Source organism: Rhinolophus hipposideros (genome assembly GCF_964194185.1).
Source record: "Rhinolophus hipposideros genome assembly, chromosome: 19".
In the NCBI taxonomy this organism is placed as follows: Eukaryota; Metazoa; Chordata; class Mammalia; order Chiroptera; family Rhinolophidae; genus Rhinolophus; species Rhinolophus hipposideros.
The window spans coordinates 12,395,535-12,539,713 of record NC_138065.1 but is presented as its reverse complement, the minus strand read 5'-3'; the positions used below and the strand labels follow the sequence as shown (position 1 = coordinate 12,539,713).

At 39.5% G+C, this 144,179-nt stretch overlaps 1 protein-coding gene and 2 pseudogenes across 18 annotated transcripts; 2 read left to right on the top strand and 1 right to left on the bottom strand.

The window, feature by feature from the left end:
* The first annotated feature begins 40,187 nt into the window (after positions 1-40,187).
* Positions 40,188-40,554, top strand: LOC308487256 (thioredoxin-like; annotated as a pseudogene). Its single transcript has one exon. The product of its transcript is annotated as a thioredoxin-like (transcript).
* Positions 40,555-71,003: 30,449 nt separating this feature from the next.
* On the top strand, positions 71,004-143,248 carry RAP1A (RAP1A, member of RAS oncogene family). 16 transcript variants are annotated; one of them, XM_081025038.1, is made up of 11 exons: positions 71,191-71,265; positions 73,603-73,705; positions 76,347-76,469; positions 79,588-79,681; positions 123,827-123,910; positions 127,666-127,734; positions 129,818-129,874; positions 130,920-131,060; positions 132,636-132,779; positions 138,227-138,341; positions 141,501-143,248. In XM_081025038.1, exons 5-10 carry the CDS (start codon positions 123,854-123,856, stop codon positions 138,311-138,313), a joined length of 555 nt encoding a protein of 184 aa, XP_080881164.1. In that variant the 5' UTR covers positions 71,191-71,265; positions 73,603-73,705; positions 76,347-76,469; positions 79,588-79,681; positions 123,827-123,853; the 3' UTR covers positions 138,314-138,341; positions 141,501-143,248. The 16 variants fall into 16 exon arrangements, with proteins under 16 accessions (XP_080881153.1, XP_080881167.1, XP_080881162.1 ...); XM_081025035.1 differs by lacking the exon at positions 76,347-76,469 and having other exon boundaries at positions 71,203-71,265; XM_081025037.1 differs by lacking the exons at positions 71,191-71,265; positions 76,347-76,469 and adding an exon at positions 72,226-72,264.
* On the bottom strand, positions 117,083-122,224 carry LOC308487255 (latexin-like; annotated as a pseudogene). Its single transcript has 2 exons — positions 122,208-122,224; positions 117,083-117,690 (listed from the first exon to the last, which is right to left on the bottom strand). The product of its transcript is annotated as a latexin-like (transcript).
* Positions 143,249-144,179: the final 931 nt, after the last annotated feature.

Below are 144,179 nucleotides of genomic sequence, written 5' to 3'. Positions count from 1 at the left end.
TCGCAGAATTGAAACAAGCCCAAGCCTAGAATTCTTTTATCGCCTTTTATTCTCTACTTCTCTCTTCTAGCATTTTCTCTTCTTTGCTGGACTCTGCAGGGCACCGACAGTTACTTACTACTGTTAATGTAGTGGCCCTAGGAAACAGGAACCACTTTCCATATGGCCTTCTTTACGCACAGGCAAAAATGAACAACAACTAAAAGAAAAGTCAGGAAACCAAATAAGTCATCCCAAAGAGTAGGTTCACTGTCGGAGCCTGCTTGCTTTTTTTAATGAGGAAAATGAGAGTTACTAGCAGCTGCTACCCACGATAGTAAAGTCCAAAATCCTTGGCCTAGGAACTGTGTGGTCAGTAGCTGCCATCTCATTGTCCCCTCCACAGTCCCCGATAGTGTGCCTCTTGACTGCGGACATCACAGAAGAGTTTTCATTATGAGATCGTAAAATCCACAGCCTCCCAAACAAGTCAGTAGGAAGATGGTGGCAAAAGGGTGAGAGGAAACTTTAGTCTCTGATGCAAGAATCTGAAAGACGAGGACGTCCATTTCCACCAGGCTCTATAATCTCTCAACCACATTAACAGAAGCGGAGATGAAAGTTAAAGTGGTAAAGACGTAGAGACTCACTCAGAGGGGCTCGTCATTGCAACCAAGAGGCTGTTTTGGACTCAAGCCATTCATTTTCAAACATATGTTTGAAGCAGTATTTTTCAAACAACAGGTGTCGACCCATTAGTGAATTATGAAATCGGTTGAGTAGATCGTGATCAGAGTATATTATCAATTAAATGGAATGGAATAAAATGGTTATATCAGATTACGTTGCTCACAGTAAGAGTAGATTTGTTTGAGTTACATATTTGAGTGTATGATGGGTGGCAATGTAAAATAAATTTCTTTTGTTTTACACCCTTATTGAAGTATAACTAATATGCAATAAACGTCACAGACTTAAAGTGCACAATTTGATCAATTTTGACATAGGTATACACCTGTGAAATCACCACCACAATCAAGATGTGTAATGACGAGTGGGAAAAAGAAAGAGGAGGGACACAGGCTAGAATGGGGCTAATTAATTAATTTAGCAATATCTAAATCAATTTATTTAGCAATCTTTACTCAATCTAGTTAGCAGTATACAATAGTAAAGGTCAAAGGCAATTAAAAGAATGTGCTAATGACAGAAAGTAAAGGTGGTTAAGACTAAACTACATACATTGATAACAATGTCATGTCAAAGGTGTATACATACATCTAAGTTTAAGAGATCCCTTCATATGTTTACTATTGATCAAAAATCACTTGGCTAAATACACAAATAACATCAGTAAGGAGTATCCAAAAGCAGTAATAAGCTCTATAGGATAGTAACTATTACAGTAGAATGTCAAAAGCTCACCAAACCGGGGTAGGGAGCAGCACTGGAAAGTCATAAATCGAAACCCTGCCGGGTCTGTAGCTGAGAGAAACTCAGGCGTCTCCCACACCGCTGCTTGCTGGTTCCCAAGAATGTTGTTGTTGGCGTTGTTGTAGTTGTTGGAAGTTAGGAAGTCTTCTGATACTGCAAGCTGCAAGCTGCATGCAAGTTCCCAAAGATGCTAGAATGGAACAGATAAAAGCTGATAGAAAAAAGCTCGCATCAACCAATGAAGACAATTTTCCCTCAACATCTACCCTACAAGATAACACATCTATTGCTCCCCAAAGTTTCCTCCTGCCCCTTTTTAATCCTTCCTTCCACCCCTCCCTATTCCCACCTGCTAACTACTGATCTGCTCTCTGTCACTATCGTTTGTAACTTTCTAGAAAATTATATAAATGGGGTCATACAGAAAGTGTGCACTCTTTCTTATCTGGCTTCTTTCAATCGGCATAATTATTATGAGACTCATCTATGTCATTGTTGCTGCACTAGTTCCTTAGTTTTTGTTGCTGAGTACGATTCCATTGCATGGCTCTTTCACAGTTTACTTGTACATTCATCTGTTGATGAAACACCTGGTTTGTTTCCAGTTTAGGACTACTACAAATAAAAGTGCCACAAAGATCCAGCATGCAAGTCTTTATGTGGACATAAGTTTCTTGGGTAAAGACCTGGTCATGGAATGATGAAATCATATGGTAGATGTGTATTTAGCATCTTCAGAAACTGCCAGACTGTATTGTAAAATGATTGTGCCATTTAACGTTCCCACCGGTAATGAATGAGAATTCCGGTGCCTCTACACGGATCCTTGCCAATGTTTGGAATGGTCAGTTGCTTTCACTTTAGCCATTCTAATGGTTGTGTGGTGGTATCTCATTGTTTAAATTTGTATATTCCAGGTGCCCAATGACATTGAGCACCTTTTTGTATGCATATTGACATTTGTATATCTTCTTTGTGGAGCAACTGTTAAATCTTTTGCCCATTTTTAAATTGAATTACTCGTATTCTTACGGCGTTGTTAGAGTTCTTTATATATTTTAGCTACAAATTCTTTTTTCAGATATATGTTTTGCAAATATTTTCTCCCAATCTGTGGCTGATCTTTCCATTTTCTTGACAGTGCCTTTGAAAAATAAAAGATTTCATTTTATTTATTTTAGCTTGCATATCCAGTTTTACTTATTTTTGATTGTATAGCTTGTGCTTTTTTTTTATCATATTTAAGAAATCTTTGCCAAGGCCAAGGTCACTAAGACTTGGTCCTGTGTTTTTTCCTAGAAATGTTATTGTTTCAGTCTTATTCAAGTCTATGATCCATTTCGAGTTAATTTTTGTATATGGTGTGAGGTAAGGGTTGAGGTTCATTTTATTACATATGGCTATCCAATTGTTGCTATCCATTTTTTTTCTTTTATTTTATAAATTTTATTGGGGAATATTGGGGGACAGTGTGTTTCTCCAGGGCCCATCAGCTCCAAATCGTTGTCCTTCAATCTAGTTGTGGAGGGCGCAGCTCAGCTCCAAGTCCAGTTGCTGTTTTCAGTCTTTAGTTGCAAGGGGCACAGCCCACCGTCCCATGCAGGAATTGAACCAGCAATCTTGTTGTTGAGAGCTCGCGCTCTAACCAACTGAGCCATCCGGCCGCCCCCACCATACCATTTCTTGAAAAAATTATTCTTTCCCCATACAGTGGCTATGGTATCTTTCTTGAAAACCAATTGGCCATAAATACGTGGACCTATTTCTGGACTCTGTATTCTGTCTCATCAATCTATTTATCTATCTTTAGACCTATACCATAACCATCCTGATTGCTGTGGTTTTGTGGGCAGTCTTGAAATCAAGTAGTGTTAGTACTGCAACATTGCTCTTCTTTTTCAAAACTGTTTTGGCTGTTCTAGGTCTTTTGAATTTTCATACACATTTTTAAATCAACTTCTCAATTTTTTTCAAACAATCCTCTGGGGATGTGATTGGGATTGTGTTAAACGAACAGATCAGTGTGGAGAGAATCGTCACCTCAACGACACAGAATCTTGCAATCTATGAACACAATATATCTTTCCATTTTATTAGGCCTTCGATAATTTTTTCAGCAATGTTTTATAGTTTTCAGAGTTTAGATTTTATGTATCTTTTGTTAAATTAATCCTTAAGTATTGTTTGTTGCTATGGCTACAGCAAATGGTACTGTTTTTAAGTTTTGATTTCTAATTGTTCATTACCAGAATAAAAAATACAATTAATTTTTGGATATTAAACTTATATAAGACGGCTGGGTGGCTCAGTTGGTTAGAGCGTGAGCTCTTAACAACAAGGTTGCTGGTTCAATTCCCACATGGGATGGTGGACTGCGCCCCCCTCCCCCCACAACTAGAGATTGAAAATGGAAACTGGACTTGGAGCTGAGCTGTGCCCTCCACTACTAGATTGAAGGACAATGAGTTGGAGCTGATGGGTCCTGGAGAAATACACTACTCCCCAATATTCCCCAATAAAGTTTTTTTAAAGTACACAACAAAAAGAGAAAGTTAATAATTTGAAAAAACAAACAAATTTATATAACCTTTTCTACATAGACAATCATATCATCTGCAAATAAAGTCAATTTTACTTCTTCTTTTTCAATCAGAATGTCTTTTATTTCTTTTTCTTCTTTTTTTGCCCCCTGATTCTACTAGCTAGAACCTTCAATGCAATGCTCAACAGAAGCAGTGAAAGTGGCCATCCTTGCCTTGTTTCTGATCTTAGGGGATTTTACAGATAAGTAGACTGAGGTTAAGTGACTTGCCCAAGAATACATGCACAGAAAATGGCAGAGCCAGGATTTGGGCCCAGGCAGGCTTCCATGTTACCTGGACTGCAGGTACAACTGTTAGGAGAAAGCCTTTAGTCTTTCAGGATGATGTTTGTTGTAGGTTTCTCATAGATGCCTTATATCAGACAGAGGAAATTCCTTTTTATTCCTAATAGAATTTATATCAGGAGTATTGGAATGCAAGTCATACCTGGGAAGGTAGGCGAGAATCTGAGACTTTGGATCTGACAAGGTATGAATTTGTGTTTATGCTGCAGCTCTGGCCACCTGTTTGTTAGGGCACTGTGTGTACATGCTGTTGAGTCAGCTCTGACTCCTGGCGACCCTATGAATGAGTGACGTCCACAATGCCGTGTCCTCAGCAGCCCTGCTCAGCTCCTGTAGACTCACGACCGACTGTGGTTTATTTTATGAAGTGTCGCGCAGGATGGCCTGCGTGGTCTCTGCCCCCGCTCCCCACATAACACAGGATACGGTGAGGCCAAAAAGAAACACCCACAGAGCCATAGATAGGAGAGTCATACCACTATATTCTCGCCGGCGGCATCCGCCTCTCTGCAATCCGTTCTTGCTAGCTCAGCCACCATCTTCTTGCTAGCCCCCATTCCTCCTGCTAGCGTAGCCACAGCAGTTATATTAGTGGCCAATGGCTCACTGGTTACAGCTGATGGCCAACTAGCCACAGCTGATGGCCATCCAATCACAGTTGATGGCCATTTACTACCCGAGCCAGCACCTTTCTATGTGAAGCCGAGAGCCTGGAAACTGCTTTCTGGGGCTCTGTCCCCAGAAGAGTCAATCCATCTCATATTTGATCTTCCTGTTTTCCTTATGCCTTCCATTTTTTCTGGTATTATTGTCTTTTCCAAAGAACCCTGCCTTCATGATGTGCCCAAAGTAGGACAGCTTCAGTTTTGTCACTTTTGCCTCAGGCTTAATTTGCTCCGGGACCCATTTGTTCATCTTTCTGGTGATCCAGGGTCTCAGTGGTGCTCTCCTCCAAAGACTGCCAAATAAATCATTTTTATTTTCCTATCAGCCTCCTTCACTGTCCAACTTTCACATCCATGCACAGTAATTGGGAACGGGAGGGTATGAATGTTCTTAGCTTTGGTTTCTGTTGACATATCTTTGCTCTTAATGGTCTTTCCTAATTCTTTCATTGCAGCCCTCCCAAGTCTCAGCCTTCTCTTGATTTCTTGACTGCAATCTCCATCTGAATTGGTGACTGAACTAAGTAAGGTAAGTAAAATCTTTAACAATTTAAATGTCTTTATTGTCTATGTAAAGTTGTGTATTAGGGAACTATTTGATTAGCAAATAGTTCCTATTTGCGTTTTAAAGGGCAATCTAGCATAATATATAACGTACACATTTAATGTATATGTTTGCCATCTTTGGAGTTGAATGGGCCCGGGGTTCAAATCCCACCTCTGCCACAAATGAGTGGCTCTGGATAGCTTTTGTCTGATTGTCACTGTCACCCGTTTATAAAAATGGTGATAATATTCCCTATTGCACAACATTTTGTTGTGAGAAACATTCAAGTATGATTCCATAACACTCACTCAGCAAATATAATGATAATTGCTATTATGGGGATGAAACAGTGACCACAGGAAGGGGATAGGAAGGTGGTACCTCTTCACACGTGTCAAAATGAAAACATGCTGTGCTCTAAAGTTAAGTCCCTCCAAGCCTAGGAAAAAACTAAGAAAATCTCGTTTGTACTCCAAAAAAATCATAATTGTCAGAAATAGCCCAATGGAAGAGGGCTATTCTTGGAGGTGCTTTTCCAGAGACTCAGCCTTTCTTATGACAGTGCCCCCCACACACATGAGACCCCGGGAGCCACTCAGCCACTCAGGACTGAGCATGGCCTGACCTCTAGGAAGTGCAGCCTAGGAAGGCCCTGATGTGAAAGGCAGTAGCACGCTCCTTGCTCCAGAGATGTTGGCTCTAGTTCAAGGGTAAAAGGTAGATGAGCTGATAGCAGACCTGGCAAAGGAGCTACTGGGATCTGCTGGAATGGGGCCACCTCACAGAGGCCTGTCACCAGGCCAGCAAGGTGAAACCTGATCCCTGCCCTGGCATGCGAGTGTGGTAGTGGGTGGCCCTGTTTATCCAGACTGCTCTGTAGAGGGGAGGATCGATCTGTATTTACATTTTTCAGAGCCAAGGAGCCCACTTCTGCTTTCAAACAGCAACCTTTCCTCTAAACCAGAAGCCCTGGTCTCAGGATGGAGACAAGTGTGTTATGATTGAAATTCTTCCTGGGACCCTCTGACCATCCCCCAAAAGGACATTCCTGGGTTAGTTTACAAAATGTGCAAAATACTTCATTTCTGTCCATGGAGAACCCAAGGTTTTCCCTCCACGGAGACTTCATATTTAAGAGTGGGTCATTAAAGCTGATGGTGTTAGAGATCCAAGTTCCTCACCACAGCTTGAGGCTCTGATGTCAACTCCTTTTCCTTCTTTGCTGCCTCTACAGGCTCCTCAGTCTATTCTCCCTCTCCTCTCCTGTTTCTCTTCAGTTTTTTGTTGTTGTTGTTGTAGTAAAATATACCTAACATAAAATTTACCATCTTAACCATTTTAAGTACAGCGTTCAGTGGTCTTAAGCACATTTACATTGTTGTGCAACCATCCCACCATCCATCTCTGTAACTGTTCATCTTGCAAAACTGAAACTCTATACCTGTTAAACAATAACTCCCCATTGCTCCTTGTTGCTGATTTTACACTTCCCATCTCTATGATTTTTGACTACCATAAGTGCCTCATGTCTCCCTTTTCTCAAGTCATATCCTACTCTTTCCTTTCTACGCATATACCCAACCCCGTTCTCACTCTCCTCCTGGAAGCAAAATGTTTAATCTCTTCCTTTGACTAGGCTACCACAGGTTCAGTGATTGTCTGCAGCCCTTAAAGAATTAAAACTGTAAACAAATAATAAGGTAGTTTGAGAATAATGCTAAAAAGTACAAACGTATGTATTATAAAAATTAAATTATCTCCCTTGTCCTGCATCCCGCCTGTCATTTCCACACCTCTGAGCTAACTGTTGGTAACAGTTTGCTGTGTATTTGTCTAGAACTGTTCTATGCTCACATGACGTTTCTAGTACAGCATAGCATGGTTAATAATAGACACTCAGGAGCCAGGGTTCCTGGGTTTGAATTCTGACTTTGCCACCCGGTTGACTGACTTTGAGCAAGTTACTTAACTTCTCTGTCCTTTAATTTCTTCATATGAAACTGAGATAATATTATTATCCATTTCGTAGGATTGTTTTGAGGATTAAATTAACAAATGTAGAGCACTTAGAATTATGCCAGGTATATAATAAGCACTATACAGATATTATTGTGCATTGTTATGATTGTTATTATGCGGCTATGTTTTATCTTTGTTACACAGCGGGATCTTACCATGCGTATAGTTCTGTGAGCTAATTTCACCTGACAAATATGCCATGGGCATCTTCCAATAAGTAATTCAACCTCATTCATTGTAATGACGACAGAGCATTCGATTGTACAGCTGTAAAAGTTGCAGTTGTTTTTTTAAATCAGGCTACAGGAAACTATAAAGCACATGACAGTATGTCACAGCATATGTCCTAAGATGACAGTCTTGGGGCCCTGGATTGTGGCCGCATGTGGGGGCCGACACATCAGAATTGGCGTTTGCTCTCTTGTCACTGCTGAGCTCCTGAAGGATGGAAGTGATCTCCTTCTATGTCCTGAGAGCTGGTGATTGTGCTGTCTCAGCCACAGAGGTTTGGCCTTTACAGCTGCTATTCGTATCGATCGATTCTTATAAGGGTCTCTCTCCAAACATGGGTTTCCGGCCAGCCCTTGGAAAGGAAGTCATCTCCTTCCTGCCCCTTCCCATGACCTGGAGTGGAAAGGGCTGAGCCCTCGGGGAAGGACTATGTATAACCTGGCAGGAAAGGAGCCTTTGAGAGCACATGAGTATAAAATAAATAAATGGGCCGGCGTGTGTGTGTGTGTGTGTGTGTGTGTGTGTGTGTACTTGATACCATAACTTCCTTACTCTCCACCCCTGTTTACTTATTCGTTACTTTCTGTTCATCCTATGTGTGGGCACCACAGTATGAGGACAACAAATAGTCAAGAACTGTATCCAGAACTGAAACACAACATAGCTCTCAGGAAACCCAGGGGCATGAAAGTTAGGGGAACAGCCTGTTCACAGGAAATTAGTAGAGAGTACCACATTTGGGAGCCTGGCCCAGCTACCAACCAGCTTCATGATTTATCCTCTCCATGCCACAGTTTCCTCAGCTTTAAAGTGATGAAGACACCAATGTCTATTTTATAGTCACTTTGAGGATTAACTGAATTAAATTCATAAAGAACCTTTACCAGTGCCTGGTACAAAGTAAGCACTGAATAAATATCAACTATTATTAGCATTGTATCTAAGTACATCCACCTATCCCCCCCATCCCTCTAAATCCCAGTTTCCTTTTGCACCAACTCCTTAAGCCTCATGCGTGCAAAGAGAAATCACAGAAAAATGATCACACCGAGATTTAGCAGAAAAAATAATTTATCATTTTAGAAATTTTTCTCAAAGAGAGGGTCAGAGCCATGTCCGGGACCATCTGATTAGATTTATAAGCAGTAGGCACAGAAGTCCCTCCGGACTTTTGAAATCAGATGGGCATTTATTCAACATATTCCTGTACGGGGTAGTTTACAAAACTCAACTAGCACAGCAAAAGGACCCAGCAGTCCAGGAATGGACCCAAAAATGTTCATCATAGGCAGAGCAAATGTTAAGATGAGGGTACAGTGCGTTCCTTATTTTAGGGGAAATCGTCATTCAAATATTGCTGAGTGCTTCACTGAGACCATGTGCTAATGAGGGCTGATAACTCCTGCTCAGGATGTGTTTCTTGTTTGCTCCACTTGACAACAATGGCTGACTAGTATTTTGCTCTCCAGACCAGTGTGTCCTATAGGGTGTGTCTCCAAAAGAGGAGATTCAAAAAAGAATAAAAAAGATGCTGGCCTTTGAGCTCTAGAAATCCAGTTCCTTCTCCCCGCTTCTAGACGCACAACAGTTTCATTGTGTACAAAGGAAAAAGTGAACTGAAGCTTTCCTGCAAGCGTATTTGAACTTGGACCTTCACTGCATAGATTAGCAGCCAGCTCCCGGCCAAGGCAGCCCCTCCTCTCCTCTCCTCTTCATCTTTGCAAGAGAATTTAGTTCCATTTAAGTCCAGGGGACATGGCAAAAACAACACTCCAAACATCACTTCCATTTTTGGCAACAGGATCCTTCAAGCAGTGAGAAATAGCTCTTCAGCTCATAAGTCCTTTAGATTCTCCCTGTACCTCAGACATTAAGTGTTCTCTGCTTACTTCAGAGGGAAGGGATGGGCTTGAAGAGCTGGGGTTCATCTTTTAAGTTGTTTTTTAGGGAGAAAGAACACCAATATCAGCAAAAAAGAACAAAGTCACTGCTTATCAATGCTGGTAGGATGTTAGTCACCAATCAACTCCCCCATTTTTTGGATGAGGAAACTGACGCCAAAGAGGCTAACAGCCCGAGCAGCACTTTGAGAGGTATCTCCAGGACAAGCCATCTTAGGACAACAGAGAGGCTGAAAGCCATACCTTCTTTTCCCCTATTTACTTGCACCCTTAACTTCCCATTAACATTTACAGATAAATTGCTATATACTAAATCCTGTATTCAGGGGGAGGAAACATAACTTGACCCTATAGGAGTTTACAGGGACTGGTTAATTTCTTTTTCTTTGAATCCACTTTGTCTCTCATATTCCTTATCCCTATCAACCCTTAGAATCATCGTCAGTGTTTCATGTTCACTCTTTTTCAGTGCACCAAGTGCTGTCAATTATCCATTTAAATATTCCATTATTCTCTCCTAATCATGTGCCAAGCACTGTCCCTTTCCTCTGGGATACTTCCCTTTTTCTCCATTCCTTCTGTCATCACCCCAATCCCAGCCTGTCTCACCTTCCAATTGGTGGTATTTGACTGGCTGCCTCCAGGCCAACCTGTCCCCAACATGTCATGTCTGACAAAATTTCCTTGAACAATTGAAGGGACATATTGTCCTTCTGCTCCTCATCTTACGGGTGCTTGCTTCCTGTCAACCACCAATTCAGGTCCAAATTCTTGCCCCTGATTTTCAAGTTTTCCTTCAACCACCTTCCCTACCCAAACCTATTTCCCCTCTATTCTCACCTAACTCTTCTTCAACTGGCAAATTTCACTCATCCTTCAAGACTTGAGGTCAAGTATCACCTCCTCTTTGAAAAGTTCCTCTTCCCCAACATCCCATTGTTTCCCTTTAGACCTCCCGAGGCCCTCCCCTCTAGTACAATCTACTCAAACAGCTATTTATTTCAGCTGGCTTCTCATGTGGACTCTGAGCTCTTTGAAATCAGGGCTCGTCCTTTTTATTTTGTATTCCAATGTCCAGCAGAGTGTAGATGCTCAATAAATATCCTGCACGGGATGAATAAACAGCCCTTGCACAGCGCTGTGTCTGCTCAATGAAGCACCTTGCTGAGCATCTGAAGGTAGTCGGACATCACAGCTCCTCAGCCAGAGATGCAGGCAGGGATGTAAATAACAACCATGATGTAACCACTGTGACAACATATGTTCATAAGAACATTGCCGTTTAAAGGGAAACTTCCCTTTCAGGGTAACCAAGACCAAAGAGGCTGAAAATCCAAGCAGCACTTTGAAAGTGGTCCCAAGAGCAAGCTGTCTTAGGACACAAGACAGTTTCTCTTTTCAAGGGAACCCTCCCTTTTCGACACGTGATTTTAAAGGATTAGAAAGAAGGTAGTCTAAACTCACTCATAAATGCTAAGGGATAAAAATATTACATTTCTGAGGGAAACAACCCTACTTTACCACGCCTAAGGAAGACACATTTAATCCCCAATCAATAAATTTTAGGGAAAATTAAAACAGTACAAGTAGCAACACGAGACACAGGTGGACCACGATAACCAAGATTAAGGTAAATGGGATCTTTTCTTTGGACCACTTTAATTACCATTCATTTATTCAAGAGGCTTTCTTTCTCCGTGCTCTTACTACCAGAACAACCCTCTTGCTATTTTCTTTAAATACTTTCCTTAAAAACCTAAGCAATTTAGACTTTAAACCCATATGTTTTGTTGTTCGTCAGTTCAATGGCATTTTCAGTTTTTAGAAGAGTTGCATTAAAAAATTGAGTGCATCGGGATATCATGAGTGATGCCAGCCATTAAAAATACACTTCTTTGATATGCAGAAAATGACACCAATTTTACTGAAAAACACAATGTGTTCTTCTGCAGTTAGATCTCATATCAAACATTGACCAAGTACATTTGATAAGTATGCTGGAAGGATGTTAGCCAGCGATCCATCAACTCCCCCACTTTCAGTGGACATTTTTGTGGACAAAATACTGTGCAGAAAACCACGTTGTACCGAAGCGACTCCCTATTTGCAAGTTTTCTGAGTACAGGAGGAGGATTTGAACTGGGAAGTTCATGATTCACATATCTACAGAAATTGTGAGGTCTTTCCATTATCAAGTTCATTGTTCAGACACGCCTTATGTCTGTGTGTGACTGGTTGGCTCTGAGCAGAGTGTGAGGAGGTGGTTCCTGATGAGGAAGTCTCTCTTTTGTTGTGGCTGCTGAATTCTCCTGCTCCTGGCATCTGGTCCTGTGTAGTGGGCTAGATACTTACTATTACGTATTTTGTAAAATACCTACTATTAAGTATTTTGCCCTGCATGCATTTGTTCATCTTTGAAGTCCCAGAAACCACTCAGTCTCCTTTGGGTTTAGAACCATACTGTCTACCAAATAATTGCAACATTGACACTCTTCAGAGTGAATGTGGAGAAACGTTTTCAAGAATAAAAGAACTAAAGTTGCGTACAACGTGTCTAAACGCACTGAAGAATAAAAAGGTTCCCAGGACCTCTGACATTTCTCCAAGTAAGGACTACGATACTACAGAGAAACTGGATTGTTGCCTAACAGCCTTTGGAATGACCTGAACTTTATATACTTTTTCAAATAGATGCCCTGAGTAGTGGCCTGGCCACAGGGGAATTTTCCCAGTCTACGATCTAGAAGTCATCTGATACTTCTATTCCTCCGCAGGATTTCGTCTATTCCCCCAATGAGCCTGATCCTAAGGACCAATACTAGAGGATTTCTCCCACTTGAACTTCTCTTTGCTATTGGCAGTGATGGCCCACCCTTAGCAGCAGGCACTTGCCTCAGAGACACAACATTCCTTTCAGTTTTGTTAAGCTAATTTTAACAAATGTCACCTATGTACCGAAAATTGTGTTTAGCTGCTGGAAGTTAAGCTAAAGAAGATCTGGTCCCCGATTTTTGAAGAGCTTATAGACACCAGCAATATAATATGATATAATGTTTTAACCAAACAGCGTAAACGGGGGACCATTGGAACTCAGAAGAGAGGATTATAATCCAACATGGGGATTTGGGAAAAGCTTCTTGGAGAAGATGGCGCGTAACCTAATTCCTAAAGGAAAAATTAGGAAGAGTCACTCCCCCAAAAGGGGGAAGGGTGTTCTTGGCAGAGGGAGCAGTAAAAGTAAAGGTACAACAGTACAAAGAGAAGGGGCTGTGATAAAACACACAAGTAGTTAGTTAGGCATTCGTTAAGAAGTTATCAAAGAAGTACAAGGTGGAAAGTGGGGCCAGAGATGAGACAAAGGAGAGTAAATCTATAGAAGATAGAACATGGGTAAACCCAAAAGAGTTGATAGCAGAGACTCGAACAGATATTTACACACCCATGTTCACAACCGCATTACTCACAGAAGATGGAAGCAACCCAAATGTGCATGAACAGAAAAATGGATAAGCAAAAGGTGGTATATGCATGTGACGGAATATTATTCAGCCTTAAAAAGGAAGGAAATTCTGGCACATGCCACAACATGGATGAACCTTGGAGGATATTATGCTGAGTGAAATCAGCCAGTCACAGAAGGACAAATACTCCATGGTTCCATTTATATGAGGTCCTTAGAGTAGTCAGTAGTCAAATTCATAGACAAAAGGTAGAATGGTGGTTGCCAGGGATCGAGGGAAGAGAGGGAATAGAGAATTAGTGTGCAATGGGTAGAGTTTCAGTTTGGGAAAATGAAGAAAATTCTGGGTGGTGGTAACAGTTTCACAACGTAAATGTACTTAATGCTACTGAACTGTACACTTAAAAATGGTTAAACTAGGGGGCCGGCCCGGCCCGGTGGCTCAGGCAGTTGGAGCTCTGTGCTCCTAACGCGGAAGGCTGCCAATTCCCACATGGGCCAGTGGGAACCACAAGGTTGCCGGTTGGACTCCCACAAGGGATGGTGGGCTGCGCCCTCTGCAACTAGCAACAGTAACTGGACCTGGAGCTGAGCTGCGCCCTCCACAACTAAGACTGAAAGGACAACAACTTGACTTGGAAAAAGGCCTGGAAGTCCACACTGTTCCCCAATAAAGTCCTATTCCCTTTCCCCAATAAAAACAAAAAAATCCTTTTTTAAAATGGTTAAAATAGTACACCAGGAGCCAGAGGCATTGATGGAGCTCACGTATGTTGTCGCCTATCGGCTGGCAGCAGCCCTGCAGCTGCTCCACCCCCTCCTGGATTTTCCTTCAGCTTTTCTGACTCCTGGGATAGGGGAGTATCTGGGTTCAGGACCAAATGTGCCAGCTCCTCCTGCAGAAGTTAGAGGTGATGAGAAACCAACACAGTTCCAGTTCATCTTCGTGGGTTCCAGCTGGAGGCGCGGGGTGCCAGCTCATTCCCGCTTCTCTTCCCTACTTTGCACCCATCTTCCCTTCCTAACTGCCTGCCCGGCAAGCGTCACCCTCCAGCAGCAGGCACAAAGGCCTCACCCTCACAGAGACTGTTCAACAACATCTCACAGTCGTGTACGATCACATCTCTAGTGGTTTTGCTTCTTTGACGGAACCCTGCCTGACAGAATTTGGTGCTGGACACGATTGCTAATTCTCTAAGAAGACTCTCTGAGCACTCATACAGAAGAGCTAACCACATCTGCATACGTACAATAGTTTTGACTGCCACAATATCTTACCATAGTATTCCTTGGGAATTTCTGTTGACTTCTTGGGATTTGTTCTAGAAGAACTGCAACCAGCCCTACTGAAATGCCACATCACTGCATAGTTGGGTGTGTCTACTCCTTCACAAACATAGTTTTCTCCTGATAAAAAGAAACATAAAAACCATAATGTAGAAAGCAATGTAACACTGAAATCAAGAGTCTATTTGTAGAGTCCCCCTCTGGGTTGTAATATCTGGGACATTTCTAAAGAAAGTCTTTCTGTTAAACACACACACACACAGCAGAGGTATGAGTTCTTTGGTAACCCAACTATTAAATATATTTTTTATGGGTATTTTTACTGATGAAGAAAAAAAAAACTCATGTAATTCTGTGTGCACACTCTCTCTATATATAGCAATATTATATACATATAGATATATAGATATATATCTTGATTTTGATATATATAGAAATTTTATATATATAGAACTTGATTTTCTAAGAAAAAACTGAAGAATTTCATTTCCGAGGAAATTCACTACCAAAAGCAAAAACTATACAGTCTGGTTTCCCTGAATACATTCTCCCAATCCATTCTCCACACAGCAACCAGAATGATCCCTTAGAAACATAATTTGATAACATCATTCTTCTGCTTAACACTCCCAATGGAGAGAGTTCACCAAAATGTTAACACAATCATTTCTTGGTGTCTCAGTGCTCTGAAGAAATGAAAAATGGATTTTCCTCATTGAAAGGCTGGGCCCTGCTTTGAGAAGGAGCGAGTAAGAAGCACTAGTACAGATTGGAAAACTTCAAATAAAAATAGAATTACCCCTATTCCTACATTATTATTCACCTTGCCAACCCAGAGTGGGCATTTTTGAAGGGGGTGGGGTTTTGCTTATTTTCGAGCATTGGGCCTCCTCTGAGAGAAAGAATGAGCTATGATCTGCAAAGAAGAGGTCCTTTCCTTAGGAGCTGCTTCATTCTCCCAGTCTCCACTATACTCTATACTGAAGGACCCGAAATCTTATTTCAAGCCATGAACTCTCCCTAGACATCTATCAGAGGTCATAATTCCAACCAAATGTACCGTCTTCAATTTGTAGTCAATGTGTTTAAAGTCAAATTTGCCACTTGTCCTCAAAATCAGGCTCCCCTTTCTAACTTACTCATCTCTATCAGTGATGTAATTCTCTTAAGTACACGGACTTGAAACCTGAAGGAGATTCACTCATTTTTTATTCATTTCTTTCTTAAAAAATTGATATCAAATCCATATAATGTAAAATTTATCATTTGACCAATTTTAAAGTGTACAATTTAGTAATTTTCAGTATATTCACAATGCTGTGCAACCATCACCACTATCTAATTCCAGAACATTTCTATCTCCCAAAAAAGAAACCCCACATTTCTCAATTCCTTCCTCTCCCCCCATTCCCTGGCAATGACCAATCTACATTCTGTCTCCAGGGATCTGACTATTCTGGACATTTCTATAAATGCAACAATAGAGAATGTCGCCTTTTGTGTCTGAATTCTTTCCCTTAGCATAATGTTGTCAGGGTTCATCCATGTTGTAGCATGTGTCAGTACTTCATTCCCTTTTATAGCTGAATAATATTCCGTTACAAAGACATAGTACATTTTATTATTCGCATTGTTTTGCAACCATCACCGTCATCCATCTCCAGAACTCTTCATCTTCTAAACCTGACACTTCATATCCACTAAACAATAACTCCCCATTCCGCTCTTCCCCAGCCGCTGGCGACCTCCATTCTACTTCCTGTGTCCATGAACTTGACCATTCTATGTACTTCATATAAAAGAACCATAGGGGCTGGCCGGGTGGCTCAGGTGGTTGGAGCTCCGTGCTCCTAATGCCAAAGGCTGCCGGTTCAATTCCCACATGGGCAGTGGGCTCTCAACCACAAGGTTGCCTGTTCCCCCAAGGGATGGTGGGTTGTGTCCCCTGCAACTGACAACAGCAACTGGACCTGGAGCTGAGCTGCACCCTCCACGACTAAGATTAAAAGGACGACACCTGACTTGGAAAAAGTCCTGGAAGTACACACTGTTCCCCAATAAAATCCTGTTCCTCTTCCCCAAAAATAAAAAAATAAAAAAATAAAAAAATACTATAGGCATTAAAAAAAATTATAAAATATTTGCCTGTTTGTGACGGGCTTATTTAACTTATTGTCTTCAAAGTTCATCCACATCAGAATCTCCTTCCTTTTAAAAGCGGAAAAGTATTCCGTCGCATATATATATCACATTTTGTTTATCCATTTATCTGTTGATGGACACTTGATTCGCTTCCACATTTAAGCTTCTGTGAATAATGGTGCTATGAACAGAGATGTACAAATATCTGTCTGAGTTCCTACTTTCAATTCCTTGGGGTATATATCCAGTCATGGATTGCTGGGTCATATGGTAATTGTACGTTTAATTTTTTGAGGAATGACCATACTGTTTACCATAGCAGCTGTTTACCATACCACTTTCCCACCAGCAGTGGACATGGGATTCAGTTTCTCTACATCCTGCCAACACTTGTTATTTTGTTCATTTTTGGTTTTCTTTTATGATAATAGCCATCCTAATGGGTTTGAAGTGGAATGATGCCTTCTAAACAATAATTTATTCCTACGTATTTTTTATGGTATTAAAAATGAAATTATTTAGTTTTAGTTTTGGATGGTTCATTGTAGTGTGTAGAAATACAACTGATTTTTATATATTGATCTCGTATTCTTCAACTTTGCTGAACTCATTTACTAGTGCTGATTGTGTGTGTGTGTGTGTGTGTGTGTGTGCATTCTTTCAGCCTTTCTGTATTTAAATTGTACACAGATCATATGATCTGTAAAAAAGATAGTTTTACTTCTTTCTTTCCAAACTGATGCCTTTTATTTCTTCTCTTGCCTGATTAACCTGGCTAGAACTTCCAATAGTATTGAGCAGAAGTGGTGCCAGTGGCCATTTTTGTCTTGTTTCTGATTTTAGGAGGAAATATTTCCGTCTTTCACCACTAAGTATGTTGTCAGCTGTGGGTTTTTTTGTAGATACCTTTTATCAGATTGAGGAATTTTCCTTCAATTTCTGGTTTAGTTGAGTGCTTTTATCATGAAAGAGTTGGACTTTGTCAAATGCTTTTTCAGTCTATTAAGATAATCATAAATAAAGTACATTATATTGATTGTATACCATACAAGAAATGAACCCATTTTTCATTTATTAGGTAAGTCTCATTTGATCATGATGTATAATCTTTCTTATATGCTGCTGGGTTCAATTTACTGGTATTTTGTTGAGGATTTTTACATCTATATTCATAAGGGATATTGATCTGTAGTTTTCTTTTCTTCTGAAGCTTTTGTCTGGTTTTGATATCAGGGTACTACTGTCCTCATAGAATGAATTAGAAAGTGTTCACTGCTCTCTATTTTTTCAAAGTGTTTGTGTAGGATTGGCATTACTTTTTTGAGCATTTAGTAGAATTCACCAGTGAAGCCATCTGTTCCTGGGGTTTTCTTTGTTGAAAGTTTTTTTTGTTTTTGTTAGTTTTATTACCATCTCTACTTTTTATAGGTCTAGTCAGATTTTCTGTATCTTCTTGAGCCAGTTTTGGTAGTTTGTATGTTTCTAGAAATTTGTCTAATTTGTTGGCATACAACTGTTCATAATATTATCTTTGTCTAAGAAGTATAATATCTGGGCTTCCTCAGGAACGCTTTCTGTTGATTGTTTTGTTGTTTTTTTCCCTGTGAATGGGCCATACTTTCCTGTTTCTGCGCATGCCTCATATTTTCTTTATTGAAAACTGGACATTTTGAATATTATAATTTGGAAACACTGATATTACATTTTTTTTCTTCCCCTAAGATTTTGTTGCTGCTTACTGTGGCTGTTGTTTGTTAAGTAACTTCTCTGAACTAATTTTGTAAAGATTGTATTCTTTGTCATGTCTGGACAGTGAAATCTCTGTTCTGTTAACTTAGTGCTCAGCTAATGAATGTACAGGGATTTCTTTAAACACCGGGAACAACAACAACAAGAATTCCCAGTCTTTGCAGAGGGATTCTGTATATTTATTAGGGCATGCCTTCAACATTCAGCCAGGAAATTTACAACTCTGCCTTGGCTCTCACTTCCTGCTCATGCAGGTCAATAAGAGGTCAGAGCTCAGGACCTTCTCTCATTTTCCTTGAGCATAAGGACAGCCTTGGGCCTTCTGGATTCCCAGAAATATGTCAGAGCTTGTCAATACCCTTATTTCCTTAAAGCAGGTCATTCCCCAGCCTTTCCTTTGAAGGTATTTGATTACTCCATTGTTTGTCCCAACTGTTATACATTGCCTTAGCAACAAAGGCTAAAACATTTGCCTGTGGTAAAGGTTTTTGACAAACGACGATGGGTAGTGACTTTCAGGCTGGGCAAATTCTGAAGTAAGTGAGATCAAATGCCTTTTGAACTGGTTATCTAGGAAGTCACCAGAAAGATCAACCAAAGACCAATATTTTCAAATGACATTCATTCTGTTCCCTGTGGTACTGGTACTAGAATGCAGGCTGTTATTTTTAAGGCTACCACTGAACTGGACAGATGGAGATGGGACTAGGGCAAATTCAAATGTCACAGGCTTGCTATTCTTACCAAGATTCAGCTGTTTTCCTGGAATAGATGCTTCCTGAATTGCTGCAAAAAACATAACTAGTTTCTAGAGTTTCAAAAAGAATTGATTATGACAGTTCTTGCCAGATTTTTAATTGTTTCTATGGAGGGGTAGACATTTGAAGAACCTCAACCGACCATTTGCACTAAGATACAAACTCTCATCCTTTTTTTTCAAATCCCCTATATCTAGTAAATCACCAAAGCCATCCAACTACTCCTTCAAAAGCCTTTTATATGTTTTTCTCTATAAATACCACCACTAGGCTGGCATTGAGAGGCAGTTTATCATACTATTAATAGTTAACAGAACAGAGGCTGGAATCATATGTTGGTATTTGAATTCCAGCTCCACCACTTCTTAGAGGGGTGATCTAGAGCAAGTTACTGAAAACTCTCTTTGCCTCAGGTTTACCATCTGTAGAATGGGATAATAAAGTACCTATCGTTATGAGGATTAAATGAGTTAATACTTGTCAAATGATTAATACTGAGCCTGGCACACAATAAACACTAAAATACTGTTAGGCACTAAATGCATTTAGCAAGTATTTATTGAAGGCCTATTATATACTTATCTGTAGGAGTATGATAGTGAATAAGACTGATGGCAGGTGTGTTAGTCAGCTTGGGTTGCTATAACAAATTACCATAGACTGGGTGGCTTAAACAACAAACATTTATTTCTCACAGTTCTGGAGTCTGGGAAGTTCAAGATCAAGGTGCCAGCACATTGAGTGACCACTGAGAACCCTCTTTCTGATTTATAGATGGCTGCCTTCTTGCTGTGTCCTGTGTGGCAGAGACAGAGATCATCTTTCTGGTGTCTTTTCATAGAAGGGCATTAATTCCATTCACGAGGGTGTCTCCCTCATGACCTAATTACCTCCCAAAGTCCCCACCTCCAAATACCATCACACTGGGGCTTCAACGTATGAATGTGGTGGGGGACACAAACAGTCAGTCCATAGCGACAGGTAAGACCCCTGTTCTCGTGGAGCTTACATGAAATGTCCCAAACCCTTCATCCTCAGTTTGCTATTTTTCAGATTATAATTTGGGGAAACTATTTTTCATGGGTCTCTCATGTTGCTTCCCCTCCTGCAAGCAAAGGCATAGATGGCCTTATTTTCGGACTCTCTTCTTTTCCAGCAGACAACAGGTTTGTGTATTGCCTAATATAATGAAGATAATACTTCCTCCTGGCAAAAGTCAGGCAGGTATTATTGCAACCCATTATAAAAGATTTGAGTTGCTTAGGCGTGAGGTTCCTCCACTGTGACACAAAACCACGGCTACACAGAGTTCTCTCTGCATCGTCTCTGGGACCGGAGGAGCAAGGAGAATAGATGTGAAACTGAAACTCATGCTGCCTGTTGTGCCGTGAATAACAAATCAGGAATTTTGTGTGACATCCACCAGCATCCTTGCAAAAGGCTAACTTTTTTACTTGCAGGTAGGGTAAAATGTCAGACCCTTCACAGTTTTTGATAACTTCTATCCTGTTGCAAATGTATCTTCCTTAAACCTAATTTCTACGTATTACATCTAAATGTCTTTATCTGGCTTTCAGGCTCCTCCATAGCTATCCAGCTGCATTGCCCATTTCTTCCTAAAGCAAACCTTCTCTGCTTCATGGGCCAGGATTTTCAAACATATATCATGCTCATTTCTACTTCTGACATTGGGGTCAGATCTCCCCTGCTTTGGAATTTCTTCCCCTTTTCCTTTTGTCTTAATTTAAATCTATTCCTTAAGAGCTATTTCAAGTCCAAACTGGCAGAAGACTTCCCATTGATCACCCTTTCTATAAGCATCTATAGAAATTAAGAGCCTGTACACATAATGTAAAATTGGAGCACACATTATCTCATATTGTTTTCTAATGGTGCCATATGGGTATGCATTGCCTCCTCATTCTGACTGTAAGCAAGATGGAAAAATGTGGACACAAAGCAGAAACTGAATATGATTGATTGGAGTGGTTAAGAGCATATGCACTGAAGCCAGGGTTTCCAGATTCAAATATCTACTACGTATTGGCTGTGTGACCTTAGGCATATTACTTACATTTCTATGTTTCAGTTTCTTCATCTTTAAAATAGGAATAATGATAATACCCATCTCACAGACTTCTTGGGAGAATTAAAATGACGTGCATAGAACAGACATCAAAACTCAAGTTAGAAAGAAAACATCACAGAATCTAGAGCTGTGAGAACCCATGGAGGTGTGTCGTATTACAGAGAATCTCATAACTGAAAAACCTTGTTGCTAGAAACCTCTCAAAACCACCAGGTAAAATTTAACAATATCTTCTGTTAGGGAAGAAAATAAAGAAAATATTCAAAGGTCAAAGATAAAATCCAAACCTAAAGAGGAGAGTGAATGCTAGACCTGAGGCTGTTCTAGAACATTTGGGGATCCACAGTAATCTAGAGCGTTTGTTGTAATGGCCAGTTGGAGGCAGCACAGTAAGTCTGAAGTTCACGTAAGTTCAAGAGTAAGATCAGAGACCCAAATGTTTATCTGGGAATTGGATCAAAGAATTATATGCTCAGTGAACAGTTAAAAGAAACACACATAAATCCCTCAAAGGAATATAATGAAAAACAATTCATCAGTCATACATTTGGGACAAGGTCTGAAAATCTTTGTGTATTTCTAACCACATATGAGATTTCAAATAAGTTTGGGGCCTGAATTCAGATTTCCTTCATGTTAAAAAAAATAAAAATAAAAAATGACGTCAAAGTGGTTCCAGATTGGTAGTACTATCAAGCCTGTAGGAAAAACAAACACATTTTCTCTACTCAGGCCTCTAAGAATTCCAACCAACTTCCAAAGAATGTTAGCTCACAATCAAAAATGGGCACAAAATACATGAGACAAAATTCCCTAAATGAGAGACAGAACAACATGCAGGGGGTAAAACATCACCGGCCAAGACTTTAAATATAGGCATTAATTTTACAGAATATTAAATAAGAATATAGTCAAATTCATAGAGACAGAAAGTAGAATGTGGTTGCCAGGGGCTAAGGAAAGAGAGAACTAGTGTTTAATGGGTACCAAATTTCACTTTTAGAAGATAAAAAAGGTTCTGGAGTTGAATGATGGTGATGGCTGCAGAATAATGTGAGTGTACTTAATGCTGCTAAATCATATACTCAAAAATGGTTAACATGGTTGTAATGTATATTTTACTGCAATTCTCTTAAACTTGAAAAAATGATAATGGTTGACAATTTTTTCAGAACTGATGAGACACAAATGTTAAATTTAAGGAATCACAATGAATCCATAATAAAAGAAAAACATATCTAGACACATCTGAGTAAAACAGCAAATTAACAAAGAGAAAATGTTAACATCAGTCAAAGCAAAAAGATAAACCTTCATAGGAGTGATATTTAGACTGACAACTGGTTTCTCAGCACCACAATGGAAGCCAGAATAGTGAAGTATAATGTCTTCCAAAGATGGAGATGAAAAATAATTCTACCTAAAAATGGATACCTGAATTAAAAAATCTTACAGAAATAAGGTGAAAATAAAAATAATTCCAGATAATTAAAAACTTGAACTTTACTAACATTAAATGAGCTTCTAAAATACATACTTTGAGAAGTAAATTATGTCAGAAAAAAAGGTTTAAGATGCTAGAAGGAACAATGTGCCAATAGTCTGACAAATAGGTATATCTAAAAAATGATTTTATAAAAATTACTAATTTATGGGATAAAAATAAACAAATATAAACAGTAATAGCATTTGAGTTGGGGAGGTTGATCTGAGTAATAAGTAGTACTCTAAGCTTCCTTGTACCGTTAGAAGGGAAATAAATATATTAATTAGAATTAGTATATATGAAGTAAATTATGCACATTAAAATTTCTAGAGTAACCACTGTAAGAAAATAAAATCTACTAAAGGGGGAAAAATGGAATTGGGCGGGGGAGGGGGAGAGCTCAATCCACAAGAAAGCACGACAGGAGTGGGAATAATGAAACAAAAACAGAAAGTCCAAATTAAGATAGTAGAAATGAATCTAAATATAACAGTACTTACAATAAACAGACCAAATCTTTTGTGTTAAAAGTCAAATAGGGTCACTACATAATCATCAATATTTCCATTTCCCAGGAGAATATAAACATCTAAATGCTTATCTACCTAATAAGATAGCTTTAAACTACATGAAGTAAAAAGTGACTGAATAACAACAACAAAAATGACAATCTACGACCATAGTGACAGATTCTGACTTACCTCTTTTAGTAACTGATAGAACAAGCTGACTAAAACATCAATAATGGATTACTCAATATTCAAAAAGCTTGATGAAACTGATTATGTATAAAATATAGTCCCAGCAAGAGAAGTTTATTTCAAAGGCAGTTTTTACATAACTTGAACATATTTTAGATCCTAAGTTCTAATATATTTACAATAATCACATATAGAACAAGTTCTCTGAACACAATGCAATTAAATAATACACCAATATAAAAGATAATTAAAAAAAACATGTTATTGAAATTTTGAATTTAAAAATATTTAGACCTGAGTGATAAATAATGAGAATACCTTGTGGGATCAACTTTGTAAATTATATAAATGTCTAACCACTATGCTGTAAACCTGAAACTAATATAAAATAATATTGAATGCCAACTGAAATTGAAAAAACCAAAACTTGTGGGATCAGAGTAAATCAGTCTTTAAAGGGAAGTGTATAGCCTTGATTTCCCATATTAGCAAGGAAAACAGTAAAAAATTAATGAGTTAATCAACTAATTTAAGAAGCTAGGGGCGGCAGCCTAATGGCTCGGTTGGTTGGAGAGTTGGTTCTCAAGGTTGCTGGTTCAATTCCAACATGGGACAGTGGTCTGTGCCCCCGGCAACTAAATACTGAAAATGGCAACTGGACTTGAAACTGAACTGCGCCCTCCACAACTATATTGAAGGACAACGACCTGGAGGTGATGGCCCTGGAGAAACACACTGTTCCCCAATATTCCCCAATAACATTTTTTTTAAAAATTATGATTTATGGGGGTGGGGGGAAAGGGGCCAGCCCAGTGGCTCAGGTGGTTGGAGTTCCGTGCTCCTAATGCCAAAGGCTGCCGGTTCAATTCCCACATAGGCGAGTGGGCTCTCAACCACAAGGTTGCCGGTTCGTCTCCTCGAGTCCCGGAAGGGATGGTGGGCTCAGCCCCCTGCAACTAACAACGGCAAATGGATCTGGAGTTGAACTGCGCCCTCCACAACTAAGATTGAAAGGACAACAACTTGACTTGGAAAAAATCCTGGAAGTACACACTGTACCCCAGTAAAGTCCTGTTCCCCTTCCCCAATAAAATCTTTAAAAAAAAAAAAAAAAAAGAAGAAGAAGAAGGAGGAGGAGGAGGACAAGCTAGGAACTGAGGACCAAAAAAAGGTTGATCTGATCATAAATTCCTAAATGGGCAGGTCATGGTTGGTAGTCATGCCTCAGGCATATAACTTTTTAGTAAAAGGTTTATCTTTGCCTTAAGCAAGCCCTGTCCATTGTTTCTATGCATCTAGGTTCACACACCTTTGAAATGAGCCTCAGGAGAGCACGTAATCTTGTGAACTATTTTGTAATCCAATCCCCACCTTGTTTTTTCCCACTTCCTTGGAATCTTTTTTAAATTCCCTCCTTAATTTCAAATGCATAAAAGAAACTGAAAAACCATTATTCCCTGAAGCATTTGAGATCTTGCTCCCTGGCATATGTCAGTTTGTCTCAAATATACGCATAAAATTGTCTACAGGTTTGAAGGTTTCTTATGTCAATAAAGCATAGCAAGTAAAACAGATACAAAGAATTAGAAGGAAGGAAATAATGTATTCATTGATTAAACTAATTTTTATTAAGCACCTACTATTAGGCATTGAAGATACAGCAGTAATCTAAACAGTCTTTGACCTCATGGAACTTAAAGCCCCTGTAACCAAATGCAGAAATAAATATTATTCTGGTCATTAAGAGATTTGCATTCTAATCCCAACTGTCCCAGTAACCACCTGTAAGTCTTTAGGTAAATTATTTATTACTACTTTGCCTCCCTTTCCTTATCTGGAAAGGAAATCATAATATATCTGTTCTGTCCTGTGATATAACCGAATGGACATAAACAATACTTTGGAAAATTAAAAGCATTATACAAATATAAAACAATTGTTATTGATGTTTAAAGCACCCATTATTAATACTGACTTCCGAGTCGTGGAGAAATACAATGGCAGCTTAATTTAAAATCTTCTCTCTTTTATTTGGCTAAAGGCCAAGGAATGGGTCTAGCTACAAGTGGCTTCAAGTCTTAATGCTGCAGAGACTTGGTCACCGAATGCTGTGAGATCAAAGCACACATCACAGCATCACTTACTAAATCTACTCGCAGGTGTGTCTTGTATTTCTTCAATTTTGAAGAGTGCAATTCCACAGTGCTACAACGTACTTGTCAATTGTCTTGTCCCTTGCTTTAAGATCAAAGATTCTCGGCACATCAAGCACTGAATGAAAAATTGCCTCTCAGAGCAGCCAATTTTTTCATTCATTGCTCCACTACTGAGTACACCGTATGTACCTTATAGGCAAGGCACAGGAAATTCAGAGATTAGTTTAGTGGGTGAGGCTGACAAAATTGCCTAGCATTTTCTCAATGCAGTTAAACACATGAGAATCATAAAGAGGACAACCCACTCCCACCCAAGCGCACCCCCATTCTACTTTACACTTTCCTCAGAGCTAAGCTAACAAAGTGAATGAGGACCAAGATAGATGGCTCTGGTTTCATTTATTGTTCTCATATTCCTAGGTCCTAGGTCCTCAAGAAATACTTGTTGAATAAATGAATAAATGGAGTAGGCAGAACAGAATGAAAGAGGCCGTGATAGCAGGCTTATGGTACATGATGAATACTTGTAGATTGCCTTGGAAACCAAAGAAGATTAATCTAGCCAAATTCATTCGGTTCCCCCAAACCCTTGCCAATTCTCTCCCTCCTGCCTCAAGACCTATAGCCTCCTCAGCTCCACCTCTTGGTTTCTCCAGCGAAAAAGACTTTTAAAAACTGCACTGGATCTCTGGGTGGTTCAAAAGTCAAGTCAAAGAGTGCTTTCACCATCTACTTTCACCATAGTAGGTTGAGCTTTGCCTTGTCCAATGTCTAAGGCTGACTCGATAGGACCATATCCCAAAAGAGGTTCAGAATTTTGCATCTTCAAAGCACCTCCCTGACCCAATTGGTAATTTTAGATGGACAATCTAATGACTAACTGGAGGCTACTGTTAATTTCCTACCTGGCAGAGGGCAGACTATATATATGTACGTTGGGGAAGAGAGAGAGAGGGAAATACAGGCCACATGCAGGCCAAAGACAGAGTGAGTAGTCAGAGTTTTATTCAATCACAGACCATTACTATTCTGTCCTATTGTTCACAACTGTTGACTTTCTTTCTGATTTTCCCTCATTGATGGAAGTCTCTCTTAGTGGAGTCTGTTTCACAGATGTGCGTTGCGCGTGCGTAATTTGAAGAGGGCCTGAGTTGGGTCAATTCTATCAGAAATGTGTCTAGAATTGATCCCCTCTTTCCATCCCATGGCTGCAATCCTAATTCAGGACGAATCATCTTTCGTCTGGATTTTTCCAATACTCTTCCCATGCCTGTCCTGCTCCTGCCCTTTCCCAATCTGTTTCTCCTTCCCATTGTTACCAAAACTACCTTTAGAATCATGTCCTCCCTTGTTTAAAACCTTTCAGCAGTTCCACGTTGCCTACTGAGTAAAATTCTGCTTAGCATAGGATGGAAGACCCTCCACAACCTGAGCTCATGTTCACTTTTCAGTCATAGCTCACCACAGCCACCCAACCCTGGGATATGGCAACACGGCAAGATCTGCTATTTCCTCTGTAAGGTTTATTCTGACAACACCACACCTTCCCCAAAGGAGAAGGAATTTCCCCATCTTCTATAACCCAGGTCATTTTGTATATAACCCTTAATATCACCCAGTTAGCATTTCAATAAAGTTGGTTATGTGTCTGTCTCCTGCACTGGAACATTAGGTCAAAAACTCGTGTGCCTTGTGTTTGATCCCTACAGTCAGCTCTCAGTAGGAGTTTAAAAACTATTGAGTGTGTGGATAAATTAAACAAATAGCCAAATAAGTAAACACAGTGCTAATTATTTTTGGTGATGTACAGTAACATAGCTATATTTGTGTCCATTAAAGTTTCTGAACAAAAATCAAAATACATGGTCTGAAAAGGGGGCAGGGGATTTGAAATTGGTAATTATCTTAAAAAATATGTCATTCTGTCCCATTCCTATATCCTACAACCATTCCATGGAACCTCTCAGGACTAATATTGCCAATATCCTCTTCCTCTATCCGAACCCACTCATATTCCAAGTGAGATTTATCAGTTGTCAACTCAAGAAAATTAATTGCTTTTATATTCCTGTTCAAGTGTCTCCTTGGGTCAGGAAGCCATAACCCTTTAAGTTTTTTAGACATTGGACAAGGCAAAGCTCAGCCTAGTATGGGATGGGCGTTCAGTCGGTGAAAGCACTCTTTGACTTGACTTTTGAACCAGCCAGAGATCCAGTGCAGTTTCTATTGGTAGGCTGGGAGATTAAAAACAAAATTGGCCTTGAATTACTGTTTGCTTTCTTTGCTTTACTTACAGTTCTCAATCAAATATTTTGGGAAAACCCAACACTTGTGCTTAGTATTGTTCAGTATTGTACAATTGATTGGTGACTTACTAGGTACTAGTTACAGACTTAAGAACTTTAAATGTGTTATCTGTTTTAATTCTCACAACAATACTTTACAAATGATATTATGATGATGTCAATATTGTGGATAAGGTTAATGCTTAACAAGATTAAATAACCTGCCCAAAGTCCTTACTATAAGTAAGTCACAAAGCCAAGATGTAAACCCAGGACTGAATGACTCCAAGTCTGTGCTTTTTACAACAACCAGCTCATAGTCTATCTGGGCAGGCAACACATTCACACATGAAATCATTAGAAAATTCTATTTGTTGAATTGCCAAAATGTGGCTCTTAGAGTCACAAATTACGATGGTTCTTTAAGGCTAGACAGAAATTTGTTTTTCTGAACCCCATAGGACACACAGGAGGAAAGGATCTGAGTTTTCTAACAAAATAAAGGTTTATAAGACCCCCGAGGTGCACACAATCAGTAAATTCAATGATTGAATGTGTAGAGTGGGCAGACAAGAGAACTCATGGGAAAATACCTCGAGCGCTAATAACTTGTATTTCTCAAATACTTTACAGTTGACAGGGCATTTTCACATATGTCATGTCATCTTCAGAACAATCCTGTGATATATGAATTATCTCATTTTACAAGTGAAGACAAAGCGTTCATTGAGTAGCTCGTCTGACGTCACCAAGTCATTTCCCACAGTGATCAGTCTGCAGACTCAGACCCAGATCTTTGCCTCCAGCTCTTACATTTTCTCCTCTGCCTCACTGCCAGCCAGGACTCAGGCAGCCCGACATCCCGTCTGACCTCTCCCCCCAGGAGATTTCCTACCTGCCCCCTTTCTGTTCCATGTGTCCTGCTGGAGTCCCTTCCATCCGTCCAACTGGTGGTCTCCTTTACCAACCGCCATGGAAGTTCCCAACAGCCACATTCCACCCACCCAACCCTTCTGCCTTTGGAGAATCAGGGGTCCCCTAGGTTTGGGGGCCGAGAATTGGACACACTTATGAAGCCTCAGCCTCCTAAAACTCATGATTCCCCTTGGTCTCCTGCGGCAACTTTTGCACTATAAATCAAGGAAAAGCTGGTCATTGGGTGACTTTCCAAGTCATGTGGACACTTCGAAATTTGAACTGGGAGAAATAGTGAAATTTCTGGAACTTTGCATCTCAGTGCCTTGTTATCTTTTCTCTTTTCCCAAGCTCCCCTATGATAGATAGTCTAACCTTCTTACAGTCAGCATACATTTATTGAGCACCTATTAGACGTCAGGGACAGTTCCAGTTTCTGGAAATACAGCATTGAGCAACACAGAAAGTACTTGCTTTCATGAAACCTACATTCTAGTTAGGAGAGTCAGATGAATTAAGTAAATAACATGCCAGGTGCACCTGGCACCATAATGAAAAATAAAAGGGTTAGAAAATGACTGGCAGAATAGGACTTATTTTCTAAAGGTTGGCCAGGGAAGGCACCTCTAATGAGGTATCTAAATGCAATGAGGGAGCAAGCAAAGTGGATTGGCTCTCCAGGGGAAGGGCTTTCCAAGCACAGAGAACACAGTGCTGAGGGCATCCAAGGAATGGCAAGGAGCCAGTGTGGTTGCAGCAGAGTGAGCAGAGGGATGGTGGCAGCAGATGAGGTCCAAGAGCGCGTCAGGGACGAGATTTTGTGGTGTCTTGAAGGGCCAGAGAAAATTGCTGGTGTTGAGGGATTCCACGTCGTTCAAACAAACCGAACAGCTGTTTTACACGAGGATTGCTGGCTGCTGAAAGTACAAAGGTGAATAAAAGTGCTAACTGTCAAGAAGTTTAAAGTCTAATGGAAAACAGAGATATCAGCAGGCAACTATATCACAGTGAGGTAAGTACGGGGATCAGGTCAAACAGAATACTCTGGTGACATATGGGAGGGCACTCAATGTGGATTGGGGAAGTCAGAGAAAAGGACATCTAAACCCGTGAGGTCCGATGGCCACAATAACCCCACTAGCCACATGGGGTTATGAAGCTCTTGAAATGTGACTAGTATGAATAAATGACCAAGAGGCTGAATTTTAAATTTGATTTAATTTAACTTAAAAAGAGGGGAATGGGCTAAATTCCCCTTCTACCTCAGTCATGCTTGGAATCTAAGCTATTATCTTTCCAGCCTTCACTTTCGAGAGTCTCTGAAGTTTGAAATATCTTCAGGTCCCACATGAAGGAATTATTATCTAAGACGGGGAGGCACTTCTGGCCAGGAGGCCTTCCCAGCAGTCTTCAAATCACCCTTGGGTGCCCAGGAGACAGTACCACCTACTTGGAAGTCTCAAAACCCCCTGCTTTTAGCACTTTTGAGGCCTCAAATGTATTTGTGAGAGATGGAAATTCAGAGGTCTCCCTGGAAGGTTCTGATTAACAAGAAACATTAAATAGTCTTTTTCCAGCTAGTGGAGGAGCCTCTGTGGTGTTCCTTCCACCTGGAAAAAAATAAAGCAAAGCCTAAAATGTCAGGGAGGAGACTGCTGAGTGCTGTGTCTCGAGTGTGTGGCGTAGGGAAGCTTCTTAATTTCCCAGTGTACATGCAAACTTTTGCCAACCTAACCTTCATTTTGGCATGGGGACTCAAGTGCTCTATGAGCAAACAATGGCTAGCACACAACTCTCACCGCCATGGCGCAGGTCAACATGGCTGACCCTCCAGGAAGCCGGCTCTGAAACCAAGGGCTCCTGAGGCCATCTTTTGCCTCTTGCTCTTCTCTTATACCCTTCAGCCTGTGCACCTTAGAATATACATAAATTGAAACTATACTGAAGTTGAAAGGGACTTCAAGGTCAAACCAAGGCCTAATGAGGTGCAGCAATCCATGTGCTGGGCACTTACCAAAATGGGTTTGAAGTGTGCACTTGTTTGTGTGTATCTGAATCTCTAGTTGATTGTAAACTCTGAAGCACCATCTGTTAATTTTGTGTTTCCTACTTGGTGCTTAGAATGTTCACTGCTGAGGGACGTTTTCTGATATCACTTCTAACACCAAATGTGTGGCTTTTCCACCAATACTCCAATTCTCCAACTCCAACAGGGTGTTCACCAATCCGGTTCAATCCTGCCACTAATTAGTATCAGACTCCACAGGTGAAGGGTACAGTCCCACAAGTCTGCCTCCGCTTCAGATGCCAACCACAAATGGGGTGCCCAAGCTACCCACACTTGTGTTTGGCTAAGTGCAAATTTGAAGGTTCCCACAAACTCCTCCCCATTCAGTTCCCATAATTAGTTAGAATGACTCATAGAATTCAGGAAAGCACTTTGCTTCAGTTCACCAGTTTATTATTAAGGATACAACTCAGGAACAACCAAATGGAAGAGATGCATGAGGCAAGGCATGGGAGGTGGAGATTGAAAGGTGCTTGGAGCTTCCATGCCCTCTCAGGGTATACATATCAGCGTGTTCACCAACCTGGAATCTCCCGGGGTCCCATTATTCGAGAGTTTTTATAACCCTTCTCCAGCCACTGCCCCTCCCTAAAAATCAGAGAGTGGGACTGAAAGTTTGGTCTTTCTGGTGACCATCCTCCTTCCTGAAGCTATTTAGGGGTCCCATCCTTAATCGCCTCATTAGCAAAAAGTCAGGTGTGGTCAAAAGAGGCTCTTTAGGAATAACAAAAGACGTTCCTATCACTCAGGAAATTCCAAAAGTTTTAGGAACTCTGTGTCAGGAACCTGAGACAAAGACTAAATACATTTTTTTTTATTATATCACCATTGCACGCAGTAGGATCTTACTTAAACATCTATCAGTTAATTTCTTGACGAACTTGGAACACAAGAAGCATAATTAGTGACTATGCGTGGCTAAGGAATCCCCTTTCTCTGAAATCAGAAATATTATGGGAGACCTTTGTTTTTGTAATCGGCCGTTCTGTCAGGATAATGTATGGTCCCAATTCCATCCCTAACCTTGAATTTGGTGAGATTGAATAAAATAGCTTGTATTTTGGATTTTTATTGTTGTTGTTGTTCAAAAAGCTAAATTTCTTATTTAGGAGTTTTCATAGGTTTACCTAATTATGAGGCTCCCTGACTCTTCCTCATTCATGGAAGCTTTGAGTGCTAAGAGAATGATGAAAAGCTGCAGTACAGTGCACTTGGCACCTCAGCAGCTGAGAGGCCTGCCATTTCCACAGGCAGGAATTTGCCAGAGCTGCATCTAAGAGAGTCCCAAAGACAGTGGGCAGTAGAAGGTGCATCAGCACAGGGAAGTACCAAGCAGGTCCAGCAGGGCTCTGCTGTGGTAATCAATTATGCAATAGAATTTGGCTGCCTTTCAAAACCTCCTTTGGCCACATTGCACGGGCTCCAGTGTCAGAGAGCAGGCGCTCTCTGTTCTCCCCAAGATGGCCCACTCAGAGAGGACTTCCTGTGCTGCCACAGCCCCCTACTGTCAGTTTCTCACGGGTTGTTAACAGAAACTGAGATTACCTAAGGAAGAACAGCTGGATATTCGGAACTCAGGAATTCCCGAGTCCTCAGCTGTGAAAACTCTATAGAGATTATTTTGTTCCTTCATGCTCACAGGGAAAATACTCAATGCTTGAGATGTCCCATTTAGCCCCAGGTTCAGTTCCCATCCATGGAAGTGACAGACTGACCCGGATTAGTAGAGAGAGGCCTGGGTGAAGCTAAAGTTTCATAGGCCCCTCAATCCATCTTGATTCCGAAATCGGGCTCTACATATGTGATGTCTGTGCAAATCAGGAAATAGTAGGGTGAACAACCATGGCGGTTGGCCTGGGACTGAAAAGGTTCCTGGGACACAGGACTTTCAGTGCTAAAACCAGGAAAGCCCGAGTCCTAGGCAAACTGGGATGCGTTGGTCACCCTAGGAAATGGCCAGGTCTAGCCTAAAACAAATATGGCCCCAGATAGGTGTTTATGAGGCGAGATTCAGAGCCTGATTGTTTTTGGAAGGTTGCTATACTAATTTGGCAATAAATAATGGTGTGAGGCTACAGAGAAATGAATCTCTATAACAGTAGAGGGGGGAAGCATGTAGACTGCAGAATAAAAAATAATCCACAAAAATGTAAAGTTTATGAGAGCAAGACGTGTGACGTCTATATCCCTACCACATACTATAATGCATAGCACAGAGTAGATCGCTAATAAATACATGCTCAGTAAATGTGTGAACAAACCTATGAGGAAACAAAAAACTCCAGTTCTGGCTCTGTCATTACTCGCTGTGTGACATTAATCAAGTCAATGAACATTTGAAAGCCCTCATTTCTCCCCCTGTAAAATGGGGATGATAATAATAATTAGCCACTTTAGAATTGTTACGGGCTGGATGGTGTTCCTCCAAAATTTATATGTTGGAGTCTTAACCCCCAGTACCTCAGAATGTGCTCATCTTTGGAGACAAGGTCCTGAAAGAGACAATGAAGTTAAGATGAAGCCATTAAAACAGGCCTTAATCCAATCTGATTTATAAGAAAAGGAAATTTGGAGAGAGACTGAGAGAGAGTGAGAGAGAGAGAGAGAGAGAGAGAGAGAGAGAGAGAGCGCGTGCGCATGATCAGACACATGCACACACTGAGGAAAAGCCATGTGAGGACACAGCAAGAAGGCACCCATCTGCAAGCCAAGGAGAGAGGCCTCAACAAAAGCCAAACCTGCCCACACCTTGATCTTGGACTTACAGCCTCAAGAACTGTGGGAAAATAAATTTCTGTTGTTGGAGCCATCCAGTCTGTGGTATTTTGTTACGGCAGCCTAAACAAATACAATGGTAACACGCATAAAGCTTGTAGCACATGAATGCTCAATAAATATTTCTTGTTCTTCATATTTACTACTCATACAAAACATCTGTGTAGGGCACTGAAAAATATATAACATGTACAAAAATCATGCAAAAAGGGTCAGTAGGATTATGGTGTACACTGAAGTTTCTTGGGGGACAGAGAGTACAGCCTGCCTGCACTGTGACCACCTTATGCGATCACAGAAGAGTGTGTGGATCAGTGAACAACACTCTAGCCCGGAGCTTCTCAAGGTGCATATGAATCACCTGAAGATCCGGGTAGAATGCAGATTCTGATTCAGTGGGTCTGGGGTAGGGCCTGAGAGTCTGCCTTTCTAACAAGCTTCGAGTCACTTCTCATGCCGTTGGTCAGAGGGCTATAACCAGGTGACACTAAAGAAATGGGTTTCTTAGTCCCAAGGGGTGTTATAAACTATTTGGATACACAAGACACAGAGCAAAGTACATCAAGTGGCTAGAAAATACTCGCTAAACTACATCCCATACCTCTATATAATGACTGGAGTCCACAGTACCATTTAAGCATACACGTAATTCAGGCCATAGACTCAAGGGGTTCAGGCAAGTGAAGTTATCTGAAGAATTCCTGGAGGAAGAAAAGGAAGGCACTTGATTCAGCGGGGGAGAAACAAAGACAGCATATTCTGTAGGAGAACTTCTCTGGGCTAAAGCAACTTTAAATAGTTGGGTCATTTTCAGCGTGTCTTTATTTCCCCACCCAAATGAGGACAGGAGTAGCATTTGGTGCTCCTTTGAAGGGGTGAAGGGGAGGAAGGCGTGGGTGTGTTTATGGCACTGTTTGCTACCAGCTAGCTAATGTTTGGTTTCCTTATCTTTGGAGAGTGTAATGGGTGTTGGTGCCAGCTTGGAGGCCATCTGATCTCAATCAGACTCTAAAGTCATTACCAAAGCTACTAGGAGGCAAGCCTCCCTGTGGGCCCGCAGCCAGAGCTTTGGGAAGAGGGCCTTCAGAGTGGAAGGACAGACTTGGCTTTGGGTGACCAGGTGACTGAAGACAAATATCCTTAATAGAGCCCCCCCAATCAGCATCCTCAGGGCCTACTGGTCTGACTGTGCCCCAGGAAGTAATCACCTCCTGATGCCGTCCCCACACAAGCCAGATTTTCCTGGTGGCCTGAGATTCAGGAGGTTCCCTAAGGCAAGTGGTTGTGGATCCAACAACCTGGCGAAGCTTGTGTTTTTCAGTGTTTTTCTAGTCAGACGTGGGAAGATGGGTTGAGAAGGAGTAGCAGGAATCTCAGCCCCTGTACATTTGGATTCATCGACTGACATCTGGGTGTTCTTTTGCAGGAATCCAGGTTTCTTGTAAGGTAAGCCCCCATGGTAATTTCTCCGGGAATAGATTTTGCAGGACTTCATTCAAACTGTAGCATCAAATACATTGTTGTGTTTAGATGAGGAGCTTGGAGTTTGGAAGCTTATTATTTGTTGGTCACTTAACCTCATAAAAGTCTCAGTTTGCCATATTTACAAAATAATAGCACTTATGTCCAAGTAAATCATGGATTAAATGAGAGACAAAGCATGTCAAGTGTTTAGCTTTTATTATAATTTCTTCTTTCTTTACCCCACTTCATCACGTCCATTTCCGTGATACAATTATAAGGCCCCAAAAGGCAGGAGGAGGAGCTGTGGCTTACTTCCCATCCCTCCTCCCATCCTAAAGTTTACTGCAGTGTTTCTCAGGGAGGGGACATTTAAATGAGCATCTCCTATTTGCCAAATGAAAGACACACATAGTCCTTGCTCTTAGGGGGAGTACACAGTCTCTTAGAGGGAGACAGAGGAAGCAGCCAAATGAATATAATCAAGTATTCTAGGTGCCCTGACAAACGTCTAAAAGGGGAAAGAACAAAGCCAAACATGTTTACTTTTCAATTTGGAGACTAAGAGATAAGAAAGCGTTGGCGAACACAAAGAGACACAGGGAGAGTAACACCCTCAGAGAGGGCTTGGAAGCGCGTGTCTTTTCCCCATACCTTATCCTTTGCATCTGTTCCATCTGGCTGTTAATAAACCAGTCATCTAGACTACTCCCTCCTTTCCAAGTGCCTGATTGGCCCAAAGTCTTGGCTGTTCATGTGGCTGGGCTCCCACAGAAACCACGGCCGGGCCAAGTGATCGGGAACAAACTAAGGTTTTATGATCACGTCACAGACCACCACAACTACGACTATGTTTGTGGATCCATTACGCTTTTTATCATCAAGAAAGAAAATGAAACCGGCCAGGACTCTCAGAGCAAAGCTTGGGCTGCAGCCCTCTGCGCAGGAACACCTGAAATGCCATCTCCTCTCTTGAATAAGGAAGGAAGCTATTGGAGTGTCCAACCAGCCACCTCGGAACTCACAGAGAGGTTGATTAATTTCAACTACCAGCATGAGCAAGAAGGCACTGAACCACTGATGGAAATTAAAGAAATGGAAACAATTTTTTTCTAGCAGGCAAAATGACTCCAGCACACAGATAAAATAAAGCTGAGAAGGGTGCATGTTAAAAAAAAAAAATTAAAAAGAAAGAAAGGAGGGAAGAGAGGGAGGAAGGGAGAGAATGGAGAAGCGAGGGAGGGAGGGAAGAAGGAGGAAGGAAGGAAGGAAGGAAGGAAGGAAGGAAGGAAGGAAGGAAGGAAGGAAGGAAGGAAGGAAGAAAAAAAGGAAGGAAAGGGTTCAGAGAATGTGTTTGAACTGAGTTATGAGAAACGAGAATTGGCCAGGTATCCCAGAGTATGCATGTAAGTGAGGATTTGGCTATGAGCAGGAAGGGGTGGAGGGCATGGGTAAGTCACAAAGCAGCAGGAAAATCCTACGCAGAAACAAGCCTGGCTTGTTCAGGGATCTGGAAGAGGTTTGGAGTTGCCAGAGTGTAATGAGAAAGGGAGGCAGTATAGCATAAGGTAAGTTTTCATAACCAGATCAAGGCCACATCACAGAGGATCTTGTAAGCCACGCTTAGAGTTTTGGACTTGACCATGAGGGCAATGAAGAGCCAATAGAGGGGAGTGGCATGAGCAGATGTGCGCATCAGGGCATATTAGCCAAACCCTTTTTTCTTTAGTTGCAAAAGTAATTTCTTTTCAATGGGAAAAAATTTAGAGAACACAAGAAAAAAAATCACTTACAATCTCACGACCCATACACAACTCTTAATGTTCTACAGTGTGTCTTCTAGAAGAAAATAACAGGGAAAGGGAACTACCTACTATGTGCTGGGTACTTTCGGAGATTGTCTCATTCAATGTAGTACTAAGGTTTGCAGCTCCAAGTGGACTCCAGCCAAAGGATTGTGAGAAGGGTCTAAGAGGTGGAGGAACTGGCTTGGCCTTGCATTACTAGGTAACCTAAGATGAACGCCTTTACTAAAATGCCTAATATCTGCAACACCAGGGCCTAATGCTCACGCAGTGCTCCACTGTGCAGGTGAGAGGGGGCACGGGAAGGTGGGCAGAGAAACAACTTTGGAAGAAGAGATCTGGGTTACAGTTGTCTTTGAAATGTCTGAGACACAGTGGATATACAGGTTTGGTACTGAGGAGAGAAATCTGGGCTGCAACTAAACATGTTGGAGTTGATGCTATATTAGAATCAAAGCTTTGAAAAGAGGTGAACGAGCTGTAGGGAGAGAGAAGACCAGGAACAGAGCCCTGGGAATGATAGAATTTAAGAGGCAGAGCAAAGAAGACCCCACTACTGCTTGGGTGGGGTCAAAGAGGGTCAAAGAAGAACCAGGAAAGAAGGATGTGCTGGAATTTATCGAGTGTCAAATGTCATAGAGTTCCAGCAAGGTGAGCAGCGGAAAGAGACACAGGGTTTCACCATTTATCAGGAGAAACTTTGGCAGAACACTTCCTGAAAGCAGGAAAGGCCCTGACTGCAGCAGGTGGAAGAATGGATGGAAAGGGGCAATGGATACAGGCTATACTTTTGGAGAGCTCGGCTGTGAAGGGAGTGTGGGTTTTGTGTTTCATTTACTAACGTTTTATTCATTTATTGCGAGACTAGAACAAATAGCATGTTTTTATGAGAGAAAGGTACCCATCGAGGCTGAAGGTAGAGACTAGAGTTGGGAGAATAACCAATCAAAGGAGCCAAGTTCCCGAGCAGTTTTTCTCAACCAGGGACAGTCGGCGTCTAGAGGCATTTGGAGTTGTCACTTCTGGTTTGGGGGAGTTGTTACTAGCTTCTAGTGGGTACAGGCCAGAGATGCTGCCCAACATCCTACAACACACAGGGCAGCCCCCCCCCAACAAAGAATTATCTGGTTCAATGGCAATAGTGTCCAAGTTGAGACACCCCCTTCCAAAAGAAGGAAAAAAACATATCAAGAACACAAGGGACAGGAGAGCTGCTGTCTGATATCATTCAATAAATATTCGTTAAATAAATAAATGAATTAAAATTTTTACCTGGAAACCTTATAACTTCAGCATGGCACGAAGAATTTGAATACTGTGTAGATACAGACTTTGAGATAAGACACCGGCTCACATTCCAGGTTTGGAATAAAAGCATGCTGCCCAGAGAATTAAGGAAGGCTTGGGAGATGGCGTGGCAGAAGGAAATGGACATTTATTGAGTATCTGGTGTATGCCAAGCATGGTATACAGTCATGTGACTTAATAGTCTCTACACGCCAGTGAGTGAGGTATTAGCTCCACTAACTGAAGAGGAAACAGAATCACAGAGGTCAAATCAATTTGTCCAAGATCACTCATCTAGTGAAAAAATGGTACCATGCTTTAAACCCAGTTGTGTCTCACTCTAAAACCCAAGTTCTCACCACTCTATTATGCTGCCTTCCTGCTCTAACCAAATCAAAAAGGTTAGTAAAAAAGGATCAATCAAAAAGGATGAGTAGGAATTTGCCAAACAAATAGGGGAGAAGAGAGGAATATGGGGCGTTCCAAGTGTTGTGGGGCACATCTAAAAGCCCTGTGGTGGGAAATGACCTCGTCAATGAGGCTGTGTGACAAACAGATGGTACATGGCTGCGACGGGGGCAAGGTGGGACCTGGCGCAAAGGGTGGATTGACTGTGCTAAGGCTTTTCTGGAAGTCATCCCTCCTTAATTGTAGCCTTTCCTGGTGCGATTCAACCAACTAGAGCCTCCCAATTCTCTCTTTCACATGGTTTTCCTTTCTCCCAGTGCGACCATGTTTCGCCAAAAATAAGACCTAACCGAAAGATAAGCCCTAGCATGATTTTTCACGATGACATCCCCAGAGCATAAGCCCTAATGGGTCTTTTGGAGCAAAAGTTAACATAAGACCTGGTCTTATTTTCGGGGAAATACTGTAAATTGTCTATATTTCAAGCACAGAGGTATCTAAATAGTGGTTTAGGGTTTAGTAAATCTTTTCCTTTCCTATGACAGCAAAAAGGAACTATATAACTTACAATTCCCTTGACTTACAATTCCCTTGACTTACAATTCAAGTTACTACTATGTAACTTACAATTCCCTTCAATTTTACAAGGCAAGATGAGCTATAGATGAATTTGGGACTATTTAAGCACCTGTGAAAGAGCAGCAGGCATGCAATAGCTCAGAACATGAAACTAGGGCTGTCAGGGAACAGCTCTAACTTGTTAACTGTAATGTCCGATAACTGTCACCCTTTGCTCAGGCTTTATAATAGTTTCTTTAAAAATAAAAATAAGATGTACTCAGTTGTGCTTCCCAAGGCATTTCCTGTTTACAGGGTGTGTGTTCTAACAGCTGTGTTATAAAGCATGACCTAAGGACTTTCGGATCAAATTGCCCTTTGAAGCTACTAGGTGCCAAGCGAGGGGATTACTCCCACCCAAGCCAGAGCCCAGTCTCCTGGCCCTGATCTGCGTTCTCGACTTCTGCAACCATACATACAGTCCTGTAGTGACTGCAGGAGAACGAGGGGTGCATGCAAGTCTGGAGTCCTCTCTGTCTTCCTGGAATGTATTAATTAATCGGAAAGGCAAGAAAGAATGATTTTCACAAAGTATTTTGCGGAGAGTCCTGTATTTCCTGGACACCGGTCAGAGGTTGCCAGGCACAGATCAACACTGGTCCTCTAAACTCTCCTACTCTCACCCAACCCCAGTGTCTTTCCCTGCTCTAGAAAAATGCAAAAGGGCAGGATGGTGTAGCTATCACCCTCGGGGGTGAATCTCATTGCACACAGAAAAAGATGAATGCATGAAGATGTTTGCCACAACGTTATTTACAATAGCAAAAGCCTGAAAACACCCCAAGTCTGTAATCACAGGTGAATGGGTTAAAAAAAAAAAAAAAAGGAAAAGTATGTTACATCCATAGGGAGATAGTATGCAACTACTAATCGTTGTACTTCAGAGTGTGAGTAATATAAGAAAACGCTTACCTAATAATATTGAATAAGCAAAACCAAATACACTGCTGCATATACAATTGATACTTTAACTGTAAAAAGCACGCATAGAAAAAGGATAGGGAAACGTGGTCCCATAGTTTGGATCCATTTCCATGGGTTCTTACGGTCGCTCATCAGACCCCAGCAGCCAAAATGGTGAAGCAGATGGAGAGAAACTAGGCTTTTTGGGAAGCCTGGAACAGTGCAGGAGATAAACTCATAGTTGTTGACTTCTCAGCCAGGTGGTGTGGGCCTTGCAAAACAATCAAGCCTTCCTTTCATCCCTCTCTGAAAAGTACTCCGGTGCTGCGTTCCTTGAAGTTGAAGTACATGGGATGTCTGTCCCATGTTTCTCCAAAGGGTGAGGTCAAATGCATGCCAACCTGCCACTTTTTAAAAATTTTTAAATTTATTTTTCAATTACCTACCTTCCATTTTTGAAAAAGGGACAAAAAGTGGATGAATTTTTTGAAGCTAATAAGGAAAAACTTGAGAAGTCTCAGTGAATGAATTGATCTAATCACGCTGGCTGTTTAAAACTTGCAACTTTTTAAATTGACAATGAAGAAAGATCAGAAGGATGTATAACAAAACATACGATGGATGAGTTTTACTACCAAAAAAGGGCAAACCTCTCCTGTATTGGAAATGCTTAAAGATAAAAGGAGCCTCCAACAGGGGAGAAGAGAAAAATAGGGTATCTCGTAGTGTCTTCTACATTCTCCAAATGCCTTTAGAGTGATTCATTTATAAATAGGGAATAATTTATAACGAACTATGTGACTGGTCACCAGAATGCCATTCTCTAGTAAAAGTAGAAATAGTAGCAGCTATGATAACCAAAAACAAACAAACAAAAAACAAATTTGAATCTTATTCGGTTAAGATGCGGGACCTAAAATTCTCAGCATGGGAACCTGTAGCTTTCCACTGCCAAACTAGAAAGGTAAGTATCTTTCATCTTATTTTCACACTAGTGTTTCATCTTATTTTCTCACTAGTATCGGGGGCTGTGGACAGTAAACAAAGAGATTGCTTCTGTGAAAACGTGGACCTGAAGGACCGGGGTAGGAAGAGAGAACTCTCTAGTTGTTCTATGTTGGCTGCACCAGATCCCACCACGATTCTTGGCTTAATCCTTCCTTTTCAAGTTTGGACACCTGCTTCCCTTAACTGTCCCAGCTCCGGGGGTGGGGGTGGGGGGGCAGCAGTGAAGCAACTTCGTTTTTTAAGTATTGAAAAAAATATCTCACACCTAATAAGGGATTGCTATCTCCATCTGTTTTTAAACTGCCTTACGTGTCTTAAAATTTTCTTGAGGAAAATAAAGAGGGACACTGAGAGTGTGTGCTCTGTGTGCTCTTTATATAAATGATAAAACCAGCAAGGGCAGTGATTAAGGAGATTAAATAGATATAGATGGTGGACCTAAGTCAGAAGTCTGTTGTCAAAGATTAGTAGTTTCGAAACCTGCTTATCATCATCCTTCTAACAGAAAAAAAAGAAAAAGCAGTCATAGGGTTTTTAATGGAGATCTGAGCCATTAAGCCATTATATAATTTTTATCTTGCTCCTTTTGCCAAAAATCATCACAATATCCTTTAGTAAATAAACTTCTGCCTCCAACAAGCTGTGGGGCGCCACCCTGGGACAGCCACCTACCTCCCGGACTCAGGTCTCTTATTTGGAAAGAAAGGACTTGGTTCTTATAGATCTGACATTCTATGTTTCTCTAAAAGAAAATGTTTAGCTAGTTCTCGGATACAAATGATCATATAGTATCCATTCTAATGACACATTTAACTGTAAGACACACCATTATTTTATGTATCACTAAGGAAACAAAAATCCTGCCAGCTAAACTATGATACAATGCCTTAGCCATAACCTTGTGACCCAGGAATCAGTCACACTAGCCTCTGGCTTTGAAATATGGGACAATCTTCCAGGCCTTCCATTGCATTGCTTGGCTTATCTTAGGCAATTCTTTGTGTATATATATATACATATCAGCGACAAACATAACACAATTTTCTTTGTTTGTGGTTTTTTTTTTTTCTTTCCAGTGTCCTATAAAACACGCGGTTCTTTTTTTTCGCAGGAGTATATGGAATTGTGGTAATCTCCCCACTGATGAATCAATATCTGTTTCATCAGTATCAAATTCATGTCCCACTATTTTCATGCCTTCTGCAAATACAATAGCTTTTCATTTCCATGCCAAATGACAGTGTAATTTTTTTTGGAATTTAAATAGCAACTAAGCTCAACATGTTATTACCAACAGTGTACTTAACTCAAATGAAGTAATGACAACATGAACAGTGATGACTAAGTTTGAGCCTGGGAAGACCATGACAACTACCCTGGGATGTCAGCCTGGCTGACATCAGTGTAAGAAGTATCTCAATTGCTTTCAGAGATATTAAAAAATTTGAGGAGTGGAGGGGGTGAGGACTGTGTGTTTCAGAACTGATGAATTGACACGTGTCTTGTTCACCTCCAGTGGTGGGGATGTTGAACCTAGTCAATATTTAATAAATATTTTTAGGTTGTTGAAGGATTGGAGCGAATGGATGGATGAAAAGATGGGTGAACAAACAAACAAGTAGCTTATTACACGTGCAGAAATGACACCTCACTGCCTTCTTTCAGATTATTTCTTTTTTTTTTAATTTCTTTTTTATTTTTATAAGAGTTTATTTGAAACTGACAACACATGCCAGGGAGCAAGCCCTCAAATGCTCCCTCAGATTGTTTCTTAGTTGGTGAAACTACCTTGCAGTCTTGACTCAGCAGAGCTGGCTGGAATCACGAGTCTCCTAACCTTCGCCTAGCACTTGGCATCTGGTTCACATTTCTTTGTACCCCCCACCACCTCTTATGTGTCAATCAAACTGTATAATTCCAGGGTCCTTGTGGAAGACTCATGTCACATGATCTTATATCCTCAACACCAGTGGCCTTGCCCTCTAATATCCTTCAGCAGCACCCCCGCCCCCAACCCTCTCCCTCCTCCTTGTCTGTGTATTTCAACCACTCTATGACATTCCATCCTTGACTATTGACTTTCTGCCTTCTGTACTTGTGCTCCCAGGTGGCTACAAGCCATCACGCAGATATATTTGCTCCAGCTTCCGGTGGCTCTCCAGCTGCTGCTAACCTGTTCCTTGTCATTCTTCTCCACAGCTCTTCCAGCCTTTTCCTTTTTTCCTCAAATCCTCAAAACCTTCACTTTCAGGAAATCATCTTTCTACTCTATGAGAAAAATTAAAGGCATCGAGTTGGAACTCCTTGAGATCCCTCCCTAGCACCGAAAAACGAAAAACTCTAATTCTATACTTTCCATTTCTCTCCTGTTTCAGGGCAACTTTTTCTCCAGGGCAAAGCTAATCCTCCATCTGGTCTCTGCCTCCTCCTCAGGAACGCTTACTTATTAGTCATCCCCTCTTTCTCCTTTACTCCAAACTTCCCCTTCACTTGCTCTTTCCTGACGGCATATAAATATTTTCATCTCTACTCTTTAAAAACAACTTCCACCCTTCTGCACACTGCTCTCCTCTCCTGGCTCAGCCCTTTCTCTCTCCTTGAAAGCCAAGTTTGTAAAGTCTACTGTTTATGGTTGTGTCCACTTTCACCTCCAGTTCACTTAACACCTAATCCTTCCTGATGCGTCCCTGCCCACATCTTTGGCCCTTATTCCACTGAGTACCCCAAGACTTTCTCTTTTTGGATCCTACTTGGCTATATGCACAGGCTGTTTCGTGCCCCTGGCCCTCCTCAGATGCGCTCCTACCGACTCCTCTTTGGTGCAGCTAACTAACTGCTAAACATCCTTCTAAAATATCTCCTCCTCCAGGAAGCCTGTCTTAATTCCCTGATTAGCTGTCACTGCACTGTTTCATGAGAACATCCTTTGCATATCTCTATTATCTCTATTGTCATTGCTGGTTTATTTATATGTCTTGTCCTAGAATATATGCTCCGTGAAAGCAAGGGCCATTAACTTGGCGTAGGCTGTTATATAAATTTTAGTAGCATGAAATGAATGAACGAATGAGTCACTGAGTCTTTGAGTTTAAAAATAAGGTCTAGTAAATAAAAAGTTGTTTTATACTCAAGACAGAGGGAAAATCCTGGTAAACTAAGTCGTGATAGTGAAAGAAGTATGAGAAAAGCACTTCACTAAAGTAACTATCTTCATGTACTTACATCTTTTTCTCCTTTAAATAAGTCTGTTAGTAGAGTTATTCATGTTTTTGATTTCTTAGTGATATCCTAATTTCTAAGTGAAAAAAAAACTAATTCATTAGGCAAATATCTTAACCTGAAATCCCAAGGAAACAAATTCCAGTGGAGCCTAAGTACTTGAAACCCAAGTCCTGGCATCAGAGCACACTTTAGGTAGCTTTCTACCCAACTTCAACTTGATATTTAAATTTTTCCAAGATTTTATCCCAACCTATCTTTCACCATTCTTCAGTAGTCAATCAATATTCCAGTCAAATTAAATTTCCAAACACTCCTTGAAAATGCTCCACATTTTCCTTACTTAAGTTCCTTATTTTCTCTACCTAGGCCTTTTTTCGCTCCACCAAGAATCTCTTTGCTCCATTTCTAACTATTTAAATATTAAGTGTAACTTCATGCATGAACACTTCCCTGATTTCTTTTGGAGAGATTAATTTCTCCTTTTTCAGGACTCTCATATCACTTTGTACCTCTTATCATATCTGTCTTGTTTCACGTTTGTGTAGCAAAAATTAGTATGAATTATCATATTGACTTTTATATTGAACTTTTTGTTCATCTAACATTTTTTTCAACCCCTTAAAGATGGTATATAACTCTTTTAATGACATGTTTCAAGCAAATATAGTTTAAGTACAGAAAAATAATTTAATACTCCATCCGCACCGATATATGATAGTTCTAATTCATGTGTTTTATCTGGCACATATTATTCCATTGTATAAGTATTCCACAATCTATTTATGTATTCTCTCCCAATTGGCTGCTATTTTGAAATAAGTATATTGGATATGATTTCTTGTGCACATGTAAAAGAACTGTTCTAGGACACCTAGAATGTTAGATGGTATTCGTCTTCAGTTTTAACAGTTCTTGCCCTCACCTCCCTACAATGCCAGGCAGTGCCAGGCACTGAAGATGATGTCTGTGAACAAAAGGTTGTTCCTGCTGTGATGGAACTTACATTCTAGTGGGGGGAGGATACAGATAAAAAGCTGTATGCATACAATCTCCCTCATCCTCATCAACACTCATTTTTAAAAATTTTTATTAATCTGATAGGTATAAAAGGCTACGTAGTAGTTTTAATTTCTCTCTGATTACTAATATACTTGATCATTTTTTTTCTTATGTTGAGTCACCAGTTTTAGTATTCCTTTTTGTAAAGCATCTGTTCATATCTTTTGTCCATTTTTCCCCCTGTCGAGTTGCCTTATTCTCAGTAATTTATGGGATATATTATTCATAATGCTAATTTGGGGGGGTTCTATACATTGTAAATATACACTGCTAGCTGCTGTCTTGATTTCTCACTTTGAATGTTTTTGTTTTAAAGTTTTAACTTTAATATAATGAAATATATCAACCTCGACCTTTATGATTTGTGCTTTTTGTATCTTATGTTAAAAATCATTTCATTTCCCAAGATCTTAAAAATATTCTCCCATATTTTCTTCTTAAATTTTAAAAGTTTGTCTCTGACATTTAGGAGTCTAATCCACCTAGAACTAATTTTGATAGTTGTTTAGGTATTTTTTTTATGTCTTTCAATATGGTTTTATAGCTATTTCTACAACTGTCTTACACGTCTTTGGTTAGATTCATTCCATTAAAAAATTGTTTTTGCTTCTAGGACACATTTTTTTTAAAGATTTTTTTTTTTTATTGGGGAAGGGGAACTAGGACTTTATTGGGGAACAGTGTGTACTTCCAGAACTTTTTTCCAAGTCAAGCTGTTGTCCTTTTAGTCGTAGTTGTGGAGGGCGCAGTTCAGCTCCAGGTCCAGTTGCCGTTGCTAGTTGCAGGGGGCGCAGCCCACCATCCTTTGCGGGACTCGAGGAATTGAACTGGCAACCTTGTGGTTGAGAGCCCACTCGCTCATGTGGGAATCGAACCGGCAGCCTTTGGAGTTAGTAGCATGGAGCTCTAACTGCCTGAGCCACCGGCCCAGCCCTAGGACACATTATTTTTAAATTACAGCTTCTAATTATTTGCTTTTCCTATATAAGAACATGGCTGATTTTTTGCATTGTTTTGATTTTGTTTCTATGGATTCTGCTGTCTCTTAATAGTGTATAGATTATCTTGACTTTTCTTTATAATTACATTGTTTGGCAATAACAGCAGTTTCTTTTGTCCTTTCAAAGTGTATACATTTAAGTTCTTTTTATCTTGTGGTTCCTTGCTAGGCCCTCCAGTATTCAATTTAATAGAAATGGTGATAGTACATATTCTTGTCTTAGCCCTGACTTCAATGGGAATGAGTCTAAGAAACATTACCACTAAGTATATTAAGTATACTATTTGCTGTAAATTTTGGGTGGGAACCCTTTATCAAGTTAAGGAGGTTTCTTCTATAATGAATTTGCTAAGAATTTTTACCAGGAATTAAATTTTATCAAACATTTTCTCTACATCTATCGAGATGATGATTTGATTTTTTTCTCCTTTAATATATAAATGTAGTAAATAATACTAATACATTTTCTAATGTCCTAGTATTGAATGTTGAGATAAACCTAAACAGATCATAAATATTAATTCTAATGCATTGCTGGATTTAATTCAGGGTTTAATTTTCTACTATTTCGTTCAGAATTTGTACATCTGCATTTATGAGAGATTTGTCTATAATTTTCCTTTCCTATTTATCTTAGTCTGATTTTGATACCAAATTGTGCCAGCACCATAAAATGAGTTGTGGTCAGTCTTTCTTTTTCTGTTCTCTGAAATCTATTGTGTAAGATTATGATTATCTTTCTCTGAAGTGTTTGTCAGAATTTGCTTGTAAACCCCTCTGGCCCTCCTGTGTTTTGTTTTGTTTTTGTAGGTAAATTTTAAACTATCAACTCAACTTTTTAAAAATAGCTATAGCTCTCTGATTAGATTTTCTATTTCTTCTTGAGTCAGTTTTACTGTTTCATTTTTCTAAGGAACTGGTCATTTTATATGTTTTCAAATTTAGTCACATGAAGTTTATAACATTCTCTTATTTCTCAAAAATTCTATTATATATGTAGTGATTTTCCCTTTTATTCTGTCTGTTTTATTAGTCTTTTCAAAGCACCAGCTGTTTGTTTTCTTGATCATTTCTATTATAACTTTGTTTTCTATTTAACTAATTTCGCCTCTGTATTATTTTTTTCTTCTACTCTCTTTGTGTGTATGCTGTTTTCCTATTACCAGTATTCTGAGTTGGACTCATGGTTCATTAATTTCTAGTCTTTCTTTTTCTAAATAGGCTTTTTAAAGCTTTTGTTAATTTCTCTGCAGCTTTTGCTGCATCCCACAAATTTTGGAAAATATTTTATTATTTAGCTCTATATAGCATCTAATTTTAGTTATTTTTTCTTTGATCCATCAATTATTATTTATTCTGAATGTTATTAAGAAGTATTTTTAAATTTATTCATGGTGGAAATTACAGTAAGGTTTTTGTAAGTAAGATTTTTATAGATCAGAAAATGTGATCTATATGATATTGTCATCTGCACTGAGATGGTGGTATGATGTCATCAGAGACCTGGGTCCTTCTTTCTCTCTCTTCCATCATCCTAATACATGGATTCCATTATTTCCGTCATATGTCTTTTTTTTTTTTTAATTTCTCACTGTTTCCGGTAAAATCATTTGTATATTGCAGCTGTTGGGTACAATCTACTGTTTTACTAACCCACACTGCATAAGAAGGAATTAACAGCCCAAACTCATTAATAACAAGATTTATCATGAACCTGTTTTTATTTTCATCAGCTTCTTTCTCTGAGAGTTCAGAATCCTGGTCTGGAATTGCCTATCAGAAGCCTAAGCTTTATCCCATGCCCCAGTCTGGACCTGAAGGGCTGGTTCCAACATTAGGTATTTGGGGAATTTTGTTGAATTAAAGAATGCATAATTAGAAAGGAATGAATACTCCCAGCATGCTAATCTTGCAAGCCCCAAACTAGAAACGGATGGCAAATGTCACAAACAGTAATTCAAGATACTTACTAGAGAGATTAGAACAGAACAAGTCAGGCTTAAGCAACAGTGCAAGCAGAAGCCTCATACACTGAATAGTCTTGGGGGAAGCAATTTAAGGAAAATTAATTTCTAAACAATAATTTTCTGGAAGTGTCTCAAACCTATGAATCCTTTGGCTGACCTGTCACACATGATTTTTCCATTGTTCACAACATGAGTAGCGTCTGTCGATTCAAGACATCAGCAACTCCACACTGGATATTGTCCACAAAGCAGTCTAGATAGTTGAGCCAAGGGTACCTGGATATTCGGGGGGTGGGGCCTGAAGGTTCAGGCAAATGACTTGGGCTGTATTTTGTAGTTCTGCTTGGCTGCCCCACAACTGCACCCTTCCACCTTGCTTTGGCCGCATCAACACGCTTGGGTGTGGTTGCTCTTAAAATTCCCAAAGAGCAATGACGATTCTTTTGGATTCTTGAACACGCCGTCTCCGTTGAGGGAGAATTCTGAGGGTGAGGGGTGTGTGTGTGGGGGGGTGTCCAGGCCTCCTGATGAAGTTTTAATCAAAGCACTGTTTCCTTCCCATTGTTGCTTTTGGAATGGCCTTGTTCTCTGAGTCCCAGCTTGGACAGCAGCACCTCCGTGGAATTTTTCCGTGGCAGCTCTTGGATTTTTCCCCCACCCCCTCCCATCTGCACGCCTCCATTTCCTCTCTTCTCTGTGTTGGCGCTGTGTGGTTCTTCTGGGTAAACTGGCTGAAGAGGAATGAACCCAAAATACCTAAGTAACAAATGAGTCACCACACATCAACAGCAGAGATCTGAAGATCAGTGGGTGTGTTGGAGGGTAAATAGCAGAGGAGGTGGCTGCCCAGAGCGAGCGAGAGAGAGAGAGAGAGAGAGAGAGAGAGAGAGAGAGAGAGAGAGAGAGAAATAGAAACAAAATGAACACGTTGGCAGAAGTAGCTGACAGCAGCTGAGTGGGCGGTGGGTCAGGGAACTGGTTGGCTTGCAAAGGTGAGATCAGCACTGTGGTTCGTCACACCCTGGCTGACTCAGGCTAAGAGCAGGCCCCTCAGGAACTGCTAACACTGGGCTGTCTAGTAAAACTCAGCTGGACCAGTCACCTGACTGCTGTTCTTTTCTATTTACAAGTTCTGAGTCTTAAGGCTTGGAATTCTTTGCTCAGGTTGTGGCAAGGCTGCTAATCAGACACAGTGGTATTACTCCAGCGCCATTTCCTTCCTAGTGCTACAGTGTCTGGGTCACAAGAGTTAGGGCATAAGTTAAATTTCCTCTTCGCCCTTTTCTGTTTGTTGGGATGTGTTTAGAATGCATCGTTTCCCCAAAGTCTTATCTTGAAGCATAAAGGATGGGCCACTCAAAGCTTAGACTCCAGGCAGCGCTGAGGGAGAACCTGATGGGCAACTGAGTCTGTGGTTCTGAGAGATCGGGGGACACTGACCCATTAGGGTCAGTTTGGCTTGGAAGTCACTGAGCATGTTTCCTGGCATCTTAGGACATGATGACCCCTACTTTTTACACTTTTCTAAGTAAAAAAGTGGTGGAGTAGCCCTTGGAACATGTCTAATGGTTTGATTTCATGGGGATCTGCCTGGTCAGCTCACAGTCCTCGAAGCCAGAAAGAAAAACCACATGTGTAACGAACAGAGGCTCTGATGCATCCAAGACTGCTGATATCATATGGCTGTGAAGGGGATTTATTGGGGAGGAAAAAAGAAATTGTAAAATATCCCTTGATATAGGCTGTCTCGGGTTATGAGGATGACAGTGAAACCAGAGGCCGACCGAGTCCGGGGCTCGTGCTGCCTGCACCGCTCAGCCAATAGACCCACACAGGAGGTGGGCCATAGAATAAGCGTTTATTATCAGAGCACCGGTGGTCTGAGACCTTCACATTCTCAGATTGGCTCCGGGTATTTAAGGGAAAACCTGGGCGTTCCTCCAGAGGCTACTGAGTGTTCTGGGGTCTGCATGGCTCTCTGGTGGCATCGGCAAACCAGGAACAATGATAGGAGCCTAGAAAGAATGCCGGACCATAGAGATTGTGATCAATAAGCCTAAGGGTATGAATCATAAGTTTCAGAGTAATTTTCTAAAACAGGGAACTGGGAGGGACCGGGGACATTTGGAGTTCAAGCCGCAGGGGGATGATGTACTGTTAAGATACAGGTCAAGGAAAGGTGAGGCTGGGTCATTGCAAGGGGCCCCCAGCAGGCCCTGCTTCAACAAGATTTGCTCACAAGCTGTCAGATTCTCTCTCTCTCATTTTTTTTTTAAGGGGGGCGCAGCTCACAGTGGCCCATGCGGGGTTCAAACGGGCAACCTTGGTGCTACCAGCACCATGCTCTAACCAACTGAGCTAACCAGCCACCAAGCTGTCTGATTCTTGTTTTAGGTCAAAACCCAGGAAGTTTGGGGACTAGCTGAAAAACAGAGGACAACAGAATATGTTAACGTGGGCGTTTTTAGCTTACATCAGTGTTCCGCTTCAGTGGACCTGCAGTGGGGGCTCAACTCAGCCTGTGTGTTCACCTCCCGGAGCGCTGCTGCCCCTATCCCGCCCGCATAAGTGCGCAAGCTGATGCCATGCCTCAGAAAGAGCAAAGCTTGAGCTCCAGCGTTAAGTTGGGAGACTGAAAGCTAACGAGGCTTGGCAGCTGGAAAGAAAACTACAGCCCCTGTAAAGAAAGAACCACAGAACCCAAACTTGATAGTGGCAAACTTTCTGATCCCCTTAAATTCCTTAAAAGCACTGCCTCTTGCTCACTTGAACTTCACACTCAGACAAGCCAACCGGTGCATTACTGAATATCCTCTTTGGAGATAATTCATGAAAATCGTCTCAGGGAGGACCATATTCTTGGTCTCAGAAGTCTTCGTTTCAAAATGCTTTTTAAGACAATGTAAACAATACATATATGCTTGTTATAAAAATAGAAGTAAAAACAAAAATTAGCCATAGTTCCAACACTCAAAATGTTAACGTTTTAGTGTGTTTCCTCCAGTTTTCTTATAGGCAGATTTATTCTTTTAACCCCATTGCTCTCATTCTGTATATAAAATTGTGTGTGTTGCTTTTTCCTAAATACATCTTACTGTTTTTCCCTGTTATCATCTGGAAAGTTGTGTAACCATAATTATTCGTGGTTAACTAATAATCCATAGAGTTAAGTTAATCATCCCTAAATGTTTTGGACACTGCATTTGTGTCCAGTTTTCAAAACTGTAATTCTTCAATTAAGATACAAAATTTGGGGATTTTTGCATCAGCACCATCACTTAGCCAGGTGGTAAACTCTAAAATATCTGGATGGGTAACCTACAAGCTGTGGAAGGGACCTCCAAGACAGACAATCAGAGGAAGATGCCAATTCAATTCGTTGGGGGATCTAGGCCCTCGAGAGCTATAAGACTCATGGATTTCTGGTACAGAGGTCTTAAAGGACATAGAAATTCCTTAAGGCAGTGTGGGGACAGAGCCCCAGAAAGCAGTTTCCAGGCTCTCGGCTTCACATAGAAAGGTGCTGGCTTGGGTAGTAAATGGCCATCAACTGTAATCAGATGGCCAGCAGCTGTGGCTAGTTGGCCGTCAGCTGTAACCCATAAGCCATTGGCCACTAATATAACTGCTGTGGCTACGCTAGGAAAAAAACGGGGGCTAGCAAGAAGATGGTGGCTGAGCTAGCAAGCGCGGATTGCAGAGAGGTGGATGCCGCCAGCGAGAATATATTGGTTTGACTCCCCTATCTATGGTTCTGTGGGTGTTCCTGTTTGGCCTTACCGTGTCCTGTGTTCTTATGTGGGGAGCGGGAGCAGAGACTCTGACTGACACCCTGCAGGGTCCCCCGCATGACAAATGGAGCAACGAGCAGGGTTCCCCTGCACGACAGGCAGTGTCACCAGGATCTACCTGTGTATTTCCTTGCCAAATGTGGCCCACAATTTCCATCTTCAGCCCAACATTTTCAAGCATCCTGAAGGTGACAGGTAATATTTTCAATGAGTGAAAAGAACAGTAAAATAAAGGAGCGGGGCTACATATACTTAGTGTGACAAAGCTGAGGATCTCATTTTAAAACATTTATAAAGTGTCTTACTGTCTGTTATTCTGGTTTCCTCTGGGAGTATTCTGAATTCCTCTGGGTTTTCCTGGTTGGGTCACTTGCTGAAGAGAATTGTTTTGAGCTGCAGAGTTAGGGCAGCAGAAGCAGAAAGCATTGGTACTACTACTCAGGCTAGGCAGCATCAGCCGTGAGTATAATTTATCATTTACCAAATGGTCCTAGTTGTATGGCTGTCATGAAATATTTCATGCAAATGCCGTTTCCTTTCATAGGCAGGTCGTGTGCCATAGCACACAGTTCCTGAGCATAATGGAGGAGAATGTGCCCCACGCTAAGCACTTCTTGGAGCTTATTTCATTTAAGAATCTCAACAATTCAGAGTTAAGTGCTCTTTCCCCCATTTTGCACATAAGGCAGTTAAACCACAGAAAGGCTGTGTGCTGTGCACTGCATCACACTGTCTCCCTTGTTAAACCTAACAGATAAACATGCTGGTAATAAAACGTGAGTTCATACTTATTGATTAACCGTGGAGCTTTCTCTGAGATCCAGAAGACATCGTTATAAGCAGACAGGCTCAGTGCTAAAGTTCTTGTGAGAAGCCCATGAAGACAGTTTGGGAAGACCAGGGGTCAGCCAGGTCAACTGTGGATCAGGAGCTCTTCCGTGGGGTGGCCTTCAGGTCCCATGGAGGCTCTGACACCAGGAGGCCACACGGAGCTTCCACAGCCTATGTCCTCCAAGGCCAATTCTTGGGACATGGGATAGTTGATAGAAGTAGAAACTGTTGCTTTTCCATACCTGTATAATAGAATGATTATGTCTGTTTTCCCACTAGGCTTTTGTGAAGTCAGGGACCATACTTGTCTTTGTCATTGCTACATACCGACTCCCAGGACAGTGTTTAGTCTGTAATAGATGCTCATTGAAATTTGTTGAATGCATGAATGAAAATAATACTCATATCTTACCAAGTCTGGGCCAAAGGGGTGGCCTGGAGTTAAGGATGGCTGATGATCAACTCCCCGGGTATACATGTATTTCTTAGGATGTATATTCTGAACTGAGGTGGCCCAAATCAGGATTGGTCAGAGAGTGTGTGTAATCAGTTCCATCTTTTTAATATCCATAATAAACTTTTGGTCATAAGTACGAAGCCATCTGACATGGGAAATGACGTTTCGTTTTTCCCCTGCCCTTGCTGCGTGGAATAAAGATAGACTTTTCCTTTCTTTCTTCTTGATTCCTCAATCAAACTAGATTTATGCTAGGCTTTGGAAGGGAATCTCTCCTACAGAGAGTGCTTACAGCCTCCTGCTTATTCCCCAAAGGGAAAATTTGGGCTGAAAGTATACATTAAGCCCAGTCGTTAAGCAATTTATAATGTGCCCAAGAAATAAAAAGCAAGAGCATTACAAGTGGATTTTGTCATAATCCTAAATCTCCCAAATGTGTAAACTCCAGGAAAGTCCAGATCTCCAGCAGGAACCCATCTGCTGTATTTCTGGTGTGATACTCTTCTGTTTATATTTGCTCATTTCTCTCACAGAGTGCCAGAAGAGAAAAAGTGATATTTAAAAAAATTCATCTGCTAGTATTTATGCAAACACATTGGTTTCCAAGTGTGGGTTGAGCGATATGAGTAAAGCAGACACAGATGCCTCCAATGGACCACAGTGTAACTTTACTAAAGAGAAGGGAGAAATACGTGCCCAGAAGATGTGAAAATCAGAAGACAGGAATTGTCCTCTGACCAGCGCACTTGACAGGGGAGGAGTTCTGGGTCGTGAGCCCCAGATCTGGAGGCTCATTTGCCTCTGTCAGTGAACGTATTGGTATTCTCCTGTACGCTAGCCAGTTAGGGGATGATAACAGCTTTAGATTCCTGGTTGAGGATGTAACAGTAAACAATTATAAGAGAACATGTTACTGACATCAGGAGAAAGGGGAAGAAACATTGGCTGAGCCTCAATTATGTGCCAAACTGTTTGCTAAGGCTTCACATACATCCGTTATTTCATTTCATTCTGACAGCTTTCCTGTGATACTATTATCGTCATTTTTCAGCCCACGCCTCACAGAGGCCGTATAACTTTGCTCAACAGCATATAAGTTGAGCTGACCTTTCCTCTACATCACACATAAGAAGCTTCTACGGCTTCAAATCTCATGTTATGTGTGTTTGGATTCTAAATGGCTGATATTTGTTGAGAGCTTACTATGAGATAAGCAAATATCTGAATTCTCCATATATATGTTAATAAATTTAAACTTTGTAATCAACGCTTGAGGTAGATACTACTAGCAGCTCTTTGGGTCTCTGCCTGAAGGGAAATCAAATAAATTAAGAGAACATCAAAGGCAGGAGGAGTCTGTGAACTCCCTCGCTAGGGCATCGTGGGGTGAGGGCGCTAGGAGCCTGGTCTCAGAGCCAAAAGCACCATTTCCAGAGAAGCAAGCGGAAGAAGGGAGGAATCTGAAAGACTGAGCCTTAGCCCAAAGAGGCAGGGTTAAGCCTAGAGAAACTGTTTAAGTAATGGAATGACTAAGTTTTCAAACCTATTAAACTAGAAAGTTTTTTTCCCTCTTGCTACCCAGCAGGTGCGGGCTCAGAAGGATTTTGAGATAAAAGAAGCAGTTTTCTTTACACATCTGAGTGGAGTGCGTACTTCTACGATTCTGGTCGACACCTGAAAGGGGAGGCAGAAGTAAGTTTCAGCGTCAAAATCAAAACCTGAGGCTGCTGCAGTTTCACTTACTCCCTCTCCTCAGTGACCAAGACATTTCTTTGAGGTCCACATACTTCACTTACAACAGCCCCGTAAGAACTCATTCACTGTCCTCCACCGCGGTGTTCAGTGTGGGGACACTGCCTGTCTGTTTTTGGTGAGGATGATGATGATGGTGGGAAACTTTGTGTCCAAGAAGTGAATCTCAACTACTCGTCAATGCCTGTGGGTGTCCATGACCATGACCACACCAGAGGGTGAAACCACAGCTGAGAAGGATGATTGTCGTCTACAATCACAGCTCGTTCCCATCGCGGGAGGAAGGTGCTGAAAGACCAGCTGAGGAGAAGGAAAGAGAAGAACAACGCTGTGTAATGAAGGACTGGAGTTAATCTCCGTAAACCTCTCTAGCAGGTTGACATGTATGTGGGTAAAAGGACCTAGTGCTTCATGTGGAGGAATTACTCTAGGTTGCTATTACTCTAGAAACGGAAAATGAGAAAAGAAGAATCTTCTGCTCCAAGTACAGAAATGACCCTTCTGATCTATGTACAATCTTCCCTAATGACAGGCAGCAAAAATGTAGATGATAGGTACCCAGGTTTGGAAGTTCAAATCCCAGTTTTGCCACTTCCTTCCTGTGTAACCTTGGGCCAGGTACTTAACCTTTCTGTGCCTTTCATCTGTACTTTAATATGTAAATGTAGAAAATAATGGTACCTTCCTCACAGGATTGTTGGAGGATTAAATAATACATGTAAAGCCTCAAGAATGGTTCCTGGAACATAATAAGTCCTCAATTAATTTGGTTATAATTATTTTATGACAAGGGTAAGAGGTGTACGATTTTGAAGGCCCTTCTAGTTTAAGGTACCCATCAATTTACTGACAAGTGATGAAAAGTAAACTCTAATCGGATTTTTCAACAAACAAATCGTAGAGTATCTCCTTCCATAAGCTGAGTACCCTTCATAAAAACCTGCACCCTCACAACCTGTCATGAAAGGTGTTCATTCAGTGAATCGGCTCCTTCAGCCAAACAGGGTTTTGACACAAGTTTGACATCCTGTCCCTAAGAACGTTCTGATAGAAGACACTACCTGTCTGCTGTCCTTTTCCTCCTGTAGGCTGAGTTCAGGATCAAATCAATTTACATTCAAAATACACACTGCAGCATGATAACGATATTTACGGAAAGAATGTGGAGTCAGGAAGCCCTGGCTTTTAAATTTTGGCCTCATGGCTTCCTAACTGTGAGAACCTGAGAGCTATATTTAAACATGTGGACAATCATACCTACATAGCAGGGTCTTGTGAGGGAGGATTAAACTACGTTATTTATATAAAGGGACCAGCAGAGAGTTGGCACTCAATAAATGTCAGTGCCCACTCCCACTTTCCCCCTCTCCTGCTGAGATAGAGTTGGACTACTCTGTGGGGAGGGGGCATTCATTAAATGATGTCAGTTTATTTTTCTTCCACTTTTCTGAGGCAAGCGGTCATGAAGATGGGAAGCAGTAAGTACCCCTGGTCTAATCTTTTCTACCTAGTGGAAATTGTCCATCTTTCTCTTTCACTTAAAAAAAAAAAGATCAAATTCCAGCTGACACTGAATTATCTAGCTACTCTAAGACTGTCTCAATCAACCTAGGCATAAGTTTCCTGTTGATCTCTGTTAAGATGGAAACCAATAAGGCCTCAAGAAAATCAACCTCAATATGGCCCCTTTCCAAGTTTACAGGTGTGAGCAACAGCCAAGGGGGCAGGACAAGTGAGACTAGGGGTCAGGCTAGAACAGGACTTTGCAATGCTCCATCATTAAGAGAGGAGCTAGTGCAAATCCTGCAGTTTCCTATCAGAGTTTTAAGGACAAAGCTGAATCTCCAGTCTGATCCCCTTTAGCTATACTAATTCACATTCACAGAGTCCCTCTCCTTCCCTGCTAAGACCCATTCAAGCATCTAACGTCTCCACCCACCCCAATGTCTTCAACTACCCTGAGAACTTTTCTGAAATGAAGCAGAGGCCGAGAACCTGGGTCTTCTTGGATGGGAGTCATCTTAGATGCTGACACACATAAGTGCTGACATTGAAAGTACCTTTGCTGAATCAAAAAGCTCCCCAGAGATGAGAGAAGTGCTTGAGACTTGGTTCCTAGAACACAACTGATTTGTTCCAGAACCCGAAGTCTTCTGTGCCTCAGTTTCCCAGCATGTAGGAAGGGTAATGACAACAAAAGAAAATTGCTACCTACTGCCCAACCCTGTCATCACTATAAGTTTGAACGAAGTGACAAACTTCAGAGTGCTGTGAAAACTAATAAGTATTTACCATGTACTCTGAGATGAAAGGTGTGAAAATTAGGCAGATGTGAGGCAAGCAGTAGGGTGTTAGCTGGGGTGCAGTAGAGATTTGACAGAATGGTCCTTTAGCTTGGAAACTGAACTTTAATTTGGACCACAGTAGAACATTTTAGATCACAGTTATTGTATCTTTTCTTTGGTAAAATACTTTCACTGCTCCCAAGTTTGGGGCATGAACAGTTGTGTTGGAATACAAAACCCACTCCTCCCAGATGAACTGCTCAGGTCTGCCATTAGAAAGGTAGTGAATATGTTAGATTCTCTTCATAGCATGCCAATTAAGGGAATGGTATCTAGCTGGCTTTTTTTTTTTCTTTCCTTCTCTTTTTAACAAAATGGATAAAATTTGTAGGAGTGAGACTCTCTGAGATCCTGTCCAGCTTTTGCCCTAAAAGAAAGAACGCCTGCTACATTTTCCGAGGAGCTTCCTTTCACTCATTCTGGAAATGCAGACATTTATTTGCACCTGGGCCACTTAGTCTTTGCCTCTCTGTTCCAACTTCAAGAGCACAAAAGGGAACGATTGCAACGATCATTTGCAATCTGCCATCCAAAACCTCTGATGTAAGAGAAGCAAGAGTGGGCCTTGGCTTGTCTGATGAGAAGAGCAGCGTGAGGAGGAGGAAGTGGGAAGGGGCCCAGTGGCTGCGGTGAGACTCTGCCAGCAAAGTCAGCACCTACAGAGTGATGAAGGCAGAAAATGAGCTGTGCCTCGTGCACTGCAGTCAACTGCCACCCAGTCACAGTCAGGGGCTGGAAAGCCACGTTTCTGAACCCTGTCTGCACTCCTTGACACTGTCAGTGACACAGGTGTCCTTTGAAGTTGGGTGACTGCTCCTTGTGGGACTAAAACCTCTGCTTCATTCTCATCTCTTCAATGTCCCCTACCCCTCACTGCCACACGTTGATGCAAATTCTTCTCAGGGGTCCCTATGACATATTGGTTCCACTTGACATCAATTCTCAGTGGCCGGGGTATCCACAGTTTAACTTATACCCTTAAAAACAGTCTTAAAATGAAAAAAAAAATGAAAAAAAAATCATCATGATAAAAATAAATAAAAATGAGTCCACCTGACGTAATTTTGATTTGTTTGATTTTTTTTTTTTTTAACATTGCTACAGTCTCTACCTACTTCCCATTTTGTATTATCATTTGCCTTCTTTGGTGCCTTTTCCCTTCTTCCTCTTTTGGGGCCAATCCTTTGACACCCATCCCACAAAATAGCTGTTATAATCCCTGTCTTATACATTTATCCTCAAAATAATTGTTTAGTCAAAATAGTCCTGGGCCGTCCATCAAAAATGATCAGCAATGTGCTTTGAAGCACCAGGGTCTGTCGTCTCCCTGAACATACCTGGGATCATGTTTATCTCCATTTCAGTGACTCATCAGCCTTTCTGACTCCCCGGTTTCTATACTGTTAGATTGACTTGGGGTGAGTTGTGAGATGAAGACCTACTTCTAGAAAATCAAGTTGGTAGGGATAATACTCCACTGAATCTCAGACAGAAGACTGACATGGTTTCTTACCTGCCAGGAATCAACAACCGCAAGACTGAAGTGGTTTCCAAGATTCAAGATTTGCTGAACGGTCCCAATATCTAAGAGCCAACAGAGGCAGGGGACACACACATCCAGCCAATCCTGGGAAGTGTGGAACACAGTTGGTCTGCTAAAGATGGTGGTTTGCACATTTTTGTGGTTTGTCATCACTTTAGTGGGATAAAAATCCCGAAGGGCCAATTCACCCCACTGACTAATGCAAAAACAAACAAACTGATACTTGTTTATTGAGAAGAAAGCCAAAGCTTTGGCAGAGGACGAGAACAATGCCTTTGGATCCCCGGGGCCTAATGGCCTCAAAAAGGATTTATTGAGGTCATTTGATTCCATAATTTCCCAATCATTTTGGTCTTGGAACTGTCCTTGGAGGGTAAAACGCTATCTTAGAATCTAACCAGATAATGGAATATGGCCGACTAAATTTTTGATTTTTATTAAAATGTGGTAAGGAGAGGAGCAGGAGGAACCTGAGCCTCTCAAATGCTTAGAATTAATTGATTAGTCCATTAATGACTTGTTAAAGATGTTTCTGTCTAAAAATTGGTGACGGGGGGTGCGGGGGGAACAAGGGAAGATCCAAAGTGGTCACTGAGATGGCTAGAAACCCAAATGCTATTATAGGCAAAACCCTTGGCATAAGAGGAAAGAGAATTAGGAAATAGGATTGGACTGTGTTTCAGCGGTCCCCTGGGCCACAGCTTTTGCTTGTTCAGGATGCAATTTGTTCAGGCAGTTGCAGCTGGAAGCAGCAAGGCTTCGGGTACAAAAGCCTTGGCTAGTGAGAGAAAATCAAAATGATCCTCATTAAGTTCCCATTATCTTAAAAATTAGAAACCCTAATGAAAGGCTTCCAGAGTGAGCTGAGCAGCAGGAAGACACCTCTGACGGTCGCTGTCCTCTGGGAGAATGTCACTGTCACCATGGGCCAGCTGAGTGCCCAAGTGTCCTCGAGCAGTTTCCCTGGCAGCAGCCAAGATGGCCTGGGCACCTCAGGACATGGAAGCCATGATGAAGAGATAGAGAAGCTGCCCAGAGTGAGGCTGGCAACCCTGAATGAGACCCTTGGCCTGAGGGGTGGTTGTCTTTAACCCTGCATTTTGTCATCGTTCCTCAAACATGGAACACATTTAACTTTGAAGTTCGCAGAGTTTTTTCAGTGCGGTGCTGCCTAATGGCAGATAAAATGCCCTGTAAAGGACTCCCTCACCTCTGTGGTTCTCAACCCGTGTTTTCCTCAGATTTCAGGTGGAGGAACCTCTTAGGAGACAAAGATAGCTGGGAAGGCTTACTCCCCTGGCCATGAGCAATGGTGGAAACACTCGTCTCACAGACCTCGACCTGGCAAATGGCGTCCAGCATCTGCTATCCAAACACTGGATCTCCTCACCAGCTCTGCATCTCCTTTTGGCACTGCATGGCACAGTAGTGCCCCATCATCTAGTGGAGCTGAGCCAAGAGCGTGCCCTGTGGTGCTCAGCACCATACAGGGAGTCTGTGGGCCCTCCAAGCTCCCTCCACGGCACTCCTCCTGGAGCAGAGGAGGAGATTATCAGGTGGCAAGTCACGGTGCTGTTATTATTACCTTGATGTGTAATAAATCTGCATGGTGCAGTAAATAAAGGCAAGGCTCTGTTCTCACTGTACACGCTGCCAATAGTTTTACTGTAGCAGCACAAAGACATGAGTTTTCCTTTTTAGGCAGAGCAGAGGAAGCTATGAAATTTCAAAGAGAGAACAAAAGGATGCTTGAATGTAGTTTGCAAGATAGATATTGTACATGAGCCAGCCCATCGGACACGAATATTTTTGTGCTTCATGGTGTTAGGGAACTTCCAGCCTTAATGCCCACCAGAATTCATTTTAATTCATTTTCATATCACTGTATCTGCGGTCTGCAGAGCTGGCCTCTCTAACAAGACCTAACAGAGCTTTCTTTCAGTGACAAATCTGAACTGATTGTAAGATCACCAATTGGTTCTAGAACTCATTAAAGTCAGCAAATGAGCATGAGTGAGATAGTTGCATAGGCTGACATGGTGATAATTTGTTCATTTTGGCAATTACAGCTCAGGAGGTGAGAAGAGAGGGGCAGTGAGAAACCCTACAACTTCCAGCAGGTTGGTTCTGATCCATTTCAGATACCTGTGCAGAGGTGCACAGACCCTGGCTTTTCTTCCTTGATACCATACACCTCGGTGTATGTCCAGGAGCACCTGTATAAATGTTGATTAATTGACTTTCAGAATAGTTATTTGGCTCATTCTGCAATTACCAGCTCGACTTCCCTAGCTTACCATCATCTCTGTATTGCCTTGCAATGCTCTCCTTATAATCTTCCAGCTCAAAACAACTGACTACCTACGTCTGCTTGGCAGAACCCAAATACCCCTCCACACCATCTTAGAAAATAGTACACTTCTTCACTCAAGTCTCATTTATTAGCAGCAAACACTAAGACAGATAATTTCATTCTCTGAGATGGAGTAGTCTCATGAATTCTAATTTTCTCTGCTGTTTTCCCCCCAATACATTCTATCTCTGGTTAATCTGTAACAAGCCTAATGACTAAAAAGTCTGGAAAAGCAGAGGTCCTAATTTCTGAATCTAGTTGAATTTGGGATTTGCTCACGCAGCTGAAAATTAATATTGTAAATTTACTGGAAGCATGTTTTTCACTTTCTGGCCTCAAGCTAGTATTTTTTACACACAAAGTTTAGTATCTGGCTCAACTGGTTATTAAAATGGAAAGGAAATTTCCAACCCCTTTTTTGGCTTTTTCCCTATCTCACGACTGCCTACCCCCACCCCACCCCCACCCCTACACACACACACACACACACACACACACACACACACGTCACTGGAGATTGCAAAGATGGAGTCCTTGCTTGAATTCTCCTTAGGTTGTATCATTGTTTGGAAGTTACTGGTTCTCATCCAGAAGCAAATACAGACAGAGTAAGGAGTTACTATTTTAGCTCAGCCATATAAAGTAGCACAAACCCCAGGCTTGAATCTCTGTCAGGCTGCTCTAGTGTATGGCTTCCTTCTAATGAATGAACAGATTCATATTAATAAATATGTAGCAAGTGCTTATTTTGTTCCCAGTACTGTATTGTCCATTATATCATCTTATTTAACTTAATTCTTGTCCTTTTGTAGTATTGATGTTTGCATTTTCTAAATGAGGAAGCAAATGTTCAAAAGTATTAGGTGACTTATGCTGAGGGAGTGGTAGAACTAGATTTTTGCATGCTAGGTCTACTGTTCTTTACATTTCGCCATGTTTCCTACGGTTCGATTTTTAACTTTGTGCCCATAAGACACTATATCCAAGCACTGGAACTCTCTGTACAAGGTGGTTGCTTGTAAACAACCGACAGAGCATAGGAACGCCATTACAGCAAACCTCATTCTAGAGATGGCATTCACTCCCAAGTTTCATGTGGTAAATACTCAAGTACTTTATGAAAGTTTACCCAGTTTCTTAGTGGAAATTTGGAGCTCAGGACATCTTCAACGTTGGGTCCACGGGTCAGGCACCAAAGGAAGGAATAGTAAACCTAAAGATACTACTGTAAGAGACTGGCTGTGTGTTCCTTTATGCCATTGACAGGGGGTCTAAAAGTTGTCTTAATTTAATTTGTTGTAAACAAAATTGAAAGTACCATGAAAATGGGGGAGGGGACCCTCCCATTTTTTGTAGAAGCCCTTGGAATATATTTTTAAAAAAATTTTTTTAGTTAGTAAATAACCATTTATCTTTCCTATAAAAGTAGCTAGTACCTTTTACTAGCTACTAGCTATATTTACTATGTGTCAGTTACCATTATAAAGTTTTATGTGTTATTTAACCTTCACAACAAGTCTATGAGGTAAATGGTCTCATTTTACATCTACAGCAACTGAGACTCAGAGAGGTTAAGTAATTTGTCCAAGGTCACACAGCTGGTAAGTGGCAGGGTCAGAATTTGAAATTACGCAATGTGACTCCAGAGCCTACATGTTTAACCACCCTTAGGGTTGCCAGACAAAATACAGGACGCTCAGTTTAATCTGAATTTCAGATAAACAAACCCAAAATATTGCTTGGAACATATTTATACTAAAAACGTATTTGTTTATCTGAAATTCAAATTTAACTGGACATCTTGTATTTTTATTTGCTAAATCTAGCAACTCTCATCACACTACTCTGTCTTCTATAAATTCACATATCTATATATATATTCGGGTTGCATAATTTGTGGTTTACATATGCTTGAGTTTTGTTACAGAATAAATGATGGTAACTCGTATCAACAAAGCTAGGGCAAGCCCACTTGGATTCCTTTTCCCTCCATTTACTGAAGGCTGAGTTGGTCTGGGGACAGCCTCCTCCTTGATAGTGCAGTTAAGTGCAAGCTTTTCCCTTCTGATAAGAAAAGACTTTGCTTACTGTTGGCACATTCTGGCCTCCTGCCTACACTGGGCTTTCTCTTCAATGGCGAGCAGTGTCCTCCCTGGAGCTCACCCTTATCCAACTATTTTGCTGCAAAAAATCCTTAATTCTCTCTAGGAGCTGCAAAGCTGCATGATGGAATAGCTGCCTCCTTCCAAATGACAGTGTTCACAGAAGAAAATGGAAAAGCATGAGTTGGCTACAGCTTAGCAGCTGTACATACAAAGTCTCTTGTATGAGACATATTAATAGGCAATCATACACCACCAAACAACTCTTGATTATCTGTGTGTGCACTCTCCTCTCTAATGTACTTTGTGTAATGCACAACAAAAACCTACCTGACTGCCTTCTTTCACCACCCAAATAACCTGAGCTGAAGAAATAGAAACTATTTTCAAGGCTACTTAGATGACAAATGTATTGTCCCTCAGATCACACAATGCATTAAAAAATAAATATAAAGAACTTTGGCATTAGCTGATCTTTATGCTCTTTTAATAATGTGGATAATTGAAAAGTGACCATCTAGTATTTATAAGCCTGGGTAGTTATATAATTACTTGTATAGGCAAGATTTTTTAAATGTTTTGAACAGCATGAAGTTTTATAAACCCAGAGTCAAATAATAATGATAGATAACATTTAGTATAATATAAAAGCAACATTTTGTCATTATGTGCCAGGCTCTATGAAAAGCACTTTCCATGCCTGATCCCTTAATTTTCATCAAAACCCTATGAAATTTCATACTTTTATCAGTACCATATTACAGATAAGAATACTGAGGTTGCATGAAGTTAAGCAATTTTTCCCAGTTGGTGAGTGATAGAGCAAGTATTTAAACCTATGGAGTCTTACTCCAGAGACCATGTGCTTAATTACTCAGCAATAATGCTTCCACAGCATAAGATCAGTAGATATATGGTAAAAATGCATTAAGAGATTTTTTTAAAAAAATCTGTTAGTGACTCTTTCACTCCAAATGCATGAAGTGTTCTTTTTCTGAAAAAGTAATATCCAGGAGGAGAAGAAGCCTATTAATTATCTAATTTAATTAGATAATTAAATTCCTAGAAACATACAACCTACCAAGACTTAATCATAAAGAAACAGAAAATCTGAACAGATTCATTGCTAGTAAGGAGATTGAATCAGTCATCAAAAACCTCCCAGTAAACAAAAGTCCAGGACCAGAGGACTCTACCAAGGACCAGAGTGAATTCTACCAAGTATTCAAATAAGAATACCAATCCTTCTCACACTCTTTCCAAAAATAGAAGAGGAGGGAGCTCTTCCAAATTCATTTTATGAGGCCAGCATTACCCTGATACCAAAACCAGACAAGGACACCACAAGAAAAGAAAATTATAAGCCAGTATCCCTGACAAACATAGATGCAAAAATCCTCAACAAAATATTAGCAGACTGATACATAAAAAGAGTCATATACCATGGCCAAGTGGGATTTATTCCAGGGATACAAGGATGGTTCAACACCTGCAAATGAGTCAATGTGAGACACCACATTAACAAAATGAAAATCGTATGACTATCTGAAGAGATGCAGAAAAGGCATTTGACAAAATTCAACATCCATTTATGATTTAAAAAAAAAAACACCACTCCACAAAGCAGGTATAGAGGAAATGTACCTCCACATAATAAAGGCCATCTGTGACAAGCCCATAGCAAACATCATACTCAACAGTGAAAAGCTGGAAACTTTTTCTCTAAAATCAAGAACAAAACAAGGACGCCCACACTTGCCACTTTTATTCAATATAGTATTGGAAGTCCTAGCCAGAGCAAGTAGGCAAGAAAAAGCAATAAAAGGTATCCAAATTGAAAAGGAAGAAGATGACATAATATTACATATAAAACCCTAAAGACTCCATCAAAAAAACAGTTAGCACTAATAAACAAATTCAGTAAAGTTGAAGGATACAAAAAATCAATGCACAAATTATCAAAAAGAGAAATTGAGAAAACAATCTGCTTCACAATTGCATTATAAAGAATAAAATACCTAGGAATACATTTAACTACGGAGGTGAAATACCTGTATACTGAAAACTACAAAACATTAAAGAAATTGAAAACACAAATAAATGAAAAGATATTCCAGGCTAATGGACTAGAAGAATTAATATTATTAAAATGTTCATACTACCTAAAGCAATCTATTCAATGTAGGATTCAATGTAATCCCTATGAAAATTCCAATGGCAATTTTCACAGACCTAGCACAAACAATCCTAAAATTTGTATGGAGCCACAAAAGACTCCAAGAAGCCAAAGCTATCTTCAGAAAGTTGGAGGTATCATGCTCTCTGATTTCAAACTCTATTACAAAGCTACAGTAATTAAAACAGTATGGCTACAATATTAAAACAGTAAACCACACTGTTTCCAATGATACACATAGATCAATGGAATAGAATAGAGAGCCCAGAAATAAACCCACGTGTATATTGTCAATTAATTTATGACAAAGGAGCCAAGAACATACAATGGGGAAAGGACAGTCTCTTCAGTAAATGGTGTTGGGTAAACTGGACAGATACGTGCACAAAACTGGACCACTATTTTTACATAAAATTAACTCAAAATGGTTTAAAGACTTGAATGTAAGACCTGAAACCATAAAACTCCTAGAAGAAAACATAAGCAGTAAACTCCTTGACCTGGGTCTTGGCAATGACTTATTAATCTGACAACAAAAGTAAGAGCAACAAAAGCAAAAATCAACAAGTGGGACTACATCACACTAAGAAGCTTCTGCCACAGCAAAGGAAACCATTAACAAAACAAAAAGGCAACCCGATGAATAGGAGGGAGGCAATATTTGCAAATCATGTCTGATAAGAGGTTAATATCCAAAATAAATAAAGAACTCATACAATTCAATAGTAAAAAAACAAACAAACAAAAACACAATCCTATTAAAAAATGGGCCAACGATCTGAACAGATATTTTTTCCAAAGACATACAGGTGTTCAACAGGTACATAAAAAGATGTTCAACATCATTAATCATCAGGAAAATGCAAATCAAAACCACAATGAGATATCACCTCACACCTGTTAGAATGGCTGTTATCAAAAAGATAAGAAATGACAAGTGTTGGCAAGAATGTGGAGAAAAGGGAAGTGACTCTGTGGGTCAGCAGGACTGTAGTCTGGATGACCCAAGTCATCAAAGTCATCTGTTTCCAAAGACTCATCTACCTCGTTTCTAGCAACCTCTAAGAACTGGAGAGCAGATGTGTGGAGATGACTATGTTTCAGATAGCTGTTTCCCACTTATTTTTTCTTGCTTGTTCTTCTTTCATCCATTTCTTTTTAATTTCCAAGAGCTCTGCATCAAACTTGGCCTTCCAACTTAAGAAATTTCAGTTGTTTAAGAGGAGTGCCATGAAATAATGGCTTCTTGGCTTCTTCTGCTTCTTTTTCTTTTTGTTTGTCCCAGGGCATAAAGAGAATACTCTTTCAAAGAGAATACTTTTGAGGGTTAGTGATATGACTCCTAGAGAGAAGCGTGAACGTTCTTCAGATTCCGCAAAAGTGTATATAACTCAATTCAGTGGCTGGTTGAGAAGTACCTTGTATATATAAGATACAAAACTAACACTGCACGAGGCACTAACATAATTAAAACACAGTAATCTGCAAGGAGGAATACTTAGTAACAGGAATAAAATGAATACACAAAACATATGACAAGGCAGTCTGTAAGTGTCACAGGTGAGGCAAAAATAGGAACAGTGGGATTCAGAGAGAAAAAAATCGGAAAAAGTTCCAGGTACGAGCTGCAATACGACACAGGCCTTCAAGAATTTCAACAGATTTGGAGTCTGAAAGAAGGCATATTGTTCCAGGCAGAGAGAATTTAGGCAAGTAAGTTGGCTCCTTTGTAAAAAGTTGGTAGGCATTACTGCAAGTAGTGCAATTTTGATTGGGAACCAGCTCTATATATGTAAAGGTGCATTGCAAGGTCAGGCTGGAAGAGCGAGGTGAAGACACATAATTGGGCAATTGGCAGCCTAAGTAATTAGTATCTGATGTGACAGGGAACTACTGATAATTTTTTAAAATAGGGTGGAGTCATCATCTGGCCACTGCAGAGAGATGGTTCTGGCAAGAACACAAGATGGGCTGAAGGGAAAGCAACTAAGCAGAGGACCAAGTAGGAGACTATAGAAAAAGTCTAGACTGGAGGTAATCAGTACCTGACCCAGGGTAGTTGCAATGCAGACAGGGGGCCGGTGGAAGAGACGTCTGTAGGAAGCATCTATTACGTCTGTGTGTCCAATACAGTAGCTCCAGCCACAAGTGGCTCTTTAAATCTCATTTACATTCATTAAAGTTAAGTGAGGTTTAAAATCCAGTTCCTCGGTCCTATTAGCCACATTTCAAGTGCTCATTGTCCATATGTGATTACCCTTTTGACGACGAAGATGAGAACATTTCCATAATGGCAGAATGTTCTATTGGACAGTGAAGAGTGCTACGCTTTGGGGACTGACTGGGTATAGGGATAGGGAAGATGGATTAAAGGTGGCTGAGTAACTGAGGAAGGTAGTGCTGCGAATCGAACAGGGAAGTCAGGAAGAGGAGGAAAGATGTTTAGTTTCCGTCAAATACCAGGCAGGATAAAATGCTAACACAAGTGCCTGGGTGTCCACAGTGAAAGGGGAGGGTGGGAAAAACAAAGCACCCAGTGGGCTCTCCCCAAGGCTTATAAAGGAGACCAGCAGTATGAAGTTGGCTTATCGTCTCCTCCACTCAGTTTCTCCCCAGACTGTACGGCTCCCTTGTCCTCTCCCAGACCAATGGCTCATGTGTTTACTGGGAGGAGGGCATAAGCCCGAAGGCATCATTGCTGTTTCCTCACTCCAGGCACCTGCCTGAACCCTTTTTCTCACAGATTATCTTCGCTTCCTCTCTCCCAACCGTCTCACTCACCCTTCCCCATGCTCCATCCTTGGAAAGTCCCCTTGCCCACACTTATTTGATTGCTTCCTCTTGAACTATGCTTTCCCACAGGGACCACTGAACCATTGGCCCCACTGCTGTTTTACTTGCCCTCTCTTCTCTCACGGCTTAGATTCCAAGGTCTATGGCTAATTACCAATTGCTGACATATTCCCCTGCCCCTCTCACTGACTTTCACCAGGAAACCCAGCCCTAGTTAAATCCAACTCTCCTTCAACTTCTCCACCTCGCCCCCACACCCAGCAACGGAATGTGGCTGGAGAAAAACCACACAACCTTGCCAAGTGGTCTCATTTTAAATATAGGATCACCAACTCAAGAGGGCCCTCAGCGTTATCCAGACTACACTTCTCTAGTAACTTTGCCACTCTTCAGGAGAGTTCTTTCTCACCTTCTTCTATCTCCTTAAATAGCCAATAGCCTCTCCCCGGTCACCATTGCACATAGTAAAGTACAGTGAGAGGGAGCCGGCACACACAGGACTCTGCAAATTGAGAAACTGCACAGTGTATGTGTGTAGGAATGCAACAAGGCACCACCCCTCCAGGCGGAGCAATTAGAAAAGGTGCCCCTTCCTCCGGGTTGATGTGGTTTCACAGCTGGTTGGCAGAACAGGGGCTGGATGTCAAAGCCCACCTGCCCCTTCTGCTCCATGGTGGCCTGAGCACGCCACCACCAAATGGACTACCCGACCTACCTGCGTTTGCAGCTAAACGTTGCCTTCTCTCCAAAAACAGTGTGTAAACATACTGTCCTTGCTTCTATCCAAGGCCAAGCTCTTTACTTCTATGCTAGGTCCCACTGCGTCTCACCTACTTGAGGACAATCTTTCTCCAGTTGTCTCCTCTTTTGCAGTATCATTTCTACCTTCCGGAAGGGTCATTCCAGCATACTAACATGAGGAAACATCTCCCACTTTAAAATACCCTCCCTTGATCCCAAGGAATCCTCTGGCTACTGTCCACTTCTCACTTGCCCTGACAGGACAGCTCCTCAGCTTTTAGATTTGCTATGAACACTTGCTCTCCCTCACCTGCCATTCTCTTGCTAACATACCCTAATCAGACTTTCTCCTCTTTGACCCCATTGAAACTGCTTTCGTCAAGGCCATCAGGCACCTTCATCAGGCCAAATCCAGTCTTCAAGCTCTCAGATCTCATTTTACTCATTTCACCAGTATTTGGTGAAGACTGATCACTGCCACCTTCCTGAAACAATCCTGTCATCTTCCAACAGGCCACCCTCTGCAGGTGTTCCTCCCACCTGACCCATAGCTCCTTCTCCTTTTCTACTTAATCTCCAAGTGTTGGAGTTCCTTAGTCCTCGCCCCCAGCTGCTTTCCCTCCCCAAGTGGTTTTATGTAGACCTATTGCTTAAAAAGCTTCTGTGTGCTGATGAACCCCACATTTTTATCTCAGATTCATGGATCCAATTGTTTACTAGTATTTCCACTTGGATGTATACAGAGCACCTACGTGACACATACAGAACAGAACTCCTCCTTTTTTCCCCATCCCGCATTTTCTCCTCCTTGACTCTTTCCCCATCTCATTACATGGCGCCACCATTAACCCACCCTTGAGGCCCTGAACCTGATAATCATCCACGATCTTTTTGTGTTTTTTTTTCACACACTCTTTGCCAAATCCATCTCAATTCAAAAATCTATCTGAACAGCCCTTTTCTCACGCCTTCTTTGCGGCCACCCTATTTCACCAACAGCTTCGTTACGGGTCTTCTTGCAGACATCTATGCTCCCCTATTGTGTGTCTTACACACATTAACAAGAACAACTTTTAAAAACGTGAATCGGACGTGGTCACTCACCTGCTCACCCTCCCCTGGCTTTCTGTTGCCCGTGTAACGGCCCCTAAGGCTCCGCGGGATCTGGCCACTTACTTCCCCACCGCGGCCTAAGCACTATTGCTCTCTGGCTACTTGGCTCCCCCGGGCGATACTGGCCTTTAGGTGTTCCTGCAACGTGCCCGGCATATTCCCACCTCTGAGCTGACGGCTGGTTTTCTTTCAGCCTGGAAAGGCTGTGCCACCCCCACCCAGGTGTTTGCTGGGCTCGGTCCTTTCCATCATACGTCTGTGCTCAGAGGTCGCCTCCGAGGGGCAACGTCTGCTTAGCTATAACGTCACCCCACTCCCGGCTTTGTTTTTCTGCACACCCCTTACCCCCACTTGAAACTTCTGTTTACTTGTCTCCTCTCTCTCGCCCCACTAGAACTCTCGCGCTCCACGACGGCCCTTGCTGGCCTATGGCTTTGTCCCTTGCGCCTAGGACAGTGCCTGGCACCTACTAGGTGGTCAGTTAGCACTTGCGGAATGGTTGCATTCCCATCAAGATTTCCTGTCTCCTGAACCCTCGGACCCCTCCTCGGATCACTTCCGGCCCGCCGCGCCCCGCCGCATCCCACCCTCCGCAGAGCCGGAACTCCCCGCACCTCCAGCAGCGTTCTCCGCTCTCCCCACCCCTTCCTGCGCGGCCCCTTTAAGCGGACTCCGGAACTCCGCGGCGAAGGCGGGGCCGAAGCCTCGCGGACCGCGACTCGGAGGGGCGGGGCGCAGCCGGGGGGCGGGGCCTGCGTGCTGCGTGCGTGCGCGTTCTGGAGGCGCCGCCGCCGCCACCGCTCTCGAGGCCGCTGCCGCCGTCGCCGCGCAGAGCCGGAGCAGGAGCCACGGCCGAGAGGAGGGAGGAGGAGGAGGAGGAGGTGGAGGAGGCGCCGGACCGGGGGGGTGAGTGAGGGGCGGGGAGCCGGGGCCGGCCCCAGAGGGAGCGGGGGGCGCGGGTCGGCCGAGCCGGGGCTGAGGCGGCTCCTGTCGCCGGTCAGTCCCCCGGCTCCCCCTTCCTCCGCCGCGTTCCCTCGGTGTCCGGGGCGGCGGCCCGGGGGCCTGGCGGGCGGGAGGGGCCGGCGCTCGGGGAGGCCCGGCCGCAGCCGCCGGGGCGCGAGCCAACCACGCCCGCGGGCTGAGCCGGGCGGCCGGGGCTGGGCCTGCGGGAGACGGCCGGGAGGGGCCGGGCCGGTGCGGGAGAGAAAGGGGACATTGTGTCCCCCGCCCCGCGCGCCCGGCGGTGTCACGGCCCGGGCCGCTGCCTCCGCCGCCCCCCGGACTCCGGGCCCGGCGCCGCGCCCCGGGCGGTGTGCACGGGCGGCCGCCGCCTCTCCGCGCTGCCCGCGCGTCCCCACCGCCGGTGGCGGCTGCCTGCGGACGCCGCGGTGCCTTCGGGGGCGCGAGGCGCGGCGGCCGCGGGGACGGTGCCCTGTCCGCGCTCCCGGCTCGGCCTCGCGGGGGCCCGAGCGTTGCCCCGCCGCCGGCCCCTCGGTGCGGGTCCCGGTCGCCGTCGCCTCTGTCCCGCCGGGCGCGCGCGGCTGACATGTGTCCGTCCCCCGCCACCCGCCACCTCGCAGCCCCTTTCCCGCCCTCGTGGCCCCCGCGGCTTCCGCAGCCGTGTGTCCGCCTTTCCGGCCGTGCTTTGCCCGCGTCTCCGCGTCCCTGGCCTGCGTTGGGGGACGCGGCCCGTGGGGTCCGTGTCTTCCTCCGGGCCGGGGCCGGCGGCAGTGTCGCCTGCCCTTTTCCTCAGGAAGTGCGGGGACGCGGTCCTCGGCGGCCTCGTGTCACTGACCGCCGTGGGGACACGCGCGGGGAGACCCTCCTGCCCCAAAGCGACGGGGCTCCCCCGGGCCGAGCGCCGGGTCCGGGGCACCTGGCCCCGCGGGGGGAGGACTGGCCTGGAGCGGTGACCGTCCGTTCGGAGGGAAGGCGGTTTTGTCGGCGCTTTGAAGGGGGGAGCGTCGGACACGAGAGGGAGGGTACGGGGCAGAGGTTAGTGGGCCGCCGCCGTGCGGGCGGCTGGGGTTCTCCTTCTGGTTGTGTCCGGGTCGCAGTAACGTGCGTGGGCTCCCACCTTCAGGCGCGGGGCGGAGGGCGGCTCCGGAGGGGCGCTGCTGGAAACGGGGTGCTGCTGGAGACGGGGTGCTGCTGGAGACGGGGTGCTGCTGGAAACGGGGTGCTGCTGGAGACGGGGTGCTGCTGGAAACGGGGGTGCTGCTGGAAACGGGGTGCTGCTGGAGACGGGGGGGGTGCTGGAAACTGGGGTGCTGCTGGAGACGGGGTGCTGCTGGAAACGGGGTGCTGCTGGAGACGGGGTGCTGCTGGAGACGGGGGTGCTGCTGGAAACTGGGTGCTGCTGGAGACGGGGTGCTGCTGGAGACGGGGTGCTGCTGGACACGGGGGTGCTGCTGGAGACGGGGGGGGGTGCTGGAAACTGGGGTGCTGCTGGAGACGGGGTGCTGCTGGAGACGGGGGTGCTGCTGGAAACTGGGTGCTGCTGGAGACGGGGTGCTGCTGGAGACGGGGTGCTGCTGGACACGGGGGTGCTGCTGGAGACGGGGGGGGGTGCTGGAAACTGGGGTGCTGCTGGAAACGGGGGTGCTGCTGGAAACTGGGTGCTGCTGGAGACGGGGGTGCTGCTGGAAACTGGGGTGCTGCTGGAAACGGGGGTGCTGCTGGAAACGGGGTGCTGCTGGAGACGGGGTGCTGCTGGAAACGGGGGTGCTGCTGGAAACGGGGTGCTGCTGGAAACGGGGTGCTGCTGGAGACGGGGGTGCTGCTGGAAACGGGAGTGCTGCTGGAAACGGGGTGCTGCTGGAGACGGGGTGCTGCTGGAAACTGGGGTGCTGCTGGAGACGGGGTGCTGCTGGAAACGGGGTGCTGCTGGAAACGGGGTGCTGCTGGAGACGGGGGTGCTGCTGGAGACGGGGGGGGTGTGCTGGAAACGGGGGTGCTGCTGGAGACGGGGTGCTGCTGGAAACGGGGTGCTCCTGGAGACGGGGGTGCTGCTGGAGACGGGCGCTGCTGGAGACGGGGTGCTGCTGGAAACGGGGTGCTGCTGGAGACGGGGGTGCTGCTGGGAACGGGGGGGCTGCTGGAAACGGGGTGCTGCTGGAGACGGGACTCGGAAACTTACTCTGGGTGTCCTGTCCGCGTGAGGGGGTGGGCCTGTGTCTGAGCAGTGTGTCTCTTCATGTCCTTGATGTCTGCCGTGTTTTGACACCGTAAGCACTAGATCCGGCCCCCAGCTCCTTTGTGTCTGTATTGTCATTGCCTGGAACCCTTTCTGTTTCGAAGTTACATTTGCGTTGGTTGAAATTCTTGTTTTAGTCTGGTGTTTCAGGGACTCTTGTTTCCTCGGTGAGGAGTGGAGGATTGTCGGTGCCTGGTGTGCGGTAGACGTTTATTGGGCATTGCTTGAATGATTACAGAGGTGTGTCTAAGTATCAGTAGTATCTTCTGTCCTTTTGAGGGGGAGCTTCCATGTGGCTATTGCATTTCACTTCCAATACGTAAAATAGTAATGCTTGGCCTTTTTAGGCCACTGATACCTTTGAGAATATGGTGAAATATACAGACTCTCTCCGCAGGAAAAAGAGTAATAGGCATTTATGTACAAAATGTTGCCATTTCGGGGGCCCTCTGAAGCCAACCACGGTTACCTATCTGGAAAGTAAACTGGAATTCCTGAATATTATTCATTTCCTTGTTAAAACTGTTGAAAAGCCTTTTTTCATTTTCTGTGTTGTCTCGGGAATGACAGTGTTTGCACCTACAGATTAAACTTTCGGTCTTTGGGAACACGATTTAAGAGTGATTGTTATTACAATGTTGTGGGGAAAAGTTCTCATTAGTAACTGTTACCAGTCAGTAACAGTTAAGAATGGCTTCAAAAGAAATAAGACTGTTATAGTTGCTTTTGGCAGCCTAAAATCCTAATCACGACTGACATGATTTTTATTGTACATATTTCTTTTACATTTAATACTTCTACTTTTATACTTTTAAATGTATTTAAATACTTTAATACTTTTAAATGTAATACTATTACATTTAATACTTCTGAGCAATAGCAACAGCACTTGAAAATGTTCACAAATCAAACCGTTTTCCTGTTGTCTTCCAAGCTTTTACTATGCATGGTTTTTCATGTAGTTAATAATTATTGTATCGACATTCAATGTTAATTCAACAAGTGTTTTTTGAATGCCTATTGGAATAAAACCAAGTCCTTACCGTGATACAGTTTATATTCTAATCAGGAGAGACGGACCATTTCCAAATAAATATAGGATATGTCAGATGATAAGAGCTATGCAGGGGAGTAAAGTAGGTTAGAGAATCAGTAGCAGGGAAGGTAGGCAGGGAAGACATGAGACTGGAGTAGAGACCTGAAGGAAGTGAGGAGATGTGTGTTCTCTGGGGGGGGAAAGGTTACAGGCAGAGAGAACAAGTGCAAAGACACCTCAGTGTACTTGGTCTTTTTTAGGACAGCTAGGAGGCCGGTAAGCAAGAGGGCCACCAAGACAGTTTGACGTTAGAGAAGTAGCTGGGGCCACACTGTAAGTCCTTGGAAAGAAGTTTGGGTTTTACTTTGAATGACATGGTTTTGAGCCGAAGGGAGACCTGTTTTCACTGAAGTTTGTGAGAATCATCCTGGCTGTTGTGTGGAAATCAACTTGGGGCACAGGGAGCAAGAGTGGAGGAAGCAGGAAGACCAATGAGGAGGTTAATCTTCATTTTAAATCTTTTTCAGCGGTTGCAAAACAGTCCATCTACCTGCTGTTGGGCATAGAAGTAGCTTCCTTCCCCCCCCCATTAAAATAACAATGAAATGAACATTTTTGTAAATGCAACATTTTCTCTTTTGGAATATTTCCTGGGGGTTGATTTCCAGAAGGACTACTGAATCAAAGTATGTGAATATCTTTGTGTTCTTGGTGTATCTATGAGTCCTTCAAAGAGTGGGTTGTACTTATTAAAGTGATCGCCACAGTTGTTGATCTGAAGTTTCATGGTAATGTCACTTTCATTGAGTATTATCATTTAATACTTTAAAATTTTGAGTTATAAAAAGAGATCTTTTAGATAGTTAGGTTTAATTTTCTACTAGCTCGTATTTGGAGTTTGTGTACTATTAGGTCACCTCTCTTCATCATTTAATTTTGGGGCGATAGAGAAATGAATTAGCGTCTCTACCCTCAGGGAGTTTTACATTCTGTTTATTTTGTAATCTAATAGCTAAATTTCTTCAAATCTTGCCAGTGTTCACTGTTAACCCATGAACTTTGTTAGTATGTGATTGATGATCTTTTATATAAAATCAGCATTCCAATCAAACAGGTAGTGTTTTTTTTTCCTTTTTTCCCCTTCCATCCCCACCCCCACTCCAGTTCAAGCCGTTGTTTCTCAGTCTAGTTGTGTAGGACACAGCTCACTGGCCCAGGCTGGTGTTATGAGCCTCGCGTTCCCCCCCGGCCGAGGCAGTGGGTCACCAGTCATCGGTCAGCCGCTCACAGCAGCTCATGGTAGCCCAGGGCAGCTCATGCTGCCTGTCGGCCTCTCACACTGCCTGCCGGCCACTCATGCTGTCCACCAGCCGCTCATGGCATTACTCGGTAGCCCAAGGGGGCTCCCGCCAACCTCCAGCTGCTCACAGCAGCCCAGCTCCAGGGAGAGCTGTTGTTCACAATTTTAGCGATAGAGGGCGCAGCTCAGTGGCCCATGTGGGAATCGAACCAGTGGCCTCAGCATTAGGAGCTCGGCCCTCCCACCATCTAAGCCACTGGGCCGGTCAGCATTTAATTTTTCATACTGAGAATTCCTTTTTTTACCCCCTTACAAAGGGATTTTTTAAAATGGTATCTGCAATTTGTATGTCTTTAGAATTTTACAACTGTGACAGCCTCATGTTTTGGTCTTTGCAATAAATTACGCAACCTGGTACTCAGTTGAGGACTCTCACAGTTGAATTTTTAAATTGTTGTAATTCTTTAGTTATTCAAAACAGAGAGTATTGTTTCTGTTAAATAAGGTCAGCATTGCATCTTTGAAATTTTATTTATTTTTTTAAGGGAGGATGATACCAGTCTGTTTTGATAGAAATTATACCACTGTGAAGGCATTGCTCAGCATTTCTGGTTGTGAAATCTAGCTGGATTGATTTGGCATGAGCAGGGAACTCCAATATCTATGAAGTGAGTAGTTGAACTAATGGAGTTACCTGCAAGCACCTAGCACTGTGTCTGATACATGCTAGGGACCCAGCGAATGTTCATTGAACCTCAGATAACCTCTAAGCTTCCAGTTCTAAAATTCTCCTGTTTTAGGAATTCAATAAAAATATCTCATATAAAGCATTTATATCACAATGTTGTGGTGAGTTTAAAATTGTGAATACAAATTTCCTCCTAATGTTCCTTTTCAAATTAAACTTATAAATTTAAAAAAGTTACGGCATATTTCCAAAGATTTTCTGCTCATTCTGATATCATGTGTGTTGCCTGAGTTAATGCCAATCACATGGAAAAGATTAGTGTTAAACAAATATACTTAGGCTTGCATATGTTACTGAGGTAGGTGAAGCATCCAATTTTTCCTTTTCTGTGGATGAAATTTGGGGTAGTTTTTACTGTGCTTTTCAGTCTTTTCATGCACAGAGATAATATTGGCCCATTCACGTTTTGAATTTTTGTAATAGTGGTTATGGGTTTGCACTGAATGGTTCACATAATCTCTCCAATCCCTTTCACACAGTTTTGAGATGACTGGTTAAGAGGGCAGTTTGTTTCAAAGTTAAATGATCCAAGTGAGTATTGAACCTATAAGCTTAGTTTATCGTGGTATTCTGATCAATAAAGCAGTTCAACAGAGAACTATGCCATGCTCTCATTTCTGCTTGAAAACAGGCCTTTTAGAAGTAGAAGGTACTCGCGTGCACCAATAAGAAAAAGGAAATTACGTGTGATGATTAAGGTGAAGTTGAGACAAGAAATATTGTACATCTTTTTATAAGTGGTCTAAAAATCCTTCTCATGCTTTTCATAAGCACATGATACATACATGGAGGGTTTAATATGTTCTATGAAATTAACTTGAATCATTAGACAAGTTAATGGCTTTTTTGTACCAATGACTTATTCATTTAAGCTGTATAAATTTAAGTAGATAAATCTGGGGGAAAACGTTTTCTTTGCATATCCAGTTTTCCCAGATACAGATTCCTATCTTGAGCCTCTTTATTACTTCACATTGAAAGAGTGTGTTTCAAAGTGTGGAATGGTAAAGTTAACCAGATTTGGAATTAAATGTGTAATCCATATTTGGTTCATTTAAATTAGGTGATATTTCATAAGAATAGGAAATGCCAAACTACACATTATAACTGATAAAATACATTGTTGGATTAATTAAAACTTGAACTGCCTTAGGTTGAACTCACGAGTATATATACCTGTAACAATCATGGTTGTTTGCTGTGCTATATTGTGTTATTCTGGTTGTAAAAAAAATAACTTTGCTAAGGATAGAACTATGGTTTAGTTATCAACTACAAAAGTGTAAAGTAATAGAGGCACAAAGAACTGGCTACAACTGCTTTTTTTGGACAAATCCCAAATGCAGCTTGTAAGATTCTAAGTTAGTAGTAGTAGGAAATTCTCCCTTATTGCAGACTGAACATTTCAGACTTGTCAGATGTGTAACCCAGAGAGAAAATTCATTCACTGTATTTTGAGTGATATTTTAAAATTCATTTATAAATAGGAATCATTCTGTTCTAGAGAAGTATTATAGAACATTAAACAAGTAACCATGATTTAATGATTTTAACAGTTGAAATTTAACACTCGTCTTTCGATTTTATGTAGCTTTCAGTATCTAGTCTAAATTATTGTCTTTTGAAACACTTTTTAAATTCCATTGTATGCTTGTGAAAACGTTGCATAATTTCATTAGTAGATTTCAGATTCAGTCATTGAACAGATGTTTGAGTGACCCAATATTAGGCTCTTTGATGGAAGCTTCTATTTAAGGAATTTATAAGCTACTAATTTATTTTCTTTGCCAGAATCTGACATATGTTTTATAAATAAATGTTGTATTTTCATGGTAGAATAAAAATAGAATGATGTTAATGTCTAAGTAAAATATTTTAAATTCTCTTAGTTGCTTATCAACTGTTTCTGTGGCCTTATTTTCTAACAGCTTTTTAGTATTTTATCAGTTTCCCAGTTGTTTAAAATATAGCGAAATAAGAATTGTTTGCTGCCTATTAACTTCAGTCCAAGACTTTTTGTTTTTCAAGTTGCTTTTCTGCATATATGTCACATTGTGGGGAAGTTTATTTTCTTGTTCAGATAGCAATTTAAATTCTATGTTTAATGTGAGAAGTTTGGGGTTTTTTTAGTACAGCTTAATATTTTTTCTACACTGATTAAAGTCATCCTGTGCCATTAAAGTTAACTATCCACTAGAATAGAAATGTGCATATAGATAAAATGCATGTGTGTATTTTTAGTGAATGTTGGTAACGTGCTGCTTTATTTTCAAGTCCCCCACCCCCTCCCCAACCTAACTGATGTAAGGCAACAAAAGTACATTTCTTAATTTGAAAATGAGAATAGTTTTTCTGATTTTGCCATTTTTGCATGTTTTGAATTAGGATTAATTGGATGTTTATTATTTTCAATAAACACAGTAAAAGAATTCAACTGTGGTGCTTTCTGTTGGGAGTATTGGCTGACTTTTGGTTAGTGAGCCTTATGCAATTTCATGAACACTACTGCATTTTGGATGGCATTCTTTATACAATCTAAAAGTAAATGGGAGCGTAATAGAAGCTGGAAACAAAAGAAGTTTGACATCTTCTTCGCACTAGGAAATGTAGTTTCTATTTCAAGTAATATGCCCTTGTTAGGTTCCGGATCATTTTCAGTGCTTAAAACTGCTTAAACATTTTTTCCTGTTTAAAGTAATTCATGTTCCATTGTGACAAATTTGGAAAAGAACACAAATGTAAATAAATATTGAATACCCATAAACATGTCACCCAGAGATAATTATGAGTAACATTTTAATGTACATTTTTCTAGTTCTGTCCTTGTATGTACAGATTTTTTAATTTCTAAAAAAATTGGAATTATACTTTTACATAGACCGTTTTACTTCTACTTTTTTTTCTCTGAACAAGATACTGGTCTCCTACCTAGTGTGGGACTTTTTAGGTTGATTCTTTATAGTATTACTATTTTAAATAACACCGTGGCAAACCTTTTAATACACTTATATTTGATTACATCTTTTTTTTTTCTTTAGGATAGATTCTCAGATGTGGGATAACTGAATCAGAGGGTGGTTGCCCTGTGTATAAGAATGTGTGTCTCACTGCACCTTCAATGGCATTGAGTAGGTCAGTTTTTACAATCTTTGCCAATTTGATAGATTATCTTTTAGAATTCCTGGGTGGTAATCACAAAATCCTTACGTTACTAATAATCTGTAAAACCGTCATTAGTAATTTGCAGTCCTCTTTGAAAAAGTTGGTTAGAATGAATTTCTTTGAAAATATTTCCGGTAAAAGTAATCCTTGTGACATGAAAAGATATTCCTTGGAGTTACAATTTGCACGTTGTTCTTTTATTGGAAAGAAATAGCATTTTAATGTCTCCCTTTTCTAAAATGACAAACACGAGAAAGCTTATTTTATAGCATGTAGTAAGAAATATGATGTAAGGCTAAATTTCTTCAGATAGATTGAAAGGGGTAGTCATGTGGTTCTGACTAAAAAATAAACACTTAAGTGTTTAGAGTAATGGCTCTGGAGGTAGGCAGCCTGGGTTCAAATCCTTGCCTTGCCGCCTACTAAGTACATGATTTGAGGCAACTCATTGTGTAATTCGAGATAAGTTACTAAATATATGACTTGATGTTTCTGAACTTTGGCTTTCTCATCTTTAAAAGGAGATAATACCTACTTCAGGATTGTTGAGAGGATTTGAAATACTGTGTAAGACTGGTTGGCGCATAGAAGCCATTTAATAAAAGCTATCTAGTGTTAAATTTGGGTGGGTTTTTTGCTTTTTGCCCATTTGGGTGGGTGGGGCAGGATATGTCATTGTGTGGCCTTGCTTATGTGATTAAATGCAGAGATGCAAAATGGCCATGAGCAATGGCAGCTGGAAGGGAGTGGTAGACATTCTTTGTGGTAGGAATGGCATGAGCCAATATAGAAAGTTCAGGACAAGCTGCTGGAGGACAGGAGACTGATTTGACAGAAGCCTAGGATTGTATAATTAGCAAATATGGTGATAAGGCCGCAAACGTAGATTGAGGCTAGAATTTGGATGCTAGGCTGAGAAGTATAGACGTAATTCAGGAGTGTAAGAAGTTTTGATAATGAGGAAAATGACTCCATCTTTTGGAAGATGAATCTGGCTACCGAGTACAGAATGAATTGAAGAAAGACAGGGAGGCTGTTTTTAGCACAGGTAAGATACAAGCATTTAAAGGAAAATGAGGGGGAAGTTGCAGAGAGTCACTGTTGTGAAGATCTCTGGATCTTTAAGTGTAGCCAGTTTGCAGAGGAATTCAAAAGAAAACATCTGAATCTAAGAGATAGGCTACATGGAGTTAGGCAACCTCCAAAAGAAGACACTGTAGGACTCAGTACAGTGTGGTTGTTGCTACCTTTTTTAAGAAATTGGAAGATAAAAGATTCCTGTTCATCAGTGAAAAGCATATGTTGATGCTATTCCTTTGACAAATTTATAGTCTCCTCAGATATTTCATTTATTTAGTGTTTGAGTTCTTAGTTAACAGGGAATCCTCATGTTTAGACATTGAATTTCTAGAATGTATTATCTTAAAATACTTCAACGTAAGGTGAAATTCTTTGTGTGTGGTCTTTCCAGGATTTGTAAATGTGACTGGACTTTAGGAACATTAGTTGTGTGAGTAGAAGTAATGAAAAGTGAAGTATAGACTTCGTGTTTGTTAAGAAGCATAGGATGTTGAGGGCAGTGAAATGTGGAACAATGAAAACTAGGAAATTGAGTATATGATATTTAGAAAAAATATTTTAGTACTTCTCTCCCTTCCCTCTTAATTTCTTAATTAAAAAGAAAAGTTTGCAAATGCCATTCTTAGTCATTCGGGTACCTGGTCTACCTCTACGCTAATTGCGCTTTCCACTTGACTAAATAACACATTAAGGAAGTTAGCCTACAGGTTGATATTAATATTTCTTTTTGAGTGGCCAAGTAAACTCACATGACTGAATTATCTGCTAGCTATCTTCCTATAGTATTACCAGTTGGGAAAAAAAGCAAACCTCCAATTTTAAAAAAATAAATACAGGCTTGTGATACTTTCAAGGTGTTTGCATTTTTTAAACCACTGAGTTGTTATACCTTTCTAAATGTTTCTTTTAGTTTTCAAATATTTTCTAAACTCAAAAATAAAGTCCTTATTGTTGATTTTTATTCAACTCTCTTCCTTTTAAAAGTACCCTTGAAAATATTTTAAAATTACAGTCATGTGCCACATAACATTTCTGTCAGTGACGGACGACATACACAATGCTGGTCCCATAAGATTATAATGAAGCTGCAAAATTCCTTTTTCCTACTTGCAGTCATATCGAAAGGCATTCCTCACGTGTTTGTGACGGTGCTGGTGTACACAGACATGCCGGCCGCTAGTTGCATAAAAGTATAGCACGTACAATACGTACAATACATACTACTTGATAACGATAATAAATGACTATGTTAGTGGTTTTATGTATTTACTGTTCTATACTTTTTATCGTTAATTTAGTGTACTCTTTCTACTTAGTAAAAAAAGATTTGCTGTAAAACAATATGCCAGATTACGCCAGCAGAAGCCTCATGTACCTCGTGTTTACTGTGTCTTTTGATTGCATCACTGTGTGTCATGCTTGATTTAATCTTGTGTTGTTTTAAAATTCAGTGTAGCCCGAGTGTACAGTGTTTATAAAGTCTGCAGGAGCGTGCAGTCATGTCCTTCCCATGCACTCACCCCCCTCACTGACTCGCCCAGAGCAACTCTCAGTCCTGTAAGCTCTGTTCATATAAGTGCCTTATACAAGTGTGCCATTTTTTCTTTTGTACTGTAATTTTACTGTACCCATTCTATGTTTAGGTACACGAATACTTAGCATTGTGTTAAATTACCCGCAGTATTCAGTGCAGTAACATGCTGTACAGGTTTGTAGTCTAGGAGCAATAATAGGCTGTACCATCTAGGTGTGTGTAACTCTGTCGTTCACACAAAGATGAAATCGCCAAATAATGCATTTCTCAGAATATATTCCCATTGTAAAGCAGGGCATGACTGTAATAAGCAAACGCAACACATAGTATTAGTGATTCTGTATGTGTTGCTTTTTACAAAGTACCATCTTTTTCTTATGTGAAACTACAAAAGCTCAAATCTGGTAACTGAATGATACTTTGTTTACTAAAGAGACTTCAGATATTCAAAACAGTTATTTAATGTTGCAAACTATTAAGATTCCAGTTGAGTCTATTTTGAATTGGTTCAAAGGTATTTCTGTTTGTCAACAGAAATCAGAACTATAGCCATTCTCCTAGGATTGATGACTCTTACCCTTTCCCCATCTCCCCCAACCATAGCTGAGAACAGGATCTTCCCTGGTTTGGCCCATTCTGGTACTGTCACTATGATGGCAGCCGTGGCTTCCCCAGTATGTATGTCTTCCATTCTTAGAAGCCTGCTTTCATCTTGGCAGGAAAAATACGTTATTAGATTAAGTGGCTTGCAGCTCATGATATACTATTATAGGAAATTACTTAAAAATTATGATAAATTATTATATAATTATTTTTAAAATTACAATTTTATGTTAATTATACCTCAAGCTGAAATTTTAAAAAGTTCACTCAATTTTTACATGAGATGACATAGGAAGTGTGTGAAACATGAATAAACTTTCATGTTCTGTCCCAAAGGATTAAAATAAAAGAACAAAGTCCACTGCTAAAATATGTATACATATTTCTTACTCTTTTTATCAAAAGAGCACTTTTTTCTTAATCCTTTTAAATCAGCAATTTTGAATGCTAAACATTAAGTTCTTGACTAAGAATCAGAATCCACCCCCAGAATAATCTTGAACAGTTTGGCTAGTTAACCCACCCAGAAAATATTTATTGATTGTTGGGTGCCTGGTGCTATTCCAGGAACTGGAGATGGAATAGTTAATAAGACTTGCTCTTATGGCTCTCTTTATACGAATGTGGTTTGGTGGTGGTGGAAAGAAACAAATAGTGAACAAAATAATTTCAGAGGTAACAAATGCCATGAAGAAGCAATAACGGGATGAAATGATAGAGAGTGATGGCAGGGTCTAGATTGAGTGTTGAGGAAAAGCTCCCTGAGATGATGGTATTTAATCTGAGACCTGAGTGACAAAAAGCCAGATGTGACCGTCTGCAAGAGGAGTGAACCAGGCAGAGGGCCCAGTTGGTTCACAAGCCCCACAGTGGGAAGCAGCTAGTCATGTCTGAGAAGGCTGTCGCGCTAAGCTGAGAAGAGACTGGAAGGTGAGGTTCGCAAGGGACAAATCACTAAAGTCAGTGGTGAAGGTTGGATTTTCTTCTTAGAAATACAATGGGTGGACATCGGATATCACTACCTATCTTTATGGATAAATGTGTGTAACTTTGAAGATGGTGTTACTAATGATACTGGGCTTGAAACACATCTGTAGGTAATTAGTAGTTTCTCTAGACAGAAAATTACTAACTTATGGTACACAAACCATGTTTCCCCCAAAATAAGGCCTAGCCGGACCATCAGCTCTAATGTGTCTTTTGGAGCAAAAATTAATATAAGACCCGGTTTTACTTTATAATGTAAGACCGGGTATAATATAATGATATAATATAATATAATATAATATAATATAATATAATGTAATACCGGGTCTTATATTAATTTCTACTCCAAAAGACGCATTAGAGCTGATTATCCGGCTAGGTCTTATTTTTGGGGAAACACGGAATTATGTTTTTCTCAGGGGTCTGCTGAGGTAGGAGTGAATTATTTTTAGTATTGCAAACAGCCTAATGAAAAGTGTATTTGCTATCAATAGATTTATACAGGTGAAATATTATGTATCTTCGCTTTGACCGATAGTTACATAATGTCTCAAACTCTTTAAGACTAATTATCACAAATCATTGTCAAACATTGTGGTGATTTGCAAGCTGTTAATGCAATAAAAATTGTGCCTGCACCTTAAGAACCTAACTATTCATTAGTTTTCATGTCTTTTGACAATTAGAGAGTTCTAATTAGCCATTACTTATCTGATTAATAAAATGTCAATGCAGTTGGTAGATAAAAGTCTTTAAAGACATGGAATCCATGGAGAATAGAAGTTTTTCATAGTAAAGTTGAGAACCACTGAGAAATGTCCTAATCTCTAGAGGGGCCTACTGGGGAGGGGGACTGTTACTTCCTTGAAGGTAAAGCCCTTGCATCTTATTTAATCCACAGCAAATCTGCAAAATAAATATTGCCCATTTTTTACAGATGATGAAACTCAAAGTTTTTAACTGTATAATTTATGAAAATTCAAAAACTCTAATTACAGAATAATGCTGACAGGAAACTACCAGAAGCAGGGACTATTTCAGTGGAAAGTATAAAATAGGTGATCAGTAAATATTTGCGTTTTGCTACATGCAAACATGAACGAATGAATGATTGTCAGTAGGTGAATGGCAGGAGACTGCCTCTATCACTATAATCCTTTCTTTGGTACAACACACTATTTTTCTTCCAGATGAGTCTAGAAAATTCTTCAGAAATGAATGACTTCACCTATCTTTTTTCTGTACAAAACGCCTTCCTCCCCCATGAGGTTTAAGTTACTTAAAATAAATCACACAGTAAAAATCCTGAAGAGGGGAATAAAAACCAGAAACATGGAAACTGTAATTTTCACTGAAATTTTAGCTGTCTGAGTAGTCTGTAATGTTTTCAGCTTTTTTTTAAGAAAAATCTGCTTTAAACCCTTGTATTCACATTCAATGTATTATCTTTTGGTTCTGTTTGTATATATTTTTAATGTGTTGAAAACTTACTGTAGTTTTCTGAAATGCGGCGGTCGAACAACAGTTGAAATAATTAAGTAGCCCACACTAGGTGTCCATCTAATCTCTGTTTCAGTTGTGTGGGGGCGTGTGTTTCTGCTCTCTATATTTAGTAAAACAAAGTGTGTGGTTCAGAAATATGAACTGATAATTCATTTAATATAATATTAGGGTTAAAAAATACATAATGTGGTAAATTTTTTCACAACTGATGTTAATAACCAGGCAGACTAATAGTATAAGATCTCTAAACTGCGTATTTTACAGTTTCTAATCCTTCAGGTGAGTAACATCTAATACATTTGAGTCTAGAGTTCTTTCACATGATTACCAAATAGGAATGAATACCTAAGGGATGAAAGTAGGTGTAGATAATTGAGAGTTTTAAAGAAACTATTTTAGTAGAAGGTTGCGAAAAGGAAGGGATTATGATACGGGATTTACACATGGAAGTTGCTGTGCTTGACTGGAAAAGACATTTTCACAAAAAGAGAAATGAAATTGATGAAGTGACGGCTATGAGGAGATAAAGTAGAACATGAAGAAAGAACAGTTTAGGTTAGATGTGGGACGACAGGCACCTTCAGAGAGAATGTGACGAATCTCACCTTTTCATGGCATTTTCACTGCTTCATGAAGTGTGGGTCAGTCTTGTTGGTTTGAGTTGCAAGTACTATACACTTAGAATGAAGAGGGTGGTTTTGTGAAGGAACATATTTTAAATTTTATTTCTGGATGTCTGAGACTAAGGCTATAATATGACTGGTTTATAAAAGATAACTGATATTGTGGTTCTTGGTTTCCTCAGTGCTCTTTTTGTTTTGTGTGGGGTTTGTTTGTGTGGGTTTTTTTTAATAGATTTCTATAGGACAGCTTTTAGACTGGTGTACTGTTGTATTCCACTGCTCTCCATTCTAATCGTATAATTGATTTAGTATGAAATTTTCATGCTTCAGAAATTGTTCAACATATAAAGTATAAGTATCAATTTGCCCTGCAGATGTGTATATCTAAAAATTGATATGAGTGTAACTTTAGTAAATTTAAGTATTTAAGAATATCAGATTAACTTAAGAAAAACCATGGGCAAGTGAGTTTGGAAGGTGAATCTTATCTCTCAGACCCATCTTTGTTTGTTTAGATTTTCAGATATTGTTATTTTGATGGTGTTTCTTTTAAACATCCCTATAAGTCTGGAACTTAAGTAACTCTAAATTAGTAAACTATTTTACTGTTTTTCTAAAAAGTTCCTGTGGCTTTTGAATATTGAATAGCATACTTCAGACAAACTTGATTGTAAAACATCCCTTTGAATTATAAATGTTTAATAATTTCTCACTCATACTCAAATGTCATAACTTTTACATGGGAATATGACAGCATTATAATTTAAGAACCGACCAAAATCAGCAGTTGAATCCATGGGTTGGAGGATTTCAGATGCTGTAGTTACTCTACTCTTATTATGCTTTAGACTCGGAATGCTGTCATAGATAGACCAAGCTTGAGTTTGTGTCACCACTCGGTGCCATCTGCTTGCTGTGGATGTGAGCGATAGGCCTTAGATACTGGAAATAAAGAATCATCACTTTGTGGTGGTGCTCGCTGGCTCTGCTTCGGTTCACGTGTACTGAGCTGAGCTTGCTGTCTACAGGGAATTGTCACAGTTTTCATCTTTTGCAACCATAACACTTCCGCAACCATGTGTTTAATGTCTTCTGTGCTTTGACATGCTGAAGATGGACATGTCAGATTTTTTAGTGCAAAGAAAATGCCTTCAATCAGGAAAATTTTCAAATGATTTTTTAAAAACAAATACTTGTAAAAGAGAATTCTTCAAATGAAGGACCCACCATCCCCTCTCCACTTCGTGGTTAATTATTACAGTATAACAAATTTTTTTTTTAGTCCAAAGTGTTTTGTAGAAAATCAGTTATAAAATTGCATTTGTCAGCATATTTTTAAAAAGTGCTCTGTTGTTAAGGGAGAAAAGGCAGATTACCAATGTTTTCATAGTATGGTTTCAGTTTTTATTTTTACAAAATGTCTATTCACCCAGGCTAAAAGGAAACACCAAAAGAGTTCTCTTCAAATGGGATTACAGGTGATATTTTTTGGATCTTCCAAACTCTATACATTCTTCATATATTTTATAATTAGAAAATGGAAGTTTCTAAAATGAATTCATTATAGAGTATGAAATTTAAAACTTTTAAAGATGAAGATTCTTAGGGGATAAAATAAGTTAAAGGCTTTACAAAGGAATTAATAAACAGACTGCATTCCTGAGATGGAATTATATGTAATGATAAAATCTGTACTTTGAAACAAAAACAAGCAAAATTCGGTTGCCATTTTCTGGGTGCAGGGAATGAGAGAAAATGGGAAAAGTATTGTACCATTGATATATGAAGACTTAAAAGACTTTTGTTTGATTCTTCTAACTCAGATTTGCCTCAGTTACATTCGTTTATATACTGTTTTATGGATAATTGTTTAATTACAGGATTTAAACATTTCTATAAATGGTATGCCAAATCTCACTTTGAACATTTAGCCATTGAATAATGTATTTGTGATCAGCAGGAAAGACTCGGTGAAAATTTGAGTGTAGTGCCTACCAGCTGTTACTTCATCTCTTTATTTCTCAGTTTTTTCATCTGTAAAGTGGAAAAAGAACATTACCTATTTCTTAGACGTGTTTGCAGATTAAGTAAGTATGCCTGGCATACAAAAAGCACGTAAATATTATTGTTGGCATTACTACTACTATCACCAAAAGTTGGCATTGATGTCTATAAGAAATTGGAGTAGAAGATGGCTAGGGACTGGAGCGATACCCCACGCTTTATATCCACTATTTTGACTAATCCTGTGTATTCTTTTTTAGTTAAGTGGGACTATTAGCTATGCACTTAGGTAGTACCATTACTTATGTATACAGTAAATCCTGGCATTCATGGTTTAATGTTTTAAACTCAGTGCATTTAACATGGGAGGTTTGTAATTTGGTGTAGGCAAAATTTTGCATATTGCAAGGCTGACGTGCCACTAAGTATGTTCACTGGAGAATTGAGTGTAGCTGATAGCAACGCGGTTATTATTACCTAGCGGTGACTTTTGTTCCCTACTTGTCTAATTTCCATCATAGGATTAAAAACTGAATAACGGTGCCCTGACAAAGCCAGTGGTAAATGCTGGGTTTTGCAGATTTAACTGAAGTGTATTCTAGTGGCAAAATTTAAGAACGTTGCTTATTTCTTTTATATTTTTTGCAGTGCCTTGTGCCTTGTGCAGATAATGACTAATAGGGTATGTGTGATTGTTTGTCAAGAAATTTGAATCCTCAGATTCCTTAAAGGAAAGGGAGGGGTTTAGCAGGTATTCCTAGATTTCCGGTCCTGTAGGTTAGTTTTATTTTTACCACTCTAGTATATAATTTTAAAAATTTCTTAGACTAAATTAAAACCTATCAGTCTGGACTTCATGTTTCCATGGAGTGGTATGATGATGTAAGTGTGCCTCATTTAATAAAAGGCACTAGCCTCATCCATCCATAAAAATACTGATTTTATTAGGTCTGAGGGGGGGGGCCACAGAATCTGCATTTTACTCCTCCAGGTGACCCTCAGGTGACTGTGATGCAATAGTTTATGTTTCATAATGAAAATTAATGGCATGTCTTAACTTTTTATTGTATGTTCTTCTGTAATTAGTTCAATGTATATATTCAAACCAAGTAATACCAACTTAATTGTAGAAAAAATCAGAAAGTACCAATGAGGCAGTGTTTCTCAAGCTTTTTATCATCACTTGTTCACCCACCTCAGCCTGTTTAGATATTTTTTCCTAATTGCCCGCCTCCTGAAATTTTGATACCACAGATACAATGTATATTTGTTTATGTATATTAATCGGTGCTTTATATACTAAACGAGTTAAGTTGGGGGTTTTTTTTGACTCCTCAAGAGCTAATTTTTACCCCCTTGGGGGCAGTATTATCCCTGTTGAGTATGCGTGCAATAAGCTAAAAGAAAAACCACCTTCCAGCCTGTTAACATTTTGGTATGTATCTTTCCCAGTGGCTTTCAATGCATATTTTTTTCCCATAAAAAAATGAGATCAGATGTATGATGCTTTATGCTCCCTCTTTAAAGTATATTGTGAATTTTTCATGAAAATATATTTTAATAGTGTCATAGCTAGTGGGTAAATAATGTAGAGTATTCCATTGTGTGTATTTGTCGTCATTTCTTTAAATGACTCCCTATGGTTTTCAATGTTTTATTATAAAACCTCTGCTCTGGATATCATTGAATATCAATTTTTCCATGCGTCTTATTTTCTTAGGATAAATTCCAAGAAGTAGAATTATTTTAGTCTGTACATTAATATTTATGATTATGTATAACTCAGAAAGTGGCAATCCCTTTCCACAAGGACAACCAACCTTAATGTGGATATTTGTCCAGTTTTTTCCTGTGTATATTCTAACAAATAGTTTTATATAGCTGTACCCATCTATCTTTTTAAAAGACTAGATTGAACTTGAACTGTGGCAAATTACTTTGTTGTCTAAGGTATTTTGATCACCATGTCACTATATATAATTCCTACCTCAAATTCTTTTTAGCAATATTCTGCTGTGTTGATGTACAGTAATTTATCCATTCTTCTATTTGGAGGCCTTTTTGTTTCCTAGCTTTTTGTTTCTGTCACAGGCCTTTCTTTGCTTGTGTTTTTCTGTAATATGAATTCCCATTTATGGTGGAATTGCTGGGTTATTTAAGAATTGGAAGCACTTTGTATGCTTTAGTCTTTTTTTAGGCTTCCTCTTCTTTTTCATTCCTTTATTTGCCTACTCTGAGGTTGGTAGTACTAGATTTTAATTACTGTAACTTTATAGTGTTGTACTTTTATATCTAGAAATATAAAATGTTTCATTAAGAAGGCAGATGCGCTTGTATCTTTTTCAGATCACAAGTTGCAGTTTTAAGTTTGGCTGTTTGTTTGTTTTTTTAAAGACATGTATACGTATTTTAACTGGGCTGGAATAATACAGATTTTTGAGGATTGACATTTTTCAGCTTGAGACCTTTTAGCTCCTGGCAGTAATTCAGAACTCTAAAAGCACCTCTAAAGTTGGAAAGTGAACAAACAAGCTGTTGAGCTGTGAGCTTTCTGGGACTATCTGGAACCACAACATTTCTGTCTAATATGCCTTTTAATCTTTGGTTTATTGATTGAAGGATCTTGGACATATACTCTCTGCTGTCTAACTTTTATTTCTTCTGGTGATGTTCTTATTTTAGATATCCTATGCTATTTCTGATAGAGTTCCTTTGTATATCGTCTCTAGAGTTATTCATAACATTTTTTTGAGGTTTAGAGTCTCAAAAAGTTGAAAATATATCAGAATGCATACGTATATGATAACACTTTGTGGTGAATTAGCACTTGACTTTCACACTCTTAATCTAGTATTTTTGCTGGACTCAAGCAGTTTTCTCTATGGGCATCTATTAAACATTGCAAAACAATCATGCTTTGGATTTCAAAGTAGAAATTTTTTTTTAGGTTTTTTTTAAGAAGCACTCATATTTTTCAGGGGCAGTTTCTCCTTTAAATTTAATTACACGCACCATGACTAAAATCTTTAAATGTTGATTCTGACCCTACTAACTATGATTCTATGAGCTAATCTTGTTCTTTCAGATACACTCTTAAGTGAGACTTTCAAATGCTCTTAGTGTTCTGGAAGAGTGAGTTTACCTTTGTAAAGAAAAATCTCTTCTGAGAGTGCTATGCTCCCCACTAGGATGAAGACTAATTATAATGAATATAATAAATGATATTTGGGGTGGCCAGTGGCTCAGTTGGTTAGAGCGCGAGCTCTGAACAACAGGGTTGCTGGTTCGATTCCCACGTGGGCCAGTGAGCTGCGCCCTCCACAACTAGATTGAAGAACAACTTGGAGCTGATGGGCCCTGGAGAACCACACTGTTCCCCAATATTCCCCAATAAAAATTTTAAAACATGATACCAGTACCTAGGCAATTCAGACAGGACTGTTTTCTAAGAGTAGCTTCTCTTTCACTTGAGTTGTCACCACAGCTCCAGAGGTTCACCTTGCTTTGGGGCGTGGCTCTTCATCTGAGGAGTGAAAAAGCTTTGCAGCAATAATCTTTTTTTTGCTTGCTATTTTTTTAAAAATTAACATCTCCAAGTGATTTTGTCTGTTGAGGCTTACCACTTCACCAGGTTGGAGATTTATTCTTTGGTACAGAATTTAACTTAACCATTGTGAATATACATGAAGCTGGATCCTCAGAATGACAGCAGCAAACGTGGCAACACACGCTTGAGCAGTAACTCCTTATGACTTCAGACGTTGGGCCACGCCTGTGTGATTGCTTGGGCACTGCTTTACCATCCCTATTGCCTGCTTCTTTGTTTTCTGAAGCTGTATCAAAAACTTCAACTTCGTTTAAATGAATGGTCCATAGAAGGAGGATATTTGGTTTTAACAAAATGTCGTATGAAATTATTAATGATTAGAAAAAATAAAATGTATAATAGACATTTGTGTTTGCAAAACTTCAGAATGTTTCCATTTTATTATTTCTCATTATTTAAAATATTTTCCCATCACAGTAAGCGTTGTGATAGATTACTACCAGTAAGACTTTAATTAGTAATAGCCATCTGGTGGAAAAGATTCTTTAATAGGTTTGTTAGAATATACATCTCCACTGCACGTAGAAGTTGGGGAGATTATATGTTTTGTGCTCTCATAAAAAGTAAACTGCTTTTCAGGAAAGCATAAAGCAATTTTTATTAGCTCTGCATATAATTATTTTATCCTGTTCAAAGTATAATTAAAGTAATCCTTGGACATTTTTCAGTCACACTTTATTTTTATAAATTCATTGTTTTTAACTAAACAAGCAATACATTATGAAAAAGAAATGCCGATCAAGTAAAAATTACAGATAAGGCAAAAATTATAGTTATCCGTTTGCCATGTATGCTTACAGCGATTTCCTATCTAAATACACTCGTACATACTACATATATAGAAATACTTAGTTTGTTTTCATACCTGCTTTTAAAAAAAAATTCCAGATATAGAGGTGAGACAAAGACTAGAAATGTTCTTTACTAGCATGCTGGTGTAGTAAATAAAAATTCTGTTCTTCAAAGACAAGGTTTGTCAACTTCCCCCATCTCTACCCTTGCTCCTCCCCTCACCTGTATTCTTGTAATTACCATTCTTCTCCTTGGAAGGAGAGAAGTATAGTGTGGTGGGTTTTAACCCTGACTTGGCTGAACATTAGAATTAACTGAGGAGTTTGGAGAAGTATCCCCATCTTGGCTGCACAGTCCAGATACTTTTATTTAATTGGTCATGATGAAGCAAGACACGTGGCAGGAGAACATGCTATCTTAGCTGGCATATGGAACCTTCCTGAGCTTCTGAGTTCAGGTATGATTGTGGAAAGACAATGATTGAGTCCAGCGGGGTGTCTTCCTCAGTTTCCAGCCTTTAAGAAGGAAGATAGGCGTTGCTTTTGTAATCCCTCAAGTTCTCTAAGGAGTACACTGCCACAAACTTCTTCATCTATTCCAGTGTTCGTTCATCTATAGTTTATAATACCTTAATTCTAAGGAAAATCAACACCATTAATGCACTGCAGATTAAATAGACAAAATGAGTGATAAAGCAGCATGGTGTTGTGGTTAACCACACAGATGCTAGAGCCAGACTCCAGGTGGTAATCCTGATTCTATAATTTTCGTCCATTGAGTTTGGTCAAGTTTGTCTTAGCCTCTCTGCCACATATGTATATAAGATGGGGATAATAGTTTCCACCTCATAGGAATGTTGTGAGGATTAAAAATATTAATATATGTAAAGTGCTAAAACAGTATTTTGTACATGGTAAGTACTCAATAAATAATAGTTACAGTTAATTCCTTTTCTTGTATCTTCTTTTTTAACATTTCCTACTCTCTTTCTTCTTGAAGATAAATTAATACTATCTCTGATGAATTATAGCAGGGGTCAGCAAATATTTTTCTGTTAAGCGCCAAATAATAAAAATTTTAGGTTTTTAAGGCCATACAGTCTCTGTTGCAATATACAGTTCTACTGTTGTAAGATTGATTACTACTAATGAGATTGAATCAGTAATCAACAAACTCCCAACAAACAAAAATCCTGGACTGGATAACTTCACAGGTGAATTTAACCAAATTTTCAAAAACAATACCTATCCTTCTCATACTATTTCAAAAGGAGAGAAGGCTCCCTGCTCATTTTAAAAGGCCACCATTATCCTGGATTCTAAAACCAGAAAAAGACATTACAAAAAAAGAAAATTATAGGCCAGTATCCCTGATGAACATGGATGCAAAAGTCCTTAAAATATCAGCAAACCTAATTCAGCAATACATTAAAAACATCGCGTACCATGATCAAGTGAGGTTTATTCCTAAGATGCCAGTTGGCTCAATATCTGCAAGTCAGTCAATCACCACATAAATAAAATGAAGGATAAAAATCATAGGATTGTATCAATAGATGTAGAAAAAGCATTTGACAAAACCCAACATCCATTTACGATAAAAGCTCTCAGCAAAGTGGGCATAGAGGGAACATACCTCAACACAATAAAGGCCATACATGACAAACCCACAGCCAACATCACACTCAAAAGGGAAATGCTAAAAGTATTTTTCTTCAGATCAGGAACAAGACAAGGATGCCCACTTTCACCACGTTTATTCGACATAGTACTGGCAGTCCTAGCCACAGCAGTCAGACAAGAAAAGGAAATAAAAGACATCCAGTTTAGAAAGGAAGAAGTAAAACTGTCATTATTTGCAGATGACATGGTATTATATATACTGAACCCTAAATATTCCATCAAAAACTTAGAAATAATAAATGAATTCAGTGAAGTAGTAGGATACAAAATTAATATTCAGAAATTGGTTGCATTCTTATACAGTAATGACAAACTATCAGAAAAAGAAATTAGGGAAAATCCAATTTGCAATTGTGTCAAAAATAATGAAATATCTAGGAATAAATTTAACCAGGAGGCAAAAGACCTCTACTCAGAAAACTGAAGACAACAGAAAACAATTTTCAGAAAACTGAAAATTGAAGAAAAAAATTGAAGATACAAATAAATGAAAGGATATGCCATCCTCACAGATAGGAAGAATTAACGTTAATACATTTATACTAACCAAAGCAATCTATAGATACATTGCAGTCTCTACCTATCAAAATACCAATGGTATTTTTCACAGAACTAGAACAAATAATCCTAAAATTTATGTGGAACCACAAAAGACCCCAAATAGTCACAGCAGTCTTCAGAAAGACGAACAAAGTTGGAAGTATCACACTACTTGATATCAAACTATAATATAAGGCTATAGTAATCAGAACAGCATGGTACTTGCATAGAAACAGATACATAGATCAGTAGAACAGAATAGAGACCCCAGAGGTAAACTCATGCCTATATAGTCAATCTACAACAAAGGCCAGAACATACAATGAGGTAAAGAAAGTCTATTCAGTAAATGGTGTTGGGAAAACTGGACAGATACATGCAAAAAATGAAACTGACCACTTTCTTATACCATATACAAGAGTAAACTCAAAATGGATTAAAAAATTAAATGTAAGAACCAAAACCATGAAACTCTTAGGAGAAAACATAGACAGTAAACTCTCTGCCATTGGTCTTAGTAATATTTTTTCCGATCTGTCTCTTCTGACAAAGGAAACAAAAGCCAAAGTAAACAATGGGGCTATATCAACCTAAAAAGTTTTTTCACACAAAGGAAACCATCAACAAAATGAAAAGACAATTTACTGAATGGGAGAAGATATTTGCCAATGATACATACAAGAAGCAGTTAATATCCAAAATTTATAAGGAACTCATACAACTTAACACCAAGAAAACAAACCATTAAAAAAACAAAAATGGGCAGAGGAGCTGAATAGACATTTCTCCAAAGAGGACATACAGATGGCCAACAGACATGAAAAGATGGTGAACATCACTAATCATCAGCAAAATGCAAATTAAAACACAGTGAGATACCACCTCACACCTGTCAGAATGGCTGTCATCGATAAACAAGCGTTGGCGGGGATGTAGAGAAGAGGGAACTCTCGTGCACTGTTGGTGGGATTGCAAATTGGTGCAGCCACTATGGAAAACAGTATGGAAGTTCCCCCCAAAATTAAACATAGAACTACATTATGACCCAGCGATTCCATTTCTGGGTGTTAACCTGAAGAAATCCAAAACATTAATTTGAAAAGATATGTGTACCCATATGTCCATTGCTGCATTATTTACAATAGCCAAGATATGGAGGCAGCCTAAGTGTCCATCGATAGACAATTGGATAAACAAGAGGTGGTACAGATATACAATGGAACACAGTGGTACTCCGGTTTTCAAATGTCTCCGTTGACGAACTCCGTTGACGAACATCGTAAATTTTATGGATCTATGGTATTATTAGATAGTAAAATTCACGCTAAATTTGCAGTTTTAGGGGTCGATTTTAAAGGTGTGGAACGGATTAATCCATTTTGCATTACTTTCTATGGGGAAACTGTGCCTTGGTTTTCGAACGTTTCAGAGCTTAAATGGTCTTCCAGAAGGGATTATGTTCGAAAACCGAGGTACCACTGTATTACTAGCCATAAAAACAAAAGAATGAAATCATACCAATTTGCAACAACATGGATAGTCCTAGAGGGTGTTATGCTAAGTGAAATAAGTGAGAGAAAGACAAATACCATATGATTTCACTTATATGTGGAATCTAAAGAACAAATTAAATGAACAAAAACCAAACAAACTCACAGATACAGAGAACAAACATGGTTGCCAGTTGGGAGGGTGGTTGGGGGGCTGGATGAAAAAGGTGACAGGATTAAGAGGAAATTGGTAGTTACAAAACAGTCATGGGGATGCAGTCCGATATTGTAGTAACTGCGCATGGTGTCAGATGGGTACCAGACCTTTTGGGTCACTTCATAAGTTACTTAAATGTCTAACCACTATGCTGTATACCTGAAACCAATAGAAAACAATATTGTCAACTCCAATTGAAAAATAAAAAAATAAATCCTGCTGTCATAGGACAAAAGGACATATATAAACAAATGAGCATGGCTGTGTCCACTTTATTTATGGACACTGAAATTTAAATTTCACATTAAGTACTATTTTTCTTTTGATCAAGTCATTTAAGAATGTAAAAACCATTCTTAGTTTACAGGCCACACAGAAATAGACAGTGACCCAGATTGGGTCTGTGGATCATAGTTTGCTGATCCCTGAACTAGTGGAAAGGAACCTGCGCAACAATTTTAGACACCCTTTCCTGAGCATGCCTTCATTCTTTAATTTCACTGTATTTTGGAGGAATCTAGAAAATTAGCTTTATTGCCATTAACGTTCAGAATTTAAAATTCTACTTACAGCTTTGATCTTAAACTATTACCACATGTTGTGAAACTGAACTCTTTGGAGACTCCTCCTTAAACAGTGGCATATAGTATAGTTGCACTTAGGGTTGTTTGGTTGCAAGCAACAGAAGCAGACTTTGTCTTGTTCTCAGCACCAGTATAATAGGTGTTTGTATTAGTCTGGTTTCTCCAGAGAAACAGGCCAGTGGGACACACACGTGCACACACACATACAATACATATACATTTTGTGTGTGTGTGTGTGTGTGTGTGTGTGTAGAATGATTTATTTCAAGGAACTGGCATATGCGATTGTGGAGGCTGGCAAGGCCGACTGGGAGCTCTACTGGCCTTGTGACAGAAGTTTTTCAGTGAATTCTGTTTTGCCTTTAAGGTCTTTCAGCTGATTGGGTGAGGCCTCCCATTACTGATAATCTCCTTAAAGTCAACTGATTGTAGATGTTAACCACATTTTACATAATACCTTCACAGCAAACCCCAGATTAGTCTTTGTTTGACTAACTGGGTACTAGCCAAGTTGATATACAACTAACCATCACATAGTTCAATAAATATTTTTCCAATAAAAGGATGAACAAATGCCTAAAATGGTGTTTATTTGAAGGATGGCGTCTAACAGAACTTAAGTAAGAAACGAACATGCAGGCTTCAGGAAGCCTGAGAAGAACCAGTTTGCAGAGAGGTCCGGACCTGGGCAGCAGGAGCGAACAGTGTCTTTAGTGTCCCACAGTCAGAAGAATAGGTGCCAACCTTTTCCGTGTGCGCACCATTCTGCTCAGGAGTCCGCTTCTCGGGAAATTCCTCCTGGTTGGCCTGGCTTCAGATTGGGTGAGATGTCTCCCTGCGAGTGGAGGGTGGGGCATCTTGATTGACATTTCCAGCAGTACTGTAGTGAGACAAGGGTTATTTCCCAACAGTCTGGATGCTGTTACCAAAAGAAGGAAGGGATACTAGACATGCAGAAGTAACAGATGTCCACTTTACCAACTCTGTTTTTTTTTAAATTGGGGGATATTGGGGATCAGTGTGTTTTTCCAGGACCCATCAGCAACGTGTCACGTCGTCGTTTTTCAGTCTTCTAGTAGTGGGGGGCGCAGCTCAGCTCCAAGTCAAGTTGTTTTCAGTCTAGTTGTGGAGGACACAGCTCACCGGCCCATATGGGACTCCAACCGATGATGTTGGTGTTATGAGCACCGCACTCTAACCACTTAACCAACTGGCCGCCCCACTTTACCACCTCATGATATCTACCCACATAGAGGGATATCTGTTGAGGCGTATGGAGACCAGCGCCAGATCATGGAAAACTGGTCTGGGCAGAAACAGGCTGATTTGGGGGGAAACAGAAATACATGGAATAGAGGGGCTGGGCAAAGAATAATTCCAACAAAGATGGTAATAATGATAAAGACCAAACACTTAGAGATTTTACCCTGCTAGGTACATTTATAAGTGTGCTTTAAAGGTACTAACTCAGTTACTCAAAATAACCCTATGAAGTAGGCACTATTATCTCCATGATGAAACTGAAGCACAGAGAGGTTCGGACATTGGCTAGGATTACAGAGCAAGTAAAGTGACAGCTGGACTTGAAATCCAGGAAGTTAGTGGGTTCCAAAGTCCATGCTTAGTTACTACACTGATGATCAGCCTTGGAGGAGTCCAGGCTTAGGAAGGAAGGAGAGATGATAGGCGGGGAGATGACGAAGGGATGAAGTGTCTGAAGTTTGAGCGAGGTGGAAAAAAGGAAATTAATTTAGACAGTTATCAGTAATTCTTAATGATCAGGAGCTTTTTCATGAGTCATATTTGAACTGCACAATTCTCTTTGCTCCATTTTTGTGTGCTGATAGTAAGATATTCTTATAAAAGTAAACCTATTTCCTTTGGTATGTGTGCTTCACCACACTAGTTTTGACAGAATTCCTAGTAAATTACCAGATTTTTTCTACTCTTTCTCTTCTTTCCAAAACATTGATTTGGCAGGCTTTTTCATTTTAGTGTGTTTGTATCCACTAGTATACTTCTGCCCGTTTTGGGGGGTGGGGGGAGAGGCAGCCCTGCCAGTTACAGCTAGAGATGCTTTGTTCTAATTTTTAGTATAGCATGTGTCTGTAAGTTCTCCACGAGATTTCCTTTTCCTTTTTTTTTTTTTTTTTTTTTAACTTGGTGCCCAGTTAGCAGACTAAGGGAATAAAGATGAATGCATCCCTCAGAGTGGCGCACTTCAGTGCTTGGCTTTTTCCAACAATTTTTGTTGTAATTGATAACTTAAACCAACATTTTTGAGTAAATGGATTATAGTACTTTTTTCCTTGTTAAAATAAAACCAGGTAATTGGTTTTATTTTTCTTTCTCAGTGCCTCGTATCCTTAATAGATAGACATAATATTTGTGATATTAGGGACTATTACATATATTTTTCTGTGTTAATCTAGATATCAAGGTAAGTTTGATGTTTGCTGTGCTCAGTATGCCTTTCATGTTCATTTGGGCTAATATTTCAATTATTTGCTTCTAGCCAGTGAAAGATATCGTTAGAAACAGTCCTCTAGATCTAATACATGTTAAGCTTCTAGCTTCTGGAAAATTTAATCATAGATATTTAATTACACTATTTCCCTTTTAACCTAGACCCTCAAGGCTTTAGTAATACCTAAGTTGTCTCCCGTATTCAGGTGGTTTTTTATTTGAATAGAAATGCTTTTTCCCAGTTAAAAAGCTTAGTCCAAATCTAGGTCTCAAAGTAAGTAAGCTCTTTATATGCTTGTAGTGAATTTTAATAGTTATTTCTTACTGACTGGTATCTCAACTAATGTGAAGTTATTTAAATTGGTGAATTGTCATACTATAACAACAAAAGGTTGTAGTTCAGTTTTGAAGAACCTTGAGAACTATATAAATCCAAAAATATTATTAGACTTAAGCACAGTATTAAGAGTTGATAATTTCATCATTTGTTTGTATTTAGCATTTTTCAAATTTCACAATTTGTATATACTGTTGTTCTGATACTTTTCATACATGCCAAAGGATTAAGGTAAGTCTAGATACTGAGAAATTTCTCCTTATTAATGTGAATGTATGAATGTTGTAGGTAATATTATCAAGTCTTTTAGTCTGTACTATATTGAGAATTCTCTTCAGTGAAAATAGCTGGTGTACTTTGTGTCTAGAACTAATTCTATATAGAAATCCCTCAATAATTATATTTTCAGGTGTATCATAACAAAGTCACTGCTCAGCTGTGATATAATTTCTATTTGTGGTGGTGTTTCTATGTGGTTACTTGGAAATTTTACATATTGTGAGACTTTCTTTTTTGACAATTTTAAAGATTTTAAAGATTGTTCCCACAGCCTCACATTTTATTTTTGTAATTTTAATTATTTTGTTAAATGGTATTTCTTTGGCAGCTCTTTTAATATCCTTAATGTTTGTGACCCTTGGTCACTGCCGTTCAACATTCTGATGTCAACTGCAGGATTTGGGGATTATTTTCCTCCTCTTCTGTGTTCTTTAGATAAAGATACAATTCATTCAGGTATAACTTTAAAAAAAATAAAAAGAATTACATACTAGTGTCAGGCAGATATTTTCCAGGGTTAATATTATTTCTAGTCAAAATTTTCCCAGCAGAAATGTTGTACTCAAAGTAGTTTTCATAGTTAAAAGTATCTTAAAGCCTTGATCAGAATTGCATTTTTTTTAATTTATTGGGGTGACAATTGTTAGTGAAATTACATAGATTTCAGGTGTACAATTCTGTATTACATCATCTATAAATCCCATTGTGTGTTCACCACCCAGAGTCAGTTCTCCTTCCATCACCATATATTTGAAGAATTGCATTTTCAAAGAGACGTGTAGGATACTGGTTTCTGCAAATACATAGCCTCATTTTGTACTGGACCTTGCATTAATCTATACATAAATAAAAATGGGAGTAAGGAAGGTAGAGGTGGGATTAGTTGGTTAACCTGGATGATTACAAACATTTCCTGGTGATCATTTCTGCCAACAAACAGTATTTCAAGTATTTAATAATGTACACCTACTCTGTGGCAAGTGCGCCAACACATTTTCAACCCCATGACTAGCACTTCAAGTCACTGGAATGGGCTTTCTTAAGAGATTGCAGCCTCTGTGAGCAAAGAAACCTACTGAAACAAGGCTTAATTTTGAACTTTGAAAATGAGATAGAAGCCAATATTAGAAGGTAGGCTATGTTACCTCAGCCTTTCATCCATCACCCTATTTTGTTGTGTGGTCTTCTGGGTATTAACTACTTTTTTTAGTTTCATAGTAGTTAGATATGGAAAGAAAATGAGATGAAGCACACATCTGGAAATTTTGTGTTTTTCTTGGATTTTGCTTTTGTTTTGCTTTTACTATAGAAAATGAAATCTGATAAATGCAATTTAGGGAGATAGCTGTTTAGGTTAAGAATGTAGACCCTGGGGACATGTTGCCTGAGTTCTGATCCCAGCTATACAAATGACTACCTGTGACCTTTGGTACGTATTTTTCTTAGCCTCCCTTTCCTTAGCTATAATATGAATGATAATGAAAATGGTATGGCCCATATAAAGTACGTAGCACGAAATATTAGATATTATCATCACTTTATTTTCTTTTCTGTTGATCAGAATTTTACTAGTGATTCTGACTTGAATTTTGAGTGTTTGGTTCCAATTGAATTTTTAGCAGGCAGTTTAGTATTTAAAGGAATATTTAGTACGTTATTCCTTTTAGCTAAAATAAGCTAAAGATGCAAAAGAATGAATGTTGTGTTAGATTCCTAAGACCTGGGGAACCGGTCTGAATGCTTTTATACACTTGGTGAACCTTTATGCCATTCAGAACGTGAGACTGGTTTGTTCTGATTTCCATTGCTCTGTTAAAAAGCCTTTAAAAAGAATCACCATAGTGTTCATTGATGTCATTAGGGAAAAATACTTGTTAGAACTGTGAAGACCCCAGAGAACTCTTATTTATGTTAATAGTGAAAACTTACTTTTGGTTTCGAATTCTTCTAAGAATATATGAGTGATGTCTGTAGAGTGCTTTTTACAAACTTTTATAAACTTTGTCTCATTTGATGTTTACAATTTTGTAAAAAAGGAAGGGCAGATGGAATAACTCCTACTTTTAAAGAGGAGAAATCTGGGCTTCTGAGAAGTTCAGGAACTTTCCCAGAGATAAATAACTAGTTGTGTCTGCTATCTCTTATATTAGTTTTCATTCTGCTATTATCAACGCACTTCTATGTAGATTCAATTCCTTCTATATGAAGAACCTATAATTTCTATAATATATAAAACTCAAATTGTTGAAATTACTGGATCTTCGCATTTGCCAGAAGTATGTGCCTTCTGTTTTGGTTTGATTTGGTGGGCTGGGCTGTATATCAAATTGGAACATATACTAAGTTCTGCCACAGTATATTACTATAATTTTAATCTTATTTGTAACTTTAGGACTTAGAGATATGATAATTGATTAAATACAATTTTGATTCAAAGGATATTATAAAAAAAATTTTCTCTGATTCTTACAATATTCCTGCTCAGGCTGCCCACTTCCAAAAGAAAAATCACTTCACTTTTAGTTATCTAAAAAACTAGTATGTTTATTTATATTGTAAATACTCATGGGGAGATACATAACATTCTTTTAATTTGGGGATATTCTTTGTGCAAGAAGTTCAGTTCAACTATTTTTAGAACTTCTGCTCTTGCATTCATGGGCTCTGTGCAGATTACTGTGAAAGAATACAAAATAGTCCTTACCTTGCTTTCACCAAAATTGACATTGTTCGAGAAGGCATTGCTAATTATGAAACAATAAGAACAGAGGTTGCCAAACTACAGTCGAAGGCCTGTTTTTGTATGGCCCTCAAGCTAAGAATGGCTTTTGTTTTGTTAAAAAACAAAAACAAAAAACAGAATTTGTAATATAGATGATATGAGGCCCAAAAGCATAAAATATTTACTATCTGGCCCTTCTCAGCAAAAGTTTGCTGACAATGAATTAGAAGAATATATATAATATAAAATAAAATGTAACAACAGACATTAGGGGGAATACAAATCAAAACCACAACAAGATACCTTTTTGCTCCCACTAGGAAAGCTATAATCAAAAAATGGATAATAACAAGCGGTGTGACAAGGGTGTAGAGAGACTGGAACATACATCGCTGGTGGAATGTTCAATGGTGGGGTGGTTGTAGAAACAGGCAGCTCCTCAAAAAGTTAAAGTTACCATATGACTATAGTGCCACACTACATAAATGCTCAAGAGAATTTGAAACATGTTTACATTAAAATTTGTATGCTCTGTTCATAATATTATTAGTCATAATATGTAAAAAAGGGAAACAACTCATGTCCATCAACTGATGAATGGATAAACAAAATGTGGTACAGCCATAAAATGGAATATTATTCAGACATAATAAAAAGAAATGAGACACTGATACATGCTACAACATGGATGAACCTTGAAAAACATTGTGATAAGTGAAAGATGCCAGACACAAAAGGCCACATATTGTATTATTCCATTTATAGACATGTTTAGAATAGTCAAATCCATAAAGACAGAAAATAGATGAGTGGTTGACAGAGGCTGGGGGAGGGGAAGTGGGAAGTGATAATGATACGGGATTTTTGTTGGGGTGATGAAAGTGTTCTGGAATTAGACAAAGATGATTGTACAGCTGTGTGAAAATACTTCAGACCACCGAGTTGCACACTTTAAAATAGTGAATTGTATGGTAATTGAATTATATCTCAAAAAAATGTGATCAGAGACTAAGTTTTTATAAAAGAAGTAATGAGAGGTCGGGTAAAGAAGACTAAAGCCATGAGTTAGTGGCTGTAACTTTGAAGTTGGGGCTTGCAGTGTACGCCAAAGGGCATGGAGGATTTGGATAGAAAAAGAGGAAGTGAGTATGGCATTACGGATCTTAGGAAGGGTATAAACCAAGATACTGGTATTTGGCAGAAGAGGAAGACGTGGCAAGACGTAAGAGGAAGAAAGACAAGCTGTCTCTTGTTTCTGTGGGGCTTTTTCTAAACTGGCATATTTAACTGATTTGGCCTGCTGGGAATAACACCACTATCATTTTCCTGGAATAAATTGTGTATTCTTCTAGCCTAAGGCAGGAATTTTTTATTCCAGCCAGAAAGTAAGACCTTAGGGCTGTCTGCCACAGTACTTTTGACAGGTTACTGTAAGGTTTTTAGTTCTCAGTACGAATGTGCTTTGAGGAATTTGTTGCCATCTTTTTTGTTTGTTTTAGTTTTTAAGCAATTTTAAGTCATACAACGTATCTGATTTTGTGGTGGTTTTTATTCAGAACAAAAGTCCTTAATACTATTCCTTATTTTGGGCTACTTTACACTTTATAAAGTTCTTTCATGTGTATTGCCTCATTTAATCCTTTCACCACACCTGTGAGATAGATAGATGGTATCATCCCCCTTTTAAAGATGAAAGAGGCCACGTGATAGAGTGATGAGGAACCAGGATGGGGACACTGGAGTCAGAAAACCTAGGTTCAAATCCTGGTTCTGCCATTTACTGATCATATGTGAGTTTGGATGAGTTATTTTATCTCTCTAGATTATGTTTGCTTATGTAAAGTGGTGATTGTAAAATGCAAGAGTTTGTATTTCAATAAACTGATAAAAGTAAAATTCTTGACACATAGTAAGCCTCAGTAACTGTTATGCTGCTATTAATAGATCATGAGACTTGAGTGAGGTTAAGAAGTCCAGAGTCTCCCAGCTGGGAAGTGGTAGAACCAGCACTTAATTATAGGTGTTCTGAATCCAAGTACTGTTCTAATTGGTTTTACCAGATTTTAGTATATACTTATTATTAGACATATATTTAGAAACTTTCTGAACTTACATTTAAATGAAGACCGGAATAACCCAGATATTAATAGCACCTGAGACTTTCTGCCTTTCTTACAACAGAACTTTCGTTTCTAAACCCAGTCTTTGGCTTTAATCCACTGATACCCAGTCCTTGGCAGTTACAAACCAAATTTTGAACTATGAAGGGGAAATGACAAAGGAATGTTTGATTTAGCATAATTAACAAGACGTTAACTTGAGTATGATAAAAATAAACAATTAAAAGCAAATAACACCTGGCGGGAAACCTGGAGTAATCAAAAAGGTAACTGTCCTTAAACGATTGATAGGAAAAGCAACTATTTTCAAAGACAAATGAGAAAAGAATAGGCAGTTCACACAAGAAAAAAGTGTGACTGATAAATATTTGAAAAACAGTTTATCCTCACCAGCTAATCAAAGAAAGTTAAAATACCATAATACATTTTTATTATACAATTAACAAAATCAAAACATTTAAGCTGAAGGAAGAAAATTTAAGTTGAAAGTCTGTGCTGCTAAGGATATGATGAAATGGGACTTACATTCCTGATGAAAATGTAAATTGATAACACTATTCATTTTCATGAAGAACCTCAAAAATGTTCATAAATTTAATCTAGTTGATTCACCTAAGAATGTAACCTAAAGAAAAAAGGGGCAACACTGGGTAAAAATTTATACGCAAAGATTCATTGCAGCATTATTTGTAATAACAGAACGTTTGGACATATCCAAGCAAATAGTTAAATCATTGCACATTTATTGCAATATTTGTTTAAAAAGAGTTTTATTAAAAATTGTAATGACCTTGGGAAAATGGTGAGATAATGTTTGGAGAGGAAGAAAGCAAGATTCAAAATTGCAGCGCTGTAACCTCTAGTGTCAGGCAATAAACCCAGCCTTCAGAATAGTAGTTCATTCTGGACATTTATTGAGTAGTTCTTAAATGTCTGATATACTGACCTTCACCTACTGTAAAAATAAAATAATTTAAAAAGAAATACCCTCTTGAACCCAAATCCTCTTTCCCTTGTAGTAGTGGCCACCCCATTTCTCTATTCTTTAAGCAAACTCCTCAAAAAAATTGTCCACAACGTGATTTCCAATGTCTTACCTCCCAGTGTTTACTGAGCCTAGTCAGGCTCTTGTCCGTAGGTTATTCCACTGAAATTAGCTCGTCTCCAGTGACCTCCAGTGGTCAGTTCTCTGTCATCTTACTTGACTTGTCAGCAGCCTGTAAGAGTTGATCACTTCCTTTTCTTTGAAATATTTTTTTTCTTTGTTCCAAGAAACCACACATGTGGTTTTCCCCCCTTACTGACTGCTGCGTTTTGTCCTCCTTTGCTGGCTCCTCTACCTATAATTTTTTTTAAGTTAATATGTTGAATTACTTTTTTTTTTAATTGTGGTAAAATACACATAATATAAAATTGACCATTTTTTAAGTATATAGTTAAGTGGCATTCACATTTTTGTGAAACTGTTACCACCATCCATCTCCAGAATTTTTTTCATCTTCCCAAACTGAAACTCTGCCCATTAAATACTAACTCCCCATTCTTCCCTACCCCCAGCAACCACCATTCTATTTTCAGTGAATTTGACTACTGATTGCTCTAGGTGCTTTACTTGAGTGGAATCATACAGTATGTATCCTTTCGTGACTGACTTGTTTCACTTAATATTATGTTCTCAAGATTCATCCATGTTGTAGCATGTGTCAGAATTTTCTTTTTTAAGGCTGACTAAAATTCCATTGTATGGATAGACCACATTTTGTTTATCCATTCGTCTGTTGCTGGCCACTTGGGTAGCTTCCACTACTGGCCTGAAAAAGGCTCCTGTGAACGTGGGTGCACTACAAATATCTATGAGTCCCTGCTTTCAATTCTCTTGGGTACATACCCGGAAGTGGAATTGCTGGATCATATGATCATTCAATTTGTAATCGTTTGAGAACCACCATACTATATTTCACGTTCCCACCAGCAATGCACAAGGGTTCTAACTTTTCCACACCCACACCAACACTTGATATTTTTCTGGTTTCTTTGTTTGTTTTGTCTTGGTGATAGCCATCCTAACAGATGTGAAATGGTATCTCATTGTAGTTTTGATTTGCATTTCCCTAATGATCAGTGACGTTGAGCATTATTTCATGTGTTTATTGGTCATTTGTATATCTTTTTTGGAGAAATGTCCCTTCAAGTCCTTTGCTCATTTTTTCAAAGTAGGTTGTTAGGTTTTCTTTGTTGTTGAGTTGTAGGAGTTCTTTATATATTCTGGATATCAACCCCCTTTATCAGATACATGATTTTTAAGTATTTTCTCTAGTTCTGTGGGTTGCCTTTTTATTCTATTGATAGTGTCCTTTGGTGCACAAGAGTTTTTAAGTTTGATGTCCAATTTAATCCATTTTTTCTTTTGTTCCCTGTGCTTTGGACATCATATCCAAGAAAGCATTGCCAAATCTCATGTCATGAAGCTTTTCCCTGTTTTCTAAGAACTTTATAGTTTTGCTCTTATGTTTAGGTCTTTGATCCACTTTGAATTAAGTTTTGTATACAATGTAAGGTAAGGGTCCTTATTAATTCTTTTGTATGTGAATAACTTGTTTTCCTAACACCATTTGTTGAAAAGACTGTTCTTTCCTCACTGAATGGTATTAACACCCTGTTTAAAATTATTTGACTATTTATTAAGGGTTTCTTTCTGGGCTCTGTAGTCTACAAATTTTGATATGTTGTATTTTCATTTTCATTCTGTTCAAAATACTAATTTCCCTTTTGATTTTTTTGTTTGAATCATGGGTTATTTAGAGGTATGTTATCTATTTAGTTTACAGATATTTGGGGATTTTCCTAATGGCTTTCTATTATTGATTTCTAAGTTAATTCCATTGTGGTCAGAAAACATACTTTATATGATTTAAATTGCTTTAAATTTTTTAACATTTGTTTTATAGTCTAGATTGTGGTCTATCTTGGTAAATGTTCCATGTGCACTGGAAAATGTGTGTTTTGTTGTTGGATGAAGTATTCTGTAAATGCCAACTCGATGCAGTTGATTGATGGCGGTGTTCACTTCAGCTTGGTCCTGCTGGTTTTCTGCCTGCTGGCCGTCGTTTACTGACAGAGGTACTGCCACCTCCAGTTACAATAGTGGCTGCATCTGTTCTTGTGTTCTGTCCGTTTTTGCCTCAGGTATTTGGCTGTCTGGTTAGGTGCGCATAAACAATAGAGATTGTCCTGTCTTCTTGGAGAATTGACCCTTTATCGTTGTGTAATGCCCCTCTTTATCCCTGATAATTTTTATTGCTCTGAAGTCTCCTTTTTCTGAAATTAGTATAGTTACTCCAGCTTTCTTTTGGTTAGTGTCCGCATGGTATAACTTTTCATTCTTGGCTCAGAACTATCTAATGACTTACCAGATCCTACCAAGTAAAAACCAAAGTCCTTATCATGGCCTAAAAGTGCATATTTAGCTGTCTATTTCATCTCTTATCTCCTGCTAATGCCTTCCTCAGTGCCCTCCAGCTGGGGTGCCCTCCTTTCTTTTTATGGAATTACCCGGCATCTCAAGGCTCTTCCATTTCCTTTAGATATCCTCGCAACTCTGTTTTCTAACTTCCCATCACCTTTAGGTCTTGTTTTCAAATTACACATCTCTGTGCTCTATGAACTGCCTGTTGCCCTTTTCTGCTTCACTTTTCTCCAAAACACTTGACCAGCTGGCTTGTGCCTTTGGCAGGAGAGAGCATGACACACTGGAGGAAAGAAAAGACATGTAGTTTGGCTAGAACATGGAGAATGAGAGGGAACACGTGGTGAGGTGAAGCCCGGGTAGGAGTTAGGAACTCAACTGCAGACCCCTGTTGGCCTTGCTAACCCTTTTGGTCTTTATCCTTAAGGTTAGTAGAAAATCACTGGAGGAATTGGGGAGGAGGGTCACAGCATGATCAAATTTGTCTTTGTATAAAGATCATTCTGGTTCCATTGTGGAAAAGACAGGGTGGGGGGTAGATTGGATTTGGGAAGACCAGATGAGACGCTGCTTTAATAATCCAGGTGTAAGCTGGTGGTAGCTTAGTCCACTAGGGTTGATGTCCATACGAAGAGAATGTTTGGAACTTGTGTAGAACTTCAGACTTTATGAGAATTGGCAAGTCATGACTTTCTGACCTTCCTCAGACAGATTGGAGGTTCTCAAAGCAAACAGACTAATAAATCAGGATCCTAACCATAGTTGTCCAATGTGGCAATTTTTCATTAAAACAAAACGTTTATCTTTCTATTTGCTTTCACTTTGGGGGGGGAGGAGAAGCATGTAACTTCTTTGTTTTAGGCATGTTATATGTGCCTAATATATGTTACATTGTTTAATTATCAGAAACCAGTGAGGTGTCTTAATCCAGCTTTGTTTTGTTACAAAGGAAACTGCACATTAATGGAGTCAAATGACTTGCCCTGGTTTATACGATTTATAGAGCTTTGTTTGGGATTCAGGTGTGCCGGCAGGAAGATCTTTCCTCTCAATGAGAGGTTGTTAGTTTGGGCTCCTAGGTCTCCACTTCATCTGTGGTTTCCAAGAACTGTGGACCCTTCCATTCGATAAGGTTCAGAAGCAATAACTTAATTATGCTGGCTCCAGATTTGGGGTTCCTAATCTGACAATGCTATCCACTCTTGTCTTTTCACAATTCTACTATATTCACAATACAATTCTAGTATTGTCTATTCACAATACTACTACTAAACCAGTGATAATAGTTATTTTCCAATGGATGATATTGCCAGGTACTGTGCTGAGTGCGTTAGCTCCTTTGATGTTCACGGCAGCGTTGGGGGACTGTGTCCCTTGTTTTAAGATTAACCCTCTTTCTATTTCAAACTTCAGCCCCAGGCCTTGCCCTGCTAATGGGTGTCTCCCTACTCCAGTTTCTCATTCCTTTGTTCCATCCTTTACAATTTTTATAGGGTTTTCCCCCCCATCAAATTCTCTGCTTAGAAACCTTAGGTGGCTTTCCCCCTATGATCAGAAAGTTTCCAGTTCTTAGGATATCATGCAGGGACTTTGATAGCTTGCTGGCTTACTATTTAAACCACATTGTACTCATTCCTTTCCCCCTGCCTTTCATTGCAAATGCTCAAGCCACCTAGACTTTTCTTTTTTCTTTTTTAAATAGTTTTTTCATTAGACTCTTCAGTCTCTCAAATCTGTGCCTTTTTTCATGGAATTCCATGTTTTATAATAACTTCCTCTACCTGCACCCCTTCCTCTGCCTGACCTTCAAGAAACACATGCAAGGCACACAGTGAAAATTCTCCCTTCTTTCCATGTCCCCATATTCCTCAGTTTCCTTCCAAAGGTATTCTAAGCATATGCAAATTTCTATATACATATATGAATAGAGGCAAGTTAGCATGTTGGTTAAACAGCACGAACTCTGGAACCAGGCTGCCTGAGTTTCAATCACAGCTTCTCTTCCTAAATGTGTGGCTTGGGCAGATTACTAGTCCGTACCTCATAAGCTTTTTGTGAGCAGTCCCTGGCCCATGGTAAGCTCTCAGTAAATGTATGCTGCTGTTGTTGTTGTTATATAACAAAGCATAATACATTGAAAAGAGAATGGCATTTAAAAGCTGGAGACATAGATTTGAATATAGCCTTCTAGTTACTTTTCACCGAAGTCATTTAACCCAAGTTACACTTTGTACGGTTTCTTCATCTTTATAATGGGGATAATGATGCACAGTTTTGATTTTGATGAACTAAGAGACATAAAGGAGAGAGCTTTGTAAATGATAAAGTTTAGCTGCTATTGGTTGCATCATTTTCCTTCCCTGCCAGGGAAGTTCACAGCATTTCAGCTGGTTATAAGAAGTGAAGTAGTCTTTCAAAAATAAAGATTTCAGAAATTTAGTGACAGTGATGCCGTCTTGCTTTAGAATTTATTCTAAATTCATACTTTTTCATTAGCTATGGTTTGCTTTTGCTGTAGTCTTAAATTTTAAAATTATGATTATATAATTTATGTGGCAGTGCCATTAAGGGAATAACATTAGAGTAAATACCTCAGTGGAAATATATCAAGAGTCTAGAATTGATATACTTAGCTATACTTAGCATAAATTGGTAAACCTAATTTAGTAAACCTTATCTTTTAAGCAAAAACATTTTTTGTCTACTTAGAAAGTATTAGTCACTGCCTGTAAAATTTCCTTCATGGTTTACAAATGTTTTATTTGCCTGTGATGAAAGCAGTTGCTGAAAAAAATTCATTTTACTAACTAGATGGTAACAGATGTAAAAAGGGGTCCCTTTGATACAGTTCTTGATGATTTACTATTAATATATTGCTAAAATAGAATAAGCATTTACTCCTTTTTTTGACAGCTCATGGATCCAAGAGCACATGTTATACCCAAAGACACAGAGTATGGGATATTTTTGGATACTGGGATATCCTTTCTTCTTCTGTTAATTAGAAGCATTCCTAGCGTTCAGCCTTTAGGAGGAAAAGTTGTGGTCAGGTTCGTAAGTGGTAGAGCAGCATTCTAGCCAGGCAGTGTGGATCCTAAGTCCAGGCTTAGAAACATCTCATCATACCGCTTAGGAGGAACAGAAGGAGACTATTTGGGGAGGGGCAGGTAGGGAGGAACCTCTAGAAATGAATATAAATTAAAAAATTAAAGCTCAATAGGTAGGTTTAATAACAGATTAGACTAGCGAATTAGTGAACTGGAAGATGATCTGAAAAAAATAAAGTGACGGATGAAAGTCATGAGAAGAAAAGAGAACTGGAAAATCGCTGGTTTTCCTTGAATTCCTTTCTTCTTCTAAGTAATGGATGTATTTGTTGTTGACTGCTTTGCTTTCCAGCTACAGCTTCCATTTCACTGCTTTTCTGTGATGTATAAGATTTTTGACTATGTGACAAGGTTTCAGCAATTGAGATACAAACGAAAGTTAACGCATGCGTAGGTTTGAACCTTATAGCTATGCCTGTAAGAGGAAAGGAGGATCCCTTTCCTTCCTCTTTCTTCCTTCCCATTGACTGGAATATGTACAGGGTGATGAGCTATTTTTAGCTGTGGCCGAGGGCAGTCCTCTAAGGATGACAGAGCAGCAAGATGTAGGAGTTCCGCCCTCTTAGCCTGCTGTACCGCTAAGCTGCCACACCAGCCCTCACTGTCCCTCCCTACTGCCACGTGACAGGGAAACAAGACTTGCGTTTTGTTGAAGCTCTGGAAGGGTCTGTTACACAGCAGCCTAGTCCGTCTGTGTCCTAACTAATGTACGAAGAGCATGGGAAGATTTAACAGTTCTCTAAGCAGAATCCAGATGTGAAGAAAAATCAGGTAGAGGTAATATTTGAGATTATGATTGAGAATTTATAAAACTACAAAAAGAAACAAATTCAAGAAGTTAAATCTTAACAGGCTAAATAAAAATCTAAACCTAAGTACTTCATAGTTAAATTTGCACACAGAGATCTTAAAAATAGCCAGAGGGAGAAGACGTTACTTTCAAAAGATCTGTAATTAGGCCGATTTATTGAAAGGAAAAATTGAAGCCAAAAGACAAGAGAATAATAAGTACAGTGTGCTGAGAGTAAATAACTAAGCTAAAATACCTTTCAAGGGCGTAGGCAGCATGAAGTTCTCAGATAAATAAAAACTGAGATTTTACCATCAATAGAGCATCACTAAGACATTCAAAAAGATACACTTTAGATTGAAGGAAAGGGATCCGTGGTGGAGGGTCTGAGATACCAATCAGAAAATAAGAAAAGCTGAAAATTAAACAGCCAAGCATTCAATCTAAGTTAGAAAAAAAACAGTAAATGAAATAATAGACATAAATACAGAAATTAAAGAAATATAAAACAAGGGCACAGTGAAGGATCAACAGAGGCAAAGTTGATTCTTAAAGACTAAGAAAATTAGCGATCCTGCTAAGATTGATCAAAAAAGGAGGCATAAATAAACAATAAGAATGAAAACGGAGATATAACTACAGCTGCTACCGAGAGTGTTATAGTGGAGAGAAAAGGACATTCACTAGCACGTACCTGTTTAGGAAATCATTTCAAATGGTAGATCATTGCCTGTGCTGTCATGATAGTGTAATAATAGGAAGCCTTTCAAGACCACTTTTCACACTTGCCAAAAATTTTACTCCTGAATAAGTAAGAGGGTTGGATTAAATATTTTTATCCTTTACTTGCATTTTTGGAGAATTTCAAGGGTACCATGAATGGGATAACTGAATCAGTCATACTTTACCAAAGATTTTGATAAAGATTAATTTGGGGATAATTGATGGATAAATAGCTTTTAAAACAGAACTTGTGTTCCTTTTGAATATATGAAAAAGTTAGAAAGTGTCATTTAGTGAGGAAATGCAAGAGCCTCAGAAATTGTGGAAACCTTGTTCTTTTAAGAAATGTTACTAGTAAGTTTTTGATGCTTGTGCCAACAAGTGATGGCATAATTCTGAGAAAGATCTATGATTCAGTGTTTCCTTTTCTTTCTTTCTCTTTTAAAAAAAAAATATTGTCACCAGCCCTATAGTACATATTCACACTGTTCAGCTGAATTAAGAAACGTGCTTAGAGACGACATTGATCTATCAGGGCAAGTTTCTTATTTTCTGGAGGAGCAGTAGCAAAAATAGTAGTGGTCGTACTTTGTGGGTAGGCACTTTGAAGCACATTGTGCTAACCCGATGTGTGAGGAAGGCCTAGGTGGCCAGGCGGCTATAGGCCTGGAGAGCCACTGGTACAGGTTACAGTAGGCTCCGGGGGAGACGGGGAGAGAAAAGAATGAAATTGATAGATTATCTGACATGTTTGAGTGGAAGATTCTGCTGATAAATAATTCCAGAATAAATACAAGTTATGCAAAAAAGGAAAGGTAATGTTAATATACTACTTTGCTGTCTTGTTTAAGAGAGCTAAAATTATCATGTACCATAATAGCAATATCTAAAACTAAAAACCAAGAGATAGTAGTAGTACAAATGTCTTATTTAGAAATATGGAGAAAAGCACTCAAAGAAACAAACATTTGAAGTAGTTAGGTTAAGGGGATATATAATGACTGTTCTTTTGTTATAAGCCTTTAAGTAATGCCTGTTAATAGTGTTTATTAGCATATATTTTATTTATTTTAATTTTACTTCAAAAAAAATTTTTTTTATTGGGGAATATTAGGGAACAGTGTGTTTTTCCAGGACCCATCAGCTCCATGTCAAGTCATTTTCAATCTAGCTGTGGAGGGCGCAGCTCTCTGGCCCATGTGGGAATTGAACCGGCAACCTTGGTGTTATCAGCGCTGTGCTCTAACCACTGAGCAAACTGGCTGCTCTATTACTTTTATTTTAAGAGAAAGAGTTAAAGCTTTGGCAGAGGAGGCCAGAATGATCACAGAATTTGAAACTTTATCATTTGAAAAAGGAAAAAGGACTGCTTATTAAAAAAAGGATATGTCCTCCAGTCAAAGGGCAGAGACCCAATAAGTGGCCACTACAAAGAAACAGAGCAGTGTAAAGAACCTTCTAACAATTAGGTTATGCAGAAATGGAGTGGACTATTCTGGGAGGGTAGAGTTCGAAGGGCTAGATGACCATATCGAGAGAGATTTTTAGAGTGCATGGCCACAAAAGAAATATTTACTGTAGTTCAGGCGTTCTGTTATTAAATATTGACTTCAGTGTTTAAAACAAGGAAAAACAACACCTGCTTTTTATACGATATAAGATTTGCTACATGTAAGTTAAGTTTGTTATTTTCTAAGTCTTAAACTTTTATTATTTGTTGTTTGCAAAATTAGGGTTTAGGCGGATTTCTTTTTATCGTATTGGGGCTACTGATCTGTTTTGTCTTATTCCTGTTATCTTTTGTTTACCTTTCTTTCCTATTATTTATTTTCATTTCTAACTCTGAAGTGACCAAGTTTTTTTTGCCTGTTTTTTCTCTAGTGCTTTTTAAGTTGTAGATAACCTAGTTGTTGACATTGCATTTTTCACGTTTAGATTTTTTTCAATGTATATATTTAGAGATTCAATTTTTATCCTTTTCCCAAGCAAGAGAAAAACTTTAACATGCCTTTACTTTCTAACTCCTCCCAAACTAAAATGTTGAAATAATCACGGAGCTTTATTTCCAAATTTTTATATATATTTTACAGTGATAATTACAGTACTAGCTATAATTTTTACTGATTTATTTGCTTGCCATGATTTCTTATTCTTGTGCCCTTCTGTTTCTTGAATCATTTTTTGTTGTTGTTGAGTACCACCTCCAGTAATTTTTGATATGTATTTTTCTTATTTAGTTCTAATTGCTTATTTTCCTTCTTAATTTTTTCTTTGACTCATATTATTTAGAATTGTATTGTTTCACTTACAAACATTTTGAGATTACATAGTTATATTTTTATATTGATTGCTAGTTTAATTGCATGGCGGTTAGAATATACACTTTGTATGATTTCAGTTCTTTGAAATGAATTGCATGGCGGTTAGAATATACACTTTGTATGATTTCAGTTCTTTGAAATGTATTGAGGCCCAGCATGGTCTGTTGTAGTAAATGATCCATGTGTACTTGAAAAAAGGTGTAATTTGCAGTTGTTGGGTGTGGTGTTTTATACACACACAGTGCCAAAAAATGTATACACATTTTAAGAAAGGAAAACAATTAAAATTGTAATACTCAATATATACATACCTAACAAAAGATGAATACAAGTCACGTTTGACTTCTGCAATGACAAGAGGTGCTCGAAGTGGTTCCCATCAGCGTCCAGACACTTCTGATTACGGCGAACTACTGCGTGAGCAACGCTGACCAAAGTGTCCACTTGTATACATTTTTTCTGGCACCCCTGGTATATACACTGAGGGTGCCAAAAACATGTATACACGTTTTAAGAAAGGAAAAAAACTGTATTAAAATTGTGACACTCACTATATACCAATAACAAAAGATGAACATAAGTCGTGTAAATATTTTTTGGCACTCCCGGTATATATTTAAGTTGATTCATTATTTTGGTCAAATCTATATATCCTTACTGATTTTATTTTCCTTTTCTATCAGTTACTGAGAGTTATGTTAAAATTTTGTGATTGTGCGTTTGCCTAAAATCATGATTACATATTTGCCTACTTTTCTCTTGAGTTCTGTCAGCTTTGTTTATTTTGCCTTGTGTTTTAATTTTTTCCTATTGAATATTTATTAATGTAATTACTGATACATTTAGATAGTCTGATATGTTTCCATTCATTTTCTGTTTTTCCGTTTGTCCTTTCTTCCTTTTGTTTTTAGTTATATCATTCCAAAGTGTAGTGGCTTAAAACAATAGCCATGTATTATGGTTCCTACTTTCTTGTGTGGAATTAGGGAGTGGCTCTGCTGGGTGGATCTAGCTGAAGGTCTCTCAGAGTGTGGCAGTCAGATGGTGGCTGTCTGGAATCTTCCTGAAGGCGGATTCTTTATTCATGGTTCTGGGAGGACTCACAGAGCTAGGGCCACTCTGTCTCTTTGGTCTCTGCAAAGTGGCAGCTTTCTGGCACCTTGCCAGCCCTGGCACCCTTTCTAAAAGCTTCAGAAGCCAGACGACATCACTTCTGACTCTTAGTAAACCCACCCATATGCAAGGGCAGGGGAATGTTCTCTCTCTAGAAACTTTTTGTCTCCACTTTTGGTAGTTTGGAATTTCAACTACAATATTTTCAGTTGTGAATCTCTTTGATATTGATGATGACCGCATTCAGTGGGCACTTTAAATCTGAATCTTTCTTAATGTACCTCTTGGAAATGTCCAATTATTTCTTCCATTTTTCTGTTTGATTTCTAGACTTCCTATCAGATAGCTGCTGGACTTACCCTCCTTACCTTTTTCTTTCATACATCCCATGTCGTTTTGTTCTGCATTCTTTGGATGGGTTTAGTATATTGGTTCACTAACTTGCTTTTCAGCTGTATCCATGTTTCTCTTCAGCCTCTCTACTGAACGTCTTTTATTTACATTTCTATATCTATCATGACATTATTTAATACAGAAACTGCACAGTTCTGTGCTGTATTCAAGACATTTATACGAAGTGACATTTTGGGATTTATTTGTCCCCATAAGCTAGATATCAGTGAAAACTGACATACACGTCGTTAGTAAGCACGTTGACACTTCATCCGGTGTGAGGGCCTTTTATTCCAGCTGTGCTTCCTTTGGCAGACGGCTGTTATGTTTTTCTTTAGTACCATATTGAGGATGCCAGAGAACTTGTTTGCCAAGGAATAATCTCCTAAGGTGCAGTGTCATACAGCAGAATGGCGCAGCCTAACTCAGTGAGGTCATCATTTCTTTGCACTTACTTGAGTTGGAATTTTTACTGTTTTATACCACGTGTTTTCAGTAGAATTCTGCCGTATTGCATAACCACAGATAACCCAGGCTAAAGGTCAGACTGGCTTCATTTCTGGAGATACATTTCCAAAACTGTCTGGAATATTTTGTGCTTCTAGTGGTTCCTTCATGGACTTGAGTCTGTGATACAATGTGTTATCTTCTTCATCGTGGTTCTTTTCAATTTCTCCTTCAAATGTGAAGTGAGTTTTCCTGTTCACTGTCACTTGCTTTTGGATAATTTCTTTCACAGACAATTTAAGGCAGCATGTTTGTCCTCTTGCTGGAATATCCTCCATGCTGGCTTGTTTGACTGTCTACACCAGAAACACCTTGTGGGGGTCCCCTGCTGGGAGCTGATGCACTTCTCCACAGAGGCCGCCCTGGAGGCTGGGTAATGGGACACAGGACTTCATTCTTGGTGAGCCGCTGCTGCGGGGTTCCGCTCTGCTCACGTTTAAGGGCCAAGTACGCGGCCAGTGCACTGCCTGCTGCCTGCTCACCAAGCCCTGAACTTTAGCTTTCCTTCTTTTTTCTCTTTCTTTCTTTTTTTTTTTTTTTGATCTATTTTATTTCCTAGGTTTCCAATGTGTCTTTTACATAGACTTGGTAACTTCACAAGTTTCTTTGAGGATGTTACATTTACTTTACAGTCTTTTATAGGCCCTCTTAACTGTTTTCTTTGACTTTTGTTCTGTTGAATTTATTGCCTCTGTCAAATTGTTTTCCTCAAATCTGTGGTTAATTGTCTGCTCTTTTTGTGAATCCACATTGGCCTCTGCTATTTACAGGAGTTTATCCCCTTTCATTGTGGGAAAGGGATAGGAAGTTCTGTTGGGCTGAGTGTGCCTAGTTTTAAGAGTGTGAAGGCTAATTTATGATCTTCATTTACAAGTTCATTATGTCTGATCATTTAATCTGTATATATATCCTCCCCGGAAAGTACTAGTCTTGAGAAGAACAAGAAGAAAGTATCAGTGTGAATTCATGTTACCAAAAAAGTTGAATTTCCATTGTGATGTACTGTGAAGAACACTGTTCTTTATTTGAGAAAGTTAAATCTTAACCATGATTTCCATATTTACTTACCACCACCACCCCCACCCTGCCCTCAGCATGTTGTGGTCAGTTGTCAGTTTTAAAATATTCATGGTTTCTGTAAATATTTAAATATAACCAATTAAATAACTGCTTGTTAAGAAACTACCTTCAGTGTTCCTAATGTAAAAACATTTTTTCTCAAATTTTTTGTCACAACTAAATTTCCTTTAATAAATATTGTTTTGTAGGTTTAGTTCTGCAGGAGAAACGATTTCACTTTACGTGTTTTAAAACAAATTAGTTTACGTGTTTAAAAACAAAGTCGGGATCAATTTGTACCACAAAGACAATTAAGTGACGTTATTTTATGAAATTTAAAAGTGTAATACTTTGGCTAAAGGAAGAATGAAAAAATTGCTGTATGACTTTGGACCATAATGTTAGGGACTTGAGATTGACATAAAATGTAAACATAGCGTAGTGTTTATTCTCGTCCTCCTTATTTGTCAGGGAATCTTAACCAGAGTGAGAAACTTTCTGGTGCTGTGTCTGGAGTGCAGGGCACGAGAGATTTCCATAAAAAGGCATGGGATTTGCTTGGAAGAACATAGAGCTTTTCTAACTTGGCAGTAATGAGTTAGAACTAACCCCTTTAAAAAGAAAAGATTAATCCATGTTATTCTTTATTGGGGGAGTGTTTTCTCTTTTTTCCTTTTAAAATGTTTTCATATTTTTAAACTAGATTGTGAAAGTGTGTGTGTGTTTTCATATCTGAGCTATATCACTCTTGTATGTTCGTGTGTGCATAGATTTCCATTCATAAGACAGGGCATTTTCTATACACACATACAAAAATGGCTTCATACAAAAATGGCTTTGGAACTTGAATATCTTACCACTTGAGTTGAGGAACAGGGGCTAAGTATTTTATTGTTGCAGAATACCCAGAATAATTTGGCCGTGTCTTAGTGCTTTCCTCAAATTCTGCTGCCCTAACAGGCATTTGGGGGAGTACAAATGAGCCTCACTATATTAGGATTCCCTCTTGAAAGATACACATTTATGGAGTAGAGAACTGATGAACTCACATCTTGTTAAAATGACAGCAGTCCCCAGACTAAGCATCACTTGGGGCCTGGAAAGGGAGTTAGGATATGAGGATTTGTCTGGGTGAGATATACGCTTTTGTGTTTAACAGTATTTTTTTTCCCATTGAAATGAGAGAACCACCTGATACAGACAGAGAGGTGTAAAATGACTAGTGTCCAGCACAAACCTCTCCCACCATCCTTTTTCTCAGGTTTCCTGTCCATCTACCCCGTTTCCCCGAAAATAAGACTTAGCCAGACAATCAGCTCTAATGCATCTTTTGGAGCAAAGTTAATGTAAGACCCGGTCTTATTTTACTATAAGACTAGGTCTTATATTAATTTTTGCTCCAAAAGACATTAGAGCTGATGGTCCAGCTAGGTCTTATTTTCGGGGGAAAACGGTACTTAGTGAAATGTGGTTGTTTCTCAGGGCTCAGTTCCTAGCTTTCTTCTGTTTTCACCGATAAATGCTCCTTGTTGATCTCATCTGTTGCGGTTTCAACTACGACCATCTTTTAGAACAATTCCTAAGTCTATACTTCTAGCCCACTGGTTTCTACCGAGCTTCCACACTTGGATTTTTAAATATATGTCAGATATCTCTACCTGCTTTCCCACAGGAGTTTCAAAGTTGATTTTGGGCAGAAAGTATTAATTTTCCTTTTAACCCTCTTTTTGTATTTCCTGTCTTAATGAGAGGTATGCTATCAGCAACCTAATTTGTCCAAGCTAAATATCTAGGACTTATCTTCAACTCTTCTTTATTCTCCTTAATTATAACCTCCAATCAGCTATGGCGTCCTCTCAGTTTTACGTTTAGAAACCAGTGTCCCCTCTTCAGCTTACTCCTCCTGTACAGGCCATTGCCTACCAGAGCCGTTACAGTAGCTCCCTAACTATTCTCCCTGCATCGATCTCTCATTCCTTCAGTCCATTATATGTACTGTTGCCAGTTATCTTTCCAGAATATATAGCTAACTATATTACTTTTTTTGAAAAAAAATGACTGTTTTCTTCTCCCTACTGCTTACTAGATAAGCTGTAAAGTCTTTTAACGTGGCAAATGCCTTTGCGAGCACAACCCAGTCTCCATACCTTCTTTTTAAACCCTGTGTTCTAGCCACACTGAGCTCTGTGGTAATCCCTGGATCTTCTCTACTCATGGTTTACAGTATTTGCTCAAGCTGAAGTTTCCTCTGCTCAGAATGCCCTTCCCTGCATACCTGGAACTTTCCTATTCAGTTTTTCACTTAGCTCTTATGTAACTTGCATTGAAAAACTATCCTGTACTCTCTCTCGTCTGTTTCTCCATCCCTCCCCAACCCTTTAGTTTTGTCTCTGTAATTACTTCACATCATATGGTACTTATTTTTCTTCCTCTAGGAGCTGCTTGAAGATGGGAAACATATACTTTCATTTTTGTGTCCCTGGCACCTGGGAGGTGCTTTGCTAATGTTTGATTCAGAACAACAACCGTACTTGCCATCGTGTTACATAGTCTACTTTACCCTCACTATGTTTCTTACTAGTTTGCGCTGCTATAACAAATTACCACTGACCGAGTGGCTTAAACAGCAAGTTTATTTTTCACAGTTCTAGAGGCAGGGAAGTCCCAGATCAGGACCCTGGCAGATGAGGCGTCCGGTGAGGACTGGCTTCCTGCCTTGTAGATGGCTGTCCTGTGTCCTCACCCGGCGAGAGCAGAGAGGAGCAAGCGCTTGGGTCTCTCATGAGGGCACTGATCCCATCAGGAGGGCTCAGCCATTGTGACAGTATCTAATACTGATTACCTCCCAAGGCTCCACCTCTTAATACCATTGAATCAGGGGAAGGCTTTCGACATAAGAATTTGTGGGGGACACATTCAGTTCATAACACCATGTATGTAATTGGCATTCTGAGAAATTTCCTCTTTTTTCCCATTGAATTTTCTTAAATTCTGTTCAGCTATAATTTACATGTAATAAAATGAACCTATTTTTAAATGTACAGTTCAGTAAGTTTTGATAAATATATACACCCGTGTAACAACCGTCACAATCAAGGTACAGGCCATTTTCATCACCCTATAAAGTCCCCTTATGCTCCTTTATTGTCATCACCCCTATCCCACCACCACTGGTCCCAAGCAGCTTTCTGGCACTGTAACTTAGTCCATCTTTTCCAGAATTTTATCTAAGTGGAATCATGCAGTATTCACCCTTTTGTGTCTGGCTTACTTTACTTAGTTTATTTTTGAGATTCATCTATGTTGTTGTCGCTAATAACAGTTCATTCCTTTATGGTCTTAAGTTTCTGTCTTTTATCATTTTATCATTTTCATCCACCTGAAGAACTTCCTTTGTTTTTTAAAAGTGTTTACTGGTGAACTGTTTCCCCCAGCTTTTTTTTTTTTTTTCCAAATTGGAAAGAAATATTTCACTTTCATTTTTGAAGAATATTCATTGTATTTAGCATTCTTAGTTGGCCTCTTGGAGGAATGTTTTCTTCTCTTGTTTAGCTTCTTGAAAAGTCTAAATTCTTAAATTTCTCTGTATCTAAACTTTTTTCTCTTGCTTCTTGTAAGATTTTCTTCTTTTGACAACTTTTCAGGAATTTGATTACTGCCTCTTGTACTTTTCTTTGTATTTATACTGATGAGAGGGTTTTTTGAGTTTCTTGAATCTGTTGATTTATATTTTTTTTATCAAATTTGGAAACTATTTTGATAGCATGTTGTTCTGTGGTTCTCATTTTCTTCTTTTCTCCCTCCCCTTCTCCACCTTCTCCCCACTTTTTACCCTCTTCCTCGTTACCTTTTTTCTATCTGCATATTAGTTCCTCTGAAATTTCCTTCTGCGATATCTAATATACTATTAATCTCACCCAGTAATATTTCCATTGCAAGTATTTTTTTGAACATAGAAGTTGGTTTTGGTTCTTTTTTATGTGTGCCATTTCTGTCCTCATTATATTTTCCTTTAAATCCTTGAGCATATTTATAATAGCAGTTTTAGAGTCCTTACATTATCTCATTTCTAGGACTGTTACAACTGATTCATTTCACCCTGGTTTCAGGTCACATTTTCTTTCTTCACATGTCTACTAATTTTTTATTGGATGCTACGGACATTGTAAATTTTACATTGTTGAATGATGGATTTATTTTTCTTTTAAAGAATTTTGGATGTCGTTCTGACAAGCAGTTGAGTTACCTATGGATTGGCTGTATCTTTTTGAGGCTTGTTTTTAAACTTTGTTAGGAAGCATCTAGAATATCTTTTACTCTAGGGTATGTTTACCACTGCTACTTGAGTATGAATCTTCTGGGGTTTCAAGTGAATTAATTGCCTGTTTTTCAACAAGGAGGACTTTTCTGATCAGAACTCCCAATATTTCCTAGCACTCTGGGAATTGTTCAGCTTGTAGATCCCTATTAATTCTTTGCCTTAACTCCTGGAGTTCCATCCTGCATACCCAGCTTACTGATTGGCCAGACTCGAGTGGACCCCTGTGTAGATTTCTGGAATTTTCTGTGCATAACTCCCTGGTCTCTGGTATGCTTCTGGCCTCTGCTTGAATTCTTCCTCCCTGCGCCCCAGTCGGGAAAGTGGAAAGTGCCTGCAAGCGCAAAGCCAGGGCGGTTGTAGGTCTCACTTCACTTCCTTCCCACCTGTCAGAGCTCACAGTCCTATGTGGCTATTGTCCAACGTCTGAAAACAGTGGTTTCCATATATTAATATTTTGTTTGCTCTTGTAGCGGCATGGAAAGTTCCATCAGAGCCATTGGAAACTCTTTCCTGCCCTTTTACTTTTTAGGATAATCATAGAGATACAAAATAAAGTTTATACTCACTTTTTTTCTCTCTAGCAATTTCGGCCTTATGGAGTATATGACTGATACGTACCTATAAAGTTTTAACAATTGTATCCATAATTGCCATTCGTATCCTAATAATTTTTGAGGTAACAATTTACATGGTTCAGCTCTGATACAATAATGAAAAAAATAGTATAGAATTACTATATGGTGTTTTAAGCAAATAGCATGTATTAAAGCTCATGAATGAACTTTTCAAAAAAGTACTTAAGTTGTTTAAATAATAGCTTCATAAATAATCGGGTTGATGATTGTAGCTGTCACTATTAGTGTTAAGCATCTTATTTTCTGATCAAACAGTCCTAGAAGTAACATGAACGGGCTGATTGATGCTGGTCAAAGGTGGTCGTTAATGAATTAAAATGCTGGCAGCTGTCCTACAAACTGAGGTTAAATGCGCGTGGTTTTGCTGGGTAGCCTCTGTCTTCCCTTTGTCGTCTTAAGGGGACAAGCAAACAAAAACCAAAATCTCATATTATTTCATGTAACATTGTGCATTCTTAGGCTAATCTTAGCATCCTTATTAATTTTTTATTTTTATTTTTTGTTTTTCAGATTGTCAGTATTTAAACAGACCCCATCATGCGTGAGTACAAGCTAGTGGTCCTTGGTTCAGGAGGCGTGGGGAAGTCTGCTCTGGTAAGTCAGCCTCCCGGCTAGAACTAATTAGGATAAGGCAAGAAGAACATTGGTGGTGTCTTCTTGCTTTGAAACTTATAGTCACTAAAGAGAAAAGGTAGCAGTATGCCTCGTATCAAGCCCAGAGGGGACAGGATTCAGTCAGTAACCACGAGTGTGTAGGTTGGTAATGGCGGCTCATCCATTTTTTCACTTATCAAATATTTATTGTCTACCGACTGTGTATCAAGCACTAGTGTTCGTGATTCAAGAGGAATAAGATTGTTCTCATCTTTAAGAAACTTAACATTCCAGTGGAGGAGACTTATTATTACAGATACCAGTGGAGTAATTCCTACCCTACCCACACCCCAGACTAAGTGGAATGAAGGTTATTTTTTGTATTTGTGCTGTATTTATCTAATAAATATTTATTGAGCTTCTGCAATGTCAGACTCTAGGATTACAACCATCATAGTGAACAAAAACCATGATGGTCCCTTGTGGAGCTTACATTTATCGTGGAGGGCGTGTGATAAACACACAGTTAAAACAAGGAACTACTTGATTACAATTATGAGAGAGAGACTTTGAAAGAAAAGTACAGATTGTTAAGAGAGGCTCCGATGACAAGGGCATTAAATTATCATTTAAACAGCTAAGAGAAAGGTCGCCATCGCTGGGGCACGTGGGGGAAATGAGGGGAGACGCAGGCAGGGGCCAGATCCTGAGCTGAAGACTATGTAAGACCTTGGAACTTATTTCTAATGACTTTGAGAAGCCATTGAAGGTAGGGTTGGAGGTTGGCAGGCGGAGGACAATTGAATATGTTTTAAAGAGAGCACTTTGATTGCTGTGTAGAGCACGTTAGACAAGAGACAATTGATGCGAGGGACAAATTGGGAATGAATGCAGTACCCAGGTTGTTTGTGGAAGCTCACATTAGGGCCATGACAGTGAGGAAGAGAGAAGTAGATGTTTGGAGAATGAAATGGGAGGTAGAGCTGACGTAACTCAGTGCTGGATTGATGTGGGGACAAGGAGAGAAGGAGCTGTCGGGTGACTCCCAGATTTCTAGCTGAACTGAAGTCATGGCGGCACCATTCAGCAGAAGGGAAACACTGAAGGATGAGCAGATGTGAGAGTGAAAATCAAGTCATGTCAGACTTCATATTTGTGAGATAGTCAAGTAAATACATCAAATAAACAGTTGTGTCCTCGAGATAATAGCTTAGAGAAACTTGTGACATGATTTAGGGTGCCATAGATATATATCAATAGTATTTAATTTTGTGAGAATTACATTTCTGTTGGAGTGTAAATTAGTACCTCTGTGGTGAATGTTTGAGAAAATCTGTCATTCTCAATGCATGTAACGTTTAATTGAGCAAGTCCATTTCTGGAAATCTATCCCACACAAAGTTCACATCCCTGACAAAATGACATGGTCAGGGATATCCAGTGCAACATTCTTTACAGTGGCAAGAGCTTTGAAACAACCTAAATGCCTACTAGTAGGGGCTAGTTAAGTTTTTAATACCTATTTTGAGTAGACTGCCGTATAACGATTAAAAACAATATAGCAGCTCTACATACATAGATGTGTAATGATACCCAAGGTGTATTGTTTAGGGAGGAAAAAGTACCACTGTGTTTTATAAAAGGGGGGAAATGTTATAAAATGTAGACTGTCTCTGCAAGGTTAAATAAGCTACCGATAACAGTTACTTCCTTGGGAGTGGAATTGGGTAGCTGGGAACAATGGTGGTAGGTAGGGATAGTTACCATTGCATACTCTTTTGTCTTTTGTATTTTGTCCTATGTCCATGAATTACCTTTTCAAAAACACAAATAAAATAATGAAAAATAAAACTCCATAGGAATAAATGAGGTTGTCTAGAGAGAGACTGGAGAAAGAAGAGAAGAACTCAGGCCTGAGTTCTGAGTACCTCTCAACCTTTAAAAAGTAGGTAGGTAGGATTAAAGGACCCACCATAGAAGAATATGTCTTGTACTTGAATGTCAAGAATGTGTCTTTACTTGACAGCCACATAAAGAAATGGAAAAGGATGATATGGGAGCATGGAGAGAACCAGCTGGGCTTGACAAAAGCAGCTTCAGTATGGTGATGGTGCCGTAACCGTCATGGGGGAGGTTGAAGAGTCCACAGAGAGAGCTAAGGAAATGGAACCACCATGGCAGACCGCTGAAGCTTGATTATAAGCAGGAACAGAGTATGGGGCAGAAGCTGGAGGGATCGTGGAGTTATGTAAGGGAGGTTTTTGTTTTAGGGTGAGACATAGTAGAGCATGTTTGTATGCTGGAGGCAGTAATCCAGTGGAGAGGAAACATACAGGAGAGGGAGGGAATAATCTTTACAGAAAAGACAATAGGTGAGGAAGGAAGAAAAGGATTCGGTAGGAAAACCCAAAGGAATAAAGTGAAAGTGTGTGAATGAATGAAATGTCCCTGAGAGGATGAGATTCGGAGAAGTAATGAAAGATTGCTTTTAGTAAGAAAGAAGTGAGAAGTATGGTATTGTTTCTCATTTTTGCAAGTCTCTTCTAGAAAGCACTTGGGTTCTCACACCTGCTTCCGTATCCAATTTCTTGCTATAGCACGTGTTATATACACCCTTTGGAAAATTCCATTGTAAATTTGTGAGTGAGTGCATCTTGGTATTATTAGGAAAATAGTTTTTTTTCCTAAACCTCTGCCCTAAATCATATGAGAACCTCTGTTCTAGTCTAAAGCATATTAGGAAGATTTTCATAATTATATGTAGTGCTAAGATGAGGTGATTAGATCTTTGATAAAAATAAAGTTTTGATGTGATTATATCCCGAGTTTCCTTTAAAGAATAAGAGTTTAATAGGAGAAAGAACTTAGAAGTTTACTACATTCAAGTGAATCTCTTTAACTCCAGCTGAAATCATGTATAAAATACGCCTATGGGTAACTTGAGGTATAAATGATCTCCGCCTACTTGACCTCAGTCTACATTCTTGCCCTTGCATTTAGGCAACAGTGTACCAGACCCTGTTTTAAACCTGTCAGGAAACAGTGAGCAATCACCTTCTGTACTTCTTTTCATTTACCAAATGATAAATGCCTAGTTTCTAGTTTGCTTACAGAAATCCTAGAGATAAAAGGAGATAATCTGAAAAAAGACAAGTAGGCAATGGTTTCCAATGAAGAGAAGAACAAGGCTGTAGAATCAGGAAGAAAGTGTACATTGGAATCTCAGCTGGCAAATGGGAAAAACAACTACTTTCGGGGTGAACATGAAATTGGAATGTGATTATACATTTCATAAATTCTATGAATTTTACTCCTAACTGTTGAACTACTTCTAACTTTTAAAGTCTTGAAAACTTTTGTCTATGTCTTTTGAGGGCATGAGATAAAAGTTACTGTAAAAATATACAGGAGTAATAGTTACTGATAAATTTTCATTTTTCAATAAATTAGAATCTCTGTCCTTAATTGTATCTTCGTTATATTTTAAAACTTCATATAGTGATTATTTCAGTGTAATGTCAGTGGCAGCACTGCTAACAGTTTTTAACATGATCACTCCCTTTCATAATAAGGGTACTCTCAGTTATGGGTGTGTCCTTATTGAAAAATAGTGATACTTTATATCTGCATGTTTACCCAGAGTTTTCACATAATTTCATTTAATCTTGACCACATTGTGAGGTTAAATAACATGGACAAGGGGTTGATTTTTCTTTTAAGTCCTTAACTTTTCTTTGCCTTTTTTTCTTTTCTAGACAGTTCAGTTTGTTCAGGGAATTTTTGTTGAAAAATATGACCCAACGATAGAAGACTCCTACAGAAAGGTAAAGTGTGAAACTTGTATGCACGTGCTTACAAGTAGTTCCTTAGGACTTTAAAACTTGATCCATGGGATTGCTTTTTTAGAAATAGTTTTGAGAAATGATACAAATGTTCTATATCTGTTTTTAAAAGTTTCACCAAGGCAAAATATTTCTCAGAATACTCCTTAGCTGCAGAGAGCTATGTGTTCTGTTACTGATAATCTGTTCTTCAATACTTATTTTCCTGGTAAGGAATCTTTTTCGTGGTAGAAAACTGCATGTAGTTAGGTAGGTAAATTTTTAGGTAAATTAGTAGGTAAATTTTTGATGAACTTTTTGTGAACTAAAATTAAGATCACTTTTATGCTTGAAGTTTTCCAGTGACTGAAAATTTTTGTTTATATTCAGTTGTGTAATAACTTTAACGATATTTCTGCTTCAGACTATAAGAAATTAGTTGTTGGATTTCGTATGATACTGTCACAGTGGATACATGTGACTGCATTTGTCACCACCCATAGAATAAGGCCGTCACAGAAAGTGTGGACTTCGGATGATAAGGACGTGTCTGTCCGTGTAGGCTCGTCTGCTGACAGATGTGCCTCCCACTCGGGTGGGATGCTGACAGTGGGGGAGGCAGCGAGGGGCAGGAGAAGAGCGGGTGGACCTAAAGCTGCTCGAGAAAGTCACATTTATTTAAAAGGAAAAAGTTGGTCTTAACAAAAATTACTATTTTACTTAATTACAAGACTAGCTAGAATTGTGGAGAATTTTCATGATTTCGTTTCCCAAATATTTTATGGGGGTGAGGGAGGGGCGAGAGACATTATTATAAAAAAGACTAATGGCCAGTGATATACAAAAAGAGAGAGAGAGAGAGAAAGGAAAGAGAGAAAGGGAAGATGGAGAAAGAGCGAGAATGGGAGAGAGAGAGAGAGAGAGAGAGAGAGAGAGAGAGAAATTAAGGAAGAAATTAAGTTCGTCAAGCATTAAGCCATAGTGGAGGAGCAGTTTTATTGTCTGCAAGTGGGATACAAAATTGTGCTCTGGATACACCGAGAAACTACAGGCCTAATTATTGAATCAGGGCATTGAGCGCGCCCATTTACAGACTGGGCAGATTACACATTAGTGCCCTGTGAGCGGTGGGCAGTGAGTTTGTGTCTGCCGGTCGTGCCCCTCATCAATCCATGACCTGACCCAGAAGCAAGAGTTTAAAATAGCCCTTAGGTTAATTTTAGAAGACTGTTGCATTACTAACATTTCCCAAAAGTAAGTTGCTGGTTAAAGCTTGAACCACAAACAGAGATCTGTACCTGGAATGCTGAAGACGGAACACTTTTCTCAGGCCCTTCTTTTGTTAGACATTTTCCACACGGTGGATAGTTGATATTTTCTTTAGGCCAACCATGTCTTCTTTTATAAAACACTGGGAAAATAGAATTCAGTGTATAAAATGTCAGCTTCTGCACGCAGCTTTTCCAAAGAAGTACCTTTTTCTTAAAGTCTTAAGGACTGTATGAGTTCAGTGTTACTCATTTTAGCACTTCTGCGTTCCCTTTTTCTCTTAAATTTTCCCTGTGTATTAAATTTGGATTGTGACATATTTCAGTAAAACTTTGAACAACTTGAACTTGGTAAGTTGGCAACATTTGCTTTACCCCAAAAACTTTGTCTACATTTTGAGCTATTTAATATGTTTGGGCTTTATTTTCTCCGAAGATAATATAAATATACATATTTTACACATTTTTTCCTATTAAGACTATATATCTATTTGTTGCAGTTTTTCTTAAGTCACAGTATATGACCATTTCCCTTCTAATAATAACAAAAATCATTACTTCAGGGTTTACAGTGGTCAGAAAATAGCGAAACTCAGCATGAACAACCCTGGCTTTCATAATATTAATAGAACGTTCCTGAGACCTTCTGTCCTTAATTATAGAACCACGTTAAGTCTCAACCAGTACAGCAAGCAAACTGCTGAAGAAAGGCTCTGTAGTCGTTATAGGTACTTGGAGTGAAGAGGTGGGAGGAAAACAGACTGACATTTTGATGTTACTTTTTCTTTTTTTATTTCTCCCCCTTCCCCCCGCAACAGCAAGTTGAAGTAGATTGCCAACAGTGTATGCTCGAAATCCTGGATACTGCAGGAACAGTAAGGATGTTTTCTCTTTTTCATAGATTTGAATTTGTAAATAGATTTTGTCATCTGAATAATTCCTCTGGGTAAAAGTAATTATTCTGATGAAGAACAAATTCCCTAAATGTAGGGCTTCTTAAATTTTTTATGTTCATGAAAACCATCTAGGACGCACCTAATGGCCCACATAGCACCATTTAATCGTATTTTGAGTTTACCTGTAGAATCTGTGTGTGATTTAGGTAAGGATGATGCTATTACTGCTTTCCCTAGTAATTGTATTACCACCCTAATCTCTTTCTTACACATCCCACTCTCCACTCACCACCTCTTGTTGTTCCATCTTGCTTCCTTTCTTACTATCAGCTTCCCTGGAGCCTGCAGTCAGTTTATCCTAACATCTTTAATTATCCATCATATCCTCAACCCCCTCTTCACACAGCTTTAATCCATGGTCTGTCATTATGATCAAGCCCCTGCATGTATTCTCAACTCCCTTGACTTTGCATTAACCTTTGACCCAGTTAGTTGATCACTATCTTCCTGTGTAAAAATTTTGAATTCATTTGGCTTCCAGAGAACAGCAACTTGCATGGTTTTCTGCCTGCATCAGGGGTTATTCTCAAGTCTCCTTTCCAGATTAGCCTTCATCTCCCCAACCTCTTAATGATGAAGAGCCTCAATGGTTCAGAACTTGGACTTCCCTTTTCTAACAACACTACCTTGGAGGTCATCTTTAGTAGCATGAAAATAATTTATACATAGGATCATATACAAAAGATCTGTATATGAAAAGGAATTCTACCCAGTTTTTCAAAATCACACAAAAGCAAATTAAGATGGTTAAGATCTTCTTTCTAATTGTAGTTTACTGTCATTGTTTCTAGTCATGTAAGTAGCATTCACCGTGGAGTTTCTAGAAACCATGTATTATGTCTTATGTTTACTGTCATGATAGCATGGAATAAAAAAATCAGTAGCTGAATTGTGATTCTGATTTAATTTGTTTCAGTATATGTTCAAGAAATCATGTTTATAATTGCATGCTTTTTTATTGTAGGAGCAATTTACAGCGATGAGGGATTTGTATATGAAGAATGGCCAAGGGTTTGCACTAGTATATTCTATTACAGCTCAGTCCACATTTAATGACTTACAGGACCTGAGGGAACAGATTTTACGGGTTAAGGACACAGAAGATGTAAGTATTTTTCTCTATGTAAGACATACTGTCATCTCTTTGTGGCCAAATAAAAAGTATCTGTTTTCTCTGTCAATAGAGTATTTGGAGGATGGATATCTATCTGCCTGAAAGATCCCCTGTGACCAAAAATACTTTAACTTTCTAAATTTATCTACAAATTACATGCTGAGATGGTTAGAAAAGGACGACATATATGATAAAGTGCTCTTTGTCTGTGTGGGTAATGAGTGCAGCAGAGAAAAGAGTCAGAGAATGCTTAGTAGTGGGACTCAGGCCGACCTTTGAGAGGCGCTGCTTAGTCAGAAACAATGTTCCCAGAACATTGTTTAGAACCATAATAATTCGTTCGTTTCTAAACTTCTATTGGTATAGTTTTTACTTGCTGTTTTTTAAATTATATTAGAAGATTTTAACACTATTTCTTAGTTTTTGTTTTAGAATTCTTGTCTTATTTGATGGCTGGCATGGTTGTTATGCGTTTTTGCAAAGGTGAAATGTATATTTTACATGTTCACCTCAGCTTCGAGCTACAGAGAATTCCTTTTCAGTTGTATAAATTAGGATATAAAATTTCATTTGCACCTTTCTTTCTGTTTTCATGTGTTCTCTCTCATTATTAATGGGAACATATGCACCTGCTCAGGATCATAACTTTGGGTAACACTGTAGGCGGGAGAGATTTGGACTATATGACTCATGACCAACCGTAACCTAATAAATAGTCCTCTTCCTTCCCATGACTAATTCATCTAAGAGAGTTCTGTTTTCATAGGCAATTACATGCAAATCGCTGAACTCTGGTAGTGTTGATGTCTTCATCCCATGTAATAAACTACAAAAGATAGAGTTGTAGGTGTCCAGTGTGTATCGTCTAACTCGTGATAAGATAGGTACAAGATCCACCATTTCCTTTAACTTCTTTCTTTTGTATTGTGCCCATCACTTCACAAATGACTTTGCTCTCTGGGTACCTTTGAACTAAGGTCGTTGTACAGTTTCGTAGCAGCCTGTTTTATTGGAAGTGGGGGGTGTGGATGGACATAGCCAAGCATTTCTGCTATGGTGACAAAGGGAAGACATAGCTGCTTTGTGGCTTTATTTCCTCCTTAACATCTCACCTAAACTGGTCTTCAGATCTGGCTGTCACACGTAGGGGTGGACCTGTCACTGTGTGGGTCTGGCCAGGACTTGCTAGGCCTGTGAGGTGCAGCAGTTACACCACAGCGAGGCCCATGAGTACGTTCCTCCCTGTGTTGCAGGACGTTCCTTTTCCTTCAGATTTTTCTACTTGGTATTCAACTATTCATAGTAGACCACATGAGAATTTGGGGATTATATTCTTAAAATAATTTACTGAATCAACATAGTAGGACCTCTTCCATATTTTTTCTGTCTCTTCCCCTCCAATCAACTTCCTCCCAGCACACAAATGTGTGCCCTTTTTTAAGCATTTGGTGAAGTTTATAGTCCTCACTAATATACATTTCAATTGGTGGCAGATAGTTGCTTGCTTAATAAGAGCCTATGTAACAAGTATGTTAGTGTTCATTTCATGTTCTTTCCTTCCCACAGGTTCCAATGATTTTGGTTGGCAATAAATGCGACCTGGAAGATGAGCGAGTAGTTGGCAAAGAACAGGGTCAGAATTTAGCAAGACAGTGGTGTAACTGTGCCTTTTTAGAATCTTCTGCAAAGTCAAAGATCAACGTTAACGAGGTAACCTACAGCTGCTAGGCAGCATGTACAAGCGCCTTTTTAGTTTCCTGTCTTTTAAGTTAACAGCCAAAAACCAGTTAAGAAGAAAATTCATTCTTTTGAACAATCTCGATTCTATCAATTTATAGAAAACACTAAGTAATTCTTAGAAACCATATTTTTTTGCTTGCATAAAAGCACTTTACTGACTACAGTGAGGACACTTATATTTATTTACCTTATTGGCTTGGCAAAGAGGAAGTTTAAGTTAAAGAATACGTGTAAAGTCGTGCTAAGCCTCTAAATGATGAAAATGGTGTATGAAAATTGTTACATCAACCCTATATTATAACAATTACCCTATGCAAATATGTATAAATAGGTTGTAAAGTCAAGTAGAAAAACACAAAAATCAAAATAGTTATTATAATGAACTTAGGTCAAACAGAAAGATTTTACCTCATGGTTGTCGTAGAATTTGGTATTTTGAGTCCTGCTTCCCTTTAGTGCGCAACTCGAAGGGAGGACCTAGAACTGGAATTGGCTTGGGCGCTTAGGCCTGACGTAGTAGGTGCACGAGGCTTTTTTTGTCCGTGACTTAAGCACTCCACTATCTTGAGAACATAGCTGTGGACTGGAATGCTTCACAGGTAAGCTGCCTGCCTGGGTGTACAGGGCCAGTAGTTTACTGGATGCCTAAAACATTAGTCAGTCCCCAACTGCCACTACCAACCAAGCAAAAGCTTGAGGTTTCCTTTGCTTTTGTTTATTTTAACAGTGATTTTTTTTTAAGCTTTTTGGGTTTTGTTTGTTTGTTTGTTTAAGGAGGAACAGCTCACAGTGGCCCCTGCGGGGATCAAACTGGCAACCTTTGGTGTTATCAACACCATGCTCTAACCAACTGAGCTAACCGGCCACCCCAATTAAAGCAGAGCAGGCTTTTTGTTCTTTGCCAGCAGCGCAGAAGCTTTACTGGCCAGTGCGCTTGCCCTTTGTAGCACCCGAGGTGATCAGTCAGAGTTCCGATCACTTAAAACAGAACTGAGAGCCGAGAGTGGGTTAGGTTATCAGAGTCCTGTATTTTTGCTTGCCGTTCCTGTGGCTTTTTCGTTCTGTGTGCCATTTTGACTAATATTACGGTTGTAGGCTGCTGCCTGACTTTTGAAGTGACCAAATTAAGTATTTGGCAGGGGGGGAAAAATTAAACTTGCTGCAAATCCTGTTTTACAAATAATTAAAGAATGTTAAAGCTTGCCTTTTTTAGGTAAAATCAATTTTTATAAGTGCATAAAAATAAGAAATTTGTAAATTTCATTTATTCAGCAAATACGTATTGTATGCATATGTATGTCTGGCACTGGATTAGGCACCAGGGTAACAGACAGACACTCCTCCTGCCCTAAAGGAGTGAGAACAAGTCCTGCTGAGATCTTCAACTACAGTTATTTCTTACTCACTGCCAAGTAAATGAAAGGAAGTGTGATATGCTTCCAGCTTCAGCTTTCTCTGTTGTAGAATTAGTTTCATAGATGTTATTTTGAAAAATGTGGCTAATCACAAAAGTTTGATTTTCAACACAGTCTTTTCCGAAAAGAAAGGTAGCTGAGCTAAAACATGTTAGGACCGATGAATAAACTTGGCTAGGAGAACAGTAGTGCACGGTCACTGCCGGCAGGGTGAGTGGCCTTGGGGATCTGGTTCTTTGCTGTCCCTGTCCTCACTCTCACTGGTACCACCCACCAAGTTCCCAGGTTGCTAGGGCTCGGCTGGGGCTGGGGTGCACCAGGGTCCAGGGAGCACGGGACAGGACATGACTTATCTGTAGGTACTTCCTTGCTGCTAAACCTCCCTGTGTGGTGCTTTCCAATACAGCAGAGCTCCTTTTTACAGCTGCTCATCAGTCCTTGACACGAGCATTTATAAAACAAAAATAGGAAAACAGTGAAATACATTAGCTATTTAAGAATATTTACTCTCTTGCAAAACATTGCAAAGTACATGCTAGAAATTATTGAGAGTGTAATATTTTGAGTTTCTTTTAATGTTTCTCTCTGTAGCCTGATAATCCAGCTACAGATTTCTTTTAATAGTTAATAGTTCCTCAGACAGCTATGCCTTATAAACAAATTGTGATTTCCGAATGCCTGAAAATGGAAGGATCATACTTTCTTTTTTTTTTAATTAACAGCTGACATTCAATATTATTTTATATTAGTTTCAGGTATACAGCACAGTGGTTAGACATTTATAACTCATGAAGTGATCCCCCCAGTAAGTCTAGTACCCGCGACACCATACATAGTTATGACAATATTACTGACTATATTCTCTATGCTGTACTTTACATCCCTGTGACTATTTTGTAACTACCGTGTTGCCCCGAAAATAAGACCTAACCAGAAAATAAGCCCTAGCATGATTTTTCAGGATGACACCCCTGAACATAAGCCCTAATGCATATTTTGGAGCAAAAATTAATATAAGACCTGGTCTTATTTTGGGGGAAACACAGTACCAATTTGTACTTAATTTCTTCCCCTTTCTCACCCAGGCCCCCCAAACCCCCTCCCATCAGGCAACCATCAGTTTGTTTGCTGTATCTATGAGTCTGTTTCTGTTTTGTTTGTTTTGTTTTTTGTTCTTTAGATTCCACAAATAAGTGAAATTATATGATGTTTGTCTTTCTCTGACATTTCACTTAGCATAATACCCTTTAGGTCCATCCATGTTGTCACAAATGGTAAGGTTTCATTTTTTTTATGGCTGCATAACATTCCATTGCATATATGTACCAGCTGGTCTTTATCCAATTGTCTATTGATGGACGCTTAGGTTGTTTCCATTATCTTGGCTATCATAAGCAGCACTGCAGTGAACATAGGGATGCATGTATCCTTTTGAAGCAGTCCTTTGCATTTCTTCGGATAAATACCCAGAAGTGGAATTGCTGGGTCATAAGGTAGTTCCGTTTTGAAATTTTTGAGGAAACTCCAAACTTTTCCATAGTGGCTACACCAGTTTGCAAGAAGGATCCTACTTGCACAAGATTCAACTCTTGGACTCAAATCTGAAATTATATAGGGGCATAACTGCGTGGCTAAATAGCTCTAATTCTCTGATATCTATCTATACATTTATAGCTATGTATTTTTTAAATCCTTACCACACCATTCTTGCTATGTTCTGAAATAGTACATAGCTACACCAAAAGCTGTCAGTCTTTATCAAGAATTAATTGTTCTCTGCCAAGAATAATAATTGTAATCAAGAAATCCTAGCTGAGGAATGGCAGAGAGACTGAGAAATTATTTTGTGTTTCCTTTAGATTTTTCTGTAGTTCAGAAAGATGAGGAAGAACCTAGGCTGAGGACTTTTCAGCATGTGTAACAAATACTATAGTTTGAGCTTGCCCTCATCACTAACCAGCTGCTGCTGTGAGGTAGGCAATGTTTGTCAAAGAAATTGTTGAGGATAATAGTACAAAATCAGTTACCTTTCTGTATAGCACCAGAAACTCGCAACTGGCTAGCATGAAGAAATGTGTGGGTTTAATTTATTTATTGTTTTAGTTTATCCTTTTATTATTTTTTATTTTATAGCTTATGCATTGAGGAGAGGGAGCTAATGAGAGCTTGTTCGTGGCTTATGCATGTTAAGTTCTTGAGGGGCTTCAGCGTTGTAAAACAACATGGATGTCAGAGTTGTGGAACAAAAACTACCATTTTGTTCATGAATTCTGTGTTTTTAACTTTCTTAGACATAAGATAATAGAGAAATTAAATGGTTAGAAGAAAATGGGAGTGGGGAGGAAGGAGCAGGAAAAAAGAATATAAACCATTTTTATAGATTTGGGGTAATCTTAGGAACATTCTAAAAAGTAAATAGAAGTAGTTTTGTCTGAGTCCATCTTAAGAAAATGTAGACTAATAATTTTTTTAATATTTTACTTCGAAAACTTACTGAAAAAATATAAGAACAATAAAAAATTTGTTTACCCTTCATCCAGATTCATCAATGTTAACATTTTGTCACATATGTGTGCATATTACACTTCTTTACTCCTAAATATGTTAGTGTACATACATATTAGGTCAAAGACATTCTCTTACACAACCACAACAGTTATTATAATCAAGAAAATTGATATTGACAATCCATGCTCAGTGCATATTCGAATTTTGCCAGTCGTCCCTATAATGTCCCTAAAAGCCAGAACATTTTAATACACTTCTGCAAAGCACTATTTCTTATGATGAATAATAGTAGGAGCTTCTGTGATAATTTTTTTTTGTTTCCCGTCATTAGTAAATGAGTATTTGCATTCCATAGCAAAGAACCAAATTTAGCTGCTGTATTTCATGTTTCCACACTTTGGCATACTTACCACTATGAAACACATAAACACCAGAATTAAAATACTCTGCTTCTGTGAAATAAGTAGTATTGTATTTTTGTCTTTGATACCTTGCATTTTTTTAATCCAAAATGAATCCAAAAGATTTATTAACAGATATTATTTGCCACTTAAAATCAAGGGTCACAGACATTTTCTGTTTTTCGCTTTAACCAAAATTAACATCACCAAAAAAGGGGCAAGCAAAAATCATATGTTAAGAGGAATATATTTTCTATTCTATTTCAGCCCAAGATGTATAACATGAATCTAATCATGTGGAAATATCAGGCAAACCCAGATTGAGGGAAATTCTATAAAGTTACTAGCTGTTATTTTTCAGAAATGACAATGTCACGAAAGACAAAGGCCAAGGAACTGTTCCAGATTAGAAAAGATTAAAGTGACAGGAAATTAAATGTTCTATGTGATTTTGGATGGATCCCTTCCAGGGAAGAGGAGGGGAATTATTATAAAGGACATTTATTCAGCTAACCAACAAGATTGGAATTTGTACTGTAGATGATTCACAATAACGTATCAATGCTAAAATGTCTTGAATGTGATTACTGTAATGTGGTTGTGTAAGAGAATATCCTTGTTCTTAGGAAATATACACACTCAAGTTCACATGGTAAAATGTTACTAATTGGTGAGTCTTGGTAAAGAATATACGTAAGTTCTTGGTACTAATCTTGCAACTTCTCTGTAAATTTGAAGTTTTTCAAAAATAGAATAAATCCGAAGAATCAAGTTGAACATTAACTTTTCTCTTAATAATTGTTTCGAAGCATATAAGATTCCATGAAGAATATAACTTCTACATTATTTTACACTAACTCTTTTTCTTAATTTGATATTGAATATCATATTAAGAGCAAATGCATTTCCTTCATTATAAATAATAAGTCCTGCTTTACCCTGAGAGTCAGCTAGAGCTTCTAAGAAACCTGCCTTTACATCAAAGCAGCAAAATATAGATCCAAGAGCAGAATAATAAGGCACAGAACCAAGATTGTTTTGTGGAACAAGGTCTCAAATATTGGTTGAATAAGTATTTTTCTCTTCTTTTTAGATATTTTATGACCTGGTCAGACAGATAAATAGAAAAACACCAGTGGAAAAGAAGAAGCCTAAAAAGAAGTCATGTCTGCTGCTTTAGACCTGCAGTAGCAGCAGCTCTGAGCCAGGTAAGATGCGAAAAGCAGAACACATGCCTTTCTTGTCCTCTTACTTTGTTTTGGGCTTTCCCCAATCTTAACCACTTCCCATTTCACCTGGTAGGGTATTTCCAGGCTTCTGTAACTTGGGAAGGTGACGAACTATAGATATGTTCGTCTGCTGGGTAAGCTCTCTCCCTACCCAGGAGATGCTACTCTGGCCTGAGGCAAAGGCCATGTCTCTTTTGCTCGCCGCTGTCTCTCCAGTGCCTGGTGTAGAATGGGGATTCAGAAATGGTGGTTGAATGAATAGAATGCCCTCCAAGGTCACTCCTAAATTCATGTTGAATTGAAGAGGAGCAAAGGCTTAAGTGCACCTTTGATGACGAATTATTTTAAAGTGAACACACCAATATGTGAGGTGTGATCACAAAATACAGTGAATGTTTAAATAAAAATTTATTATAGTAAAAGACACATTTCCATTAACCCCCCTCACTACATTCCCCCTCACTTCGAACACACTTATCCCATCATTCTTGCCACTTTCTGAAGCAGTTCTGGAAGTCCTCTTTTGTGAGTGTCTTTAGTCGTGCTGTCGTGGCTGCCTTGATGTCTTCAGTCGATTCAAAACATTTACTTTCATGGTCATTTTGACTTTGGGGAAGAGCCAGAAGTCGCATGGTACCAGATCCAGTGAATAAGGTAGATGAGCAGACACCGTAATGTTTTTATTTGACAGAAATTGCCGTACCAGAAGTGATGTGTGACACAGAACATTGTCACGATGGAGGATGAAACGTTTGCCCGTTTCATGTTAATGCATTGTTCATGATCCATGATTTATGCCACACTTTAAAATACGCCTGCTCTCAACCATAGCTCACACCCATTGACTGCACCAAACAAGTTGAAACTTGTCGCACAGTGTTACTAAGGTTCAGCGCGCCACTTCCTGTATTGAAGATCCCCTCCTTTCTGTTGGATGGCACTTGGCAGCATTCATCAAATATGTGTGTTGTTGAGAATTATCCTTGCTGCATATAGCAGTAGTTCATGCCAGCAATATACTTACATGTTCTACAATTGATTTACGTTTGCGTCCTTCCAGGAATTAGTGTGGGTAGCTGCCGTGCACATGCTTGTACACATCTTCATGCATGTGTGCTTACGTTTCTGTTTGGTGTGTGTCTAGGACCAGATGACCACATGGTACACTATGTATATGAACAGTTTTAGCAGAGTCTGCTAAACAGTTTTCCAAAGTGGTTGTACCAGTTCACACAGCTACCAGCCGTCTGTGTAATAGTTCCACATCTTGCTCCAATTTGGTACTGTCGGTCTTTTTAACTGGAGCCACTCCACTGGATGGGTGGTGGTCAGTGCAGTTTGATGGTCATTTCCTCTCAGATATGGATTAACTTCTTTCGATGTTTTGAGGCTTCTAAGTAGTAGTTGACTTTACCGCTTAAGTTTTCATTACATGAACCTGTTGGAAAGAAATTAGTGGCAGCATTGAAGCTGCCTATCAAACCAGGCCCTATGTGACCATTTGTTTGTTTTTAACTATATATTTAATCCCCTGAACATTTTCTACTTATCTTCATCAACTGTATAAATAGTACCAAAAAAGAATATTTTTCTGTGATGGATTTAGGATGTAATTTGTACACTTGGTTTGTCCCGTGAGAGGAAAGGAAGCTTCCCACGTGAGAGTTGGTTGTGTTAACTCTTGTGAGTCTCCTGGGTCTATTTAGTAGATTACCTCTTCCAGAGCACCAAGTGAACTAGCATGTGCTTCCTCAGAGATAGGCATGAACCTCTCTCACGGGAAACACTGCGGAGTTGTACTCCCTTGTTAAAAGAATGTAGAGGGGAAATGGGCAGAAAGGGGAAAGGGGCTTGGGACTTGCCTCTGGGAATTGGATTCAGAAAAGACAGCTTCTGGCCAAATGGTTGCTTTAGGCTTTTAGTGAAATCTTGATTTAATAACTATAAATCGTCAGCTCCCTGAAAGTGATTATTATTAAAATTGCTGATGTTTGTGTTTGTGTAGGTAAGAGTACAAAGGTAGGGAAAATGAGGACTCCAATTCCTGTTCTGAAATACATTAATTCTCTTATAGTTGACTGGCTTATTGATGCCATCACCTTAGCTGATCTTCATTTAATTTCCAGTTCTCAGAAAATGTCCATTAAGCTGATGTTGAAAGGAAGAGGTGCCATCTCCTGGCCTATTATGAAAATTCACTCTTACACACCCTTCTATGTATTGTGAGTTTTATCTGAGAGGAGAGAGGTCTTGGCCTAGATATAGAAATAATAGTTTTATCCTGGTTGCAGAAATTTTTAGGCTCTGATGTGTAATTCAGCTTACAGTTTATTTCATGTAAGTCCCCTGCGATTTCTGTGAATGTTTGATAATAGGTCACTTAGCAGTCAGAATACTTTGCATGCAGAACATTTTATTGTGATTACACACTTGAAGGGTCATATTGATCCTATTGGAAAAGACTGAGATTAGGGGAAAATTTAAATAGCAGTTACAAATGTTTTTAGTAAGAGTATGTGAAGCAGCGTCCTAGCCTTAGCCTTTGCCTTCAGGCAAAATTGTATTGAAACATGTTAATCTCTTTCTAGTATGTCCCACTTTTAAAAACCTAGGATTGAAATTCTTTGTCAGGAAATTCTGCCTTTAACCTAATTCTTTTCTGCTGAACAACAAGACTAACTTTGAGTCTCTGCCCTTGAATACGGGGCTCAGCAACTTCTGCATCATCTCTTCTTGCCCTGGCCTGTGTTAGAAGTGGGAATCCTAACAGTACAGTCATAAAATGGATGAGTAAAGAATTTCCCATGGAAAGTTTATGCAGGCAGGTGCCATTTCCTTAGTGGAAAGGAACTTTACAAATAAGACGATAATGAGAAAGAAATGAAATAATCACTGTTTTCCTCTTTGGGGACAGGACTGTCAGATATATTATGAAACACTAAGTTATAATAAAGCTATTTTTAAAACATTTTTAAAGGGAGTTTAAAATAGCCCTGTTATTGGAGCTGTTTAGTATAACCCAGTTCTCTAGTAACAATGAACCAAAATCATTGTTTCTTTCTATATTATTATATGCTTGTTTAGTGCCATCTTCTGGCATCGAGAATAATATATATCTGTATTTATTCAATGTTCTAGATTACAGGAATGAAGAACTGTTGCCTAATTGGAAAGTGCCAGCATTCCAGACTTCAAAAAATAAATCTGAAGAGGCTTCTCCTGTTTTATATATTATGTGAAGAATTTAGATCTTATATTGGTTTGCACAAGTTCCCTGGAGAAAAAAATTGCTCTGTGTATATCTCTTGGAAAGTAAGACAATAGTATTTCTCCTTTGCAATAGCAGTTATAACAGATGTGAAAATAAATATACTTGACTCTAATATGATTATACAAAAGAGCATGGATGCATTTCAAATATTAGATATTGCTACTATAATCAAATGATTTCATATTGACCTTTTTATCATGATTCCTCCCTGCCAAGCACTAAAAAGTTGAACCATTATACTTTATATCTGTAATGATATAGATTATGAAATTTCCCCTCAAACTCATTGCAACAGATAACTTTTTTGAGTCATTGACTTCATTTTATATTTAAAAAATTATGAAATATCATTCTGTCATTATATTCTAATTAAAATTGTTTGTGCATAATGCTTTGGAAAAATGGGTCTTTTATAGGAAAAAACTGGGATAACTGATTTCTATGGCTTTCAAAGCTAAAATATATAATATACTAAACCAACTCTAATATTGCTTCTTGTGTTTTACTGTCAGATTAAATTACAGCTTTTATGGATGATTAAATTTTAGTACATTTTCATTTGGTTTGTGTGTTTTTGTTATTGTTTATCGATTTAAGCCCTTTCTTTTATAATGACCACATCGTTTTAAATGCACCAAGTAGTTCCTTTCTGCCTGGTACCTGCAGAACACTTCGCTTTAAACCCCTAAGTAACTGGTGATTTCTCTAAGAACAGACCTTGTACTTTCTGTTCTAGATATATTTGTTCCTACTATACAGTAAAATACATCAGACTACATAGAATAGTTTTGTATGTTCTCTCTCGATCTTAAAGATCGTATCTTATTGAATAAAATATCCCACTGTGTGTTATTTTTCTATGTAAAAAGATAAGTTTAGTACTGTATCAGGGTTTAACTTTTACTATTGCAAATCTTCCACAGCTTGTAATTTCATTGAGGGAATCCTTTTGCCATTGTTAATTTGTGGGTAGAAGTCCACCGATGAAATGTCATGTAAAATTTTTCAAATTTGCTTTATAACAGAGTGAAGAACCTGAGCGAAGTGGGTGAAAGTGGAAAAGCATGTAGAGTATGTGCCTGTTGCTTTTGCTTTGACTGTAGAAAGCAGCACAGTAGTTGTAGTGTGGGAAAGATTGCTAAGTTAACATTTGAGCTGGCTATATAGTGGTGCTTTGCTTTTCCTTCCCAGTTTTTTGCATTTTTAGAAAAGATGGGGCTTAAGTAGGACATAGACCTAGGGTGATATGACTTTTCGTATTCTCCACAGAGGTCTAGCACAACCGCTCATTAGTCAGTTAAGTGCTGGAGGAGGAAAGAAACAAGCTTAGGAAACCCTGTGCCTTGTCCCTGAATATTAAGGAGGAGACCCGTCCTAGAAAGTCCAAACCATCGCTCAGGGATGTAGACGCTGTCTCTTGCAATCCAGTGCGCAATAGTAGTCATGCCAGGCTGGAACTTGCCAGGAGTGTGGTCAGCCCCAGTTACAAACTTGAAATTGAAAACTCAGATTTCAAATGTAACCTCTGACCAACCTGAGAAAATGTTCAAGTATTGTAAAAAAATATTTGGAAATTGTATTCTTTTGAGTTTCTAATAAACTTAGTTACCTAATACTTTATCTTCTACTGATCCACTTATACATACGTCTGGGATTGAGGGGCCAAAAATCTAATAAATGCAATAAGTTTAAAAATAATAATAAAATAAAAAAGCGAAGCATTAGAGCCAGTGTGTCCAGATCAGGGTGGCATGTTTTAAGGTCCTCTAAAATCATTCTTGCTTTAAAACTCACCTCTTTCTTTGGACTTAAAATCATAGACACACATCTCACAAATGAGTAAACATTTCAGACTATTTCCTGTTGCATAGTTAGTTATTTGCCAGATTAAGTAGGATCCATTAAGTAAGTCCCAAGTTACAATCTGCTTGACCAGTAACATAAACTTGGTTCTTGTATTTTGGAACATGGTCCATAGAGAAGGATGACAGTACACTGTATTCCTTTCTCACATCTTGTATAGTCAGTCCACTTGGGATAAAGGTAGAACTGTGAAGGAAAATGCCCTTGTGACACGGTAGTATGCAGGGCAGGACCAGCTGAAACCATACACATTCTTCTCTGAAGGAAATCTCAGTCGCTGCTGAGCAAGATGGAAAGTTTTCCCGTTAGTGAGTTGGGTATTCTTTTATTGTCCCTGTGTGAACTCCTTAGCCTTGGTTCCAGCGGGGAAGGTGCCTGAAAACAAGATGTGTTTTTATAGCTGAAAAATCAAACAGTCCTCAAGAATGTATGAATCTCATAAAGTAAATACCCGAGAACTGACATCCTCTGGCTATTTACTGGCATCTGTGGCTATTTATAGTACAATGGCTTTGGTTATATGAGTATCATTATAACTTAAAGGAAGCTTGATGGTACAGTCGGTAGTTTGCTTTTTTCCCACTAAAACAAACACAAGTGACTTGAATGGCTTGGTAGTGCCCCCAATCTAGTTTTAGAAATTAAACAGTAAGGACACCGGCTAACTACGATATTACCTTCCA

Bases quoted from the DNA above. Each gene is read 5' to 3' on its own strand.
- RAP1A (XM_081025027.1), top strand. From the start codon at position 123,854: ATGCGTGAGTACAAGCTAGTGGTCCTTGGTTCAGGAGGCGTGGGGAAG. The intron at 127,735-129,817 runs GTAAAGTGTGAA...CCCCCGCAACAG, and splicing joins TAGAAGACTCCTACAGAAAG to CAAGTTGAAGTAGATTGCCA. The intron at 132,780-138,226 runs GTAACCTACAGC...TCTTCTTTTTAG, and splicing joins CAAAGATCAACGTTAACGAG to ATATTTTATGACCTGGTCAG.